Here is a 144179-nt window from a genome sequence, read left to right as displayed (position 1 = left end):
CTTAAGTTATACAGGCTTATATCAGGTTTCTGCAAAAATCATATAAAATTCCTCTTTCTAAGGGTCTGCAGGGGAAACACAGAATATTAATTTCATGGAGTTCCATTCCAGTATTTCTGTAAGAATTATATGTCTGGATAAGGCAGTTACTACATACTGCACTAATACAGTTGAAAACATTCCATGAATTGAATAAGAATATTTCCATCCAAAAAGTGCCAAATAACAGGTCACCTCAAGTGAATGGAGAAAGGTATAATTATGGGTGCATTTAATACCTGTAATGAATTCAACTTTGAAAGCTTTCCATTGTTTATACGTCATATACTGGTTATAAATAAAATTTTAAAAGGTATAGCACAAAGAGAATATTAAAACTTCAAAGATTATAATATATATATATACACACATACATATATACTGTATTTGTTATGTTGCGATGACATACTGTATTATGCAGTTATATGAGATCTTGACTGCCAAGCAAAATATATTTGTCCAATCTCAAACTACGGATTTTTATTTTCTTTTCTGTTAAAATCATTTGGATTTAAGCTAGCATTTATACCTATCAAAGCCTGATGGATGATCAGAGAAAGACTTAGAAAAAAATATTCACATACTGTAAGTTAAAATATGAGTTTTCGAAGAAAAAATATCACCACTTTATAATAAATTGAGGCGATAAAAATAATGTCCATTAAGATTTCATGGAAAAAGTGAAGTAGTACCACTTAATATTATTCAGATAAACTGAACATATTTCATGAGCAATGTTTCAACTTCTAAAAAAATTGTAAAAGTAAACTTTGGGCTAGTGTTGTCGATCCCCAAAGACACATTTTTTTAAAGTTTAAGTGCCAATGATATTTAAGAGTTGGATTGAATAGTGTGGTAGGTGTCTTTCAAGTTACGATAACAACCTGGGTAACAGACCCTGAATTTTAGGCCATCTTCATGGATTTGCTCATAATTGATTAGGTTGGTCGTTGCCAAAAATATTAAAGTAAATAGACTTTTTATGTATTTATTCACTCACTAGAAAGCAATTACAAAGTAAGTGTTTAGAATGTGTTGGTCACAGAAGGTGAAAAGATCTATCATATAATCTGGAGCATCACATAGTTAAAAAAATATGTCATTACAGCTTAATTGGCTTTCATTGTAGTACATGCAAAACTGTGAGTTCTATTCCATGTACTTTCATATTACAGTATTATTTTACTACCTTAATAGCCAGGTTTTATTTTCCCCATCTTTTCCAACAAGATCACCATAATGACATTTTGTTTATAATACTCTGACCGATTTACATTGCTCTCTTTTCATGGATGTATTTGTACTATATATTATTTCTAACCATTTACAATAAAAAATATTTTATTTAGAAAATTGGCACATGCTCAGTGAAAAGGGTTGGTAAACAGTGAACTACCCAGATAACGTTATGTATCATCCAGAGTTCCACCACAAATAAATGATTTCTGCTCATATATTGGCATACCTTCTTCCAGACACAGATTCAGATACAAGTATGGGTCCCAGTATGAGTCTATGTCAGTAGGTAAATAGATGTGTGTGAAGCAGGCAGTAGTATATTGTTGGATGCCTGAGAAAAATACGACCAGTGATTACAAGGCAGCACCTAAAGAAAGCGTGGGTGCTGAAGAACAATATATGGATGTTTGGAAGTCCTGGGCATGGGGATTGTAACAATTTGTTAGCACCCTGCCTCTCTAAGTGTGGGCCATGGACCAGCTCCGTTAGCATAACCTGGAAACTTCTCAGAGATGTTGAATCTCATGGCCCACCCCACACTTAATGGATCAGAATCTGCATTTTAACAGTATTTCTCTGTTTTTCATGCAGATGAATATTTGAGAAGCACCACCGTAGCTAGATGCTTTGGGAGCTAGCAGATACACCGAGTAGATGAATCGGGGCCAACTCACTTGTCGGAACAGACAGTGGCTAAAACCCACAATATTTGAAGGGGTCTGTGAAATCATGAAGAATAAAAATCTAACAAAAATTAAGAATGAAAAAATAAACTTTTATGTAGCAGAAACTGTGTTAATACGTGATCTCAATATATTCAGCTTTATAAAAGCACAACTGTGAAATATAGTTTGTCATATGTTTTTTTTAATGGAGGAAGGCTCGAGGAAGACAATTTCCTAGGACCCACAAAAGCTGTAACGCAGCCTTGTAATGGCTATCTTTCATCTTTTCAAGTATTTAGAATAATCAGATTAAATTAGACCGAAATAAATCTATATATGCAAATTCAAAATCTTAGGAGAACAAGGAATGGTAGACTTCTAAACCAGAAGAAACCTCAGAAATCAGGGGGTACAATCCACTTATGAAGATAAAATACCTATTTATCTAATGACTCAACACTGATAATCATTTTCTTTGTTGTTTCATTTTAGCCTTATTTTTTAACTCACGTATAAAAGTTTAGTAATATCAGTTAGCAACAGGCGAATATTTTTGATAAAGTTAAAAGTGTGCAGGCAATTTTGTCTGCTTTTCCTTTTTATATTTCAAATAAACTACATAGAAATGAGTTTGTATATGCATCTAAGTTTACTTCACTTTCAAGTCCCCAGACTTAAAATTTTGATACTGAGCAGGAGAAATTTCTCTAACATCCATTAGCAAGCTATTGACCATGTTTGGACTGCAGCCTCCTACCCACGTACCCTTTACATTACATAGGATAGCACGTTCGTTGCCAAACGTACATTTTAGAAATCAAATAAATTTTAGCGTAAAGCTAGTTAATGAAACTAGCAAATTTAGACTTGTTTAAATGTCAGTATAATATTAAGTACCATATGCTGTGTGCCAAGCAGTTAAAATTGTTTTTGGAAGGATATGAAATTAATAGTTAAAAAAGAGAATTTAGTGACTTAAAGTACTTCACAATCAGTGTTATCATTTAATGCATCTTTTGGCAATTATTAAACCCTCGGGAACAGCATGAATATCCTTATCAAGTCTGGAAAGACACTAATGGGGAGGAGAATGGAGTGATGCTTGCATTTACATGTGGGCATGAGCCCAGAGAAAAGTGAAGGAGGGGGGAAACCCATAAAAACACCCTCGGGCTCAGTGCCCAGGGCAGATATATTGTGCAGCCACCAGAGTCCCCAATAGCACCATTTCCTTCATTAATCCAGTGTTTTATTCCTTTTCTTCCTTTTATGTTTTTGGATGCTTGTCAGTTTTAAGGACGGATGATTTTTAAAAATCCTCCTGCATTATTTACTTTAGATTATTAACTCAAATCCATGATTAATAAGAAAGTCCTATGAAGGTCAAAAGTGTGTTGGAGGGCTTGGGTTGGTTGAATTGGTAAGTCCTTAATGACAGTAACAGAAGAAAACCGGTAGTAAGCACTTATTGCTAGGCACTGTTCTAAACATTTTACAATTGCTATTTTATTTCATTCCCCCAAATCATCTTACAAGATATTTACTAGTAGTTTTATCTCCATTTTACAGATGAGAAGACTGAGGCAAGGTGAAGTTCAAGAACCATTTGAGTTTTAACCTGATGGGAAACTATCTGAAATACCTACTTTCCTGACTTGGGAAATGCAGCTATTAGATATAAATGCACTTTTTTTTTTTTTTTAATGTCTCAGTATCGCAAATGCCTCAGTCTTCCTGTAACAAAAATAACTAATTGTGCTGAAAGTATCAGTAGGCAAACAAGTTATTGGCAGGACTAAGTCCAGAGTTTTGTTTCATTTTTGCTTTGCTTTTGGATCTGTTTGAATTCTCAGTCTACAAATTTGATTAAAGAAGTGAAAAATCTGAGCAGTTTCCATTTAATCTAGATGAGCCAAATGCTGAATGAGGGCAAGAAGATTGCACATCACTTGGAGGGTGGGGGTGAGAGGTAAGGCCTTGTTCCGGGGCAGTTGGAGGGATATGAAGTGAAGAGGCAAGAATGTCTCCCACTGCAATGTTTGAGATAAAGCAGCTTGTGCCAGAGGACACCTCCCTTCACGTTCTCCACCTACCATTAAGCACATTCACACCATCACTTCCTAACCGGCCACATTGAGACCAGAATCCTGGGATGTCTTCATAAAACCAGAAGGGAGGGCTTTGGCTGGTTGTTTAGCCAAAAATGTGTAATTGTAAGCTTGAAATAGTCACTGCCACAGTCAAATAACCTAAGTTATCAGGTTTGCCAGCTTGAATTAATATTTGGTAGAATGTTTTAATTTATTTCTCTATCACACAGGTCATGTTTTTAAGTGGTCCTGTGAAAAACATGGCAGGGTTATATTATTTCACTGGTATAATCACAAAGTCTGTGCTTTGAAACAGTGTGTGTGCTTTGATGAAGCTAAGTAAGGATTACATAATTTAGGACAAGGAAGGGTGGTTGTTTTGTTTTGTGTTTTTTATAGGCCATGTAGGTTAAACGATGGACTTGGGTGAGGTTGAGAAGTTCCAGAAAAGCCTGCTCCTCCTATCTCCCACTGAAAGTGCCTCGTGTCCCCTTTCTGTGGAGGCTCTGCATGTGAATGCTAAGAGGTAAATGGTGTGTTGGGGAAGGACAAGAAAAAAGGGAAAGAATTTCTATTCGCTAAGCATCTTCTAGAACTAGGAAGGTTTCGAGAAATCCTCACAAGAAGCTATCCAGGGAGCTGGTGTCATCTCTATTTTACAGGTGAAGGGCATAAATTCCATAGTGAGATTAAATAACTTGCAAGCTCACGGTGTTCAGGCAGCAGAGGCAGGATTCAAACTCAGGTCTTTGTGTCCTCTAAGGTTTATGTACCCTTCCATTCTGGTTAGAGCCATACTTGGGAATAATTTTTCAACTAGCTTCGCTACCTAGCAAAATCCAGTTAAAATGGTCAGCGACAAGACAAGATAAATTTTGGTCACCCTGTGATTAAAAAGGATAGAAAGGAAGGGAGAAGGCCGTGGGACTGGTATTAAGGTTTCAACCCTACTTCGAAGAAGCTGTTACGGATTTCCCTCCCCCTAGGAAAATATCCTTATTTTTTCTGGAATGCCGAGGCATTCCAATTCAACGTTGGCTCATATTACTATGAATATACCGCGGGTACACTACACAAGTGAACAAAACCCCACGGAAAAAAATCGAATAGATTAGCAACAATTCTATACATTTGCCTGTGTTTTTCTTTTCTTTTTTATACAAGCACATTTTCTTTCAAAATTATCTTTGTTGCAGGAACAAAGCGTTGAATGGAGCTATTGAAATGATTCTAGAAATCGCAAACGCTAGAAAAGATGCCCACAAACACGTTCTGCTCTCTAAAGTAAGAATGCGCCCGCGTAACATTTTATCGGTTTAATTACAAAGTCCATTTAAAAAAAAAAAAAAAAAACCACAACTCCCTGGGGATCACAGGAGTGGAATCCTTGCAGTGCACAATTCTCTTCACCCGGTCGGTGCCTGAGATCCGGACTCCGTTCCCAGTTCTCAGTTCAAAAAGATCTTTAAACGTTGTGAGAGATAAATATAGCATGTGAGCAAACATGGTCTGCTGCTCGATTGTTCAAGAATGTGTTCACACAAACAACTGTGGGGGTAATTATTAATGCTAAAAACATGTGAAGTTGCAGTGACTCTGCATTTGAAGTCTAGAATGTGTCATTTGTTTTATTCATGATAAACAGATCATTTAGTTGGGGGAAAAAAAAAATCCCATCTGCTTAGATATATCTCTTATTATTTATGAGAACCATGTTTAGGAATGCAGGCAGCACATGTGCATAATTAATCCTGAAGAGAATTAGACATTGTTTGATTCACAGCTGAATGCAATTAGCATTAGGAAGTTTACATATGTTGGCAATAACACAGATTAGCAACTAAAGTGCTTGTTAAAAAATTTAACCTGAGGCTGCTGGAGCAGACCTCTCTTAATGATGCTTTAAATGTTGTTGATGAAGTAATAATCAATTTTGTTTTATAAATAGTAAATCAAGAATTTAGGTCTAATTAGCGGCGCTACAGATCACTTCACTTACGTATCAGAGGTACTTGTGATGTGCGCTCTGAACTTTCTCTGAGCCTGTGTGCAAACACTTGTTACGGGCAAGACGTGACCCCCGCGCGGCAGAGGGACCCGCGACCCGCGACCTGCTCCCCGCGACCCGGCGGAGCTGACGGGGTGCGCCTGCCTCAGGGGGCTCTTCGGCCGCCGGCCTCGGCCTTCCGCTCCCGTCGCCGCGCGGCCTGTAACGCCGGACAGAGACGCCTCAGCCCGCCGGCCAGCTTCGCTGTGACGCGGGGCCATGTCACGAGGGGGCGGGGGTAGGGAGCGCGGAAGGGCCCACGCGGGGCCGTGTCGCGGGGGGCGGTGGGGAGAGCTCACCGCAAACGAGGAAGAGAGCAGGCTGACGGGGGGGGGGCTCCGCCCCGGGGCCCAGGCCGGCCCTTGCGTCTCTACACGGTCGCCAGCGGAAGTCGGGAAGAGCACGTGACCTGACGTCGGGCCGTGACCCGGAAGTTGGAGCCCGGCACGTGAGCGCACGCTCGCCGCACGTGCGTCGGGGCGTCGCCCGGTGTGTGGTCGCCGACCGCCCTCTCGGACGGAGGCCGCGTTGAGGCGTCGAGCCCAGACGCCGGGTGTCCCGGGCCCTCGCCACCGCCTGCTGTGGGGGGAGCGCCCCGCCCGCCGTGCACCGGGATGGACGGTGCACATCCAGCACCGCGGACGCCATGACGGAGGCCGGACCCCACGCTGACCCGCTCACGCCCGCCGCAGTCGCCCCTCGAGCCTCGTAAAACTAAATCACCGTCGACGCTCCGGGTGGAAACGCGGCCGAAGTGCGCGTTTTAAGGCTTCGGGATCCTACGTCCGGGTGCAGGATGGGATTGGGGGCCACTTCAGTCCGCCTGCCTCTGCCCCAGAAGAGCCACCCTAGAAAGGAGGCACCAGCCGCGTTGCATTGTCGGGGTAAGCTCCTGTCAGGAGGTCCCGAGACGTCCACCTGGAGAGGTGTCACGGCTGTCAGGGAAGATGGCGCCGCAGCCCCCCCTCCTCGTTGGCGTCCGCCGCGGCCTCGGGGCTGTCACCCGTGCCCTAGGAGCGCGGGGCTACGGAGGCATCGCCGAGCACGACAGGCGGGTGGGGGCGTCCGAGGTCAGGGCGGGGACGCCTGTGCCCCCCCCTCCCCCCGGGCCGCGGTTCAGCCCCGGCCAGGACTCGACGGCCTCGAGACGGAGGGAGCACGTGCCTCCACCGCGGTGCCCCGGGCTCCCGCCTTTCACCCGCGACGGCAGCCCTCGCCACGGCCTCCACTTCCTCTCTTCCGAGCGCAGACACGCCGGCCACCGCGCCCTTCCAGTCTTTTCGTGCATCTCAAAGCGCCGAGAAGACAGGGCCCAGATCTGTCCTGCTGATGGTTCTAGACACCCCAGCGCCTTTGTAGACAACACACGTTTCTTCCTAGAGGAAGATGCCCCAACCAGGGCCTGAGCCCGCTGGCTTCCCCTCCGAGCTTGCGCTTCTTGGCCGCCTCTCTGATGTTCTGGAGTCTTTCTGAACGTGGGATAGATACAAACGTGCAAGAGGAAGTCCCCTCTCAACAGAATAAAGGGGAGCGGGGAAGGGACAATCGGTTAAAAAATGAGAAGACTTTGACATGATGTTAGTCATTGTTTTGTCTTTAAGGAGGAAATCCTCTAAGCACAGGCAGCTACTTCTGCAGCGTCTCCGTGTGGCCGAAAAGAGGGCTGCCCCCCCCCCCCCATTTCTAACTCGTCTATCTGCACGAGGATCTGAAACTTGGTATGGAGAGTTTTACCAATTTAGGTGAGGATTTAGCAATTCCTAAAGGTTTGTATTAAAAAGGAAAGTTATCTGGGAGCGTTATTACCCGGTAGCCACAAATTTATCATCTATTAACATTTTAGTATGAATTAGTAAGATCGCTACTAAGAACATAGAGCTGAGGAACGAAACAGGATTGCAAAAGCTTTGAAGGACTTGGTGGCTCAGTGAGTTAAGTGTCTGCCTTTGGCTCAGATCATGATCCCAGGGTCCTGGGAAGGAGCCCCGTGTCAGGGGGCCCCCAGGTCAGCCTCCTAACTCCTTGGGGAGTCTGCTTCTCCCTCTGCCTGCCACTCTTCCTGCTTGTGTTCTTCCTCTTTCTCTCTTTCTCTGTCTCTCTGTGTCAAATAAATAAATAAATAAAATTTAAAAAAAAAAAAAAACTTTGAAGAACTGGATCAAATATCCAAGTTCAGAATATAGGGTACTATTGACAGGCCAGTTCTACGAAGTCATCTGTTGGGAAGCTGAGGAGTAACCCAAGAGGCACCTAGAAAGAGATGCTAACACTGGGAGGAAGATTGTTGCAGAGACTATTAGGTCCCCAGTGTACGTCCCCATCTTCTGCCTTTTAGTTAAACACACACACTGAGTTTTAGCAAAAAGCAGGGCAACCTAGTAGATAGTTTCTAACCTTCCTCATGGTTGAGCATGTCCCTGTGTCTAAATTCTGGACAAGGAGAAGTTAGCAAAGATAATATTTGCAATTTCTATGGTATATTCCTAAAAAGAAGCTGCTTATGCCCCCCCCCCCATGTCCCTTTTCGTCTTCCTGTGTGCAGGAATGGGGAGGCAGTGCTGGTAATCTAGGGTGCTAGTCTGCTAGGGCTGCCATGATAAAATGCCAGAGTGTCTGGCTTCAATCACAGAAATACAGCTGCTTACCAGATCTGGGAGCTAGAAGTGCTCCATGTGGGTGCCATCAGGTTTGGCTCCTGGTGAGGCCTCTCCTGGCTTGTAGACGGGGGACCTTCTCACTGTGTCCTCACGTGGCCTGGCCTGTGTGCTGTTCTGGGTGACTTCATACAGCAGAGGGTGTGAACGCTGCCCCTCTCAGGGCTGCTCTGTCTCAGCCACTGGGGCGGGATGCTTGTTACAGCAGCTGTGTACTCACATTGTGTGAAAGACGAGAGCCAAAAGGAACTTTTCTCTTACTTCACAAATCTGCTTTAGGGAGCTACTCGTGAGAGAGAGAGAAAAAAAAAAGAAAAAAACAAAACAAAACAACAAAAAAAAAAAACCCACACACAACCAGAACAGGTCATCCATCCTCTTATCTGAATCTCTTTTTGAATGTGCTCTGACTCCATTTAATACTAATCTAATTACATCCCAATAGGCAAATGCTTGGAAATCACAGTCTCATCTTTCATAGAACAACTCTATCCAATCTGTGGCCGTGGAACTCGTTTTGGTCCTACCCTGTGATAGATGTGAGGATACCCAAGGTATAAATTTAGATATGGGCTTCATTATACTTCTTGCCAAGTTCGTGTGGCCAATGTGAAAGCCGGTGCTCATGTTTTAGAGTAGATACCTCTGTAAAAATAGAATTATTTGCCATGAAATTAAAGCACGTTATGAAAGCACTTTCTGTAGGATGCCAAGAAAACAGAGGAGTTCTTGGGTTTCTTTTAGGGATAGTAGAATGTTCTGAAAGCAGATCATGGTGATGATTGTGCAACTCTCCAAACATAAAAAAAACCCCACTGATCTGTACACTTTAATGGGTGAATTTATGTGACCTTGAGTTCTATCTTAAGTCTCTAAGAAACAAAGAGGGAGGAGTAGGAGTTAGATGGCCAAAACCCATTGAGAAAGCTTCCCTACCTCATCCAGCCTAGGGGGATTTACAGGTACTGGATGGTATCGGCCTTAGAACAAACAAAAACCCACATAGCTTTGGTTATCTGGGGTCTTCTTGAAATCATTTAGCCCCGACTCACTGTATCACATAACCTCTTGCAGCAGAGATGTGTGCTCAGCTAAAATAATAGAATACTCTAAACTCCTGCTTTCCCGGCTTACCTTGAAAGGGATATAAAAATTGCACACAACATATACAAAAAGCCTGGGGGGAGGTCAAGGACTTGTTTCCCCATCTCTGCCCTCTGAGCATGAAGAAGGGGAGGACTCAGCAGAAGTTTCCACATCCCTTTTCTGGTGTAGAAATCTGCCCAATGGCCTCTCCTGACTGCCAGAGAGGGCGAGAAACCACAAATTGAAGCCTTCCAGGGTGGACTCTGCAAGAAGGAAGGGGACAAGGAGATTGTTAATAGCTTTTGGCTTTCCAGTGCACCATTTGCAGGTCCATCCCTTAGGCTTATTTCCTACTGTACATTTTTTTCCTACTGTACATTTTTAAGGAGATCCTTTGCAGCATGTTTATTGAGCAGAGTACTTAGTGATTGAGAAATGTCTGATGTTTCAGACTCAAACATAGAATTAAATGCACAGTGTGTCGAATCCTCACTGAATATTTGGACATTGCTAGAGACATAAAATTGTGAAATTACAGGATTTTGGAGTTGCAAGAACCTACACACCTGTGTGTGTGGTGTCTTCTCCTGCCCCCGCCTCCACCCCAGGCTCTTTGTAAGGGATGCACATACCCTTCCCTACAGGATTCAGTGCCCAGGTCACAGCCAGTACCAGCATCCAGCCTGAGGTCCTCTTTTCCATGTGGTGTTTAGCCTTCAGCATTACATCCTTAAAGATCGATCCTTAAGATCGATCAGCTAAAAATGACTTCTTTGCCCTGAACCAACCCCAGACAGTCTCTCTCAGGGACAGATCTACCTATTTAGAGCTGATCACCAAGTACGACAACACGAATGCATGGTCCCATGAAGCAGCTTCTAATAAATGAATGAACAGCTCATGGGGCACCTGGGTGCCTCAGTCGGTTGAACCATCTACCTTCCGCTCAGGTTGTGGTTCTGGGATCAGGCTTGTGTCTGGCTCTCTGCTCAGTGGGGAGCCTGCTTCTCCCTCTTCCTCTGCTTGCTGCTCTGCCTACTTCTGTTCTCTCTCTCTCTCTCTCAAATAAATAAATAAAATCTTTTAAAAAATAAATGGCCAGCTCAAAACAGATCTGTCATCTATGTGACTACACACACACACTAATATGTATTAGTAAGCCCTTATTTGTTTAAAAATCCAGGCTATATCCAGTTTTTTCTAGGTTCTAAAAGGTTCCCAAAATCCAAACCAAAAATATTAGATTGGAAAAAAGAAAAAAAAGGAAGGTAAAGGGGGGAAAGCTAAGTAAAAAGAACCCTATGGCCTTAGAGTCATATTTCAGAGATACATGTGTGTGGTGGACACTAAGAAAGCCACGTCAGCCTTTGTGCTGGATACAGATAGTCTGTATACCATATCCTGGTGGAACCAAAGAGCTCTGTGTATCTGGAAGAGAGGATACAGAAGGAGCCCTCTGGCATGTGTAGGAGCTAGACTGAACACCAGAGTCAGGTATGTGCCCAGGGACTTTTCTTACAGACGTCACGAAACTAAATAGACATTCTCAAGAAGACGAGAGACACATAGTGCTTGGGGGCTGTGAACCTGCATAATTTGTGTTCTTCCTTCTGCAGGGTCCCTCACACAGTGGACACAACACATACACACACCTTTGTTTCCTTAGGGTTTTTTTTCTTGTATTATTATAAAATGGAGATGATCATTAATTACTTTACCAAGCCAGTTGAATTCATTAGTCCCTTTTATACTTTCTTCTAAATTTGATACTTCTGAATAAACAGAAGCCTCTGCACATATGATGGGGGAAGTCTTAGGGTCCTAATCAATGAGTTAGTTGTAGGGATTGTTCACACTCATGTTTTTTTTTAAATCTGAGTATCTGGTTGGTCTTCCCTCCTTGTGTTGGTGAAAGTCAGAGCTGGAACATCTTACAAAGTTTCACAGTTTCCGCATTTTACTATAAACTTAATTCCTTTTCTTATGTCTTCTCTAGATGTGGAGAACAGCAGGTGACTTTCTTCCTATACTGTTCTTGAACTGTAGATACTATTAGACCTGTCTCTTGGCTAAATAATCTGCGTTCCTCTCCTTAAATTTTCCTTTATAGCCCCTATTTTTCAACCCTTTAACAACTTTCAGTGAGGTCCTCAGTTGATGCAAATAGTCATTTTCACTTTTTTTTCTCGGTGTGGTTACTTGAAATAGTATTTCTAAGAAACAATTAATATAACTCTAAATGGTTTTACACTATGCACATTTACAGGGTCTAAAGAAATACGCTTCCAAGATTCAAAGAGACTGGTGATTACTTTTGAAAACTTAGGCTGAACTAGGTAGCTCCAGAAAATGGGATAAAATAAAACATGTAGGTTTTATTTGTCAGAACAAAGATTTGCCATGATAATTACAATTTGGCAAGTCTATTGTGAGGCCCCTGGGGTGGGGAAAAAAAAAAACCCTACAGCTTATATGGGATAATAGAAACAAGAGCAATAAGCAGCATGGGATTTTATAGGGAGAAAAAGTCACTCAAAAAACGAAAGTCCTCCTTTCTTTAACAAAATTACAAAATTAGTAGATGAAGGAGAAGTATTTAGTTTAATGCACCTGGTCAGCTATAAAGCTTTCAATAAAGTTTTACCTCAAAAATGCAATTCCAATTATCTTATGAAAAAGTATAACTTTTGAGACAAGTGAAACCTTTTACCTAATAAAGTGCTTACCAAGATTTGAAGCCTAATATCAGGCGAGGAAATATGAACAGTAGGCTTGCCTCAGTGTTTAGAGAGCAAGATGACACCAGTCACATACCTCCGGGCTAGTTCTCCCCTATTGACCTTCCCCCTCAAAGACCAGACCTTGAGTCTCTGAGGGGAAAAGAAAGCACCAGAAATGTTATGAAGTCAAGGCCTTCAGACACTTTGAAGAGTAGCGAGAATGCAGGAGGGGTTAGGGGAGATGCGCATGATCCCCGCTGAACCCCCCCCCCCCCGCCCCGCCGGCCACCCACAACATCCTGCCCACACCAATCCAGCACCCACACAGCTCTCCCTCCCACCCCAGGAGGTGAAGAGGAAGAACTCTTCTCTGGAGAAAATAAAGAACACTAGTGAAAAAACCCATAGACTCTGACATTTGAAGTTCTCGTCACATAAATATCCATGTCGAAATCTTTCTCACATACCAAGAGATGCCATCCAGTTTTTCTTCTTTAATTTACCAATGTGTCTCACTTCTAAGTTTGAATGAACAGTCTAGAAACACCAAATGCTTGAGGGAAATGGGAAAGTACAGAGTGACACAAATAAAGGGAATCAACTGGGGGGAAATGGAGGCAATATATAAAGCACAAAAGACAACTTTTAAAAAATGTAAATGCTTATTATTATCCTGATTGATAAGAGAAGAAATTTTATCTAAAAGAAACAGGTTATAATAATAAGAAGGAATAATCAGAAAACAAAGAATAAGCCTTAGAATTTAAAATGTGATTACTGGAAAGAAATTCTCAGAAGATGAAAAAAGGTAGTGTCAGGGAAGGAAGTGTCCCAGAGGGGGGAAAAAAGACAAACACTACAGAAGAGGAAGTAGAGAACTGAAAAGCTACAAAATCCAGAAATAAAGAACAAAGAAAACAGAGGCGACAAAATTATCAAAAATCAGTTCAGAAGCATTTCACGGAACGGAAGGTCATACGTCTCTGCATGGAAAGGGCCCTACAGATAGCCACGCACAGCAGAGAAGGAGCCTCACCAAAGCAGATGGTTATGAACTTTCTGAAACACAGGGGTGGAAAAAGATCCTAAGAACTCCTTAAAGAGTAGAAGCAAGTCACGGAGAAAGGCTTAGGAACGAGAAATTGTATTTGAATTCTTGAGAGCAACCCTGACTTCCAGAAGACTGTTGTTCAGTGCCTATATCTCATTAGAAAGTGATTTTAGGGGCGCCTGGGTGGCCCAGTCAGTTAAGCACCTGCCTTTGGCTCAGGTCATGATCCCGGGGTCTTGGGATCGAGCTCCAGTCAGGCTCCCTGCTCAACAGGGGACCTCCTCTCCCCTGGCTCACGCCCTTCCTCTCTCTCTCTCTCCCTCCATCTCCCTCTCCCTCTCAAATAAATACATAAAATCTTAAAAAAAAAGGAAAGTGATTTTGAAGTTATCAATCGTATATGAGGGTAGAATAAAGGCATCACCAGTCATTCAATATCTAAATTTAAAAAGTGTGTTTCTGTGCACTCTTTCTTAAGAAGATGCTAGAAGATATGCTTTAGAAACACAGGAGGGAAACACACACACACACACACACACACAAAAGAAAATCCAGGAATCCAGGGTTTAAGTACAGGAGACCCACAGAGGTAAAGACCAGTATGACAACCATGCACAACCAGAGAGAATATCAAATCGAGCAAGAGAGAGAGGACTGGTGTGGAGACAGCTGCGGAGGTGGGGGCGGCTGCTTCGAACTGTGTTGCGACATTTAAAAAAGAAAAAATGTTAAAAGCCTTTTGACATATTTTGAGGGGGAATTTATTTTAATAAATTTATTTTGGAAACTACTTCATAGGAAATATAAATGAAAAAAAAACAGTTATAGGAACACAAATAAGGAAATAATGAGATATATTACTATGGGGGGAAGCTTTATTAGAAAAGGATTGTACCCCCAGAGCAAAAACTATTTATGTAACAATAGTTTATGTAAACACTGAGTATTGTTACCTGAACCAGAAAATTATACTTTAGCTAATATTGAGAGACTGGGGAGAGCACGCAGATGGGGAGCATAAGAGAGAGGTAAATTCTATCCTTCCAAAATAAAAAGTCAGTATAGTTATTAAATTAAGAAATGGACATATATGTGGTAGGTATCACGAGTGCACCAGAATATGTGTGTCCGTATATATATATGTGAACACGTAAGTGACACATCTGTGTGAATACCACGGAAGTGCCTTGCCGAGGGGAAACACTGTAATGGGTTGGAAAGTGGTTGTCTTTGTAGAACAGAATAACTAAGGGTTGCAGTAAGGGCTGTCGGATTGTGACATCAGCCTTTTTAGCACGACCTGCACGTAGTAGTTTCAGAAAGTTGAACTCCCACTCATAAATGCTAATAGGAAGAATCAGGCTGAGAAGATGATATTGAGTTTTCTCCACATCAGTCAGACTGGTTAGGTGAGTTAGTGACCTTGGTCTTTGAAATCATCTTTTTTTTTTTTTTTTTTTTTTTTTTTTTAATATCTGAGAATGAACCCTCTGGGCAAATTCGGATTTATTTGCAGTTATAAAAGGTCCATAGATTAGGTCACAGTTTGTGAAGTGCTCTATAAATACGATGTCATTGTATTTACGTGCACATAATTTTGTTCAACTTGGTTTTCTCGAGTGATTTTTTTGGCCTACAGGGAAGTACAGATCTCATGCAAAGAATTAAAACCACACGTGAAGGTATGAGAGGGGTGTCTTTTCCCCTCTAAAACTTTCTGTCTTTATATTTCATGGCTTCTCGTCTCTACTCAAGACTTTCTTGTTCACATTTTCCTCCTCATTTTTGATACCGGTTTCTTTTTTGCCACAGGGTGACAAAATTTCTCCCAGCATCTCAGGCTCTCTGGGACCTCGTGTGGCTGCTGAGGACAGTCACGGGGATGGCTGAGGGGTGCTAACCTGAAAGGGGCCTCAGGCTGGGCCGCCAGGCCTGCAGATGCTGAGAGGCACTGTTGGCTCTAGACTTCATGAAGATAAACATCCCAGAAACTATCTGAGTTGAACACAGACCAAGACTGTTAAGATTTCCAGCATGGACTGATGAGCACGGGAGTCAAAAAGAAAAAAAGAAAAAAGAGAGAAAGTTTGCATAAAACAAATAGTCATCCAGAGTTGGTCGCAAAGGAGAATTTTTCACCCAGAATTGTATGAGACAGGTACAAAATCGAAGTAACACGCAAGCGGCTGGTGTAGTCATGAAAACCAATAGAGGGGGGAAAAAAAAACAAAAACATCAAACTGGTGATTTGGCAAGCAGAATAAAATAATGACCAAAAAAAAAAAAAAGTTTGGCCTGGTGCTTTTACTTTTCAGACAGTTTTGTTGTAGTCTTCAGTTCAGACATCATAAAAATAAACTGCTTTGCCTCAGCTTTTGGAGATACCTGTTTCGTGTTATTTTTGACGACTTAAAAGGGAGCGTAGCATTCCGAATTTCACAGTGACCAGCGCATTTGTAACACAAAAACGAGACCCTTTTATTTCAGGAAGCAGCCCAAAGCAATTAAGGAAGACTGTATTCATCACAGCAGAATGCGTCCTGCTAAACTAATTGGGACATTAGACACTACAATCTTGGCAAAATGTACCAACTATGTAGAGCTGTCACCGTCTTAATAATTCTGTGATGGCCAGAGGAGGACAAACAGTTGTTGTTGACAAGTGTTTGATCTTCATAAGTCTGCCGCTGTGACAAACTACAAACTGTATTTTATCCTCTACTTCTGTGATCCTTCACCCAGATAAGAACCAACACCTGGCATCTTTTCAAATTTTCCTTTTTTTTTTTTTTCCTTTTACATCAGTGGCAAAAGTTAAAAAGGTAACATGAAAAGAAAGATGAAACAGGAATACTGTTCAAATTGAAGGACTGTAGTTTCAAGTTTCAATCCTGTATCAAAACATCTCCGCCTCATCTTCTTTTCCAGTCATCACAAATGATGAGTATAAAGAGATACACAAACATCAGTACAATGCAGTGTGTGTACTGCAATCCAAAAATCACAGCTACAAAATTATACCTGACATATCAAAAACCGACAGTCACATCCTCAAGATTTCCTTCTCTCGTTCCCATGGACCTTCCTGATTAATAAATCTGACACATAAAAAGCATCCATATGACTAAAGTGCCAGTTACTGGAGAGACCGTTTTGATCTATTTCTCAACTTTTAGAAGAAATATTCTCTTTTTCATGAAGACAGGATCCGTTCACTGACTGCCAGCTTTCAAATGACCACCTCTTGAAGTTTAATTTTAAGTTTTAAATAAATATTGTATGCATGCAGAATAATTACGATGCTCTAGAGAGATACTGTATAATGACATTGATTCTTTTTTATCTGAAAATGCCAAGCCCTTAAGGCAGCAAAGTCTGCATTTGCTACAGATGTGGAAAGGTTCGTTCTATGTGTTAAATTTCAGAAGGGGCATGCATGGCACTTTCATTAAGACGCTAGCGGTATTTCCTGAGTAAACTCCAATTTTCATGAGTGTAAAACTTATTTCCATAAGACTCATCTGGTCTAAGCTACAGGAGGGAACCCACTGGCCTTCAAATGACTGTTATATATATGTATGTATGTGTATATTTTAAGTGAACAAAACGTTTCTTCGTTCTGAAACGACTATTTTAAAAACCAAAATATTCGTTAGGCTGTTGCCCTGTAAATGCTACCAAACTTCAGAGATACCACCCTGCGTCTTTTTCACATACTTAGAAACCTGATGAAGCTAAGACAAGGATCAGAGATAGACACGCACCATGCCTCATCTTTTGTGCCCTCTGTTGGGATTCCTTGGGGGGGGGTGTATTTTATTGGAATATGACCACATTCGTAGCAGCCATCAGCGTACATTAGGGTTTTCCCATCACTCCCTCTTCACTGGGCACCCTTTTTAAAATGCCACTTTGTATGCTGTTTCTCCATCCAGCTGTCTTTTCCTTCATTGTGTTCATCATTGTCTGAAATTAAGTTACGTTCTTTATTTGGTGAATTTTGACCACTAGAAGCTCCATGGAGCCGGGACTTTCTCTGTCGTGTTGGTTGCTACTTTCCTAGCATCCGAAGTAGTGCCCGGACAATGAAAATAAAGGAACCGGTATGCCAATGAATGTAGAGGAGGTAAGTGGCTCATCTCTGATTGGATTTTTTTTTTTTTAATTTTTCAGATGTGTTAGGTGGGTTTCTATGAGAACGCGGAGCTCCAGGATCATTTGTCCATGCCCACGGAGCACTGGCACATATTGCTTCAAACTTTTGATTGCCCCATGTGTAGCTCTCTGCTATGAAAGTTGCCACAGGTGCTTCTTTCAACTTTGCCCGTGGTAGCATGATTTACACATCCGAAACACTACAGCCTAGCAGACAGAAATGTATACTGATCAAACATTTCAAAGCCTGGACATAATGTGATTAATGTGAAAACTCTGATTCTGCCCCTTTCTTCTGAGCCCTACATCTCTGTGTTTGCAGCTGATATCTGAGACCTTTTCATGTATAACTTGGAGGCATATCAGTTCAACAGGCCCAACCCTCCACCCAGTCTTTCCTCCCAGACCTTCATTCCCTTGTATGTCCTATTGGAGTAAGATACCATGATCTAACAAGTCACCAAGCCAGAAACATGGGAGTCAGTCTGTAATCCATCCCCCTCTATCCTCTACGTCCCTTCCCACCCCCCAACCTCAAGTCAGTGTTTTTTTCTGTAGCTTCTGCCCTTGGCTTGTGCCCTGCTGCTGCTGCTGTTGTGCCTGAGGGTCTCACCTGCTGGGCTGTTGTACCTTCCTCTAAGTGCCTCTCTGTCTTTCCATCTGAGCCTCTCTGATAGTCAACCAATATTTACTCCCTGTATAGACACAGTGGTCTTTTAAAAATATAAGATACTCCATCGCCCACCTGTTTTGAACTCTTCAGTTCTTTCCCAGGGTCTAGAAGTTGAATTACTCAGTTTGGCTTGAAAAGCCTCCAGCTGACCTCTCCCTCGATGACCACCCAAGGCTTACTCTTCATCCCATGTGGACAGTGCACCGTTCCCTGAAGACACTCTGTTCTTCTGTACCCCTTCTGCTCTCCTTGCTTTCTGGAATAATCTTCTGCGTTTTATACCTATAAATCACCATATTCTTGAGGGCACCCATTAAGGATTTTCTCTGACTCTTCTCTTCTTTGTGTACATAACTCTTACTACAGTCGTTCCTATTTACACTGAATTCTATTTATGCAATTATATACCTCCCTGAACTGAATCCATGAGCAACTTCTGGCCAGGTAGCATATTTTGCTATTATAATGTCTGCTACCTAACAAATGTTGAATAAATATTTGCTCAGGTAATCAATCAACAAATGCATGGATGTATGTACCTTTTGTGTACGTCAGTGAATTGGAATTTTTGGCAGCTTTTAAAAATATACACTTAAAAGAGTCACTAATTAAGTCATATGTATAGGAAATCAGAATTTACTGGGTTCCTTTAAAGATAAAACCACCATTATTATTGATATTCAGGCTTTCTGTATGTATTATTTATTTCCTTTGGAACATCCCTTTCTTTAATCCATTCTGTATCCATTTAGTTAATGCTGATTAAAATTGATTGTTTTGATCTTTGCATAGATGTCACATGGACTTTTATAGACATTCTGTTATAATTAAACATACATTAATGGACATTTAAAACATGCCACTATTTTTTAATAAAGCTTGTGTCTGTGGTCCACTGCTGGTGAAATGACCCAATAATCTATCAGAAGAGTAGCTTCTAATTTTGATAAAGAACACATTTGACTTCCAAGTTTTTAAATCAAGGCCCTTTTCCACTTGGTTGGGAACCAAATACATCACACAGATTCTCTTTACATATGAGAATATTATCTACTTTTGTGGACAGATTTAAGTGTAGTGCTAAGCAAAGCCTAATTAGATTAAGCCTGTCCTTATTGCATAAGCATAAATTTAAAAACTATGTTAAACCACTGTTGAACAATTTAAAGTAATAATTAAAAATCAGTTTTAATCCATTAGTCAGTAAATTTTATTTTTAACTTGACCTTTGTTGGCCGTATTTTGTTTCTTTTTTTTTCTTTTTAAAAATTCATCTTCTTGCTATTATTAATAAAGACTTATTTGATATTTGTTTAAAAATTCCTCATATAGGGTGCCTATTTGAGGCTCATTTGGTTAAGTGTCCAACTCTTGGTTTCAGCTCAGGTCCTGATCTCCAGGTCCTGGGATTGAGCCCTGTGCCCAGCGGGAAGTCTGCTTGAGATGTGCTCCCCCTCTCACTCTCACCCCTCACAGATGCACGTTCTCTCTCTTTTTCTCCCTAAAATAATAAATAAATGTTTAAAAATTCTACATATGTTCTATCTCAAGGTTTTCCATCAGTGTCTCACATTGCCTGTAGAGGTGATTCACATTTCAACCACAGAGGCCCATTCATGTATGCTTTATATATTAGATATCAGCTATTATATAGTGAGTATTTGGGAAGAAAAGAGGGGTTCTATAAACAAAATTTTCAAACAATTACAAATTGAAAATGTTTAGTCATCATTTCATAAAATTTTGGAAGGAGTATATTGGCTCGTTATGAATATATGTTTCCTATAATAAAGCCATCTGTCATTTGGTAGAGACGTCTTTAGCTTTTATATTGGATTGTTTAGGCAACATAATCATCATTTTCATAGAGTCTACATAAACACAGTGCTTACTAGAGTCCAAATACAGTTCCTTCTTTCCGTTGGAGAAAGCAAACTCTCCAACCAGTTTTACTGAATTGCTAGATAGACAAGTTTCAGTGTACGTGGTCTTTCTTGGAGAATAAGAAATCACAGTTATTGAGTATATCTAACTTCCAATTTCTGAAAAATGAAACAAAACAAAACACCACTATGTTAAACTATCCATAAAATCTGTTTCTAGGAAAGTGAGCTTCATTTGCATCACAGGCAAAAAGGAGTTTGGTTTTTATTTCTTCTATGAAAGCCCCACAGAGACTAGCTCACGTTACCTGCTATGATGTTGCCATGAACGCAACATGGGTACCTTTGAACAGATTCATCCTGGAGATCATGTGAGTCATCACACACCTTCCCTCCTATCATCAGGAACCCCTTAGTACTCTGGTCACCAGTCAATTTGAATGGTCTCAGCTATTGATACTTTAAGAAAGGAGTCTAAAAATCAGGAAGACAGACTATACATATATATTACTATAAATATATATATATATTATGTATAATTGGATATATATCATATATATGGATGTATATGGACCATATATAGATTTAGATATAGGTATAGGTATAGATATATGATAAATAAGTCTCCTTGCTGTGTGACTTTGGACAGTTCATCTAACTTACCTGAACATTGGTTTCCTCAACCATGAGAGGGAGACAATAAAGCATTATTGTGAGCATTAAATTGGTTAGGGTCCAGGCATGACTGAAGTCCTCATTAAGTTGGTAAAAGTGGTTAGTAGTTGTAGTAGAAGTCTTTAATAGTAATCAGAGCCACCTTCCACTGGATTTAGTCAGGTCTTTAATAAGACACAGGTGACATTTCTTCCCCACGCTCCTAGTATCTTCTGTTGTAGAAGAATCATCGTGCTGTCTGTGTCTCCTGCCTGTTGCCCACCTTAAATACATCGAGTGATCTGGGATAGGGTCGGCTGCAAAAAGGATGAGCAACTAAATATTGAAATCATTACAAGGGAGCATATGGTTAAATCTGGAGTATGTCTTCAGGGATCATTAAGAAACAGTTGATATCTGAAGGTTTTATGAAGAACTAAGTGATTGGTCACTCTACTTTTTCCATATGGAAAGATGACTTTAAAAACACTTGCCCTAAGAACAAAAACACTTGTCCTATGAGATCGTGCCGTTGGAGACAACATGGTTGGACCTAGACAATGAATGTAATGTTGTGGGGCAACTATGCTCAAATTTTTTTTTTGAAAATCATAATCAAAACAAACTTATCCTAAAAAACAAAATTGCTTCTTTTCTCCAGGAGAGGCCTCGCTGTCCCTGTTAACTCATAAGAAAAATAAAAAATAAAAAACAATTGAGTTTTCTGGATAAAGATTACTTCTTGTATGTTACGTATTTTTTTTTTTTTTATAATCAAGATGTTTGTCCCTTCACATTTTAGTCCATTAGGAACTCATTCTAATGGTTTTATTCCAGGGGCAAAAGAAGGTTTGAACAATTATTTACTAAGAACCATCTCTTTGTGTTGTGCTTCCAAGGAATGTGTAATTATTGTTGAAATAATACCTCTAGAATTTGCCAGAGGACACTGCAGAAGAGGAGATATGGAAGTTGCTTCCCAAAACAAGAGTTAGAGCTTGTTTGTACTTTCACAATTTACTTTAAAAAACAGAATTGTGGGATGCCCAGGTAGCTCAGCGGTTTAGCGCCTGCCTTTCAGCCTAGGGTGTGATCCTGGGGTCCCAGGATGGAGTCCCACGTCAAGCTCCCTGCAGGGAGTCTGCTTCTCCCTCTGCCTCTCTCTCTCTCTGTGTTTCTCATGAATAAATAAAATAAAATCTTTAAAATTAAAAAAAAAAACAGAATTGTGTTGGAAATAGAATAAACAATAGAATCAGGCAGACCTGGGCTTACATAGTGTAATATCTTCTACTTATTCGCTATATGACCTTGGGACAAAGACTTTTAACTTTTGTGCTTCTCAATTTCCTCATCTGTAAAATGGAAATAGAAATAACTTTTTCTCAGGGGATCCACTAGGCACGGAAGGTGATAATGCGCCTGGCAAGTAGTAAGCAATTTATAAATGTCAGTTTCTTCACACTCTCACTCCATTAATTGACAATTAAGTACATTTAGTGTTTAAATTTGCAAAGGAGTTTAGTGTTTTTCAGCTACAAGTTGAAATCACGATTCATAAATGTTTTATAACCAATTTAATATCAATCAAAATATTCTCACAATTAGATTCCCATGTTGACAAGATTTCATTTTAGATGTCTTTTTCACTATTACAGAGCATATGTATGGAAAAATATTCCAAACTTTAATTATATTTGCTCCATTCAGATGGATTTATGCTGCAACTTGCCTCCATTTAGGCCTTTTCTCTCGATTATTGCAGTAACCTCCCGGCCGCTTTCCTTGACTACAGCTCCAGGGCCACCAAGTCCATCCGCCCCTCCATAGCCGTCCTCTGCACTGCTTGTCCCAGACACATATCATGACCTCCCTACTCTGCCCCCAAAACTGTAAGAGCTCCCCATTATCGAAAGGCTCATCTGGCATCTAAAGAGTGATTTTTCAGCCTACCTTTCCCATCAAATTGACCCACCTGGCAGGTATGCTCACCTTCTCCCACACAGTCACTTAAAGAACCAAACACCCACACCGGCTATTCACAGTGCTGCAAGCCCCTCGTGTTTTGACTCTGTTCTCCCTATCATTGTACAAAGAATTCCTTTGGAATGGAAGTCCCCTCAGGCACCCGCTCCCCAGCCCTATTTTTGTGGATGTCATCAAGGTCATTTAAATCTTACTATTTAGAGAGATTCCGAGTCCACTGAAGGCCAAGTGGGCTTTCAAACCAACCCTCTTGGAGATAACAACTCTTAACTTTAGACGAATATATATACCAAAAACCAAAAGCAGGAAGAATCTGGAATTGACACTTGACAAAAGGGAATCGCGCCTGGTGAGTTTTTATTTTTACACTTTCCAGCCAGAGGAGAGGCTGCAGTCTGTACCACAGAGGTGCTAAAATTCTGATAGAAAACCCACAGTTTGTATGGTTTGAAGAACTGGGATAGAGAATTCAGGGAAACCATAGCCACTCAAAAGTAAGAAGGAATCCAGGAAAGAACGGAGCCAGGGAATAGGAGCCCCAAATTCTCTGTGTTGACTCTACTCAAATCTTTGGCTAAGCTGAGAACAGCTCTTCCACGGGGCAGGTGCAGTGGAGCCCGAAGGAATCGACCTGAGCCGTGAGCACCTGCCGAGTATCCAGGTCTGAGGGTTGAGTCCGACCAGGTTAATTGTCTGCAAAAACAGATGTAAAAAAAATGTCAGGACCTTTCAGGGGAGTATAATCAGATTCAGAGTCTTCAGAACAATTTTCACAAAGTCCAGGATATAATCCAGAATTGCTCAAATAGGAAGAACAGGAGAATATGCCCCATTCTCAAAAGAGAAATCCATGAAGACCGAGCCTGAGACCACTTCCACGCTGAACTTAGCAGGTCGGATTTTAAATCAGCTGTCATGTTTAAGAACCTGAAGGAAAATGCATCTAGCGATGAATTAAAATATAAAGCATTATTTTAAGAGAGCCAAATGGAAGACTTTAAACTACAAAATAAAATATATGAAATCAATTATGCCTTTCCAGGAAACTTACCTAGGTTCTCATCTTCTAGTTGAAATTAACCTTCTCCTCATTCACAGATTGATATTTGTACTTCTATTATAGCAATTTGAGGTCTCTCTTCAGTGATTTATTTATGTACATCTCTAGCTCTCTGATAATAGTTCCTGGCATCATTCCTTGAATCCTAACCTAGTGTGCATTCTCGGAATTAGCAACACTGGGAAATGGTTACCGTCTTGGGCACTGAGTCCGCAGACCTGTGTTTGATTGATCCCTCCGACCATGCTACCTAACTCATCTAAGCTTCCATTTCCGCCTCTGTAAAACCACAATAATAACAACTGAAAATTAAATGAAATAATGCATAGAAAGCACTTAGCACACTTGTGAACTTGTTCTACAAAACGTTTTGGCCACCCACCCATAATGGACCAGGCATTCTGCTGGGTATTAGAGAGAGAACAGTAAGGACCGTGTAAGATCCCAACTTTCTTGGAGTTCATAAATGAGAGAGGGGAGACATTCAATAAGTCAAGAAACAGCCATAATTGCCCTATACTTCATAAGTGCTCCGAAGGAAATAAACACTTACTGGATGGACGGAGTTAACTTGGTTACAATTCAATGAATGGTGGTTATTTTGTTATTATTATATCATTTTTGTGCTCCCCACAGCACTACGCTCATGCTTTGGAGAAAGTATATGCCTAATGAACATTTGTTAAATTTGCTTTCTCTTTGCTTAATTTGCATTAGCGACATCTTACAATAGGAGGAAAGAAAGGGCTATGGGCTACTTGGTACATCCATAGCCAGACTGGCCCAGCCCACAACATATGGCATCTGCTCCCCTTTCCCTTCTGAAGGTCTAGACCATTTCCGAAGGCGAAAGTATTTGTTTAAATGCAATGTAATAAATTCAGTAATTAAATCTAAGAGAACTGAGATGTGGTGCTCAAGGGAGTGACAAATTTGAATTTGACTAGCCAGATTGTTTGTCCTTGGAGGAGGCATTAGCAGCTAATCTAGGGAGGGAAATTTGTTGTTAAAAGCAAACATTAGAATATAATAACTAAACAAGTGGTTTGACATGTGGTGCATTAATTGTGCTAATTGTAGGTTAAGAAGAGGTAGATCTCACACTGCTAAATGTTGATTACAAGCTGGAAATTGCTGCACAGGAATTGCGGTTTTGTGCTTTGGTGAAGGAATTCTGCTTCTGTTTGCGTCTGTTTGGGTGCGGGGCGGAGAAACATTGCTAGGAAAACAATTAAGTTAGTTTGTGACACTAGACCCCTTAGGGAGAGTTTCAGAGGACTGCTGTGATTAAGCCCTCAGGACACAATTTCGAACAAGCTTTTCTCCATTTGAGGTCTCTAACATGTATCCCACTCCCTCCCTGCAACTTGCAAGGCACACTTCCACTCACTCATAAACACAAACATAGCCTTTAAAGTAGTAGTAGTAGTAGTAGTAATAATAATAATAATAATAATAATAATGATTTAAAAATGGACAAAGCCTGTGTGTTGTTGGGAATACAAGTAAGCACATAACAAACGGTGCTAAGGTTTGTTTTCTCCTGAAAAGTACCAGTGTAGAGACACCACGGAATTATCTCTGCCTCATTCCGGTTAAGGTCAGTATGTAATTCACTGTAGGTCGAAAAGGGGCTTCTGTTTGTTGCTCTTTATTTGCTTTCTCTTCAGAGGCTTGATGATATTCAGAAAATTTAGAGTAACTGGGTGTCTGTGAAACTTTAAAATGGGCCACAAGTTTCTTCTGAGTTTTTTAAGTGTCCCTTCCTGCCCTCTGGCTCACATACATTTCCATTGTTCTAAGGGTTAAAAACTGCACTATCACAATGACAAGCCTTATTACTCAGTCAAAGTAAATGGATCACCACATAACCTTACAGAAATGTTCTTCCTTAAGCTATTAAAACATTCCATGCCCTTAGATGACAACAATTTCTCTGCCTTTTGAAATTTCTTTTCTATCCTGCGGAGTTCATAGAGATATGCTTGGTTAAAATCAACTTATATAAAACTATGCACTGTAAATTCTGACACTTCTGTTTGAATCTCTTTTCAAACACTTGTCTTTGCTCACCATAATAGATGTCAGTTCTTCTGATGTAGTTCAAGCATGAGCTTCATATGAAGACTCAGCTATGTCTATTGCATTTCTGAAGCTACTACTCACTGAAGTTTTGTGCTGTTTGACATCAAAGATAGGCAAGAATCACCTGCTGAGTTCACATGCATGGAGCAAAACATCTTCAAATCACTTTTGCTAGACAAAAGTTTTTTTTTTTTTTTAAATATTAAGCTTTCACTATCGTGTGGACTTAAAGACAAATGCAGTCCTCGTTAAGGTCACAACACTGTATTATTAAAATATGCGTCTGAATTTAGCCGACTTTAAAACTAAAGGTAATTTGTGTGGTTGCTTCAGATTTGAAATCAGCTGCAAAGAATTCAGCATCATTCAGACATTCAAAATGTGATTTTTATTCAGTACGCAGTTATTTTGCTCAAAGGTAAAAAAGCACTTTAAACATTCTCAAACCAAAAGAGACTCTTCTAATATTTCCAACTTTAATAGACGTCCTTGACTTCAATTAAAGAGATAATTCCATTCAAAATAAATACTGTATACAGAGTATTTGAAAACTACGGATTTGTATTTTTTAAAACTTTACTTAAATTTCAGAGTTACAACAAAAAATGCAGTGTATATCTTCCTTTTAAATAAAAACAATAAGCGATAATTTTGAATTTTTCTAAGCAATGTTATTTGACATTACTTTTGTTAAACATCAGCATTTCTTCTGGAAGAATAAAAATGATGTTACTAAAGAGATGTGAACGTGATGTTTTTCATGTCCATTGATGTTCTGGATAAAAGTTTTAAAATTTGGATTCCAGGGGCATCTGGGTGGCTCAGTCAGTGAAGCATCTGACTCTTGATCTTGGGGTCATGGATGGATCAGCTTGAGATTCTCTCTCCTTCTCTCTCTGCCCCTCCCCACTGTGTGCACTCCCTTTCTCTCTCTCTCTCTCTCTCTCTCTCAGATAAATAAATACAATCTTTTAAAAACATAAAAAAATAAAAATAAATAGGAATTTGGATTCCAAATTACTGAACTCCATGGAAGGCTAAGTGCGTGATACTAAAAATGAGGCAAAGGCTTGAACATGCCCAGAGAGAGGCCCTTGTGGTAATTCGCTTTATAGATGCCACGAGTTTTCAAATTTTGGCTTTCATAAGATATTATTTTAAAAATTTGGGAGGCTGTCATACAAAATCTGTAAATTTTTGTGTATTTAGGATATGTTTTTAAATGCACATAGTTACGTGATTTCAATACATGTAGTTTGCCATTGCCATTATATTTAAAGGGGTGTGTGTATATATGTGTGTGTGTATTTCTATATATTGTATTTATATAGACATTTTATTGCAAAAAAACTGAAAACATCTAACTTTAAAAATAAGTCACTAGATTGTTTTACTTTGCCATGAATCAGTATTTAGAAATTCCTGCATGTTTTTCTCGAACCAATCCAGAGATGCCCTGTGCTGATTCGTGTTCACATATATCATTCAACTCAAATCGTCTCAGTGGTAAAGTGTTTGACTGAAGCACAAGGACAGAAGAGAAATATATAGAGGGGTTTTTCCCCCCAATCCATACACATACAAAAAAATACAGTGGAGAGAGAGATAAAATGTTATGTCAGTGTAATCCCTTAGCTAACTAGTCAACCAGAGAATGACCACTCAAGTCCAGAGTCCCTGTGCCTTTCTTTATTGCAATCACATTTTGAATTATCTTTCTATGCTATGAGAGACTCTGATTAAAGAAATGTTCTCAGTTTCATGTCTTGGAAAGGGTATGGTTAGGAGTGGAATCTATCCAGATCTTAACCAATGTTGTAATCGAGCAAATATAAGAAGGAAAACAACAGAAGTGCTGTATGGCACTTGATTCTATTTTAGTTTCCTAGATAGTATTAATAAATATACTAAACTTAATTTAAATGCATTATTTGGGTTTGAGACAGAGATTGTTGGCGGCTCACCAAAGTCCAAGTTCTTTGCTTTTTCCTGGTATGTAACTATGCTACAGTTTCCCTTGCAGTTAAGTATGTTCGTATTACTGAATTCTAACCAATAGAGGGCGATCAGAAGTGAGATGTGCTACTTTCAGACCTGTACCTGGCCCATAAAACCCTCCCTTCATGTCACTCCCCGCAATCTCCATTTCCAGTTGGAAAGGTATGTGTTGAAAGCCTCTGACAGTCTGAGTTCCTGAAATGACTGCATGGAGGAGAACCACGCTTTGACTTATTTAGCCACCAAAATAGTTGCATGGGCCTGAAACAGACTTCTGTTGTGTTTGTACCAGCGTCCATTTGAGTTTCTACTTGTTATAATTGGTAGTCTGCCATCGGCCTACATGTCGGGATCTACTAGTACCAAGAGTTAGCCTACCTTTAACCTACAGCATTCAATTTTATCTTCAAATTATCTAATAAACTTTTATTTTTCAGTTAATGCAGGTGTGTGTTTTACGCTGGGCTGTTCATGAAGGTTTAATTGTCACATGGCATTCCCACAGCTCTCTTCTGAGAATGATGGTCTCTGAAATAAGAGAATACTCCACTGGCCATCACTCACTGGATGAAGAATTGACACTGTTGCTAAACATCTGCCCTAAGAAACTTGTCACTTGGAGGAATGAGAGAGAAAATAATTAAAAATACGGGAAGAAAATTAACAATATATGTTAATATATTTTTAGACATACTAAAAATTAACCATACTATACAGATCCTCCTTGAATACTTTCAAATTCTAGGCATTAGAGAAAGGTGGGTTTTTTTCATTTTTTTTCTGTTGCTATTGCTGTGTAATAGATCATCCCAGAACTTAGTATCATAAAACAACCATTTTATTATGCTTATGGATTATGAAGTCTGGAATTTGAATAGTCCTAGAAGGAGTGGATTTTCTCTGTTCCACAATGCCTAGAATTCCACATAGAAAGATATGAAGGCTGAGAGTGACATAGCCACGAGGAGTCAGAACGATCTTTATTCTCATGTCTGGCGGTCAGTTGGGACCTCAGTTGGGTTGGCAGCCAGAACACCATCACGTGGACTGCCTGTGACATCTCAGCACAGGCTTGATTGTTCAGGCTTCCTTGCAGAACAGTGGCTGGAGTTCAAGAGTGAACATTCAGAGAGAAACAGGTGAACACTATGTTGTTTTTCCTAACCTAGCCTCAGATGTCACATCGCATCACTCTACCACCATCTTGAATCTGGCTAAGTTCAAAGGGAGGAAATGAAGATTCTATTTCTGAGTGGAATGGTGAAGTCACATTATAAGAAGACTATGTGGAGGAGCACCTGGGTGGTCCAGTTGATTAAGTGGCTGCCTTTGGTGCAGGTCATGATCTCAGGGTCTTGGGATGGAGCTCTGCATCAGGCTCCCTGCTCAACAGGGAGTCTGCTTTTCCCTCTGCTGCCCCCCGCTTCCCCCACTTGTGAGCTCTCTGTCTCTCAAATAAATGAATAAAATCTTTTTAAAAAGGAAGATTATATTTAACAGCTATCTGGGAAATACAATCTGTCACAAGGTCATTAATAGGAGGATATACATACATTAAATGTAGTTTAATAATATATAGGCAACAGAGAAGAAATTATGCAAAACAGCTAAGACACAAAAGTGGAGAAGGAATTGTACTTCGGCCTATGGCAGAGTCGCTGCTACAAATTTAGTTTGTAAAATCCTTATAGTGAGAATGCATGCGTGTATATATGCATACATATATATACACATAGGTGTATACATAGGGAAGCACACATGTGCATGTAAACACACACTATCTGTATGCATATATGGGAACTTGTATACACAAAGGCTTTATATTAAGGATTAAAGAACTACAAATCAATAATAAGACAGTCAACTCAATTTTTTAAATGTACAACAGGCAAAAGCAAGCACTTTTTAAGAAAGGTACCCAGATAACAAACATAGCTTCATTTCAGTACTTATCAGTGAAATGCAAATTAAAACCAAAATGAGGTGTCACTGCATGACCACCTGAATGGCTAATTTTTTTTCAATGTGTCTACACATATGTTTATTTCTTTTATTTAAGTTTTTATTTTAATTCCAGTTGACATAATACCAGTTTCAAGGGTACAATATAGTGATTCAACACTTCCATACATCACGTGGTGCTCTTTAAAATGGCAATATAAGTGTGAGTAGAAAAGTGGGGCAACCAACGATAATGTACATTGATAACACCCCTTTAGACATCCTTTGGTAGTATCTACTAAAGCTGACCATAGGCCCACTTTATGTTCAGAAATTCCAGTCCTTGATATTTATTGGCTGAAATGTATGCATATGTTCATCAAAAGACATGCACAAAAGGTTATAGAAATATTATTCATAATAGTCCACATCTGGAAACCACTTAAATCCATTAACAGTAGGATGGATAAATAAATCACCATGTATTTGTGCAATGGAATATTATACAGCAATAAGAAACCAATTACCCTCTAAGGCTACACAAAATGATATGAATTTCACAAATATAACATTGACTGGAAGAGGCCACACTAAAGACTACTTATGATATGATTTGAATTATATAAAGTTCAAAACCAGACAAAATGGATTTATGGTTATATCTGAAAAGGATGAATATTTGGCATGTAGCTTATATCTCAACCAACCTATTAAAAAAATCAATCTGTATTGATAGACTCAAGTTTGCTCACCTTTGATCGGATGTTTACTGGAATGGAGCAAAGTAATGCTTCTGGAGTCCTAATACTGTCCCTATCTCTGTATGGATGGTGGTCATACGGATATGTTTCCTTGTAAACTGCCTCGATTTGTTTACCTGACTATACGTATGTTATACATCAAAGGCAATAAAGTTTTTCTAAAAAAAATTAAATGGAGGTATCACCCAGAGGAAGCAATTGAAGTTAGATTTTGAAAGGGAAAGCGAGACGACTGGGTCAGGGAACCCCTATTGCAATCTGAAAGATGTGATAGACCTCTGTGGGGCCTTCTGTGCCTGCCAGCGTGGTGTCCAGTGCTTCTAAGAGGTAAGCCTAGCACAGCTCCCCATGCCTGGGGTAACTGGAACATTGCTCTGTTTTTTACAACTTGAAGAAACCATAACAAAAAAAAAATTTAGTAAAATATGAGAAATTGCAGGATAAGAGAAGAGCAGTGAGAAAACGTGAGGTTGTATAAATAACAACTTAGAGATATAGTTTAAATATTCAACCATAATTCTGTGATTTTTTTTTCATGGAAATCCAGGCAAGGAGCTTTCCAATGATTTGACTTGACTTGATACATGATAATATTTAGCAGTAATGAGCAATATTTTAATAAAAAAGTAATAACAATGAAGTAGAAGAGCGTTGCTCTTTCTCAGAGACATGAGTTAGGTACGTATGAATGAGCTGACCCATTGGGCTTGGTGAGAAAAAAGTGATATGGAAGAAGAAAAGAAATCCTGTTTTCAGGAAATCCACTATGCACCCTATTTAAAATACTATCCACCAAAAATATACGTTTTTATAAAGCATTTGGTTGTGTTCAATTCATGTTGACTCATTCATTCATTCACTCAGTGTTTACTATGTGCCAGACACTATTGTCGCTATTGGAGTGAACAAAACAGAGGAGACTCTCTGCTTTCAAAGGGGTTACGTTTTAGTTGTGGAAAGAGTGAGGGATACATCCTAAAAGTATCAATTAGTGAAATAAACTAATAAGATGATAAGATCTACGGAAAAATATGAACATGGAAAGGGGATGGGGAGTTCTTGAGGATGGGTGAGGTTGCTCTGCTTCTCCCAGCGGTCAGGAAAAGGTCTCCCTGATGAGGTGGTATCTGAATAAGGAACTGGAAGGGACAAGGGAGTAAGCCTTGAATGCAGACACTTACTCTTTGTTTAGTGGCAAGCACTTGTTTGGGACACTTGGCAAGGACCTGGGGATCCTCAGAAGTGCATGGGCTCTGGGCAAGGGTCTTGTCTGTGACCTTAGCTTGTGCTGCACATTTCCCACTGCTCCTATGGACCCCGTCTCTGTCCTCGGTGCTCCGCTCTGTGCTGGCGATCATGACCACTGGGCACTCCCTGAAGAGACTCCCTTGCCTTGGAGGTCCGGGGACTCACCTGCCCTCTGGGTGACTTTGGCTGGAGGCCAATGAAAGAAAGAAGAATGGGTTCAGAGTATTTATTCTTGTGGTCGCCTTCTTGTCTCTCCCGAAAGCCTCAGCACCTGACAATGTTCCAGTTACCCCAGGCATGGGGAGCTGTGCTAGGCTTACCTGTCAGGTGCTTGTCTCTTAACCACGAGAGACCCTCACTGCAGGTTCCTGGAAATCCGTGGGCCCTTTGCTGCCTCAGGCCCAGGGGAGCAGCTGCTTCCCACCATTACCGACCTCAGCGCCCTGCAAGTCCTTCCCTCAACTCCCTGAACCCTGCTCTCTCCTTGTAAGTAGGCTCTTTATGCAACTCTCCTCATTCACACCTGCTTGGGGTGTGGCCTGTTGCCTGCCAGGACCCTGGCTGGTACAAAACACTTTATTTTCTTCTTCTTTCTGAAACTCAGTTTCCTCACTGGCAGGAGAAACAAACCCAGCCCTACTGATTTCTTAAACTTCTTGCAAGGATTCACCGAGATGGCATTTTTAAAGTCCCTTAACACATTATCTAGAAAATAGGATGCAATTTTTGAATGGGCATCTTTATTACTCTAAAGATAAGTAAGACAGTCTCCCTCAGGGAGATCCGTCTAGAAAGAGGTGGCTACTTCCATAAGCAATATGCCTAATAAAAGCAATATAAATGCTATTAGTTTACACAGATTATCAGTCGCTTACAACTACATAATAGCAATATAGGGAAAATGCTACAAATTCTCAGAGTCTGTCCCTCACCCCTAATCCATTTTCCACATACCTGCCGGAGGGATCTTGCCAGCACATCCTCTGCCCCAAGTCTGTTGTGATAAATTCAGAATTGCTTGGCATGCAAGGCCTTTTGTGATCTGTTTTTTTGTCTGCTTCATCTCTTACTGGGCCTCGGTCCTTTTCCTCTCACTGTTGTCCAGCTGCATGGTGCCACCTTGTCACTCCTCTCCATCCCCTGGGCTGTCCTCTACTGCTGTTCTCTACCTCATCCTCTTAACGCCAACTTCCCCAGCAGGGGCTCCCCCTATGTTCCACTCATGGCACCACAGATATTTCCATCACATCCCCCACACAGGTAGGAACCCTACGTGCCCTTCCAGACCATAAGCTTCCAGAGGAAAAGTACAATTGCTTTCATTTCTTTATGTTCAGGGAGGAAAACAAATATTTGCAATATTTAAAAAACAGAGGGGCGGGGGGAGGGAATTTCTACATGCACGTTTTTCTAGGTGCAAGACAGCTGATAATTCAGCTCAAGTTGACAGAAGTAGACACACAGTGAAGCGTGCCTAAGGAGGCTGAACTTACTAAATACACCACTTTTCCTCCCACAGGATTTGCTTTGGAAATGTTGGCGTAAAGGTAGATACTCTGTGTTCAGAAATACGGCCACACAGGACATTTGGTAAGCTTTTGAAAGTTTGGTAAAACAGAATGAAATGATCTGTATTCATTTTCATGTTTAAGTTTTCTTCAGTAAGCCAAGTTCTTTCCAGAGTCCTACGTATAAATTAATGATGATAATAATGACAGTGACATGTATTGTAATAATAATGTTCTATGGTACTGATTTTAGTTGACCATGTGGCACCGTGTTCTGCAAATCTCTTAGACACATACAATTGAAACTTTAGTGAACAGCAAGCTATCAAAATGGTGCATATCAATAATAATAATAATAATAATAATAATAATAATAGGGACAATGAGAAAAACAGAAGCGTAAGCAGTTGAGTGATTATTTTGTTTCAGACAGAGGGTTGAAGTTATTCTATTCCCATGTAAAATGTGCTTCTGTCACACAAATTAGTTCAAGGGTGGATCAGTAAGTAGGAAAATGATATTAGCATAAAGAATGAATTGCATTTGCTTATATGTGATTTGGGGGGGCATAAATATTTTATACCATAACTTAGCTAAATACAAAATAAGCAAAGTGGAACTGCCAGCAAAAAATTCCTCATTGCTGTGTTATTTCTTCAGCATATTGGACATTGATCTACCCTTTAAGGTGTATTAGTGTCTTCTCACTTTTTATCGTGCTTGTCAGTGATCTGGAAACAGAGATGCCTGAATTTTGAGTGGCTGACTCCCATCCTTCTTTTTCTGTAAGTACAGTTTTGCTGAATGAAAGTTTTTTTTCTGGAATGCCTAATTCACTTTTAATCAAAACGCCTAGATTTTGCATGCATCACTTCATTTATACATGACAGATACATAAAGGACAATGATCAACAAGAGTGAACATCCACAACAAATATATTAAGGGGACTTTGTAAAATTTTCTGTTTTCAAAAATAGTACATTTTTCTTTTGAGTAAATATTCAATATATTTTTTTTTAAACGATGACACTGAAGGATGATCACTGAAGGACATTAAACCATTCTGGATATTTCACTTTAGATTTCATGGGAGAGATGGAGAGATTCAGCAGAAGCCTTTTTTTTTTTTTTTTTTTTTTCAAAAAAATCACCTGTGATAGAAAGTAGAGTATTTGGGATGCCTGGGGGGCTCAGCAGTTGAGCCTCTACCTTTGGCTCAGGGTGTGATCCTGGAGTCCAGGATAGGGGATCGAGTCCCACACTGAGCTCCCCACAGGGAGCCTGCTTCTCCCTCTGCCTGTGTCTCTGTCTCTCTGTCTGTGTCTCTCATGAATAAATAAATAAAATCTTAAAAAAAAAGAAAGTATAGTATTCTAAATCACTCTAACAAAGACCATTATCTAGAATAAAAATATAAATAAAACCACATACAAAAAATAATTTATCTCCTTGCTCTGGTCAGTCTTTATATTTCATAGACTTGCTTGATTCCCATATTGTTTAAACTCACTAGGGAATGCAATAATTACATACATACTTAAATACAATAACTTACTTATTTCATAAATTTCTTTGACAATACAAGGTGAGGTAATAATTTTGTTCCCATGTGACAAAGAATATAAATGAAATAGGAATGAGTCCTGCCATCTGCAAGAAAAAACACAATGCCTTTCTAGTCCTGGCTTTATTGGCTCTGGACCTGCCAAGTGACCATCTTTGAATCAATCGTTGTAGCAAAGGGAATAGAATATGCAGATTCACTTAACCTAATGAGGTCCTCCTCATTCTACCACGGAGGCTCAGAATACGAAAGGTGGTTCCCAAAAGTTATGAACTGTTAAATATATGAAAAGATAATCATCCTCATTTGTAATAAGAGAAACACTAATTAAAACTACAATGAGATATAATTTCTCACCTATCAGATTGGCAAAACTCCAAAAATTTGACAGTGAGGCTGCAGAGAATCAGGATCTGTCATACATTGCTGGTCAGGGTGCACATAGTTACAACTCCTGTGGAACTGGCAATATCTTGAATAATTGTATGTGTCAGTAGACCGGGAAATGCCATCCCTAAGAAATCTGCCCCACCTGCCTACCTCTACAATATAAAACAAAATTTGAAATAATACAAATGTCCATTAATAGTTGTCTGATTAAAAAACAAACAAACTGTGCTCCATGGGTGAAGGGTAGTATTATGTGACCATTAAATTAAAGAGAATGGAAAAGATTTCTATACACTGATATGGAGTGATATCTGGTATCATTATAGATGGAAAAAATCAAAGTACAGAGCAATGAATAGATTATGGCACTTTTGGGTTAAAAATTGAAAACAAATATATATATACTATATAACGTATATAATATATTTTATATATATAAGTGTCATACCTGCTTTTATATATATATAAATCACATTCTGGTATTTATGTATATAAAATACCAGAATGTAACAAAAAATGGTCATGTATAGGGAAGGGAGTTGACAATGTGGAGAGGACAGGGATGACAGCAAACTTCACTAATAAATTGCTTTACATTGCTTTGACCCTTAAACTATACACAAACCTAAAAACTGAAAACAAATTGAGACAAATAAGCCTAATTGTATATTAAACTGGCAATATGACCACAAAGGGGAGAAAGAAAAAAGATTCTTCAAAATGTCATCTAAACACAGCTCTGACTCTGTATCCTCAGTGGGATATATTCTAAAGGGAAAAAAGGGATTTTAAGAAATCTTCAGATATACTCAGTAGTGAAGAATGAAGATAGAACTCAAGCAAGTATGACAAAAATGTTTACAGTTATTGAACATGGGCTGTGGGCTTATGGATATCCATCGCAATAATTTCTTCACTCTGTATATTTGAAATTTTTCACAACAAAACATTGGAAACAGGTTATGACCATTAACTAAGCCAAGAGTTTTTGAGATATTTTGTGGGTTATCACTTTGTTCCAAAGTAGATATTTTGTAAAAGTTAGAATCAAACATTCTTACACCACATGCCTCAAAACCTAGGAGAAAATCTAAGCAGTCACTCTGTGTCCTGAGTGTATATGGAAAGACAGAAACTACAAAGCTATAAATGAGAGAGTTATAAAAAGAATTCATTGCTTAAATAACAGAAAAATTAAAGATTTCTCTTCTGCAAAGAACATAGTACAGGGAAATGTGATAGAAAAGAAGATATTTGCCATATTCAAAACAACAGAGTAGCAATACCCTGATTGCAAGGAATCCCTGACAATCAACAAAGAAGATAAAACCTGTAATAGGAAAAGGCACAAGAGAAAGGAAAGACTTGCAGAAAATGAAACCTAAAAGAGGCCCAAGATTATTCAGTAGAGACCTGTAAGTGAAAACCAGGGGATCACCTTGACGCCTTCTAAACTCACAAGTACCGAAAGGAATGTGGGGGTGTCGATGAGTCCAGACATTCCAGGGAGCATGCCATAAACAGCCATCCCAGTCCAGAGGACTTTGAAAGGTATTCACAGTGCGGAAGTGCCCAAGGATGTTCCTCAGAGTTAAATCTATGAATCAGCCAGCACATACCAGGATGGCACACTTGGTTTTTGTTTTTGTATGTTTGGGTTATTTTTGTTTGTTTCTCTGTGTGTGTTTCGTGTTTTAGAGAGAGAGAGAGCCCAGAGGGGAGGGAGGCGGGGACAGAGGCAGAGGGAGAGAGAGAATCTCAAGCAGACTCGGTGCCCAGCGTAGAGCCCCACACACAGCTTGGTCCTATGACCCCAGATCACGACCTGGGCCGAAATCAAAAGTCCATCGCTTAACCAACTGAGCCACCCAGGTGCCCCCATAGTTGTTTTTAAAATATTGAGATAGACCCCTATTGCTTGGTGAACCCGACCAGCAGGGGTTTCTAGGAACCTGCTCCAGGGCTGCAGCTGGTGACTGTTTTAACCAGACAAGGATTGTGATGTGCCAGCTGTAAGCACGTCTACGTCATGCCCGCTTACAGCCTTGTTAGTTGTGATGAGGGAGTGGATGCAGCCTGGCACCTGTCCTTTAACGCGGGAATAGATAAATATGGTGAAGCATGGTGCCGTAATAGAGATGAGGCCTGTGCTCACACAGCAACACAGTTGTGGGATATAACATAGTGAGTCCAATTAGTCTCCTGTAGATGGGGATTCACATTGTTCCCAGAAGTTTGCTATGCAAATAATGTTGTACATATGCCATTGTGATTTATAGAAGTATGTATGTATATATATATATATATATATATATATATATATATATATATATATAAAGATTTTATTTATTTTAGAGAGAGAGAGTGCAAACACAAGTGGGGAGGGGCAAGGGGAGAGGGAGAAGCAGACCCCCTCCTGAGGAGGGAGCCCAACTCCGGGGCTCATCCCAGGACCCCAGGATCATGACTTGAGCCAAGGCAGACACTTACCAATGACTGAGCCACCCAGGCACCCATAGAAGTATAGGGACTGCTGAAGCAAAGTGTAAATACATATATAGTATGGCTTTGTTAGATCCTTCACAATTCCCTCCTGTCGGGTTGTTCCACTTTGCAATCCCACCAACAATTTTAAAAGGCAAGCATGTACACCATCAAAATGAAATTCTACTAAACTGCCAAAGAACAGATCCTTTCATTCACCTAAGAAGTCTTCCAGAAGAAAAGAAAGAAAGAAAGAAGGAAAGAAAGAAGAAAGAAGAAAGAAAGAAAAGAAAGAAGAAAGAAAGAAAGAAAGAAAGAAAGAAAGAAAGAAAGAAAGAAGAAGAAAGAAAGAAAGAAAGAAAGAAAGAAAGAAAGAAAGAAAGAAAGAAAGAAAGAAAAAGAAAGAAAGAGACCAACCTCCCACTCATTCTAAGAAGTAATACATGTCTTGATTACAGGAGCTTTGTAGTCTTTTTTTTTTTTTTAAGATTTTATTTATTCATGAGAGACACAGAAAGAGAGGCAGAGACACAGACAGAGGGAGAGGCAGGCTCCATGTGGGGGGCCCCATGTGGGACTCCATCCCATGACCCCGGGATCACCCTGAGCCGGAGGCAGAAGTGGTGCCCCTGTAGTAAATCAGTCTTGAATTTCTTTTTTTTGTTTTTTTAATTGGAGTTCAGTTTGCCAACATATAGCTTAACACCCAGTGCTCATCCCGCCAAGTCTTGAATTTCTAATAGCGTCAGCCCTTCCCGTTTGTTCTCCTTCGGTACCGGGTTGGCCATTGAGTAAGCGTGTGCTTCTCTAGTGTAAACCAAATGAGTGTTTCTGGGGTTTTTCTCCCACAGAAGTAGGCCAGGATGGCCAGACTGGCTGGAGTGGAGGGTTCCTTGCTCCCTCTTGAAGGGTTGCAGCTGGCTCCAGTTGGCTGTAGTGCTTCCCCAGGGCTACCTGGGCTCCGAGAAAGGCCTCCTGGTCAGGCTCTGGCTAAGTGGTTGCTCCTGGGGCCAGAGCTCCCAACAGGGTGCTGTGGTGTGGTTCAGGGTGGCTCCTTTCCCTCCGTCCTGCGGAAAGCCTGGGGGAAGTTTTCCCTGCAGGAAAGCTGGTCAAGCTCATGGATGTGAGACTCGCAAAAAGTGTGGGGATCCTACAACGATGGGGGTTCCTCTGGAGTTTTGAACCCTGAGAGTCATCCACCTGGAAGCTCCAGCAATTCACCAGTTGCAGGCCTGGCTTTCCTACAACCGCCCTGGTTTCCACCGGTTTCCAAGGAGGTTTCAGCTTGTGAGTTTGTGCTCGGGTAAGTTGTGCTTCTGTATCCACTGGTGGGTCACTCTAGTTTTGCCGGCAGTGGTTGGCCCTGTGATCTCACCTCTCGTAGAGACCTGAGGGAAGAGTTGTTGAGTCTTGGTTTGTTCGACTTGTTGACTTGTGAGGACAGAGTAAAACTTCCAATCCCTTCACATTAGGGGATGGAAACTGGAATGGAAGTTCCTATTCTATTTTTTAAGCCAACGTGGCAGATGCACAAGAATTCACCGTGTCAGTGTTTTATAGATTGTATTTACATGTTTTATGAACTCTCGGGTATGTCTTGTATATGTCACAGTGATATTTTATTAATGCAGTTGGTTTATTAGGAAAATCTTTGATAAAAATGGAAGTCGTCGATGTGTTTGAAATGGATTAACACCAACATCTTCCCATTGCAATAATCATCAACATTTCAGCAACATTTTACCTTATGTGTCTCAGGCGTGAAAAAAAAAAGGGCCTTCCACGCATCACTTTTTTTCTTACTACTCTGATTGAGTTCCTCGGCGATTAAAAAGCCTGAGTCTAGAGGGCGCCTACTTAAAATTCCTCTGCCTTTAGGATTATAAAAGTTAGGAAATGGAAATTGTCTTTGCATTTGAAAATCAATCATATGCTGATGATTGATGATTAAAAGCATACACAAATTAAATGCTTTCAGAACAATTTCCTTCTCTTCATCACTCCTTTTTACAGTCAAACCCCCAAAGAGTGTGGCCATGCTGAAGAGTAATTGTTCCTTGCCACCCCTCAAATCGTGTTCTAAAAGGTTTGTTATTTGGGAAATCTGATCCATTGCTTCCCACCACTTGTGACTGGGAACAGAGTTGAGTTTATCTCTCCTTATTTAAAAAAAAAAAAAAAAAAAGTCTGCGATTTGTATTAGAACCCATATGTCTCTACAATGCGATTTCCAGAAGCGGACCTTAGTGTTCATCCTGGAGAATTCCAGGCTTATGAAATGAAATAAATATCACATTTATTCTGCTAGGTGACGTTTTCCAACAATGAGCTGTTTCTAGAGCTTTGATCTAGAGTTTTGAATTCTTTATTAGAAGCCATTCTAGCAAATTTCTTTTCCATCTCCCTGGGAATAAATAGCCCCCAAGTATCCACTCACAGGTAATTTGGGTTATGTGGATTGGCGTACTTTGTCCTCCGCGAACGAGATGGCTTACACAGACCACAGGAGAGAACCCCTTGGGGAGCACGTGCACTGCGGAGGGCCCTTCTCCTTGGCCTCGGGCAGTGTCCATATGCCTCCTGTTGTTATCACACTCTCGGCAAGCCTGGTGCCACCCACTCCAGCGAAGAGACCTTAGTCTCAGGGTATTGGGACAGCAAATTCTCTGTGGTTCAGACCTGCAGATTTCTGGGTCTTAGAAAATCATACAGCTTGTCTCCTGGCCGTCACTTCTTTTCCCACTGGTATGCAAAACTTTAGTCCCTTGGCAAGAAGAGGGAATGTTTTTGTGGAAATGCATTTCCAGAAATGTATTCTTCCCCTTACTCTCTTTCAGATGTCCCCGAGTGCATTCAGGTTGATGGCAGGTTTCGGTGTGTAGAACACAACTTATTTTCATTGTCATGGGGACTCCAAGTGACCGGTGCCTACTGGGTCTGTGTTAAGGTCTCTACACCGGGGACTAATTTTCTTCTTTCTCTCCCGTGGTGCCTAGACCTAAGCCTCTGCCTCAGTGTTTTTTGCCTATAATCGTCTTTCATGGAATAGTTTCCGATTAAGGGAATCAATGTGGAGTAAACTGACTTTTATTTAGAATCAATGGCTTATTTGATTATAAAACAATGAAACAGTTCTCCGTTTTCCTCCAGGATGCTCATCTTTTCTCCTAACCTTCACTGTGATCTCTATAGAAGCGCAGGTCCTCCTTCCAGGACTGAGTCTCTCTTCTGCACTTGTTTTCTCTCCTTTGAAATCTCTAGTTAAAAATAATAATAATTAATAATAATAATAATAATAATAATAAATACTCTAGTTCAGTGTATTGTGTTATACTGTGCTCCTCTTGGAGTCACCATAAACTGAATATATGCAAACCCTAACTCATCGTTCTCTCCTACCCACTTCAAACTGACCCTCACTCTACCAATTAACTATCAATTATACAGTCATTTTTCTAAGCACAATTGTCCTAGTGATACCATTAAGTCTTATCTGTTCTTCCATTGAACTGTCTCTTAGTTCTCTGTGACTTCTTCCCACTAACAGGACTATAATTTAAGCTTTCTCTATCTCATTTGGAGTACTTTTAGAGCTTTCCTGTTGGACTCCAAGCCCCGCTCTTCTGGGGTCTGAGTCAGTGTAGACAAGATCAGAAGAGGCAAGGGATGGAGTCAGGTCAGGCAGGCAGGTTCAGCAGCCTGGCATTCAGATTCAGACTGCAAGCAAAGCGCTAGTGAGCAGACTTGAATGACCATATTATAACACCATTTGCAATATTCCCAATTTTTTTATCATCTGGTGATTATAGCCATTCCTAACTACAGTCAAAATAAAGAAAAAAGTTAGGCTTTTCAAGACAATTCTATTCCTGGTTGAGGAAAGGACAGGGATGTAAGAATTGAATCATATTATCACTCTTGCTTTATTGCCTACTGCACTAAGTCCAGACATTTTTGCCATCAACTTAGGGATCCGGATAATTTAGCTCATCTAACGTATCTGAAACTTTTGAAACTTTTCAAAATAGATTTTCAACTAAATTGACTCAGTCTCCTTAATATCCAACATGATACTCCAGTTTCCATCTTTGCATCCAGTTATACTTCTTTTCCCAGAATGCCCTGGAAGATTTCTCCATCTGAATATACTCTTTAATGCTCAATTCTAGAGTCTTTTCTAATGACACTTTCTTCAATTATGTCCAATATTCATCTTTGTTTCTATATGTAGTACTTGATTAGTTTGTATTATGTACTGAATACTGCTGTTATTCATTCAGTTGTTCCTTAGATATTTACTGAGAATATTGTACAAGATTCTGAGTCCATATAATCAAAGATATAATTCTGGTTCTCAAGGAGCTATGAGATATGTTAAACAAAAGGAACAGAATGAAGCTAATTGTACTTTTAGGTGTCCTAAAACTATAGAAAGATATACCCATTAACTGAATAGTAAAGAGGGAGCATCATCTTTCCAGGTGCATGAGAGAAGTAAAGAACACTCTAGAAAGAGTGAAACTGTTTCTGTGCATGCTGTGGCTCCTTAAACTTCAATTACTAATTTTCTAAATGACTGACAGTAGAGAAAAAGAACTGGATGCACAAATAGTACTCTCTGAGTACTTTTTAAAATTTACAATGAATAAACCACCTGGCTTCCCACAGAAAGTGCCCACACAGGGAGGGGAATGTACAACTGCTTTCGACTGAATGGGCCAATAAATAAACTGATCGGCTATACTAGTCAAATTAAAAATAGACGCAGCCAAGAGAAATTTGCTGGTCATGTGCAAGTAACATTAAAAAGTCATAAGATGATGGTGACAAGGAAAGTATGTTTGTAGAGTACTTTCAGTAGTGAGCGAAAACTTAACATTATTTTGTAATTCTTATTTATTCCCCCAGGAAAATTATCAAGTACACAAGTAATGGAAGTCTTTAGTAATGCATAACAGTAAGGAGAAACCATTTATTGAGTTTTAGGCTGTGCCTATGCAGCCAATAAAGCCTAGATGGGGTGCTTTCTCTGAAAGCAGGAGGGCTGGCCTCTTCACTCAAAAATTGCCATTGTCAGAGGGCTCACGTACAGGAGTGTGGGGCATGGAGGGCAATGTTTTTTAATACAGGGATTCCTATAACTTCTTAACACTTCAGTAAAGTTTCTAGAACCATGAAATACTGTCTGTCATTGACTTTCTCATAGAAAATGGAGAAGAGGCTGAGGTACAATTTCTTTGTTTGCTCTGAGATAAGATCTAGACGGTACCTGTGGGTGCAGAAACATGTGGCCAGAGAAAGACCCTGGAAATAAGATATGAGTCATTCACAGAAATTGTTGGGAGTGATCTGAACTAGCATAGCTTTAAGAGTGGAAGTTGGGACAGTATTTCCAAATCTCCAGAGCCAGGGAGATGCAGCCAATGCTGAGGTTATTTATAATCAGACTTAATCATTATTGAGGCAACAGCGAAAATGAGAAACATTTTTGCTTGGTATTCCTCTTTATATTTCTGTCTAAGATTCAGCATACTGTTGAATTCTATATTTAAGCCAGTGCTTGCTGCTACATCTATTATTGCTAAGAGGCCAAACATTTTAGTGATTAGTTTTAGAAGACCTCAGAATTACTTGAGAATATTTCAGGAAGTCTGCCTAATGAATATTTCAGAGAATAGATTTCAGAAATATACTACAAAAATGTGTTTATATGTTTGGGAGAATATTTAAACCTCTTAAATGAGAGTAGAGTGAACATTCAGAGAACATTTCCCTTCATTAACTTGGGGCTGGAGAGATGGTTGGCATAGGCCACTATGCCCCACAGAAAAACCTCTGAATAGAGACCTAGATTATGAATAAAAACATTATTTTCTTAAAGTCCATTATCTCCTTATATCTCAAGATTTCAAAAAAGACTATTGGGAAGAGAGACAGAGATAAGAGAGAAAAAGCAAGCAAGCACACTTGAGCTAAGTAAGCTTCTACAAAATGATAAAATGATGTCTTTAATAAAGGGGATATGTGTTGTAAAATAAAAATTAAAGTGTTACAGTCTCAAAAATGCAAAACACATTTCAGTATGTTACCTCATTTAAATTCTCGTAGATCCACAAAAAATAACCTGAAGGCACTAGTGGTTTATAATATATACTTCAAGCTAGTAATTCTCCCAAAGCAGACATAAGCTCATTGGGAGTCTGGAAACCAAAAGAAGCTTCCACTCACCTTCCCATCTGGGGAATCCATGCTCTATGGAGCCTGGAGGAAATTTTCTGTTTTGTTGTAGTTTATTTTTCTATAACACTATTTAATTTTTAAACATTCAGGAATAATTTTCTTTCAGACTGATTACCTAACTATTGATTTTTTATCAAAACAATTTTAAGGATGAAAAACTAAAATCTTCATTTGTATTAAACCTATATTCTAGTGGAGAAATGTAAAAGATTAGATGCATAACATAATGTCAAACAGTGAGCAGTGCTATGAAGAAGAGAATAAAGCAGGGTAAGTGGATGCAGATAATGGAGGTAGTCCTACTTCAAATACAGTTCTCAGAAATAACCTCTCTGTGGAAGTGACACTTGAGCAGACATTTGATGAAGCGTGGGGACATTCTTTGTGATTATCTGAAGAAAGAACAGTCAAAGCTGAGGGAATAGCAAGTGCAAAGGCCCTGGGATGGAAAGTGACCTTGCTTTGTTCAGTGAACAGCAGGGAGATCTGTACAGTTACAGCATACAGAATAAGCAAAAAACCCAGCATGATAGGGAATTTGGTTGAAGACCTAGCCATGAAGATAGAAGTGTATGTGGTCCAGTAAGCCAAGATAAGACCCTTTCATTTTATTCAAGGTGTAAGAGAAATAAATTGGAGAGTTGAAAATGCAGAGCATGACATTTTAGTAAGACACCACTGATAGCAATGTGGAAGACATGACTGTGGAGTGTGAAGAAGGGAAATCATGAGAACAATTAAGGAGCTTGAAAATGATACAAATAAGAGATGACAGTGACTTGAATTGAGAAAGTAGTTGTGAAGGTGGTAAAGAAAGGATCAAATTCTAGATATATATCTGAGGGATGATAGTACCATCAGGTCAATGCTGTGATTCCTAAAATATTATTGGTAAAAATAACTAACTAATTAACTAACAAATCAGGGTTTCCACCAACCAAATTTATCTTCCTGTGTTATGCAACTAGAGGATTAGACAAAATGAATAAAAGACCATTTTTCAAACTTTGGGTAATAGGCAATTCATGAATGTGATCCCTAAATGAAGGAAAAGAATAAAGTGAGCCCTCAATTCAATGAGGCAGTTTCTAGGCAGCTTCTCAGCAAGAGGAACCCTGAAGAGTTTCCAGGTATGTCATTGTTCTGAGAAATCAGAATTTAAAGATCTGGGAAGACAAAACAGCTAAAATTTTCAGGAGAGTCTACTGCAGAGGAGGGGGATACACAGAGGGGAACTCTGGATTTTATGCAGGGATGCTCTACAGGTTTTGGCTTTGTGCTGTACTACAAATGTATGTGAGAAACTACCTGAAGCTGAGGAGAGAATCATTGGGAAGGAACTTGCAGAAGAATTTCAGAGGTTGCCACAGTGTTGGGAGTAGTTTGCATTCCCACCAACCCAATTGGAAAGACACTGTAAAATAAGGACTAATAGATCAAATCCTCAGAAGGATATCTCCATAGCCAGAGCTGAATTGGCCCAAGACTACAGGAAGCTCTAGACCTATCCTAATAAAACTTAAATACAAGCCTTAATAGCATCCATCTGATTCCAAGGAATTAAGTCCATGCCAGAACAAAATCAACCTCTATTTAAGAGCATGTAAGAAGGTAAAATTCACAATGTCCAACAGAAACAAAGCCCCACAAACTACTAGGTATGCAAAGAAGCAGGAAAATATCATAACCAGGTGAAAAATATCAATCAACAATAACTAGTACAGAAATGAGAGGGAGACTAGAAAGTGCAGAAAAATAATGTTGAAGGAGCTATTATAAACATGCTCCATTTCTTTGGCTAGGTAGAGAAAATCATTCATGTTGAGAGAAAGGAAACACATGAAAAAGACAAAAAGAGAACATCTTGATTTTTCTTAAGTGCAATATTTGAGATGAAAAACACACTGGATGGCACTAGCAGTATGTGAGATGCTGCAGCAGAGAAAATGAATAAATTTGCAGACATTATAATGTAAATAATTGAAAATGAAAGACAAGAATTACTGGGGAAAAATGAACAGAGCATCAGTGTTCTGCAGAACAACATTAAGCATCTATCATACTTGTAACTAGAGTTCACAAAGAGAGCAGTGAAGGCAGAAAGATATCTGAAAAAATAACAGGAAAACATTTTCTAAATTTGATGAAAACTAAATTAATAGGTCAAAAACTCAACAAATAAGCAGAATAAACATAAATAAAACCATGAAAAAAATGCATTAAGATCAAATTGCTAAAAATAATTATAGGTAAAAAATCTTAAAAGCAACCATAGAAAAAAGATGCCTTTATTGAGAGGGAAAAAAAAATCACAGCTGACTTTTTGCCTGGAACTATGCAATACAGAAGACAATGAATGGACATTTTTAAAGATTTGATGAAGAGAACAAAAAAGATGTTGATCAAGAATTATTAGGCCAGTAGAAATATCATTCAAAAATGAAGGCAAAATAACAACTTTTTCAGGCCAACAGAGAATTAATCACATACAGATGTCTAGTAAAAGAAAGTTCTGGCAATTCTTCAGAGAGGAAGAATATGGTACCAGAGGGAAATTTCAATCTGAACAAAGATGAAGAGCACCACAAATGGTAAATACATGACCAAATAAACCATTTTTTCACCTATAATTTTGCTAAAAGATGATTAATTTAAGCAAAAATGCTGTCAATATATTGTGGGTTTTATAACATTTGTTTGAATAACATGGATAGATCTCAAAAGAATCGACCTACATGAAAGAGCCAGAAACAACAGACTACATACTGCATGATTACATTTGTATTAAATACTAGAAGATGCGAAGTGAGTGAAGAAAACAGATCCATGGTTGCCAGGGGTGGGCAGTGGATAAAGGATTGACTACAAAGGAATGGAAGGGGAATTGTGGGTGACGGAAATGGTTTTTTTGTTAAGAGTTTTGTAGTGGGTAAGCACTAATCACAGATTGAATTCTAAATTTATAATTGGTGAGTAAATATCATCCTATGGAAAGTACTTCTCCAAAATCTGATTTTAAAAGAATTTTTAAGACACTACAAGAGTGTCAGTCAAAAATGAAAATCATTAGTTGAGTAGCAGTTGTACGTTTTTAAAAAATACCTGACAACTTTTATTTTGATTATTTTTTATTGGTGTCTGATTTTTGGACTGATTTGAATATTTTTCCATCAAACCATTCAAATATTTGTGGGCATGGGCATGATCTTCATTCAGAATGATCTTAATTTATGGTTGGCGGTTGATAAGCCATAAATGTCAATTACCATGCTATGTAAGAATTTAAATACTTACGTATTTTCATTTAATTTTGTATACTCTTGTTTTAATAGAAAGCCTCAATAACAAAATGCTGTACAATATCCCAGAATTATATCATAACCAACATACAGTTTATTTTCTGAATAACAAAGGAGTCTCAAGGAGAAATAAGACACCTAGACAACATGTGTATTGGCCAGAATATTTGTGACAACTCGTAGCCTTGCTGTAAGATGGTTTCGTAAGAGATTTTTGCCAAAAGCAGTTTCTCGAACTGATCCCCGTTAAAAGATGCATTTATATAGAAAATATTGTACCTTTCAAATATTAGGAAAAAAGCAAAATGTTATATTGAATGACATCTGCTCTATTACCTCTGGGAGAGGAGCCCCACTGCTCGGAAGATGGCAAATGCCTCGATTTGAGAGTCAGCCAGCAGGAGCAATCAGCTCATGACGTCCTCAATGAGCACATCCACGCATTCCTTGGTTTCCAGGTGTTGGTGTTGCCAAGAAGGGCAATTGAGGCAGAACTGAATGGAACAACACTTTACTCACATAGAGAAGAGAAGCAGCAATCTAAGCTTAGTGATTGTGGTAGTGAGGCTCAGTCCTCCCTGGCTACTGGACCTCACCCCGAAATCCCTAAGCCTGGAGATCGTCTGCACATTGGCCTCTTGCATAAAGGCAAAGAACCACTTTACCTTTCCCCCCGGAGCAGAGAGAGCATGAGGCTGACCATGTACCAAATGGCACACATGCGCCATCAGAGGAGAGAAGTGCATATCAAGTCTGGACCAGGGGAGGATCTTCTCAGACAGAGAAATATGCCCATCACAGGCTGTGGGAGCTCCTCATTCTTTGGAAACATTCTGGGCCCAAGGCACGTTATTACCTGAGCATGGAGGAGTCAAAAGCCTGCATACCTGGTGACTGCCTTTCCCAGGAGCACATTGGTCAAAACAGTGGAATAGGGAGGACAGCAAACGAGTGTCTTCAGGCCCTGACCCATGGCAGGCTTTTGCAAATGACCATGTGTTGGAACAGAGTCCTAGCCATTCATTTTCTTATAAGCTATGCCTGTTTTCATGGTATGATGCAGAGTTAGGCAGTTGCAACGGAGATCTCACGGTCACTTTGCAACAGAGACTGAAGGGCCCTTTACAGACAAGGTTTGCTGAACCCCACAGTAGAATGCTACCAACTAGGTAAGAATGTGATTTATGCATGTAATTTTTCTGGTTAGAGATAAAAGTAGTTGAAAGATATATTTGAGGGACACCTGGGTAGCTCAGTAGTTGAGCATCTGCCTTTGTCCCTCTAAGGGACATGTGGTAAAGACAGTGTTTGTCAGTTAATGATAGAATAATGATTGAATGTTTTTCAAAAGATAGGTTTTTTTGCAAAATGACATGATATAAGGATTTGTTTTAAAATACTTCAAAAAAGGGCACCTGGGTGGCTCAGTGGTTGAGCATCTGCCTTTGGCTCAGGGCGTGATCCCAGGGTCCTAGGATCGAGTCCCGCATTGGGCTCCCTGTGGGAGCCCTCTGCCTATGTCTCTGCCTTTCTCATGAATAAATAAATAATCTTTAAAAAAATAAATTTTTGCAAACAAATATTCTTTTGATATAAATCCGATTTCAAGAAAGCAAACCAGAAGTTTATTGAATCCTCAAGAAGTAAAGTAATCGCGGAATGTGCTTCATGGAGACCTTCAAAAATCTAGCAGAAAAATCTCTTCTCTTTTAGCTGAAAGCAGGAGACTGTACTAGCTGAGTTTCTTAAAGTCCCTTCCAGTCTTGAGTCAGTGATTCTCAGTATGGACAAGGAGTTTTGCTTTTAGTCCAGTCAGATATGTTTCTGTTAACCCCAGAAAATGCTTCTAAATGTACAACGACTGACATTCTTAAAAGTAAACACTGTGTCTTTTCTTCTGGAAGATGCTATTCAAATAATGACACTTCCTCTGACATTGACAGTGGCGAGTGGAGTAGAATGTCAGACTAAGACGAGAGACTATGTTCTAGTGAAAAATTGGATCAAGAATCCCCTGACACCACATCAGCATTTAACAGGCCAGACTTACCTGCCACTCCAGTGTATGCTAAAGGACAGGCGGAGAATCAATGAAACAATCACTAAACAGAATTCAAGTTTTTTCTTTTTGTTTTTAACACTAATAGGAGAAAAAAAAAACTAAAAAAACAAAAACACCCTGGTTCTTATCTAATGGAAGCTCATAAACAAAAGGAAAAGCATGCCAAGACCTAAGAAACAGAAGAAAATATACAGAATATCATGAAACTTGAAAAAAAATCTTCCCCAAATGTTTTCAGGATCATAGTCTACTTTTCCCCCCTCATTTTTAATTCCTTTTGTGACATTCAAGTCCTAGAAAATGTTTTTGAAAGCAATTATATTTCTAAAGTAAGTTTTCCCAAACTCCCACAGCTTAACTTTTCAGCTTAAAATATCATGTTTTAAAAGGTGTTGGCATTCAGTTTTACCTAACAAATAGCTGGGTCTTGGAAAAGAAGAAAATCTGACAATTTAAAAAGGAAAAAGCCTCTGTGTGTGTGTGTGTGTGTGTGTGTGTGTGTGTGTGTGTGTGTGTGTATTTTGAGCTTATTTGAACACATTTTTAAAAACTTTGAGAATTATAGACTTCATCTTTCACATCAGATAATTAAAGGACACTAAATAAATCTTATTCTTTCAAAACTATTCACTTGAACAGGAAACCCATGTCAGCTATCTGTACATCCATTTTTGCTCTTTTTTTTTTGAGATTAATTGCTACACGGTGTTACATTAGTTTTAGGGGTACAGTGTAGTGATTTCAACATCTCTATATATTATGCTGTACTCACCACAAGCGTGGCTACCATCCATCACGCTACAACACTATTACAGTATCATTGACTATTGTTTTTGCTATTCTCATTGTCAAATGCAGCCTTACTTTCAGAGCAATTTTAAGAATTGGAAATTCTTAAGAATAAAATAAATTTCTGATACAATTGGAAATTCTTAAGAATAAAATTTCTGAAAGCTGCAAGAAATTTTTTCTTAAAATATCTTTTCTACCTTTGATATATCTGGAACCCAGATGCTCTCCTGCCATAAATAACTAAAAAATAAATATGATTGGAAGTTGGGCCGTAAGGCCTGATAACTCTGAAAGATGGGAGATAAATGAGGTTTTCTCTGTGAATACTCTTTCTATCCAGTCATTTTCTAGATCAGGTTGTAGAAAAAGAAATTCCAAATGGAGCACAGTAATCTTTCTATGTTGAAGGGGCAGAGATTTGAATTTGGAGAATCTGAAGTAATTAAAATTTGTGGAATGGAATTATCAAAGACCAGGAGAGAGACTCTGCAGATCTGTGGAAGGGTCTGTTTGAGTCCTCATCCAGATAGTAAAGTATTCACAACATGCAGAGAGTACCCAAGAGCAGGCAAGAGAAGAGAACAGCTGGGTGTGCTAAAGTCACACAATTTCCAGAATATAGACTGGAGCTATTCAGATTCTTATCTGGCAATATAAAGATGTTCTTGAACACTCATAGCATTTAATAAAGTATCCAGAAAAGGATGTTTTAGTAGTAAACCCTAGAGTAAAGTTCTCTTGAGACCCATTTGATAAAGCTTAAACACAGAAATGACCAAGTGATCTGCAAATAACTTAAATGCCTGCCAAAACAATATTCAACAAAATTCAGCTATTCAACAGCATAGTATCCATAATGTATAGGATCCAAGCCAAAACTACTTGATAAAAGAACAAGGAAAAATATGCTGTGCAAAGATTCCCATTTTAACAAATGATGCTGGAACAACTGGACATCTACATGCAAAAAAGAAAAAAAAGATCTAGTGACCTTCCATCCTCCTCAAAAATTAACTCCAAATGAATCACAGACCTAAATATAAAATGGAAAAATAGAAAAATCCTAGTATATAACAACATAAGAGAAAACCTTGGGTTTGCCAGTGACTTTTAGATACAACATCAAAGGCATGCCCCATGAAAGACATAATTGATAAGCTGAACTTCATTAAAATGAAGAAACTTCCACGCCACGAATGGCAATGTCAATGTCAGTGAGAAGACAAGGCACAGACAGGGAGAAAATATATGCAAAAGATACATTTGATAAAGAACTGTTATCCAAAATACACAAAGAACTCTTAAAACTCAAGAATAAGAAAATAAGCAATCTGATTTAAACACAAGACAAAGACCTCAACAAACACTGCTTCACATCCTATGTCATCAGAAAAAAATGCAAATCGTAATGAAATATTGGGGCACCTGAGGTGGCTCAGTAGGCTAAGCATCTGACTTGATTTCGGCTCAGGTCATGATCTCAAGGTCATGCAATTGAGCCCCATGTCGGGCTCCGTGCTGGGTGTGGAGCCTACTTAAGAGTCTCTCTTCCTCTCTCTCAGCCCCTCCCCCTCCAGATAAATAAATAAATCTTTAAAATAATAAAATGAAATACTACTACACACCTATTAGAATGGCCAAAATCCGAAACAGCAACAACCCAAGTGCTGACAAGGATGTAGAACGACAGGAACTCTGATTCATTTCTGGTGGGAATGCAAATAGTCTAGCTACTTGGAAGACATCTGGCAGTTATTTTTAAAAAAACACATTCTTATCTTATGATCCTTCTATCGTGCTCCTTGGTATTCACCTAATGGGCTTGAAAATTACACTCATGCAAGAACCTGCTCACAGGTGTTAATAGCAGCTTTATTCTTAATTGCCAAAACTTGGAAGTGATCAAGATATTCTTCAGTAGGTGATGGATAAACTGTTATACAATGAGATCATGGACTATTATTCAGTGCTAAAAAGAAGTAAGCTATTAAACCATGAAGAAACATCAAGGAACCTTAAGTGCATACTATTAATTCTAATAAGCCAATCAGAAAAGGTGACTTTCTATATGATTCCAGCTATGAAACATTCTAGAAATGGCAAAACTATGAAGACCTAAAAAATATGAGTGATTTCCAGCGGTTAGGGAGGAATTATGAACATGTTGAGAACAATGAATTTTTAAGGGTGTGAACCTATTTTGTATGATACTATAGTGATGGATACACATTAAACATTTGTTCATAGTCACAGAATGTATAACATCAAGAATAAACCCTAATAATAACGAGGGGCATTGGGTAGTAATGACTTATTAATAAAGGTTCATCAGTTGTAACAAATGTACTGCTCTGTTGGGAGATGTTGGTAGTTGAAAAAGCTATTTATTCATGAGTGGGTACAGGGTGTATATGGAAAATCTCTATACCTTCCCTCTCAATTTTGCTGTGCACATAAAACTGCTCAAAAAGATAGTCTGTTAAAAAAAAAAAAACTTCAGGAAAACAAAAAAAAAATGGTCAGACAATTTCTGAATTTGATGAGAATTAGAACCTCAGAGACCCTAAAATTCCACTGATTCTCAAGATAGAAGAACATAAAGAAAACCACAACAAGGCACACCTTAACCAAGTTGCTAAAAGTTAATGATATAGAGAAAAGTTTAAAAAGAAAAGAAAAAGAAAATGACATAATACTTGCAAATAAAGAAGAACTGAGCTGGCTTTCCATCAGAAGCAATGCAAAACAAAATATGATATAAATAACATCTCTAAAATGCTGAAAAACAAATAAATGCAAATCTAGAGTCCTATATACAATGAAAATATCCATAAAAATACTAATGAAATGAAGACATATTCATACAAACAAAATGAAGAAAACATACCACCAACAAAGTTGTGCTATTCTACCAAATGGAAATTGAACTATACATTATTGGAGGAGCATAAACATTTTAAATATGAGTAAATTAAAAATACATTTTATCACTTTTAAGTCTTTTTATAAAATCATGATCAGGGAGGAAAAGTAACTTAAAATGAGTAAAAGAAAGAAAACAATAAAGATAAGAGTAGAGGTGATAAAAAAAATTTAAAAAACAGAAAAGAACGCAATCTAAAGCTTGTTTCTGGGATCCCTGGGTGGCGCAGTGGTTTAGCGCCTGCCTTTGGCCCAGGGCGCGGATCCTGGAGACCCGGGATCGAATCCCATGTCGGGCTCTCGGTGCATGGAGCCTGCTTCTCTCTCTGCCTGTGTCTCTGCCTCTCTCTCTCTCTCTCTCTCTCTCTGTGTGTGTGTGTGTGACTATCATAAATAAATACAAATTAAAAAAATTTGTAAAATAAAATAAAGCTTGTTTCTTAAAGTCATAATCAGACTTATCGTGAAGATTATTTCATAACATATACAAATATCAAGTGACTGTGATGTGCACTTGAAACTAATAGGATAATGTATGTCCATTATACTGTAATAACAAAAAAAAAACAATACTATTGATAAACATCTAGCTAGAATGGTTAATATGAAAAGAAATGACCACACACCAATTACCAATATTAAGAAATACCTTGAGTTCCAGACATAAAGGACAAATAGGGAATATTGCAAACGATTTATAAGAAAAGCATAAAATTCCTGAAAGACACAAATTATCAAAACTTATATGAAATTATACTGCTTCAGAAAATCAGAACTGCCATTATAGGTGATTAAGTTGTAATTAAAGCCTTCCAAGATGTAAGTTTTAGACCCACATAGATTCACTGGTGAATTTGATACAGAAATTTAAGGAATAACTAATATAAATCTTATTTATTTCAGGATTTAAAGATAGAGGAGATACGTCCTAATTATTTTTGAGGCCACGATTACTCTGATATCAAAATGATACAAAGAAATTGTAGGAAAAGACAATCACAGAGTAATACTAATCATGAACATAGACACATAAGTTCTCAAATACCCAACAAAAGTTTCAAAGTAAATGATCTCTGCAATCCATATAAATAATAATGCATAATGACCAAATGAAGTACTACGAAATCATGATAGGTTTAGCATTTAAAAGTCAAACAATAGTATTCCTCTGTACTGAAAAAAAAAAAGAGAATCCATATAATCATCTGAGATTCAGGGAAAAAAGGTATCAAAATGCAACACCTATTTATAACAAAATTCTTACCAAACGAAGGATAAAAAGAAACATTGTCAAATTTTGAAGGACAACTTACAAAAAACTGCAGCTAACATTAGAATTGCACTAAACTATTTTCTGGAAGTATTTGAACAAGGAAAAGATGATTACTTCCATCCAGCGCTTCCATTCAGTAATGTCCTGCAGGTCTTAGTGAAATAAGAAAGGAAAATTAAAGAAAAATAGATTGCAAAGAAAGAATTAAACATTCCTTATTCCCAGAAGACACGATCATATGTAAAAAAAAACAAAACAACAAAAAAAAAAACAACCCACTACACAGAGGCTCCTGGAAATAGTAAGGGAGTTTAGTAAGGATATAATACAAGAACATATATGCAAATCAATTATATGTCTACATATGTGGCATGAACCATTAGAAAGCAAAACAAACAGCATAAAAACCAAGATCTGTCCCTAAGAAAATATTTTTAAAATACGTGCAAGTTAATTATCCCCCAAATCGTCTACAGATTCCATGTGATCTCAGTGAAAATCCCAGGAGGTGATTTGTGCATATTGACAATCCAATTTGAAAGTTTAAATGGAAATGGGAAGGCTATCAAATATCCAAAACAATTTTAAAAAGAAAAACGAAAGTCCACACCCATTGGAAAGACTAAAATTAAAATGTGTGGCAATGCCGGGCACTGGCAGGGACATGGAGCAAAGGGAACTCTCCTACCTCACTGGCAAGAATATAAAATGGTGCCTTAGGGAACTGGTTAATAGTTTCTAATAAAGTTAAACAGAAGTTCATATGACTCAGCAGTTCCACTTCATTTATTTACACCGGAGGAATGAAAACTTATTTCCATCCCAAAACGTGTATGCTCAAGTTCATAGAACCTTTATTTATAGCCCAAAGATAGGAACATCTCAAGTTCTGAGATAAATGGATAAACAGAGGATGGGATATTCATTCAACACAATTCTATCTGACCAAAAATATGCTGAACTAATGAATCCAGACAGAAAGGATCTATGCTGGATAAACCTATTTATGTGAAATTCTTTTTTTTATTTATGTGAAATTCTATACTGAACTGATTTAATCTATAACAACAACAAAAAATTGATCACTAATTGCCTGCATTCAGAAGTGGTGGACCAGAGTGGACTTCAGAGGCCCACAAGAGGTTTGGTTTGGTTTGAGTAATTTTTAGTGAAGGAACAGTTCGGAATCCAAGGATCTACATGTGTCTAATTGGATATTGATTGTCCAATTTATTGTAAGTAAATTATACCTGAAATTTTAATTGAAAAAGTAAAAAGAAAAAACAGCGATTTCAGATTGGAGGTATTCTTAATACTGCCTCCCATTCACCTCAGCCCTAGATTTTACTGACTTGTGCCCAGAGGACCTGGGTTTTAATTTAGGTTCCACAATTAATTAGCTCTGTGATCTCAGGTAAGTCACTTGCTTCTCTTAGCTTCTTCCTCAGTAAACCAGAGAACTGGACAATCCCAGAGGTCCACCAACCTCTGAAAATTAAGGTGAAGAAATATATCATTGAAGCCTTAATAGGGTCACTGAAATGTTTTCTCCAGTTCATTTTACATTTGATTTAATAAAAGATAACTTAATTGATATATATTTATAAACATATATTTATTATATATAAGTTAATGTTGAAATATTTTTCCAACACTGAATAATGTTACCTGCAAAGACAGAAGCTAATCTAAATATGACATAGGATTCTAGTGGCCTAAAGAAGAGACATAAATGCTACACTCTTTCTTTGGAAGTGTTCGTTAGGGATCTCGGAGTCAAGGAAAAGTGTACTTTTCTCTTTCTGATTTTTAGTCACCAACACTCATCATTACCATATTAAAAATGTGATTATTAAATATCCAAGTCTTCTAAGAATTCAGAAAAGTATTGAAAAGCAAAAAAGATTTCCTGGCTTGGATATTGCATTTGAAATGCAACCTATCACAAATGCAATCCACCACTGACTTTCCAGCAAAAATTAATTCCCAATAAAATCAATCTTTTGTTTTCTGAGGTATAGTTAACCTATATCACCATACTCATTTCAGTTGTACAACATAATGACTTGATACTTGTATATACTGCAAAATGTTTCACCAAAATAAGTCCAGTTAACATCTATCACCGTACATAGCTATAAAAGTGTTTTTCTCGTGATAAGAACTTTTAAGATCTTACTGTCTTAGCAACTTTCAAATATACAATCCTGTAATAATAACTACAGTCACATGTATGTGATTTATGTATTTTATAACTGGAAATTTGTATCTTTTAATCACCTTCACCCGTTTACCCATCTTTTGACCTATAGTATTTGTGTTTCTCTGACTTATTTCACTAAGCATAACGCCCTCAAGATCCATTCATGTTTCAAATAGCAAAATTTCCCACTTTCCTATGGCTGAATAATATTTGTGTGTGTGTGTGTGTGTGTGTGTGTGTATCAGGTATTTTTTAATCCATTCATCTATTGATGGACACTAAGTTTGTTTCCATATCTTGACTCCTGCCAACAATGCTGTAGTGAGCTTGGGGCACAGGTATCTTTTCAAGTTAGCGTTTTTCTTTTCTTTTCTTTTCTTTTCTTTTCTTTTCTTTTCTTTTCTTTTCTTTTCTTTTCTTTTCTTTTCTTTTTCTTTTCTTTTCTTTTTCTTTTCTTTTCTTCTTTTCTTTTCTTCTTTTCTATTCTTTTCTTCTCTTTTCTTTTCTTTTTTCTTTTCTTTTTTCTTTTCTTTTCTTTTCTTTTCTTTGAATAAATACCCCAAAGTGGAATTACTGGACCAAATGGTAGCTTCATTTTTAATTTTTTGAGCAACCTTCATACTGTTTTCCATAGTGGCTTATTTCAGTGTACATTCCTACCAGCAGTGCACAAAGGTTCCCTTTATTCCACATCCTAGCCAGCATGTATTTCTTATCTTTTTGGTAATAGCCATTTTACCCGGTTTAAGGTGATATCCCATTGTAGTTTTGATTTGCATTTCCGTGATGAGTAGTGATGCTGAGCATCCTCTCATTGACCTATTGGCCATCTCTATGTCTTCTTTGGAAAAATAACTATTGTTGTTTTAACCGTTAATTAATCAGATGGCTTATTTACTTATTTATTTATTGCTATTAAGTTGTATGAGTTCTTCATTTATTTTAGACATTAATCCTTTCTCAGATAAATGGTTTGCAAATATTCTCTCCCAATTGGTAGGTTGCCTTTTCATTTTGTTGGTTTCCTTTGCTGCACAGAAGCTTTTTAATTTGATTTACCACCACTTGTTTATTTTTCCTTTTGATGCCTTGGCTTTTGGTGTCAAGCCCAAAAAATCATCACCAAGACTGATGTCCAGGAGCTTACCACCTATGTTTCCTTCCAAGAGTTTTATGGTTTCAGGTCTTACATTAAACTTTCTCATCCATTTTGAATTAATTTTTGTGTACACTATAAGATGTCGGTCTAATTTCATTATTTTGCATGTGACTGTTCAGGGTTTCCAGACCATTTATTGAGGAGGCTGTCCTTTCTCCATTATGTATTCTTGGCCCCTTTTTTTAGTAAATTAATTGACCATATATGGGAGGGTTTAATATTGGGCTCTCTAATTTTTGATTGAGATTGATTCGATTGATTGATGTGTCTGTTTTTATGCTAGTACCATCCTGTTTTGATTACTGTAGCTTGTAAATAGTTTGAAATCAAGGAGTGTGATACTTCCAGCTTTGTTCTTCTTTCTGAAGATTGCTTTGACTGAAGTCTTTTGTGGTCCCTTACAAAAGTTTGGATTGTTTGTTCTATTTCTGTGAAAAATGCTACTGGAATTTTGATAGGGAGTGCTCTGAATCTGTAGATTGCTTTGGGTTATAGGGTATTTTAATAATATTCATTCTTCTAATCCCTGAGCATGGAATACCTTTCCATTGATTTGTGTCTTCTCTAATTTTTTCTTCAATGTTTTGTTTTCAGTGTAAGTCTTTCTTTCACACTGAAAGATTTATTAGATTTATTCCCAAGTATTTTATTCTCTTCAGATGCAATTGTAAGTGGGTCTGTTTTCTTAATATCTCTTTCTGAAAGTTCATTGTCAGTGTATAGAAATGCAACAGATTTTTTTGCATATTGATTCTTGTATCCTGCAACTTTTCTGAATTTATTTATTAGTTCTAACAGTTTTTTGGTGGAGTCTTCAGGTTTTTCTATATATACTATGTTGTCTGTGATAATAGTGAAATAAATAGTGATAATAAATAGTGATAAATAGTGATAATTTTACTTCTCTTTTTCCAATTTGGATACCTTTTATTTCTTATTTACCCTAATTTCTCTGACAAGGACTTCCCATACTATGTTGACTAAAAGTGATGGGAATGGATATCCTTGTTCTTGATCTTAGCAGAAAAGCTTTCCATTTTTAACCATTGATTATCGTGTTAGATGTGGGTTTATCATATATGGCCTTTATTATGTTGAGGTACTTTCCCTCTATGCACACTTTTTTGACAGTTTTTGAACTAGTTTGATTGCATTTTCTATATTCTCCATTTTTTATTGTATATATAAATACCACTAAAATCTGAAGACTATACTGTTGTACTCAAATGCTTTCAAATGTAATCATTTATATGACTCTAATATGTGTTTTAAGGAATTAAAATCCTTCAAATTCTTCAAAATATACTTAATTTGCACCTCAATACCAAATTAACTTCTAAAAATATGTTTACTTTCCTTTTTTACTGCTTTATAGTCAGAAACACTTTTAATCTGTAAAAAGCCTAATGGGCTACCTGGTAAACTCACTGTTTAAGGAGTGCTTGAACCAGGGCCAGGATGAGTCAAGTGAGGCATTTGCCCGTGGTGCAAAAATACAGAGGGTGATTATTTATCATAATAAATAAGGTAAATAATAAAAAAGGTAAATATTTTAATGCAATATTTTAAGAAATCATGTTTTAATTTAAAAATCTAAGATAAACAGTAAAGACAGGATCAATATACTAAATTGAACTGCATGTTTTTATTCATTCTTTCTGAATAAAATTGTGTTGTGACTGAGCCATTATACATCACCCTAGTCTTACAAGTATATTTCAGATAGTTCTTTGGGACCAAGAAATAGAAATAACTAGAAATAAGAAAAATTAATATTTTCTATGCTATAAAGAAACTAAATTTGGACCTGAAAAGTAGAAAAACAAATTTCTATCTTTGTTGTAAGCATAATATATTATCATTTGAGATATATCTTACCTGTGTTAATAAGGACGGTGTTTGTAAATCACAAATCCCCAAAAGTCCTTATTTTAAGAGATATTTGAACTTCATTGGCTTTTGTTTACTGACAGTGTTAAAAAATGGCATATTCATCAATTTATTTTTAGTAATCTGCAGACTGAGCAATTCAGGGAAACTTCTTATAATGCTTCAGGCCTACTGTTGGGTCACATGAAAACAGAAAAAACTGCCAGGGAACTGTGTATATACAAAATCTGTGAGTTAAGAAAATGAAGGGAAAATATTTTAAAACATTCTACTTTCAGAAACCTACAACTATGTTTCTTATACTAAATTAACTAAAACTTGGATGTTTAAATGGCAATGCTTACAACCATATTTTTTTCTACATTTCAATATAAATGCTTTAATTGTACACATTACCAATGAAATATGGGTATAAGAAACTTCTTTAAAACCAAATTACATAAGAACTCAGACAATGAATGTTATCTTATACCAATAACAAAAGTAAATCAGTCAGTGATTGTGAATTTGAATATTTTTCAACTCTTGAATGTTAAATATCTTAATTTGCATCTGTCTCTGTTAAAAATAACATATATATAATGCACTCAGTATATTTTAAGACAAACTTTGGTTCTGAGGCCAATAACTATAAAATAATTCCTAAGTCATAAAGTTACTGAGATTCGACATGTCTGAGGCTGAGGGCATAATATCAAAATAGAGGTATCTTGTATGAGTGATTTTTTTTCATATTTTGTGTAAAAACTGCTTTCAGTATGTGTGAGCCTGATAAAGTTTTAATGTGAGCTTTACAGTTGAATGCATCATCTCTATTTTCCTATAGGTCAGCCTTGTTATACAAAGCGACATACTGCTAATATAGTATGTTTTATGTCGTGACTACCAATAAGCAGTAAGCAGTGGAAGTGCTGTTTCCATAGATATGCTCCCTCTATACATATTTAAACAAAGCCTCGGTGGTATGTTTATTCATCTGATATCATGACATAGTGGGTAGCAAATCTACATACAGCTGTAGTCTATCTGGGTATAGATATATAAAAATCACAAAAATAACTGGTGCAGTTTTATACATTACAAAGTTTTTATAGCCTAGGGCTAAAATTTTCTTGTCAGGGAGATTAGTTGGTGAACCTTCCATTCTTCTACAGACTTTTGTGCATAGGTAGGACAGTGAATATCAATTCAAAGTCTCCCTGTCTAGCAGGCATTTCTGGCCACAGAGAAGAGAAATGCAAGAGGAGATGTCAGTATCTGCTTAACCAAAATGCTGGGTCACTGCCTGACTCAGGAGGCAACCCATCTAACTTTATTTCTTGATTATTTTTCCTACCTAAGAAAAGTTTGAGAGTACTAGACGTTCTGTACTATAGCCATCACTGGCTTTATTTTCTCCATATCATTTTTCGGGGGAAGGCTATATATGGATCCCCAAAATCTGGGAGATGTTTTTCCTTGAATATTCTCCCCCTTCATCCTGGCAAGAATTTTGAGAATATGTTGCCATATATAACAAAGGTGTAAAATATTTTGCGATTTCTCTGAAACATCTCAGGTTGTATAATTTGACAGTCACCTGAGGTTCAAATTTCTGAAGAAAACGATGAGGATTTCATGGAATGTTGTGGCAACTAACTATGTTAGTTCTGTAAGAGTTGTGGCAAACGCCAGAGCTTCATTAAGTGTCACCTCTCGCAGCTCAGCAGAGACTCACTGACATAGACCTCCCTCTTATGTTCAACAACTAATTTATACTTTTAAAAATTATTGTAAGCACAATGCTTCAGAAAAAAATACAATAAAAATAATTGTATACCATGACCAAGTGGAATTCATTTCAGGTATGCACCATTAGAAAATGAATCCTGCATTCACCACAGGAGTAAACTAAAGTAGAAAAATCATATGATCAGGTTAGTTGACACAGAATCAAATGTTTGACAAAATACTATTCCATTCAAGATAAAACTTTCAGCTAACAAGGAATACAGAAGAACTTCCTCAGTCTGATAAAGAATATGTACAAATAACCTTCACCAAACAACATGTTTATATTAAGAAGCCAGAAAACTTTCCTTTAAATTCAGGAGCAAGGCAATTATGTACTCAGTCACTAGCCCTATTCAAAATTATAGTGGAAGTCCTTGTCAGTGCAATAAAATAAGAAAAGGAAATAGAAGTTTACAGATTGAGAAGGAAGAAATGAAACTATCCATAGATGATAGGACAATCTGTGGTGGAAATACCAAACATCAACAACAAAAATTCCTAGAACTTATAACAGTAATAACTAGGTCTTAGGATAAAAAAGCTCATATACAAAAATACCAGCAAAGAACAATCAACTTTAGAATTTTAAAAAAATTACCATTTACAATAGCACCTCAAAAATGGAATACCTAGGTATAAATCTAATGAAATATGCACAAACATATATACAGAAAACTATGAAGTAATTATAAAAAAAAATCCAAGATATCTGAATGTTTGGGTATTCCAAATTTACATGTAAGAATACTCAACAGTGTTAAGATGTCACTTCTTCCCAATTTGGTCTATAGATTCAATGCAATCTCAATCAAAATCTCTGTAGGATATTATGGATATTGAAAACCAGATTTTGAAGTTTATGTAAAAAGACATATTGTGGATATTGAAAACCAGATTTTGAAGTTTATGTAAAAAAGACAAAGACCTAGAATAACTAACAAAATACTGAAGAACTAAGTTGGAGAACAACCTGATTTTATGGCTTACTATAAAGCTACAGTAATTAAGACAGCATGATATTAACAATAGACACAAAACTTAAATGAACAGAATTGAAAATCCAAAAATAGACTTATACTACTAAAGTCGACTGATCATTGACAAAGAAGCAAAATAAATGGACAGAGAACAGTCTCTTCAACAAATGGTGCCAGGATAAATGGACATCCACATGCAAAATAAATAAATAAATAAAGCAGGACACAGATTTTACACCTTTTGTGAAAAATAACTCAAAATGGGTCAAGGCTTAAATGTAAAATTCAAAACCATAATACTTCTTGAAAAAATATAAAAATGTATAAGAAAATATACATGACCTTGGGTTCAGTGGTAAGTTTTAAATATAATAGCACAATTTATAAAAGAAAAAAACTGGTAAGTTGGGTTTCACTAAAAAACGTCTGCTCTGAGAAAGACACTATTAGGAGCATAAAAGTATAAGCCATACATGCACTGGGACAAAATATTTGCCCAACACATATATCATAAAGGATCTGTGTTTAAAATATATAAAAAACATGTAACAATAAGAAAATAAGTAATTGAATTAAAAATGTACAAAGATCTGAAAGACACCTTACCAATGAAAGACACCTTACCAATGAAATTATATAGATAGTATATAGATGGCAAATAATCCTATAACAAATTCTCAATATTATTTGTCATTATGGAGTTCCAATTAATGAGATTCCATTATACACCTATTAGAATGGCTAAAATTAAAAAATGGACAAAACCAATTGCTGAGGAGGATATGGGATAATAAGAACTCTTGTTTTTTGCTAGTAGAAATACAAAATGGGACAGCCACTTTAGAAGATTATTTGGAAGTTTGCCACAGCACTTAATATAGTCTTATAACAGGATTCATGACTCCTGTTCCTAGGTAGTTATCCTGGGAAAGTCCCTCCATCTCTCTGGTTTTTAGGTTTTTTGTTCATAAAATGGGAACAAAAATGTCAACTTCCACAGGATTGGGCCACGCTTTTAAATGAGATAATGTGTAAAATCCCTTGTCATAGTGCTTGGCACAGAGTAAGCACCCATTAATGGTAGCTATTATTTTGTTGTTTATGAACATAATGTTGGGTTTATATCAAAAAAAGTTCTAATATCTAACGTGACTGGGCTGCTTGGGTGGCTCAGTCCGTTAAGCATCTGCCTTCAGCTCAGATCATGGTCTCAGGGTCCTGGAATTGAGCCCCAAGTCAGGCTCCCTGCTCAGGCGGGAGTCGGTTTCTCTCTCTCCCTCCAGGCATGCTCTCTCTGTCTCCCCCCTCTCTCAAATAAATAAAATCTTAAAAAATATATCTAACATGATTAATTCTGAAAGTTCAAAAAGTACATTTACTATTTTTGTCAAAGTAATACATGAACATTGAAGTCCACTGGACCCATGAGACTCAAACTAAAAACAGCAATCTCTCTCCTGCCTGTTATGCCAGAATCAGCCATTCTCAACACTGTCCATCCTTCTGGGGCATTCCTATTTCTAAAGTAAATGTGTGTGTGTGTGTGTGTGTGTGTGTGTGTGTGTGTGTGTGTGCATATTGTACTCTACTACCTTCTGATCAGTCAATTAGACATTGTCCAGTGACTTTCTGTTTTAATCAATGAAGATTTTCCCTGTTACTTTCCAAGTTTTGTTAAATCACAAGTATTTGTTAAATCCATATTAGGTGATTTCACTTTTATAAGCATGAACATATTCTTTACTAATGAATCGAGTATTTTGATTACATTTCCATTTTTTGTGCTACTTTTTTGTTGTTTTGTTTTCCTAGAGTGTTTTTTTTTTTTTTAGGGATTTAAAAAATTTGCTTGGTAGTTCTCAAATCGCTTTTAGAATTCAAACAGCTCTATAAAATATCTCTCAATATGACGTTCTAGTTGGTCACATTTTTCATGTAATTTATCAGTTCTAATTTTTTTCTGAAGCTCCTAATCTTCTGGTCATATATAGACTGTTCCTTAGAACTGCTACTCATCTGTCTTAGACTACTTTTACTGTCACTGTGGAAACTCCCTTCACTCTCTCCTGTGGTCCTGTTTCTGGGATTCTGTAGCTATCTTTAATCTGGATTACTCATTCCTTTTGTGGAACACATCTTCTAGTAGGTTCCCGAGGAAAGGACCATTTTGTTTTGAGTTTTGCATGTCTGAAATGTCCTTTTCCCCTAACCATCACATTTAATTGATAGTTTTCCTAGGTATGGAAATATAGATTGAGAAGAATTTTCATATGAAATTTTGAAGGTTTTGCTCCATGACTTTCTAGCTTCTAAAAATGCTGTTGAGAAGTCATTATTCTTATCCTTTTTTATTTAAAAGCAAGAATTTTAGGTTTTTTGATACTTACTGTTTGAAACTACAGCCTGTGTTTAAATCTTGGCTCTGCCTTTTTGGCATCTGTGCGATTTTGGTTGATATTTAATTCCTCTCTGCTCAATTTTCACATCTGTGAACTGGGTATAATAATAGTACCCACCTTGCAGGATTGTTCTCTGGATCAAATCAGTTAGTATGGGAAAAGCCCTAAAAATAGAACCTGACAAGTAGCAAAATGCTCTTTCAGTATTTGCTGTCATCCTCATTAGTATCATGACAATGGGAACCCATTTAGGGATTTGAAGAGGGAGAGTGTTGTGAACAATGACTGGCTACTGGGTAGTATATGGTTTGCAAAGTGGGTGAGACAGAAAGTGCAGAAACAAGGTAAGGAGTGACCACTTCAAAATGAACCTGCTTCATAGGAGTCAACACTCCTGTGAACACTCTTGAATCAGAAGTTGGATGATAAAGGAGCAGTAAAAATAATAATATTAATAATAATTAAAACATTATTTTCTCAAATGAAAACCCTTAACCACCCAATAGACAGACTAAGCACATTTTCAGGGCTCCAGAAAAGCTGGGGTGCAACAATCTAGATGAATAAGAATGCTTTATTTTTGATATATCAAGAAAAAGCATTATAAGCTGATATGGGAGAAATTGGAACTTTGCCCAATTTTCTTACATACATGTAAGAGTTGAACTTCTTTTTTTTTTAATTAGTCGTTAGAAGGTGGGAACAAAAGTTTTCATAATGGTTTTTATTGCTTTGGCTACTGAAGATTTTAATCCAGACCTGGCTCTGGCTCTGAAGACATCTTATGGCCTCTTAGGAGCAGAAATACACTCACCCACACATTTGCTCATTTTAGATTCACCACACCCATGGCTGTGCATGTGTCTTCATGAATCCTAGAAAGAAGAGATTAGCTGAGAAATCTAATCATTGAGTGTCTACAGGTCATTCACTTTTCTCTCTCCTCTTTAATTAAAAATTCATCTTTACTAAACAGGCTATGGGGGTCATGTCACTATTAAATCCCTTTTTTTTTCTGTCAAAACAATTACACTTTCATCAAAGAAGCATTTTTAAGGGGAGAACCTATTTGTCAACATAAATAAATAAATAATGTAGCCAGGTAACCTTAGAAGTAGAATTTGATAATCTTAGAGGGGGAAAAAACCATAACTATCTGTTCCAACCGTGTTCCAAAATATGGCCAACACTAATTTGACCGTGCTGTCCTTCTTTCATTAAACACACTCATACGGCTGCTTTTGTGACTGATATTGAGTCAGGCTCACACATCCAGTTTCTTTTATTTTATTTTGTTTTGCCATCCAATTTAAATTATTTTTATGATGCAGAGTCCAGTAATGAAGGAGTGCATCCCAGCCTGGGACATCTGGCAGTGTAGTAGGTGTCAATAGAATAATCAATTACTCCTGCGGCTAATGCTTGTCATGCCCTCTCACAGAAAGTGGGGGCAAAAGGAAGGTGATACTTAATTCACAGCAAGAAGACAGGCCATTTAATTGGATTAGCTGGCATCTCCCTTTTATCCTTCTCTTCGTATCCCCACCTCTTAACAGGCCCCTCTCCTCCCACCACATTCACATCAAAAGTGACAAGAGTTTGGCAATTACGCTGAAAACAGGAGCTAATTTTTAAATGAACCAATTGGATTGGCTTAAGAGGACCAGGATCCACCCCACTGTGCAGTGCTTAGGGACAAAGCACGGAGAGGCTAAAGCAAAGACAATGCTGTTCCCTTGAACCCCTCACCTACTGTGGTCCCATCACCAACCGCTGCCCCCCCTCCCCCGCCCTGCTTCTGCCTAGACAGTGGAGCTGCTGTAGGGGCAGCTAATGTAGCACTTTTCGAAGGTGCAAGTGTTCACATCATCCTCGGGAAGGGAAGGCCAGTGCTAGATGGCAGTGAGGTACTCCCTGACTTTCCCCTTCAGTCAAATTCAAGTTCTACTTGGCTCCAGGGGATGCGAGTTATCACTCTCGTCTCTCTGCATCGTAGTATTGTAAATTGTAAAATCCACATGCAATCCTACCAAGTGAATCATCTTTCAAAGTCGATGGAGATTGGAAATGGGTTTCATTTCTCACTCACGTGGTTGCTCTTGAATTGTACCTTATTGTATCGCTAGCAACATTTGAGCGGGAGAAGTGTTGCCTAGTGGAAAAATTCTAAGCTCGTAATCAAGAAATTTGGGCTCTGTTCCTTCTTCGGGCGCCAAAGAAGACAATACTGAACATGTACTGAAAGGTGCTATTCTAAGCGCTTCACGTGTATTGTCTTGTTTAATGGGCGCAAAACCCCTCTGAGCTAAGGCTTATTATTATCTCCATTCTATGAAGAAGGTGATGGGGATGGATTCAACCTCGACAGTCTAACCCCATTGTCTCCAGTACACATAAACCAGGGTGGGTTTTTTTTTTTAAGATTTATTAATTTATTCATTTATTTATTTTAAGATTTATTTATTCATTTGAGAGAGATGGAGAGGGTGAGGGAGGTGGGGAGGGGAGGAGGGAGAGGGAGAAGCAGGCTTCCCACTGGGAGCCTGAGGCAGCAGGGCTCCATCCTAGGCCCGGAGGAGATCGTGATCTGAGCTGATGCATAGCCCATGAACCCACCAGGGGCCCCCAAGCTGGGGTGAGTTTTCAAGGATACCTGTGAGATGGGCAACCCTCCACCAGAATAGATGCTGAATCTAGCTGAGGTGCAGGGCTCCAGGGCTCAGGGTACACAGGCATTTGAGGTCGCTGGGGGCAAGGGGGGCCTGGTGGTCCTGGGGTGGGGCCAGAGAGAACAGAGACCCTTCCAAGGGCCTGCAGAGGCGGCTCCCTACCAACCTGTGTAGCAATTTTTCAGTATTTTCACAACAGATACAACCATAGTGGTGACGCAAAGTTACCAACGTTGAAGTCATTGCCGTCTTAAGAAGTCGACTGATTGAATGCGAAACGCAAGACGAGTGTCAGGCTCTGGATTAGTCCTCATAGCTTTTTGGGAGAACAAAACAAAACAAAATGCATAGCTGAAGAATGTAGTACGTGAACCCTATTTGGAAAATTCCACAATCTTCTCAAAATATCTGAACTTTGATAAAAAATCACAAAGGAATAAAAGACTTGCTCAGGTATGACTCACAGTAGCACAAAAGATATTTGGCTTTATAAGAAAGTTTCACATTTGAAGAAGATTCTCTTCCTGCTGCTGATAAAATGGGGGGAAAGGGTACATTCATTCACCGAGCGCAGAATGTGCCCCCAAATAGCAAACGGGGTTTTATGGAAGTCACTTTTCAAGTTAGCTAAGATTTTTTGTCAATTATTCGATAGGTTTTAGCTCAGGGATAAATTCAAAGCGGTTATTTTTCTGGGGAAGCCAGCAATGGAGAAATGTATGCTGAAGGAAAGAAAAGAGACACTGGAAAATTGAGCTAACTTAATAGAAATCTAACATTTGCTGGTGCGTTCGATAATTACTTTTTTTTTTTCAGATCCCTTTGAAGACGAAAGGTTTTTGTATTAAAATTTTTTATTACCAGGCTATCATGGGAAGAAAAAAAAAAGTCTATGCGATGTCTGTGCATCTCCTGTTTTAAAATATACAAGTGATCTGTGGCATATGTTTGTTGCAGTGGTTCCTGTGCCAAAGGGCCTTACTCTGGGGAGTACAGGACAGAAACTTCAACACCCGGGACTATTTTAGGATGAGCAATGCAAAAAACCCTTAGCTGGTCGCTGCTAGGCGCGATGGCAGTCTGTACTTGCAGAGGGGAGGCAGGGCTGTGTGGCCATCGCCGTGGGACCTGGGTTGTGTGACCCTCCCCAAGCCTTTGTCATCATTCCATGACTCCCACTTTGTAATCCTCGCCCAGTTACCTTCCCAGGGTAACTTCATTGGGTTAAAGTGTTCAAGAACTGCTGCCGAGGTTCTGCTCGGTCCAAATGTGCCTTTAGAAGGAGAGAGAGGGACACCCAGGTGGCTCAGCGATTGAGCACCTGCCTTGGGCCCAGGGCATGACCCCGGGGTCCTGGGATCGAGTACCGCATCAGGCTCCCTGCAGTGAGCCTGCTTCTCCCTCTGCCTGTGTCTCTGCCTCCCTCTCTCTCCTCTCTCTCTCTCTCTCTCTCTCTCTGTGTCTATCATGAATAAATAAATAAAATCTTAAAAATAATAATAATAATAAATCAAAGGACAGAGAGGAAGGAAGAAGTGTCTCCTGAGAAAGGCACTCCCCTGGTCTAAACTCCGAATTGTCGGGCAGGTGTGCCCACGGTCCTAGAAGCTGGTGTCACCCATCAGGACCAGATCTATTTCATATTCGAGGGAGTCAGACAAGTTCTCTAAGTGCCACGAAGCTAAGTGCACTCACATGGTTTCTGAGAGCCTGGGTTCTTCAGTGCACATTAAGCCTTTCCAGATTTATCCTCGGAGGCTGGCCGTTTGCCAGAAGCCGACTCTGTTCAGTGGGGCAGTGGGCTGAGTATTCCCAGGTGCCGCCTGAGTTTTATGCCTCGTCCTTATTTACAGTTTTTCCTAGGATTGCTTTGAAGTGTGAACAATCAAGCTGCAGCACACTGCAGAGGTCTTTCCACATGAGCCTTTGCTGCACTTTCTCCGGCACCGCCGAGGCCTCCTTAAAACAGAAGTATTTCTCTACGACCATTCAAATGCATTTAGAATGATAGATTCCTCGGCAAATATTTGAGAAATAATCTTATTCTCTTTTCGAGGAAGGGAGAAATACAAACAGCCTCTCTCACTCTCCACAACTTCTTGGCAGAGAAGAGTAGTGGTTTTTCAGGCCGGTTGGCTCCTTGGCTGGTGGTTCCCGAAGCCTCTCAGGCCTCGATGACCCCCGCACGAGGTGGGGCTGGTGAGCACCCCGCACGGTAATCTGCATTGGGGATTATTGGCAGCAAAGCCCCTCCTACTGATAGGATGACTAATTTTTGATGCCAAAGCCACCTTTTTTGGAAAAAGGCATGTCAGTCATAGCACGCGTACAGCTCGTACCTAAACATCCTGGTCTTCCCAGTGGTTGCCATTTTCAATAATTCCAGAACTAAATGCAAATATCCTATGTTTCTAAGCCCTATAATCCTTTAGAGCGAAGAGCTCCGACTAGAATTGGGTGCAGCATGGCCAGGACGCAGCCGGCTCCCGAGGGTGCTCCTCAGACGCCCCCCGAGGTGACCGTGTGCGGCCAGGCTGGGCGCAGCCGGGTGGGCCTCTACTCCTGAAGCCTAGTGGGGTGACTGCAGACAGCCTTCATCCGGCCCTGGTGACAAAAGGGAACCAGGGAGTACCCCCCATGGCTAGCCCTAAATGCATATTTCAAATTCCCATGGAAAAGATGCTTTGCACTGCCCAGGCTTCCCCCTGCAGCCTCGGCACTTGTGTCCTGGCCAAGACCGTGCTCGACATTCAGACGACAGTGTTCAAACCCGAAGGGGTTTTGTACGTGGGGGGAAGTCGGGGGGCTCGCGGGAGCCGAGCAGCCACGGTGGAGGCAGGAGGTCTGGGTCGTGCTCTCCCGGAGACTCGCAGCCCTAAGAAACTTGGATTTACACGCCAGTGGGGCCCGGTGTGGGTGACTTCTGTTCCTTTCCGAACTTTTAATCTTTATTTTTTAAATGTCACCCTTTTAAATGATTTTTGCAGAGTTAGTCCCAGATAGATGATTCCCGGGAGGACCGTGGTGGTGATTATGAGCCCACTTACACTTGTGGTTGATGGCACATTAAGCAATAATGTTGATAACGGGCCGCGATCAGTACCTATAGCATTTTCAGCCTGACCCCAAGAAGAGGTTAATGCAGAAGACAAATAGGAGAGAAGCACAGGCTCCGTTTTTTTTTTTTTTTTTTTTTCATCAGGCTGTTACATAAGCAGCAGATAAACATCCTCCTGTTCACACCACATCACAGCAGAGGAAAATGCTGCAAACTTCAAGCCATCAGCAACTAAAAATTGCTGTTGTCAAATCAATTTTTTACAGCAGACTGACCTGGTTTGCAGACCATTCTTAATAGCAGAGGCAGAGTTTGGGGCTTGGGCTTGGAGTACACAAGTGATTTCCAAATGACATTTCAGATTTTAAAATCTCATATGCGGGCGTCTCCCCCACCCCGTGGCCCCCACCCCATCCGTACGCATGCATGCACGCAGGCCCCATCAACTTCCACTGACACTTCTTCATTACCATGAAAAAGCTCAGCTCGGGAAGTCTTGGGGGATTTTGCAAAGCATCATTCCCCTTTTATACCCAGGCCCTCGATGGCACCTCTACAATTGGTTTTTGGAATTTTATGTCCCCGTAAGAGGGAGGGTTTGAGTTTAAAGTTGTAGAAGCAGTGGCTTCCACGTTCGCTTCTTGGACTTCTCTGGTCATTGGTGCTCACCTGGCGTGTCCCCACCACAGGAGCTGAAACACTGAGTAGCTTTTTGGGTGACCCGTCACAAAGCCACGCGGGCACATTTAATAGGAAAAAAAAAATGTGGGCCCAGTTCCGTGGTGTGAGCAGATTGTCAAGGATTCTTCTTTTTATTTTCTTAACCCGAATGCAGCCTCTGTAGATTTTTTTTTTTTTTTTGGATGTTGAAGTTACACCTTCCCCTTCAGATGATAAAAGAATTCAGTGTGAAATTTGCTTTATAAAATTTTGTGAAAGTTCTGTCGTTCTCATATAATACTTCGGGAGTATATATAGGGAACACATTCAACGGATTCCCTTGATGCCTTAATGATCGAAGGCAGGAGGAAAATGCCTTGTATGGGTTTCATTCTTATTTCTTACTTAGTTCTCTCCTCTGTGTCATCTGAACTTGTGTTATACTGACACCATACTCTTCAGTAAAAATAAAAGCAGGGGGTTATTTTTATTGTAGGACCGTAACACCCAGCAAGAGTGTTGCCCAGCAAGAATTTGTCACTAGAAAATCAGGGATCTTCTAAATTGATAACTCTACCCGCTGAAGTTCAAATGGCAAAAAAAAGGGTGATTTTTTTCACGTCCACACCCAAGGCTATTTAGATTTAGAATGAGCATTTTCCTGGCGATGTGTGTTTACTTATCTGCAGGATACAAAGTGCCAGATCAGAATCATAGGACGTATAAAGAAAACAATACCTTGAGAGTGTCGGCATTGCCATTCTAAGTCTTTTTCCCCTTCTAGGATGTATTAACATCTAGTCAAAATTGAAGTTATCCAAAAGTTAGCTCACAGCCCAGGAACTACATTTGTTGAAAATAAATTTTGCAGAGAACTCCTCTTGGCTATTTTTAAATGATAGCATTTCACCCACACAAGAAAGTGCATTTTTGCTTATTTATTTTATTTTATTTTTATTTCTGGCCTCCTATTACTCAAGTACAGCTTCGTTTTCAACCATTAGCCCATGATGTTGACTGGTGCCTGTAGGCATTTCAGGGATAAAAATAAAATGACCAAGTTATTTTGTTTGGAGAAGAAGCCTCTTCACATGTGCTGTATTTTTTTTTCAATAAATATTTCATAAATCTTTTTAAAGCATGGTCTTATCCTTTAGTGCATATGGGAGACAGCTGACTCTAAACCAAGTGGATATCCTAGAGCTCAGATTCCATTATTCAGGACTAGATTCCACTTCTCTGAAGTTTCACAAATGCAGAGAGATGCAGGACAAGCCCCCTAATATCAGAAATTATTACTAGTCATTTCTATATTTTAAATGACTAAGTATTGTGTATACTACATTCCAGGGAAAGGGCCAGAATACTTGCATTTTGCTGGCTGGGGTGTATCTCTCAGTTTCCATTCTATAAACCATGTTTCCAAGGCATTGGGCCAGTTCAGCACCTAGCAGAGAAGTACGGTAACCTTGCCTCTCCAGATCGAGCCAACCCAGGAGAAGGCTGAGCATGTTCCGAAGAAGAAAAGAGGAAGAATCAAAGCTCCCATGATAACCAAACACACTCCTCAAAAGCAGCAAATGGAATTAAATAGGCGAGGGAAGACTTTACTCAATATTATTGCAATAGGAGTCAAGACGATGGCGGCAGGGGAGAGGTTGAACTCCACTTTATTGGAACAAGAGGCAGGAAGATTTTTAAGCACCAAGGTGACTTAGTAAAAAAGTACTGGAGGACGTTGGGGGGAGGTTGGCCAACATGATTAAGCCATCTGTGTTTGCTAATTGACACTTCGGAAGTCAGGTTCCTACCCTCCCACGGATACTGAGAGATGAGGGGCCCCACCTTTCTTGATAATTACATTTCAAGGGGATGGCTCCCAGGTCCTTGAGGAAGACATCCTTGGGTTTTAAAACTAGCAAGAGGCCGGGGAGGCGATTTACATCTCTAAGGGACTGAGAAAATAATTTACAATAATCTGAAGCAAAGACTCAGAAAAGTGAGGTCAGGGGCTGAGGGTCAGAAAGACTCGTGCTTAAAGTTTAGAGAAGGCGAGGGGAACGTGAAGGCCATCTTGGTCAAAAGCCACATTGATCTCGAGGGAAGAAAATCAAGGGAGCAGGAGAACCAATCTTAAAATCTTTGGATCTTACTCTTAAAATCACCAGCTGTTCATGTGTTTGAATTCCTGGGTTCCCCCCACGCACGCTTTCCCCAGCAGGCTTAGGCTGACAAGGGCTTGGGGAAACACAGAGAGGCCCTCGGTCTTGACTTGTGTCCGCTATGCCACGTGTTGGTCTCAAATGCTGGTTTATGCTTCCATCCTGGCAGCCTCACCCTTGGCGGTCCTCATCTCCCCTGTGCCAGAGAGGTAGGGGCGACAATGACAGCCTTCTTAATTATCCCCCAAAGGTCATCCACTCTTTTGGCCTGTCCCATCTCCCAGGAACTGGGCCCAACGTTCCCAGGGCCTGGACCAAGCACCCTTTGAGAGTGAGCCCACTTACAACGTGTGTCTCTCATCTTATTTCCACCACACCTTCGGCAGAGGGCACCCCCCCCCCCACCTGTAGCAGCTACAGAACTGCAGGTTTGTTCTGTTTGCTGTCCTTGTCGCTCAGCCTTTGTAAGGAACCCACCACCCATTTTTTTAAATTTTTTGTTTTATTTATGATAGTCATACAGAGAGAGAGAGAGAGAGAGAGAGAGGCAGAGACATAGGCAGAGGGAGAAGCAGGCTCCATGCACCGGGAGCCTGACGTGGGATTCGATCCTGGGTCTCCAGGATGGCGCCCTGGGCCAAAGGCAGGCGCCAAACCGCTGTGCCACCCAGGGATCCCCCCACCACCCATTTAACGGCCAGCTCCCCTTTGAAGCTTTTTCTTTCCCCTTGGATTCTAGGGCAATGCATTTTTTTGGTTCTCCTATTTCTCAAAATTTCCCTTTTCTGTGTCTCTTATGGGCCCAGCTTCATAGGCCAATGCCCTGAAGGGTAGAAAACCCCAAGGATCTCTCCTCAGCCTCCTCTGGTCTTGACCCATAACTTCCTGTTTGGTCCCTGCCTCGGTTTCAGCTACAACCTTCGTGCTCATGACTGTAACTGCCACCTTTCCAACAATGGTTGGGACCGTGACCGCTGCGATTATGCTGTTGAAAATCAACTGCCTTCAGTTCCCATCTTCTCCCCCCCCCCCCCCCCCCACTAAAGCTCCAGGCTCAAAATTCTGTCTCTTAGACAAAGAGAACCTAAGGTTATGCTAAGATCTCAAACTGAGCATGTTCAAAGCACAGCTCGATCAGCCTCACCCCTGCACACCTGCCCCAGTGTCAACCTAACATTTTATTCCGGTTTCACTGATGGAGCTTCACCTGCCCTTCAACCCCGCTCCCCCCACCCTGCCCAGCGGTGCTGTGTCCTTGCCCTTCACGCCCTAGACGTCGCTTCCATGTGAACACGGACAGCTCCCCGTGGAAATTCTTCATTTTATTCCTGGTTCAAATGAAATGATGACTTCATTCTGTGACCAGTTAGCTCCCCCATTTCCTGGATTACAATTAATTTCCACTCAACATTGTTTCTGCCCTTTAAAACGTTCACTAAATTTTGCTCAGCATGGGAGCTTATCGTCTGCATGACTTTCTCCTTCACTAAATGCGAAATTCCTTCATGGCAAAGATTACATTCTATTTTTCATCTTATCCCCCAAATGATCTTTGGTGGAGTAGGCCTTCAGGGCTGGGGGTGTGGCAGTTATGTATCAGTGCAATTCCTGATATTTTATACCTCTTATATTCTGTGGACAATAGCAACTTAGTGTTTTATTTCATGTTTTGAATCCCTGGGAGGTGAGAAAGAGTGCTCCACAGTCTCTCCCAGTAACAGGAAAAGGTCCAGCTGTCCTTGGATTAGTCTTCAAAACCAAATTAAAACAAGCCTATGTTATTGCAAAATCCTCGTGTAAATGCTTTACCCAATTAGCTGTAAGCAGATACAACTCTTGGGAAGGTCTGCCCTCTGTTTTGACGCAGAAATGGGTGTCAGAGAAGGAAACTTGCAAAGGATTACCCTAGAAATTTCTCCCTGCAAAGATAAGCAAACTTCAAGGAAGCTTTGGGTGGCTTATTCCTCCCTAGCTGGATCACACGGGGAAGGCACCATAATCCACCAAAGGAATGAGCTGCTCAGTCTTGGAATGCTGTGATGCAACGTAGTTCTCAAAGGCTTCCCTGATGTTCCTGCAGGAAACTTGCCTCCTACAGGGGGTTACATTCTAAGGCAGATGTCTCCCTTCTTTGGGGAAAAAATGTAGATACAACAGATAGACAATCTTGGTCGCTGATAATTATAATTCTTGCCCAAGTAAAAACTGAACATTAAGCTAAATACTACTGCTCCTATAGATACAGGATTTAGTTAATGATGGCTTCTTTTTGTTGCGTACCTACAATAAGCCAGATACTTCATCTACTTTCGTGTTTATTTTCACAACAGCCCCACAGAAGTAAGTATAATTATGTCCCATTTTACTGGTGAAGGAACTGAGGCTCACGGAGCAAAAAATTAGTGGAAGATGATTTTGAACTCATATCTGACTGCAGAACTTACGCCTTTTTGATAATATTTTGCTCTCTCTGTGATGATGAAAATACATCAAAGTATTAAAGAATTATTTTCAAACGAAGATTCAAAGCTGCCACTGCCACTGCAGCCTTTTAATTCTTGTAATTCAAAAATAGAGATTTTTTAAAGTTTTTTTTTTTTTAAGTTTTGAAAGTTTTGAAGAAATAATGCGCTGCAAATTGTCAAAGCCAGGACAACTGCTTTGTTCTCCTATCATGCATTTCTTAGACTTTCCATCTAAGATACAGATACTGAATAAGATGGACACAGGACCAGACCAACCTATGAGATTTGGGAAGCAGTGACCAGGTTATTAACATTATGTCATATTATTTCTCTATGGAGAAATGGAAATGTCAACGCCATGGTCAGAGCCCTGCCTATGCCCATCCTACCTCCAACTGACATTAGCAATGGTAATGATTTTGGCCTCTTCTGTTTTCTGGGTTAACTTGAACTGCCAAAAACCAAGTTTGATGAACTTTCCGAGTCTTACCCACAGAATAGTCTGGAAATAGTGTGGCTGCTTCTTCACCCAGTCCCCAGCACTCATCCGAAGCGTCTCTAAAATGACTAGACGTCAGTTTGTCTAACGTATCACCAACAGGTACAACTTGTTTCTCCAACAGTCTCTTCTTCCTGAGTCTCCAGGTCCTTGTGACTTCTTCCTTTGTGCTGGGCCATCCCTGTGGTTCTTGGCATCCTCGTCTCATGGGTAAAAACATTCACCAACTTCAGAATTGTTTTTTTTTTTTTATGTGGGTAAAATAACTTAACCTACCATACATCAGCCATCATAAATATTGAAATAAGCCTATGCTACATACAAATTTGCCACATACCACATGAAGTTGTGACAGAAGAAGGGCAGAAATTGTTCTACCTCCCTAAATCTTATAGGACTGGTTTTCTACCACCTGCAAGTCTTTTTACCTGCAACAGATTTTTCTGGCTTCCTCTCTTTTCAGCTCTTATATACTGGAGCATAATTCATCGTGGTGGGGTGTGTGTGTGTGTGTGTGTGAGAGAGAGAGAGAAAGGCCAATGATTTTTATTTATTTTAAATTGCTTTGGGATATATTTTTAATTACTATCTTAGTATTTTATTTCTTGGCTTATATGAACTTGCGCAAAATTTTTTTTGTAAGAACTCAAGATACTACAATTTCTGAAATGACCCATTGTCAACTGGACAAGAATTTGAAAACAAGCAAATTAGGATCAGTATTCTAAACTACACAAACTCCTCCACTTTTTTTGGGGGGGGGGGGCTTGGGCTAAATAAATAATGTCCTAAGTTTTAAAATAACATGGTAAAAAAAAAAATAAAAAAAATAAAAAAAATAAAAAAATAAAATAAAATAACATGGTAATCTTAGATTAAAATGATATGAAGGGTGAACAGTCCTATGGCACTGCAGGAATAATAAAGGTTAGCTTAGAAAAAGCAAAATATATAGAGTACAAGGAAAATAATGATTCAAATGAACACTTTGATTAATAATGTTTTTAAATGAGGAAGGGCGGATGCGCCTAATATCATTTAACTAAAATGAAATTAAAATATCTGAAGTCAAAAAATAAATAAATAAAATAAAATATCTGAAGTCTTTAAAACAGTGACAACAGGCTGGATTTCTAACTAAATTTCTGAAAGCACCAACAGGAATAGTAAATAGGTATCGAAAAAAAGAAGAGTCCTTGAAAGCATCCTTTGGATCAGATGGACTTGATTACAATCCAAACTTGTCAAAACTTGTGAGATCTCAAGGAGGATTATAAAGTGTTTTCATAGCGTCTGGAACTTATTAGACAAACAGTAAATCTTGTCCCCATCCCTCCTTTAGTCTTTATAGATCCTGCTGTGGGTGTGGGTCTGTGCGCTGGGCGTGGGGCATTCCTCAGTGCTCCAGTATGCGAAGAGCCCATCTCTCACTGCTTGATTTTATTTGTTTTACCATAAAAATCCAACTTTTATATTAACACTGGACAGTTTCCACTGGTGATAAGGAATAAGCAGACTATGAGATAGCTGATCAACCATCGCAAAAACAAAAACAAAACAACCACCTCTGAAATGATACAGCCTGTGAGGAAACGTTATAAATAGAAATACGTGGCTTCATTGAAGAGTACTGGAAATACTCATTTTTCAGAAATTTAGCTCTCTGTAATTCTTTTATTTCTTTCACAAATTGGATAATTAATGTGAGTTAGTCAAAATCCTCTATGGTTACGATCTCTGTGATTCTTTAATACTATAACTCTATGGGCTCATTTCTCATTTTCCTCCATACCTCATTTAAGGCTTGAAGTCAGTGGGAATTACCCCAGGCAAGATGAATTAGAGCCTATCTGCCTAATCACTTAAGGCAGACTGTCAATTTTTAGAAATTATTAAGTACATCTACACAGTCATATGAAAATGTGGGTTTTCATAAAAATCCACATTTTTATATTTCTAATATAGATGGGAAAATTATTTTTTTAAACTTAAAACCTCACAGGATCATAGAATTTGGAAACTATAAGAGTCTTACAGATTATTTATTGCTCAGTTATTCAAAAAATTGTCTGTTGAGAACTTCGCGGGCCAAAAATATAACCTCTTTGTCAAGTTATTTAAACTTTCTGGGCCCCAGTTTCTTGGTTGAGTGAGAAAGGTGCACAGGATGAAGTCTCTGCACCTCCTAGCTGCAATATTTCATAGTTCTGAGCTGGTAACTTGTCAAAAGTTACCTAGCTAATTAGTGACACAACCAAGACTACACTCCGGAAGCTAAAATTCCCTGGTTATCCCTCTCGTGTACCTTGCGCTATAACACGTTAAGTTCCCCAACTGTAAAAAAGAATAATTTTTAAATTCTGAAAATGCTTCCCTGTGTCTATAAAAGGTCACTTCTAGATCTGCAACACAGCTTTGATGGTTACATATGAATTCTCTTCATTAAGTAGCAAAATAGTAAATACTTTACCTAAAAATTCAATATTTGAACCAATACCAGGTTAATCTACATAGAATCCTCGTTTTCTTTCCTTTGTACGAATAACAAATCATTTGGACATCAATTACATTTCTCAGCCCTTTGAATACAGACCTTGTAGGGTAAGGCCCATCTCTCTCTTGGGGTGATTCAGGGCGCAGGTCAGGTGACACTCAGCAAATCAACAATCAAACCTCTATTTCTACAAAGGTGACAGCATATCGATGAACACGAGAAGCAACCTAGAAAAGGAGAAACTGTCGTTATTGCAGCCTCAGCCATATGCCACCCAACTTGCCTGGTGGGGAGCTGTGGGTCCCCGTTTTTCTGAGTGTGCCTATCAGATCCTCCAGCACCAGCCTGCCAGACCTAGGGTCAACTCCCTACTCTACTGTAAGGTGCCTAAATGAGGTACTTTCTTGATGTCAACAACAAAGGGTCGGCCGAATATGGAGATGGACTCAAAGCAAAGGTCACCAACCTCGAAGGATGATTCCTCTCACCAGCACCATCCCATCCCACACATATACCCCTCACACTTAGGAGAGACTTACTCATGAGGTGATACAGCTCTGCCCTGCCTTAAATCCTTAATCTGTCACTTACTAGTTGAGTGTCTTTGGAAGCAACACCCGTAATCTTTTTTTTTTTTTCCAACTCTTTTTTTTCCAACAATTGATAGTGTAGAATTTTAAGGTGCACAACCTGTTGATGTGACACACTTGAATCCTGCAGCACGATTACCACCATAATGTTAGCTAACACCTCGGTCACATCACATCATTACCATTTTCTTTTTTTGTGGTTGGAACATTTAAGATCTACTTTCTTAGCAGCTTCTATAATCTTTTGGGACATTTGCTCTGCATATGTAAAATCATGATGTTAGAGTCCACCCTGTAGGGTTGTCGTAGAGATGAAAGGATTTTGCTTTCGTAAGCTGTTTAAAACAGGATTCGTTAGCTTTTCCTATTAATGTTTTCTCTATTGAGTATTTTTCTGTCATTCCAGTTACCAAGCCTAGAAATCATGCTGTCATTCTGAAACCCTCTCACATCTAAAACTTAACGTGTCTTCACAGTTCCATCTCAACGGTCTTGCTAATGAAACACTGTCTTTATACTCTAGCTGTCTTATGTAGTTCTTACTGTCTTTACACCCTGGTGACGTTTATTATATATCAACTTCCTTTGAATAGCTCATTTCATTTTTTCTTGTGTTTTTGTTTGCTTCTCTTTGAGATATTTTTTCTTTGCATTGTTCATAGAACTTAATATTAACAACACATGACATGTAATAATGCATAATCAATATTGATTAACCAAAGCTCTACCTCTTTTATTTACTTATTCAATGCAATGTTGTTATTACCTATTGCATGATAGGCATCAGGTAAAATAACTGCAATTCAGCAGAGTGAAAGCTATAATCAAATTATGCATGAGGAGTTGTGCTGGCAAAAAGTAGCAATAACGCTGATTGGGAGAGTAAAAAAGAAATTATATATTCTTCAATAGGGGTATTGAAGGATCGCTAGGAGCTCTCCAGATTCATTAAGAGTAGTAGGCCCATACCAGAGAAATAGGATGGTCAGAGCTTAGAGTAACTGCCAGGCAATAGAAGAAACGATGCCAAATAAGTAATATTAATTCAGAGTTTCCTAATTTCTAAGCACTCTGTGCATTATCTCAATCCTCACAGTGGCCCTAAAGAATGTATAATATTAATCCGGTTGTACAGATGAACAATGGAAGCCCAGTGGAGTAATAGGGCTGACAAAAAGGTAGAACAGCATTTCTAGTCTATGTGCTTCCGTATTTGCACTAATTCCATTATCCAGGCCTCTGTCTGACTTGAGTGTCTCGTAAGCCATGCTGGTGTGTGAAATTAACCTTGTGGCAATGGAGAACTATTGAGAAATTTTAACTTGGGGAGTGGCATAACTGGATTACTGTTTATGGATTATCTGTGTACCCCATCAATGTTAGCTTCCTGATAGGTTATACTGTTTCCTAAAAGCCAGACTTCATTCTTTCTTAATTACCTAAATTTAATGGCTTCTAATTTGGAAGCATGAACCTCATTACTCCATTAACGGGTTTTTATTGAATATCTCTTTTGTGGTTGGCACTGTGCCAGGGTGGGTGCTTTATGACAGAGATTTATGTAGAGCTGGACCCTGACAGGAGAACAAGTGAAGAAGGAGGTGAAGTATGAGACATAAGAGAAAGAGACAGAATAATCAACAGAGCGAGTTTCCAGAGGAATCTCAACATGCCAATAACAGTTATTATTCTTCAAATAGGAAAATTAAACTTAGATTCTAAACTTAAGTGTAGAGAAGTAAATGTTTATTTAGTATTTGGGATGCTCCAGCTACTTTACTAGGAGCGAGGGATTCAAAAACTAAGACATGTTCACTGCTTTCAAATAACTTCCAGGCTCTACAATAGAATCCCAGGGAAATAATGAGGGAAAACTATATCCTAATTTCATTCTGCTGTCCACTCAGTAGCCATCTAGAAATGACTAAGTAAATATTATTGGGCTTCTTTTTTTCATAAATGCATCAAGAATTTAAATCTATATTATGAAGATGCGTGATTATTTTATCTTTATGCCCACTTAAAAAATATTACAAAAACATTGATTAATATTCTTCAAAAATGCTATATGAGACATCAAGCCAGAATTTTTTCTCAAAAATCATTTTAATTCTATCTACAGTCAAATTTTGAATAGTCCAGTATCAAATCTCTTCAATGTATTGATATACTAATCAGAAAAGAATACATCCTCTGTGCGAATATACAGACAGTAATCTGGCCAGACCAGATAACATTGGATTCTACTTAAATTTGAAGCTGCAAAGACATAGAATGACCTGCTTTTTCCCAGACTTTAACATGAATACATGCTTTAGACATGTGTGCTTGTGTTTTTGTGTCTTTGAGTTATTTATTCAATAAAGAAACAAGGTGTCTTACACTTCCAGATACTATCTACCGGGATTAAATGCTAATTCACAGAGAAGCAAACAGAAAAAAAAAAATCAGACAAAAAATCTTAATTATAATACAGAAATGCATTTGTAGAAATAGCTTCTTAAGAATTGTTTACTGAATGAATGGATATTATTTTCTAATACAATTTGATATTTGCCTAATATTTTTTACATCTTTCATCATTGTGTATAATTTGAGTTTGAAATATTGTAACCACTGAAACCTCTATGAGACTGTGTATTTCGTTTGTTCTCTTTACCTGCAAAGATTAGCTTCCTTAGACCTTTTATGCCTTCATACACATCCTAGTCACTAACATTAAATCCTCATACTAACATGCAGAAAATAAATGGTGTATTTTCAGTCTCCAAAAGTTTGTCTTAGATCCAGGTCAGGTGGTAAATATCATGATGGATGTGGAAACACAGTAATAATTTATCTCTCTGATTGTAGCTAGACTCTCTAACTCGCTTTCACTTTTTGGGTCACAGTTATATCTTACATAATCCAGCAGAGGGTGCTTCCTTTTTAGGGTTGGATTAGAACTGAATTTCATCAGCAAAAAGTTAAAATTTTTCCTATGTTGTTTCTAGTGATCAATTAAGTCCCATGCCCTTGCAGTTGTGTGCATTTTCAGATGTGTCCCAAAGATAATGTATCATCTTCTATTAAGTACCACGTGTTTTAACCAACAAGTACTTAATGACACACACCTGTATCTGTATGTGATGTTTGACATGCTTTCTTGTTTTTCTTCTTACTGGAAGTTATGATCCTAATTAAAAGTTCCAGGTGTATTTAAGTTAGGGAAGTTTTTCTTTAACACTTTGTTTTCCGCTCTAAGAAACATAAAAGTAGTGTTCTTGATAGCCAGGAAAATTTATTTTCTTGTGGTTTTATTTTTTTTTCATAAAAAAAATATGGCTCTTTTAGGAATTCCATAGCAAAGGCATGGTTTTATAGCATTCTCTATACAATTGGCCATCCTAAGAGTAAATGGAAATGTGACCTCTTCTAAAGAGCAAAGTGGCCAGTTTTCAAAAACATTTCACCTCCCAAATGCATGACCCTTTATTTCCCTGCTACGTAGGAGCTGTTTCTGAACCACTCATCTCAGGAGGATCCTAGTATTTTTTTTTTTTTTTAATCCTGTTTCAGCAAGTCACCTAGCTCTGAAATAGCTGGCCTTGTGCTGGAGGTTCTGCTAAGGAATGTGAGGCTCATAAAATGGCTTTGAATCACACTTCTCAGAAGAGACAACTAAAGGCACTGCAGAGGAGAAGGCTGGGGTAGTCTGAGCTAGCAAGCTTGCAAGGATTTTCCCTCCCACTATCTCATGTCTGCTGGTACAGTCAAGTTAAATAAATGGAAGATTACATTTGTCTGAATATTTTTGCAATCAAACAGATTTTGCTTTTGAATCCTTTCTTCCATCAATGGTCATGATTTCGCTGTTAGAAGTGGTACACCCACTTGGAAGACTGGTCTTTATGGAAATACAACTTGGTAGGAAATCTCTATCTGTGAGCGGTGAACCATCTCATACTAGAAGCCAAACACGATGCCGAGAGAATGAGTTAGTTTTGGTGAGCAGATGTTTTATGCCTACATACAAGAAAGCCGAGTATAGCTTTAACCTCAAATCCCATTATAAAATGCTGTTGATTAACTGCATGACCTCACTGATTGTTCAGGTAACAGATGGACATGCCACAATGAAATATTTCCCCTTTTTATTTACAAACAAAAGAGGATTTTTATGTGGACAAGAATCAAAACATTACTGAAGCACTGATTGCCTAAGCTTAAATTCTTTCACATGAACACAAATCCTTTATTATGTAAAGTCAACATCTTTAATATTTCTGTGTGGTTTGGATATATAATCCTTAATATTTTGTAATTTCTCTTCAAACGGGTTGGTTTCTTTGGAGAGAATTATGTACCTACAACATAATGAGGTAATTAACTAGAGAACAAAAGCTTTTTCTTCTCTTTCACACAAAACTTGCTTCTAAGACATAAGCAACACATGCATTATTCTCTTGACCATCTGCCTTGACTTCCATGGCCATTTTGTTGTCAGAAATCTTACAACGTTTTATATAATACCAAAAGGGCCAGAGAGAAACATTAAGAGGACAACGGAGATAAAATATGACATGTGTTGTTATGCTGCTTTTATAAATATTTCAGGACATTTGCCAGTTTGATAAACCTTGATAAATCGCAACATTTCTTGAAATGAAAATCACTAATGTTTATTTTGACCAATAGCTATGTTAGAGGAGAACCACAAATCATACTGTAGACATATACATTTGAAAATTAGATTCAAATGGTTCTGAATATATTTAATTGAAATGCAGTTGGGAAGTCCTTTCCTCCCCTCAAAAAACTCACAAGATTTTCAAGAGTCTTGCCCATAGACTCACAGATTTACATGACAACAAACTCCGCTGTCTACGTTTATCATTTTACAACACATATTCTTTCCATTTGCAACCCTTTGTTAGGTAAGACATGCCACACAAAGTGAGAGGAAAAAAATAAATCCAGAACCCAAAGAAAAGTTCCAAAATCGCAAACTGGCAGCTTGCAAGATGACTGTCTCGTTGGTATGTATAATTAGCCCTTTTCATGTTGGCTACCATACCATAATTTTGCTTATTGGTTGCTGTGATAGATTGAATCATGGGCCTGACAATGTCCATGTCCTAATCTCTGGGACCTGTGACTGTTGCCTTATATGGCAAAAGAGCCTCGGCAGAGGTGGTTAAATTAAAGATCTTGAGGTCAGATTATCCTGGATTATCCAGGTGGGCCTGATGTCATCAGTATTTCCTTCTAAGAGGGACACTAAGGGAGTCAGAATCCTCTGCAGAGGGAGAGACATTTGACGATGCTACGCTGTTGGCTGCAATGATGCAAGAAGGGGCCACGATTTACAGGATGTAGTTCTCCTGTAGACTCTGAAAAGGGCAAGGAAATGGGTTCTTTCCCGGAGGCTCCAGAAGAAACATCACTTAGATTGCTGACTCATTTTAGACTTCCAATCTCCAGAATAGCAAGAGAATAAGTTGCACTTTAAGTCACTAAACTTGTGGCATCTTGTTGCAGCAGCAATAAGAAGCTCCTACAGTGCCTACAGTTCATAATTAGAAGACTTTCTATAAAAATTAAGGTTTCTTTCCATTTTTATTTTTTTTCCTCCATAAAAACTGGAAAATCTGGATCTTCTAATTTCTTGTGGCAATGACAGCTGGGAGCTATTCCTTTTAGAGGTCATTTGCTGTCCATTGGGCTTGGTGAGGCACTGGTTTTCTTTTTTCTTCTTTAAAACTTGGTCTAGTAGACATTTGAGTTTGTGACCTCTGCTAAATAGGTCTTATATTTTACATTTTCCTTAATGTTCATGTCGTATTTCTTTGCTTTGGGGAATGATAACTATTTATTGGGGTGCCTGGCTGGCTCAGTTGGTAGGATATGAGACTCCCAATCTCGGGATTGTAAATTTGAGTCCCACGTCGGGTGTAGAGATTACTTAAAAATAGGATTTTTTTTAAAAGCCTATTGTCTCCTTATCTGCTATCGCTTTTAAGACATTCTACTGAACTACTGATCTTGATTTCATTCTCATTTCCTTAGTCATCTCCCACTACCATCCACCTATTTTTGTCTTTCCTTTAAACTTGCAACTTGCAGGTTGGCCACTCTTGGTGGGCCTCAGTTACGTCGTTTCCAGTGTAGGCAGTGTGTTGGCTGAACTGGAGTCTAGAGTTGCAAGATGCAAACGATTTTCTTCTTTCTTCCTACCAGCCATCTCATCTGCTATTCCTTCCTCATGGAATCTCAGGCATATTGGGTATTCTTGGGTATTAACAAATATTTTTTTTGACTCAAGACCGGCAGCGTAGCACCTTGCTTCAGTCCTCACATTGCCTCATACTTCTGTATGTCCCTCCGTCTTTTCTTATAAGGACACTTGTGATTATATCACAGGGACCACCTGGATGATACCGAATAATCACCTCATCTCAAGATCATTACCTTGGCCGCACCTGCAAAATCCTTTCTGCCATATAAGGTAACATTTACAGGTGCCCGAGATTAGGACATGGACATCCTTGGGGGCCATGATTTAGGAAACCACATGAAGAATAAAGAATGGAAGCCCAAGGGGGATTTTACACTAATTGACCTCCTAACTGCCAGATTTCATGGTCATCCTCCTACTAACATTCTCTGTTGCATTTAAGGTGGATAACCACTTCTGCTGCTTGAGAAATTTCCTCTCACTTTTGTCATATGCTCTTTTCCCATGATTGCCCTCCTTTACCGTCTTTTCTTCTACTAAATTCTGTCATCTTTCACTTTATTTTTGAACTTTACAATCATATCATACTCATTTCTCCAGTCCCACAGCTTCCATTGGTAGAGATCCTGATGATTCCCAGCTCCACGTCACATACCCTGATCTCTTTTTCGTCAGTATTTGCAACCACATTTGAGCCATATTTTCCTTAAACTCATTATTTCCAAAAACGAACTGATCCTCTTGTCCTGCAAACTTGTCTACCCATATTTCTTGCCATTTCCCTCCACTTTATTCTCATCACCACTATCCTTGTGTAGGCCCTAATTGTCTTGTGCCTGGATTAGTGCAGTATCCCCTTACCTGGTAGTCTATTGGTCTTTCATCACCCAGCTCCACTCTCCACATTACTGCTAGATTCAAGTTCTAAAACTCAAAAGTGATCATATCATTCTCATATTTGGAAAAAAACCTTAGATAACCACTCCCACCTCCAGGATAAATTTGGAATCTTGACTCTCACTTTGAATGTCGTTTTTAACCTGGCCCTACTCTAACACTTCACACTGTTTTTTTCGTCACTTCTTTTCAACTCCCAGCCACACTAGATGAATATGTTTCTAGGAATATGTCTTGCACTTTTCCACTGGCTGGGATTTGCTCTCCCTCTTTTTTTTTTTTAACCTTTGCTTAAATAACATTCTACTTAGATAAAGTTCTCCTCATTCTCATGGCACCACTTCAGTGTTACTTCCTCTAAAATTCTTTCTATTTTCCCATACCACATTTGACAAGTCTCCATACTAGTAAACAGTACTGTTTTTATACATCTCTCTCTACTGAAAGTACTTTGTATGCCAAGCTTCTTGAGGGCACAGATATCATTCATCCTAATATCCTTCACACCATCCTCTTAGCTCCTAGAATCAGCATTTAAGAGTTAAACCTGTGTAGTGCATACCTGTTTACTGTTATTTTATACTCCCTGTGCCTCAGTGTCTTCATTTATAAAACAGGAAGGTCTGTAATATAATAGTATCTTAATGAAGCATTTACAGTAGTGCCTGCAACATTGTAAGGGCTACAACATGTTAAATAAAAGTAAATAAATGTTTGCTGAATTATATTGGACTATTTCTAATACACAAAGCAATATTTCTTAAGAATAAAGATATTCAATAGCATCAAAAATGAAATAATTAAAGCATGCGTGAAGAAAAGTGAAATTATTCAGAAGAAGTCAACTAGTATAAGATGTTTTTGTCATGAGATAAGAAGAATAGAAATATGAGGGCATTTCTCATCTTGTTCCCCTGATGCAGCTCTGAGCACACGGTTACCTCCAAAAAAATAAAAAAATAAAATACTTCTTTGGTTGAATTAAGTCCATGGGACCACAAAGCAAAATGAGAAATTATCCTTTTAATTAGCTTCAGTAAGGTTCAATTAAATTATTTTCTGAGAATTAATAATAGTGGAAGAATTTTCTAGGTCTTTCTTTTAAAAGAAACATTTAAGTGTCTTTAAAAATCAAAACCATTACCATGAAAATTTCTTGACCAGAATGGAGAATTCTCTAGATAACTGCAATTAAAAAAAATAGAATTAAGAAGTCTAATATTGGCATGATGTTTCGAAATTACTAAGATCATCATATAATTTGCCCAGCAGTTGTTCTTTGAGTAAGCCCCTTTTAGAGCCAGAATTTAAGCAGGAAATTGAATCTGCAAAAAGAAGAATCAGTGAAGCATTGTGTCTTGAAACATTTACAGATGGATGGCTAAATACTCAAGGATAAGGAGTCACCGACTCTGTAGAGATGAGGGATAGGAGGGGAGACCCCAGAATGAGAACCAAGAACGAGTTCTTCCAGGCTTTGCTTTGCTCTAGACTTGACATGTGGCCCAAGGCTGTTACCTAAACCTCTTTGGATTCTTTGTGTGAGCTTGGACTAGAAAATTTATAATATCTCTTTCAGGTCTAACCATATTTGCTTTTATATATGATAAATAGTATGCACAGCTATAGTATGTTAGTGATATTCTAACTAGTTTCAAAAATAAGTATAACAGAGATGATATTTTGAAGCTTGTTAATGAGTCCCTTTTCCCTTTCCAAGTAGATGCTTGCCCTTTTTGGTCTAAGGCATCCATTTCCTTAGTGGGATATTAGGATTTGTATGAAAATAGTATTTCACTTTTGACATTCAAAATGAGATTTTTCAGCAAGACACCTATATCAGCAAGCCAGACTGTTATTTTAAGAGCAGATTTACTAAATTCCATCAGCTACCATTTATCATGGTAAGGGCTCAGACTAGCTGTTACCATATATGGTTCCCTCACAATATAGAAAACATACCCCTCTGGACCATAACATCTGGCTCTGGAGCTTGTTGTTTTGTGTTATAAGGGAGATGTGATATAGAGCTTTGAGGGAAAACTCAGCCCTCCATGCACCAAGGGAGGGGAGGGTTCATGATCTGGTTGTCTTCTCTTTGTGTCATCAGAAATGGTGGGTGTCACTGCTGACTCAATCTACCTCAGCTATCACCTGGCCATAAATCCTCAAAATGGGGCTGACCCTTTGCCTGGGGAGAATGTCCCATTGTGCTAGACTATGGGGTCACTTGTATACCTATTTGCTGCCACCTTTCTCGCATTCTTCTCCGCCAGCTAGATTCAGCTTTCTCATAGAGTACAGAGGAGCTTCTGGATTCGTTCTATACCACAGAAAGGCAAGAGCAGCTACAAAATATTTACGCAAGTTCTCTTCCACTGTTCAGTGATGCTGTGCCACCTCTTCCCAAATCTGATGTACTCACCCACCTGGCCCACCAACCTTCAAGGTAGACCCTCACCAACTATGAATAGGAAGTAAAGTAAAAGACCCTTTCCTCTCATCTTTACCTATGCGGCCTTCTCTGCCTCTCTCAGATTTCATGCTAGAAAAGGGAGGTCAGAACACAAGTATCTCACCACATGCTTCTCTTTTATCTTTCCTTCAATATTTAAAGTCTAGCTGCCCCTCACTTATAGAGACAGGATTTTCTCTCCCCTTCTCTCTAGCAAATACTTCGCTTCAGTAATATACCCTTTCTTCCTGACTCTAGTCTCATGGCTCGGTGCACAGGGTATAGAAGGAAAATGAGCTTGCTAATAAGTAAGTATACAGTTATTTTGAAAATATAACATGCATTACACAAACTAGGGACCATGGTTTCAGTTCTCCGTAAAATTTTACTATATGTTATAAAATATGTTTTCTATACACTTCAAAATAAATTAGGGAAATGAAACAAGTAGAATGTATTTTGATTTTTGAAATACATCATCATGTCTCCCCAAATACGTCCACTTTTAAAAAGGCAAAGCATGTGGACTGGGTGTTTGAACATTCAGTTAAACTAAGTTTTTAAAGTTATCATATCCAAAAAAGGAGTAATTACGTTGTAAATTTGGACAGAACTTTCTAGTTCTTACATAAATCCTCTTTCTTATACATTCATCAGATCAGTGTATAACACAAACACCACTACTACTAATAACAGCTGCCATTTATTTAGCGTTACCTAAGGACCAGACACCGGGTGAGACACTTCAAAATTTATTTGATTGTATAGCCGGCTCTTGGATAACAGAAAAATTAAAAACTAATTTGAAAGATTGAAGAAACAAGCAGAAAACAAGATACATTAACCAGTGATGAATTCAGTCAGTCACTAAGATATACATTGATACAGGAAAGAAGAATAATATAATTTCAAAAAGGAATGAGGCATTTTTTCCTAAAAATATTTACAATTGGTAGGAAAACTAAGATTTATGTAAATAATTGCAATGAAGTATAGAAAGCGATAATGCTTTAAGAAGAGTGGTCTCTTCTGACTCCCCTCACCATATTTTTTCTGCTGGTTCTCTTACTGGTTCTCCTGAGGGAGAGGAGGAACCGGGTAATTCAGTTGTCTGAGCATCCTGGTAAAGATGTCCTGGTGAGTCAGGCTCTCAGTCTGGCCCATGAGAACTCTCTCTTATTATGCTTTATGCTTATTTCATTCTCATTTCCTCTAAGTGCTATGGGGTGAATGTTTATGTACCCCCCAAATTTATATGTTGAAAATCTAATTTCCTATGTGATGGCATTTGAATGTGAGGCCATGGAGGGGTGGTTTAGATCGTAAGGGTGGAGCCCTCATGGATGAAATTAGTACCCTTATAAGAGGAGACAAGAAGATAGGGCACTGAGGGGTCATCTGCATAACAAAATCACTATGAATTAAGCTATTGCTAAGAGTAGAAAGAATATAGAAAGCCATGAGCTATAGAGCTCAAGAAACAAAAAGTATATGCTTACCTAACCCTCTCAACCTGAGATCTAGAAAAATAAATAACTGGGTGGATAAATAAGTGAGAAATGTAAGTCTAGAAATAAAGTAGGAAATCTGGAAGAGATCGATAATTTCTTAGCAAAATATAAACAATAAAAGTGAATACAATTAGAAGTATAAAATAAGAAAAAGTGCTATGGAAGAGATAAAAATAGTGATAAAAATATTGATGATTTAAAAGCACACCAAGACCAGATGCTTCAGAATTCCATCTAACCTGTAAAATATAAATAATAGCAATGTTTTGAGGCAAGTCAAGTACAGTGGATTTAGACATTAATTAAATATGATAAAGGTTATTTACCAAAAGGAATAACAAATAAAACAAAGCCATTTATTTTAAAATAAGGACCAAGAACAGAATGCTTGCCATTCCACTATTATTCAACATTTCTTCAGAGATGCTCATGTCTAGAATATAGAAGAAAAGTTGGTCAGTTATCATTTGGAAAGTCACCTCATTCTGCTAATAAATATTACTGAAAATTTAAGAAAACCCAAAAGATTCTATTAAAAACCCATTTGAACTTATGAGGAAATGTGGTAAGTAACTGGATTAAAATAAATATTTAAATACTCTAGTAGTCTTTTTTATACTAGCAAAAAAGATAGAAATAAGAAAAAGGAAAATACTTCATTTGCAATAGAAATAATTCTAAAATATCTGAGGATAAATTTAACATGAAATGTGATAAAATTGAAAATCCTACTAAAGCCCATGAAACAAGGACAGAAGGAATGAAAAGATATACCATGGGGCAGCCTGGGTGGCTCAGTGGTTTAGCACCTGCCTTCGGCCCAGGGCATGATCCTGGAGACCTGGGATCGAGTTCTACGTCAAGCTACCTGCATGGAGCCTGCTTCTCCCTCTGCCTGTGTCTCTGCCTCTCTCTCTCTCTCTCTCTCTCTCTTTCTCTGTCTCATGAATGAATAAAAAATCTTAAATATATATATATATATATATATATATATATATATATATATATATACCATGCTGTGGGAGGTAGAAATTTCCAGTGATGGCTGCAACAACATTTAGCCCATCCTACAATGTGGTACTGGCACTCCTTCTCAGCCCAGGCTTCAGACATGTGAGTGAAGAAGCTTTAGAGTAACTCTGGCCCAGCCATCATCTGACTGCAGTTTCAGGAGAAGCCTCAAGCCAGAACCTTCTAGTCAAGTCACTCCCAAATTCCTAAACCATAGAAACTTGAAAAATGATAACTGATAATTGTTATTTTAAGCCACTTTTTGGGATGGTTTGTTATGCAGCAATAGGTAACTATTACATGTGTTCTTGGATTAAAAGATTTACTATCATACAAAATATGCCTTACCACGCAAATTGATAACCTAAACGCAATTCAAATAGACACCCAAACAGTGCTGTGTTTTGTTTTTTTAATGAGATAAAAATTCCTATACATCAAGCTAATAAGAATAACCAAAAGACATTTTAAAAAACAAAAGTAGACATGCCTTTTCAGCTATTAATATAACTTATAAAGGCATTGTAATCAAAGTAAAAATAGGCAAAGAGATTGAGTTGTGTAGAAAGCCACAAGAGAGATTCAAGTATGTAATGCATTTAATACATGACAAAGATGGTAATTCCATTGAGTGGAGAACGATTAACTTGAGAACATTTCTTGTATGAGTAGATATCAACTTGGAAGAAAATAAAGCTGGGCTCATATCCATTCTAGATAAAATAAAGCCTAAATGTAAAAATAAATAGAACCTACTTCCTTCCTTCCCTCTCTTTTTGTCTCTGTATATAGATGATGAATCTTAAGCAAGTTAGGCTACCTAAAAAATTAACAGAAAAGAAAGACATGTTTGCTATATAAAGATTAAAACTGTGAAACATGGTGTTCATAAATTTAAAAATGAGGGAAACATTTGCAATGTGTATGAAAGACAATAGTAGCTATAATATATCAAAACACTTGGAAATTGAGAAAATGATTACAAATATGGTTAATAATATGAATAAGCAACTCAGAAAAGCAAACTCAAGCAGCCAGTGGACAATGAAAAAAAATGCTCAATTTATATACAGGTTAATGCAGATTGATTGCTTATTGAAATTCCAGATATTCAACATCAAGCAAAAAAACACAAAGTGACTCTCATGAAGCTTATGTCCGAGGTGAATGCAGAGGAAATGATGCACAAATAAAAATATGTAACCTGAAGACAAATAGTACAAAAGTTAAAAATTGGGATAAAGGTGTAGAGTATGCTGATTGTGGAGCTTGGCCATTACAGATATATTAGCCCAGAAAGGCCTCTCCAATGAAGTGAATTTTTATCAGAGACCTCCGTGCACAAGCAGCACATAAATGGAAGCTATCACATTATACTTGTTAGATTGGCAAATATGAAAAGTAAGTGGGAATATTTACTGCTAGTGGGTATTCAAGCAAATACGTCCCGTTATACATTGCTAGTGGAAATGTGAACCATTTCAATCCATGTGAAAATCTAGTAATGTCTATTAAAATTGCATTTGTCCTTCAACTCAATCGTCTCACTCCAGCAAATCTATCCTCACAGATGTAACAAGACCAGCACAGTAAAGGCCCAAGTCCAAAGGTATTTGGTAAATATTTTTATGTAATTATGTAGTTTATTGGTTATGGTTCATCCCATTTTAAAGTAAAGCCTTAAATGGAAGAGTAAAGCCTCAAAAATTGTAGAAGAAGAAACATATATGTTTAGATGGACCTTTTTTAATTAAAATGGGACACTCAGAATATTTGAAAGATGGACATTTTAACTGCATAAAAATCAGTATTGTATAAAGCAAAGCAATAAATTGTGGTACATCCCTGCTCTTTGCCTGTACTTCATTAAAAGACTTAGGTCCATGCCTGTAAATATTGAGAGATTTCCTTAATGTATTGTGAATGCAAAAGTGAGAATTAAAGAGGTATGTAAAAATATTATTCCACTGAAATGATATGGAAAAGAAATCCACAATTGGTGTTGCTGGATTTGCTACCCCTGACATTCCTCTCATGTGAGTAAGAATCTCAAACTATCATTCCTGGGTGGGTGAAGTGACGTCAGTGGGTGAACTTGGGGAAAATAAGCAGGGCATGTTTGATCCCTAGCCCACCATTGTGTTTACGAGGGGGTTTGAGGATGCTCAGGGAAAAGTTGTGCTCTGCAACCCTGGGGCAGCTCTTGGCCCTGCCGGAGGTCAATGCTAGCCCCCCACACCACTCTCTTAGAGCAAGTCTGCCCATAGGGAGCACTAATTCCACAGCTCTGCTCCTCTGCACATAAATCTTAGGGGAGGGGGAGCAGGCCTTCATCTCCCCCCATAGGTGCACGAGGGGAGGCATCTGTCCCAGATGAGCAGCGCCTCCCACTGGGGAATCTGAAACTCAACCAATTCATATGGCTTTCACCCACTCCAGTTCAGACCACACAATAATGACATCATTATCCTCCATTTGCTACATCTTTTGCTGTGTTTTTCCCATTTGTTCAGAATACAGGTAGTGAAAAGAGGTTATTATTCATCTCCTATCAAGAAGAAAGACTGAATACAAATAATACTTAAATATGATGACATGGCCGCAGTTAAGGGGATCAAGAATACACACCAAGTTGTTAAAACACATGTAGAGGGAGATAGTGGTTGGGGGAGATAGGAATGTGAAGAAACCGAGAGACACGATAAGCTAAAAAGAAAGCATGCTATACTTGTTGTTGTTTTTTTACAAGATTCAAAAAATAAAACAAATGCATGACATGTTCTTATTGTTATGAAATGTTACCAAGTGTGTATTTATGAAAAAGACGCCTGGAAAGCACCGTCACCCCAGCATTGATGGTTGGCATCTGATTATGGGAGGATTTCAAGTGATCTTTGCTTTCTTTCACATACTTCTGATTACTGTTTGATGTTTTAAATCATAAACATATCTATTCTATAGAAAGTCAGAACATGCTTCACATACATGGGCATGATCCCCAACTTGTGTGTCGGGCAGGGAGATGAAGGCCTGGCCGGTAAGCTTTAGGGTACACAGGAGCAAGGTTGAAGATTGAATACTCCCCGTTGGGCAAGCTTGCTCCGGGAGGAAAGAGTTGTGGTGGGTGGCCACTGAACATTTAAAAAAAAAGTTATCACATACAAATAAAGATTTTAGTGTGAATTTAGAGCTGGAATGGGGATTATATGGTTCTAACATGATTTACTCTGATGAATCATTTGGCCTCAATAACCACTTGGGTTAAGCTAGTCTAGACAAAATGGCTACCCAGATCTGAGAGAGAAAAGTGGAGACAAGGTGAATGGTGTGCGTGATGCATGTTGTAACTTCCCAATTAAAGCTTTAAGTTCCATGCAGACCCATTTCAACAACATTGGGTCAACAGTAGACATGCTAATTCTGCTGATGGGAAGCTACATGTCACAGTGTCAGTGGTGATGATAGGGGTGGGGGGAGGTCGGGAAGCTTCATGAGGCCAAAGCAAAGCATCAACACACCCTAGGAAGCTTTTGGAATCCTGTCCTCAGGGGCACGACACATTTCTAGGTGATCACAGTTTGGCTCTTAGTCTAATAGGTTAAAGAAAAGGGGGAAAGCCAGGGGAAAAGGACTCTTAGGGTTACTTTCTACAAACTTCTTTCCTCTTACCTGATGCCTGTCTCCACTTTAAAGGACAGAAATTTGCCAATCTGATCCAAGAGAGTCCTGTGTACTCATCAAGTGTGAGTTTATGAGGGCGGTGGGCTCCAGAGGCCAGGACTCCCCTCAGAACTTTGACTTCAGGTGCCTGCTGCCTGGACCCAGGAGGAAGGGCCAGCCCGAGTGAGGTGGGCTCACCTCCTCCAAGCATTCACCTGGGTAGGACGTCAGACCACAGTCTGCCCAGGAGATGCAAGCCTCCCTCTCCTTTCTCCAGCTAGGGTACCAAACCTGAAAGCGCAGATCCCAAGTTCCACTTGCAGAAATGAGGCAGACAGATGGACTCGCTCTGGTGGAAAGCCTCTGCTGCACACAACCGTGCAATTGTTAGCAGAGTGTCACTTCCCTTCCCCTTCCTCTCTGCCTGTAGTTCCCTCGGGAGCTCTGGGCAGACGTTACACATGTGTGGAAGGGCCAGATTTGACCGTTCTTGGATCCCAAGTAGTCATATTATCAAAATACTTGTGAAAGGTTACACCTAAATTCTGATAGGACAGAAGAACTACTAGAAATGAGAGGATCCATGTACATCCTTTCGCCAGGTTTCAAGCATCAACCTCAAAATACCAAGACAAAAAAAATTATTAAAATCAGTACAGATGCTACTTAAGCTAGCAACAGTTTGCTTATTGGAAAGCTTGGAGGGGGCACCTGGGTGGCTCAGTCAGTTAATCATCTGACTCTGGGTTTCAGCTTAGGTCATGATTTCAGGGTCATGGGATCGAGCCCCATGTTGGGGACACTGAGCACAGAGTCTGCTTGTCCCTCTCTCTCTGCATCTCACTCATGCTTTCTCTCTCTCTAAAATAAACAAAATATTTAAAGAAAAAAAGCTTGGAGATTTGGGTTGATTCTAGATACAACAGGGTCAAATGCTTGCCAATTTAATCAGAATAATATTGGATGCATAGAAATACAGTGGTCTAGGACAGGCACAGTTCTCCACTGTTACCTTCAAAAACTTGTTTAATTTTTTTACCTTAACTTTTAAGCATACTGTTGACTAATAGAAATATGCAAAGGACTTATTTAGAGTGTCACAGCTTAGAAATCAATTCAGGAGTATATGGTAGAGGAATGAAGGGTATTTCTCCCAGAGAAAAAAAAAGATGTGGGAACATCGGGGCAAGATTTAAAGGGCCACAATATAAAAATGATTTATTAAATGTAACTCCCAAAGACTAACTGGCAGTAGTTGAATCAAGCAGAATTTTCTAAACATAGGAAACTTCCTAATAACTGGATATCCTAAAAAATAGGATGAGCTATTGCTAAGTTAGAATTCCTCTGCCTCTCTCTTACACAGTGACTCTCACGGAAATAAAAATGTGCATGTGCGTGTGTATACTACATAAGTTTATTATATATTTTATTGGTAAAAAGATATATAGAACATAATTTACAAACAGCAAAGTAGATCATATTTTTTGGTAAATGCTATATAGCCAATTATTTGCCCACAATTCTTTTTAAAATTTTTGCCAAATGGTTGTATCCATAGGCAACCCATGGCTGTAGTTGTTGAATGGCTGCAGTTCCAACCTGAATGTTGGTTGATAATTTCACCTGCAATAATAAATAAGAAAAAAGTGAAACAGTACACAAGTATTCATAGAGATATATTTATTAATTCAGAACTGCACTCATTCATCAATGATGTGAATTAATACTTTGCTGAATGGGCTGATAGTTTTTGAATACTAGAATAAGATTTCCTCAGCTTCTTGTGCTATTCACCGTGTTGTTGCACTTCTACTTTTGTTTTAAATTTATTTAATTATGAATTTACATAATTTAAATTTGTAATAATGGGTATAATTAACAACTAGCTTGCAAAATTCCTGATAATTTAACTATCAGCTCTTATGGGCCAGAACAAGTAGATTCCAGTATAACACTGGGATAGTGGCACTCTCTGTACATAAAAATTCAGCCATTTGGTGCACGTGAGTGGCTCAGTCAGCTGTGTGTTGGACTTTTGGGTTTCTGCTCAGGTCATGATCTCAGGGTCATGAGATCAAACCCCGCGTCAGTCAGGCTCTGCGTTCAGCATGGGGTCTGCATGAGAGTCTCAATCCCTCTCCCGCGGCCCCTCCCCCACTCATGTATACACTCTCTCCCTCTCTAAAATAAATAAAGAAATATTTTTAAAAAATAATCATGTACAGACAAAATTATAGACTTCAATGGAAAACAAAGTGCAAAGAAAGTTCAAGAAAAGCAATCTACCTATTCTGAGTGTATGAAAACTACTGTATTAAAACATTCCATTTTATATTTGAAAATTGCTATTAGTGAATATGTCTGCTAGCCTTATTAATTTACATTACTTGGGTTTTTTTCATATAACATACACATGTGTAATGACATTAAAGAATTATAAGTGAAAGGCTTAGGAAAAGGATTCCAAGTAGATACTTCTAGATTTAAAATACTGTAAAAGAAGAAACAGAGAATCAACATTTCCCAATACCCTAGAGAGTACCAGATCTAAATACTAGACTATCTCAGCTACTAATTTGGAATGTACAGTAGGAAATTTAAGAAAAGTCACGTTCCTAAGTCTAGGAAGCCTACTTATTTCACCATTTACAAACAAAATACTCAGAAAAAAAAAAAAGCATTAATAAATAGAAATCCATTGTATTTTCAAATTTAGGTGTTTTCTCAGCCTCAAATTGTTAAAATATTTAACAATGATTTAACAAACAATAATTTTTGAAATTAAGTTCCTACATTTTCTCATTTTCTATTTCTTATAACTAGAGAAAGCAGATTTCCTATGTGACTGGAATTCCTATAAATCCAAGTGTGATTTATAAGCCCATCATATATATAAATATTAATTTGGTCATGGGTATTTCAGCGATATGCAGAACAAATATGTTCACTTTTAAACTAGATTTTTGGTATAATGTACTGTCTGACAAACAGACAAATTCAGACTAACTCATATAAATTCGTACAATAGACACAGCAGGAATTATGTGAGAATTAACGATGCTTATTCTAAGCTTTTAACAAGTTGTTTTTATGATCATAAATTTATTGAGTGTATTTACTTAACTTTCATGATAAAAGTTTCTATTTATTTTTAAAAGAGCTCAGTAAGACCTTATAATACAAAAATGCTAAATTCTTTTTTACATGTTACTAAAATTCAGGTTTTACTCTTTTACTTTGCAGTCACTCTACCACTAGCTGCCACATAGCAGCTTGTCATAAGTTAGGGAAATAAGATTGAAAGTCCAAAGGCAGCCAAAAGTAAATCCATTTTTTAACCTCATACTTACATGGAATCTACTTGTATTCACACATTTTCACCATCTTTAGAAATGTAAACATATCTTAAAAAGATGGAAGTTTGAATCATTAATCTACATTTTGATACTTTGAATCTAATTTGTCATACATTCCAATTTGTGATTTCCCCAGCTACTATTCATTTTTCTATTGTATTTACTCACCTATACTGGATTTTGAAAAGTTTGACAGCTATTAAAATAGAGAATATCAAAAAGGTTAGTTAGTGCCCTTATTAAATCCAAGAAGTCACTGAAATACAAAGAAAAAAATTGAAATTGTTTCATTCCTGCTCAATTTATTGAGCAGAATCAGATTTTGGTCAAGATTGATATTCTAAGTAGTATTTTACATATCTATTCCACTTTGTGTATGTACAATGGTATTTTGAACTACTTGAACTTGTTGATTTTAAAGCTAGTTTCTTTGAAAATACCTGAAGAATTAATTGCGTGGATCTGTGCAATGTGGAAACACTCTTCACATTTCTTATAAATTTTAAGTGACGTTATCAGTTCTCCTATAAAAAGTTAGTTTTTACAGGCAGCTTCAATTGATGTAATTTGTAAGATACTTTGTGACAAATATTAACTTTGGGACAAATTGACAAAAAGCCTCTCTCTTTTAAAGGGAACTTTTAAGTAATCTAAAAATAAATATACACATACGTATTGTACACGTGAGTGTACACGTATGCACACAATTCTGGTATTTGACGTCTTTTAGGATACTTCCTAATTCTTCAAAGGTTTTTACACCTTGAAAAGTATTTTTATATCCCATTTTGTTCTCCACTATTATTAGAATTTGGTACATGAGCCTTTTAAATATTGCTTTCAACTTTTTAAGAACCTTTGGTTTCTCCAGACTTGAGTTACCTTATTATACAATTTATTGAAGGCTAATAATTATTAGGACATGTGGTAGGCGGTTATCACAAGTAACATCACACTACTGGCTCTATGTACAAGCTACAATAGGGCAAATGGTACAATTAGAGGCACATTCATTGGTGCATAACAATAGAAGCCTAGTGACACTGCAAGATTAAGAAAAGGCTAAAACATCTTTAAAACTACTCATTACCACCAGTCAAAATGTGCATATTTGACCTTTATGGTAATCAGAAGAATCGCTGCTTATGCAGTAGGCGGCTAAATAATCGTCACTTTCGACACACAGTTTTCCTTGAAGTGACCTAAGGTTAACATGGTTGATCCTGAAGCTGACACAGACATTGAATCAACTCATCAGCGGTCACAGTGAAAGGCCATCATCTTCATCACCCAGGTTACAATGACAAGATAAAAAGACTGCTGCAGATTTTTCTCTGCAAGAGATAGTTAGGAGTTCGATGTTGACTGCTCTGTACATTCGAAGGTTGCAAAATTACTTGGAAACCTTTCCCTAAGGTGCAGATTCAGCCTGTGGTATGATAATCATGCGAGTTGCATCAAAAATAATTGCTTAGTTTATTACCTTGTTGTCTTATTATATTAAAGCCTCATGCTAAATTCAGAAATCTCTTACTCTTGATCTCTCTTCTTCCCTATAGGTCTACTGTTAACCCTACCCATTTTAATTTGAATATATTAACAGTTGCAAAGAAGAATCTCAAAGCTTAACTGTTATCTCTAAATAAGATTAAAATCTACAGTATAACTAGAGCTAATGTACCAACTCTAACATTTGAAAAAAAAATAAAGACCCTTAATCATGTGGAAGAAATTAAAATGCTCTCTCAGTGTCCTTCCTCAAATATTACACCTGAAGATTTAGAAATCTGTAGTTAGAATGGTTGTAATTCTTGAGTAATGGACACTTAAAATCAAATGAAACTAATTTTTGTGTCGGAAAGCTCATCATTCTCCAATTTTCATAGTAAAACATCATACCGACTAACTACAAGGTAATTATGTCATAGATGTTATTTCCCTGGTGGTTTTGGAAAAGGATACTGTTCCTTGTAGAAACAGAATAATTTAATAGTCATCAAAATTAGAACAGGGGGATAAAACTTTTTTTAAAAAGGTAGTTAAAGTAGTTTTTTTTTTTCTCAAAGCATAAAGCCCAAAGTTCCCCAATATTTGTGGCTTGGTTGGCACTTAAAAGTAGTCATTCATAATTCCCCCTAATGTATACAATATTAATCTGTGTGTATCTAGAAAAGCTGGCTACTTTCTGTACTTCAAAGTCATTGCCTTTGCTGTGAGACCTAGAAAGTGCTTCAGGATTCATTATGACATGTGGAATATATAAGCAATAAGGCATGACAGGGAGTGTGGTTATCATAAGATAATCACACCCCTGGGTCATTACAAAGCAAGAGGTGCAGTGGCGTACCTCCCATTCCCCCTGGGGTGTGATTACAGCATGATAAGCACACTTCATGCCATTACCTTATTGCTTTTATAAAAAGCCTTTGTTGGGAAGAAAAACTGTGTTTGGGTAGGTTTTTTGTTTGTTTTGTTTTGTTTTGTTTTTGGTGGGGGGGGTGTTTGGGTTTGGGTTGGGTTTTGTTGTTGTTTTTTGCTTCAAGAAGACAAAATTGTCAGTTTACAGTGTTAACAGAAGTTTCGGCCAAGCCAGACAGGTTATATGTGTTAATCTGTCCCTTTAAAATGTATAGCTGCCAAGGCCAATCAAAATTCAGCACTTTAAGACACAACCTATTTGGTGGGTGTGTGTTCCAGTGATTCGACTTTGAGAAAAAGTGTGCCATTTTCACAGAAAGCCTAATACCTAGGAACAACTATTGAAAGAAACAATTTGTTTCAAAAGTTATTTTTTCTCCAAGATGATAGACTCAGAAGTAGTTTACAGACCTGGTTAAGCAAAATGGCAATCTAAAGTAGTTGACAGGCAGTAAGGTATTCATAAGTTTAATTTTCTTCATTTAGTCTCCCACCCAAATGCAGGTTACAACTCAATTTAGGGTGCTAGATTAGACACCAAATCCCATTGCTGTCATTCAAATTATAGCCTAAGGGCCCTATTGTGATCTCACAAATGTACAATTCTTGCCTTATATGTCTTCCATTACTTAACATTAGAACTTTTTGCTTTATCTGATATTCTGCTATGTAAAGATAGACAGAACCCCAACTACTAACGCTCACTAATAATCCAAACAATAATTGTCCTATATCATTATATTGTTTGCATACATTTGGGACACTAGTTTCATAAAATTCCTGTGCGAAAGATAGTAAGTAGGTATTACTATTCCCATTTTATAAAAGGGTAAGATAAGGTATAGAGAAGCTAAATTCTGTGGTTAATTCCATTAACCCCAAAGCTGGTATCCTAATTCCAACACATATAAGAGTTTTTTTTTTTTTAAGAGTATTTACAGAAAATTGCCAGGGGCAAATCTCTTAACTTTCTTTAGCTTCATTTCTTTCCTCTGAAATAAGAGTGTTAAAGTAGATGGTCTGCATAGTGCATCTCAAACCTGCCGTTTTGAGGGTCACTTTCCTTGTATAATAGTATTAATTGTCACGGGACAATTAATTTCAGGCAGTTGGCTCTATCTTTAGAGACTGCATCTTCAGATACTAAGTAGTTTGAAAAACAACAGGTGTGTTGCTAATGAGAAAAGGAAATAGGTGAGAGCATAAATCCCTGAAAAAATGAGAGCAATCTGACTCTGACATATGTTACCACTCTATTCATTATTGTTGATTTATTTGATTTGATAGATGAAGTGGCAACTGGTTTCGTTTTTACCATTCCATGATTAGAAAAGATGATCTATTTGAAAAAATGATCTGGTTTGGGATAAATGTCTAAAGTAACTGCAGTCCCACAGTGGACCATCAGATGAATTCCAGGAGGATTTGTAGGAGAGCACAACTGCAACTCTACAGTTGGAATAACATGGAAGGGTCACTCTATTGTTAGATATCAAATTATAGTAACCCTATATTGATTTTGAAAAAGACTCATGCCAAAACAATATATTCAATATCACTTGGTCAGCTCTTTCTTCTTCCACAAAGAATACTTGGATGTGTTTTTTGTTGGATTTGAAAGGACGGATGCCCTCTATGTCAAGATCACTCCTCACTATTACTGAGGAGGCAAAATACTATTGTCTGTCCATTTTGGAGGAGGGTAATAAGGAGTTACCTCTATATTAGTCCTTTTTGCTTTTGCATAAAATGATGGAGATAACTGGTTAATTAATCACCATTGTGATCTCTTCACTATACGAGTGTTCTGTCCCCTGTAGGCGTTTTGGCATTGACCAAGTGCATTTGCGAGTATTGCTCCTTTTTACCTGACTTCAAGGCATGGGCATAACCTTTCAAGGGGGTGTTACTTCACCCTGAGCCACCACTATACATATATTCTCTTTTGGATCCTATCCCCTTTCTTGGATCATAAAATATCCCTCCATTAATATTTTTATAGAGAATACCAAAAACCTAGAATGCCATCGGGGCCTATAGCTAAGTGGTACTGGATTTGGACTCTTCCACCCCCCTTCACCAATGCTAGGTTTTCCACATTAGTTTTATTTTGTTTTCATCATAGCTTGCCACAGAACATTTGTATGTATCCTAGCTTCTCACACAAAGTCAACAGCTTTGCTACCATTTCCAGAAGTACCTCTTAATTCTGTGAACATCTCTGAGTTGGGGATCCTCCATTCCATAATGAGGAAAGAGAGAAAGGAAAAGAGGAGCTAACATCTGCAATAAACTCTTTTCCTTCCCTGAAGACACAACCCTTTCTGCCTCTCAAACCTGCTTCATAGTGGAATTAGGAAGGAATCACTGTACCTGTCCTATGGGAACGCTGTTACTCTCCAAGTTCTTTGTTGGGATAGTTTGCATTGCAGTGAATGTTTCTCTAAAATTAAAAACTGAAGCAAGTCGAGGCTTATATTCCCAGATATAAACTATTTCCACTTACTCTCCACTAATCTTTTGAGGTAGTAGATAATTTGGGGGTAAGAGAAAAAATCTTCACAGGTTTCCTGCTCCATGTATCACCCTGATAGGAAATACGGCCTGCATTTTAATCAGCCTTGTATGAACTGCAAGAATTTTTGGTGCTGAGACTGATCATGGGGTTGCTAAGACTGATATGAATAAGCAGCCCTCTAAGAGGCTACTTGAGTATATCATCAAAGTAACTCTAGATCTGGAAATGTGAAAACCTGAGGAGGGATAAGCAAGTGTCAACCTCCCTACCATTATACCAGGCTTAACTCCGTTTACGTACTAAGCACCCCTTGAACAAAGTAGGCTTAACTGGACCTATATTAATTTTGCAGAAGAAAGGAAAACATCCAGGCCTTTCAGGATTCTTGCCTGGATCTGAACAATCTATAATTCCTAGGGATCCAGAATCCCATACACAGCACTGGTTAGGATGGAAATTTGCCGGAGTAAGATAAGACATACAGTTTCAACCTGGATTGTTAAAAAATGATAACAGTGGAAGTTAATTTGAATGCAGAGAATCAACTAGTCTCATGCACTGTTTGTGAAACTATATACAGTTTTCTCAATTTCATAAAAAACTGACAGTGTTTATTAAGCACCTTTTAAGAAGTTTATACCTTCTGAGCATTTAAATATACCTCCTGTAGTAGTGACTTAAGATCATAAACAATAAAAAGTTTTGATTCTCAAATATATTAAGTATTTATATTCAGAATCATTGGAAGTAGCATAGATGGTTAATTGCCCAACAATAGTGCACATATAAATTAGTCTGTGATTCTAAAAGATAAACACAAAATATTTTTAAGTATATTATTAAGTGGGAAAGCAGAATATAAAACTATTTATGAAATTAGACTGCAACCATATAAAAAATGTTCCAAATTTTGGCATTAGTTATCTTTAGTGTAATTATTAATAAAATTATGGATGTTAAAGGTGATAACCTTTCCTTGTTTTCATCTTCGCGTTTTTCTGCTTTCTATAATTTCTGATTTATTTTTAAAATTTTAAATTAAAATTTATTTTTAATGAGTAAAGAATCCTAGCAAGATACAGAGATGATTTTAATATATTTTATTAATATAAAAACATAGAATATGAAATAAGGCACATATTTTAATTACCTACACATATATTATCATGTTCTACAAATTTATGATAATGTATCAATTCACATTATTTAAATGCTTCAATATTCCAAAGCTGAATGTATGATTTACAATTTATCCAGAGATAACAATGCAGTTTACCCCAGAGATAACTATGATAACCTAAAATATTTACAGACAGAGCCATGGGAGCTTTGTTGGCAATCTCACATAGCATACACTCTGCACTTAGTTATGATGAATGAGTTATAAGGAAAATGCATACACATATGTTAAAGTATACTATCAAAATAAGTCCATTGATGAAAATTCAGTGAAGCTGTTCTAAAGGAAGTAGTCATTGGAACGGTAATATAACTTGGTTTGATTCACTTGGAAAACAATTTGATTATATACCACAAGAAATATAAAAATGTGCTTCTGGATTTTTGCTTCCAGTCCTGAGAAAGTAATAGAATTCTGACTTCTCTTATCATCATAAAAATACTAAGACACTGGAAAAATATGTGATATAAAAATTTAGGACAAAAAACAATACTGGACTAAGATTTCTGGAAAAGCATATAAATGAAAAGAGGTCTATGATCATCCTAGATTTCTATGTAGAGGAAATTTTCAAATTCCATTGCAGAGGAGGGAAAAGCAATCAAAGCCGAGTGATCCCTCTGAATTGAGAAGACTGAGATTGGAACTCAGGAAGATAAGGCAGCAAGAAATGGTGGAATAGAGTGTCATAGAAATACGAAGAAAAATAGTTTTAAGAATATAAAAGTGGGAGGCCCCTGGTGGCTCAGTCAGTTAAGGGTCTGCCCTCCACTCTGGTCATGATCCCTGGGTCTTGGGATTGAGCCCCACTGGGCTTCTTGCTCATTAGGGAGTCTGCTTCTCCCTCTCCCTGAGCCCTTCCCCATGCTCACAGGCTCTCTGTCTCTCAAATACATTAAAAATATTTATATTTTTTAAAAATGAATATGAAATTGGATCCCCTTGAGTCTTTGTCTGAAAACCGATCTTGGTTTGAATTGGGTGAAATTTAGCAAGGCCAAACAAAGAATAAAATCTGAGGAAAGAATAATTAGTAGGGATCTCAGAGCTAAAGAATTGCCAGAGATCAATTACCCAATGGAATCATCTGAATCCTAACCAGCCAGAGTGAAAATATGGCACATTAAGGACAGATTAAAAAAGAATCGAAGTTAGCTATAGAGAAAAGGTTGCTATAGATTTATCTTCAGAATGCTTTAAAACAAGCTTAGAAAGAATCACATTTAATCTGCAAGTATGTTAATGTTAGGAGAGAGCAAAGGCCTACTCTTAAAAAGAAATACAATAAAATCTAGTACCCTTCAACATAAAATTTGCAATATCTAGCATCCAATTAAAATCACTTGCCAATAAGCAGAAAAATAATGTTCTAAGCAGGAGTAAAATCAATTATTAGAAACAAACCCAGAATAGATTAAGGTGATGGACTTAAGAGAAAAAACTTTAAAAGCCCTATGACAAATATGCTCACTATTTCCAAGGATTTAAGATAAAGAAGGACATAGGAGAGAAATGTGGTACATAAAAAAGAACCACACAGAAGTTCTAGGAATGAAAAACACAATATCTTAAATGGAAATTTTGCTATTAAGTGCAGAACAGAACCTGCAGAAGTAATGACTGGTAAAGTATAGCAAGAAAAACTACAAAACCATAAAGAGAAAAATAGAAAAAGTCCATAAAAGTTTAGTGATCCCTGAGATAACATCAAATAATCTAATCTATGTACTCTTGGGAGTCAAGGAAGGGAAGGGGATACAGGATATTTGAAGGATTAATGGCTGAAAATTTTCCAAATTTGATTAATAAACATATAGATTATACCAGATTCAAGAAGCTTAACGAACCCCAAGCAAGACAAGGATGAAGACAATTACAAGGACTATCCTAATCAAAGTTTATTTCTTAAAAAAAAAACATCAAAAAAATATATATATGTATATGTATTTAAATTAGCCAGGAGAAAGACACACTACATTCAATGGAGCACATATAAGAATAATAGCAGACTTGTTGGCAGAAACTGTACTGTACATAATTTGGTGGAAAAACACCCTTAATATAACAAAATATAATAAGCTGTCACCCTAGAATTCTAATTCCATCAAAATATCTTTTAAAAGTAAAGGTGAAATAAATACTTTTTTCAGAGAAATAAAGGCAAGGGATTTCATTGCCATTGTATGTATACTACAAAAAATATTACAGAAATTTCTTCAAGCAGAAAGAAAATGAAACCAGATGAAAATTGTTATCTTGGGTTTACACAAAAGAATGAAGGCACAGTAAGAATGTAAATAAGAATAAAAGGGGCAACTTTATATAGCAGAACTCTAGAATGTCTAATAACTGAATAATTGAGACTTTCTGGCTGTTGATTAGCAACTCCCTGTTTCCCCCTCCCCACAGTCCCTGGCTACTTTCTGATTCTATGAGTTTGACTTTTCTACATACCTAATCTAAGTGGAATCATGCCGTATTTTTCCTCTATGATTGGCTTATTTTTCTTAGCATAATTCCTCAAGGTTGGTCCATGTTATTACATATGTTGGGAAACCGTAGAAGTTCCTTATACATTTTGGATATTAATGCCTCACCTCATACATGTTTTGTGAATATTTCCTCCAATCACATAAGATGCTTTTTTTTTCCCCACTGTTGATTGTTCTCTTTGCTCTGATGCTTCTTAGTGTGATATAATCCCACTTGTCTATTTTGCTTTTCTTACCTGTGCTTTTGGTTTCATGTCGAAGAAATCAATGCCAAGACCAACATTATGAAGATTTTTTTCTATTTTTTTCTTCCAGGAATTTTATGGTTTCGAGTCTTATGTTTAAGGCTTTAATCCATTTTGAGTTGACGTCTGTGTATGGAATAAAATAAGAATTCAATTTCATTCTTTTGTATATGGAGATGCAGTGTTCCCAGCACCATTTGTTGAAGAAACTACCTTTCCCCTTTGTGTATTCTTGGCATCCTTGTGGTAGATCAGTTGACCACATGTGCATGAAGTCATTTCTACACTCTCTTCTCTTCCATTGGTCTATATGTGTGTCTTAATGCCATTACCATACTGTCACCATTACTATATCTTTGCAATATGTGTTGAAATCAGAAAGTACAATGCCTCCAACTTTGTTCTTTTTCAAAATCCTTTTGGCTACTTGGAGTCTTTTGTGGTTCCATATACATTTTAGTTTTGCTGATTTTATTTCTGTAAAAACTGCCAATGCAATTTTGTTAGTGATAGCATTGAATCTGTAGATGACTTTGGGTGGACATTTTAACAGGGGGTCTTCCAATGCATGGACACAGGACATCTTTCCATTTGTTTATATCTTCTTTGATTAGTTCATCAGGGTTTGGTAATTTTCAGTGTATAAGTCTTTTACCTTTTTAATTTTATTTATAAGTATTTTATTACTTTTGGTGCTTTTGAAAATTTGGTTATTTTCCTAATTTATTTTCCAAATAGTTATACTGATTTTTATGTATGACTTTTTTAATATATTGATTTTTATCCTGCAACTTTACAGAACTCATTTATTACTTCCAACAGTTGTTGGTAAACTCTTCAGAGTTTTCTCTTCATGTGATCTGAAAGCAGGAATGATTTTATTTCTTCCTGTCCAATTTGAATGAGTGTTATCTCTTTTTCTTGCTCAATTGTTCAGGTGAGAACGTCCAGGATTGTGTTGACTAACCATAATCAGAGTGAGCATTCTGGTGCTTTATTCCTGGTCTTTGCCATTGAGAATGATGTTAGTTGTAGGCTTTTATATGTGGCATTCTTTATTCAGAGGAAATTTCCTTCTTTTCCTAGCTTTACCATGAAAGGATGTTGAATTTTGTCAAATGATTTTTCAGCATCTGTTGAGATGATCATGTGATTTTTATTCCATTCTGTTGATACATCATATTAATTGATTTTCAAATGTCGAATGAATGTCCCAGGTAAACCCCACTTGGTCTTGGTGTATAATCCTTATAATGTCTGTTAAACTTGGTTTGCTAGCCTTTTCTGTGTGCTTTTTTGTTGCTTGGTTTTTAGGATTTGGGCATCTGTATTCATCAAGGATATTGGTCTGTAGTTTTCTTGGGGTGTCTTTGTCTGGCTTTACAATTGGCTTTGCAATTAGGTGTCTTGGGATGTCTTTGTCTGGCTTTGCAATTATGCTGGCTCATTAAATGAGTCAAGAAGTATTCCTCCTCTTTTATTTTTTTGGAAGAATTTGGAAAATGATTGGCATTAATTCCTTCCTTAAATGTTAGATAGAGGGCAGCCCGGGTGGCTCAGTGGTTTAGCGCCGCCTTCAGCCCAGGGCCTGATCCTAGAGACCCGGGATGGAGTCCCACCTCAGGCTCCCTGCATGGAGCCTGCTTCTCCCTCTGCCTGTGTCTCTGCCTCTCTCTCTCTCTCTCTCTCTCTCATTAATTAATAAATAAAATCTTTCAAAAAATGTTTGAAAGAATTCACAAATGAATCTATCAGATTGGTCCTGGGCTTTTCTTTGTTGGGAGGCTTTAATCACTGGTAATGTCTTTATTATTTGTAGGTCTATTTAGACTTTTTGTTTCTTCAGGATTCAATCTTGGTAGCCTATATGTTTCTAGAAATTTATGAAATGTTTTCAAGGTTATCCAATTTGTTGGTGTATACTTGTTCAGAGTAGTCACTTGTAATCCTTTTTATCTCAGTGGCATCATTTGTAATGTCTCCTCTTTCATTTCTACTTTAAGTTTTCTCTTGTTTTGTTCTTAATCTCACTAAATGTTGGCCAATTTTGTTCATCTTTTCAAAGAACAAACCCTTAGTATCATTGTTTTTCTTCCATTATTCTCTATTTTAATTCTGTTTTAAACATTATTCTTTTCTTATTTCCTTCCTCCTGCTAAACCTGAGCTTAGTTTGTTCTTTCTCTTGTTACTTTTGGTGTAAACTTAGGTTATTTATGTCCAATCTTTTTTCTTTTTTGATATTGACATTTATTGCTATAAATGTCCCTCTTAATACTGCATTTGTTGCATGCCATAAGTTATTTTATGTTGTATTTTCATTCTCATTTGTCTCAAGATATTTTTTAATTTTGTTTTTGACTTGTTCTCCGACCCACTCATTGTTCAAAAGTATGTTGCTTAATTTCTACATATTTCTGTGTCTTCCAAATTTCCTTCTGTTTTGGATCTCTAATTTCTTTGTGGCTAAAAAAGATACTTGCTATGATTTCAATTTTCTTAAATTTATTAAGACTTGTTTTGTAGCCTTACATGTGATCCATTCTAGAGAATGTCCCATGTGCATGTGAGAAGAATGTGTATTCCAAGGCTATTGGGTGGAATGTTGTACATATGATAGATTCATTTTCTTTTAATCATGTTGTTCAAGTCTACTGTTTCTTTGTTGATTTTCTGTATGGTTGTTCTTTCCATTATTGAAAGTGAGGTGTTGAAGAGTTCAACTATTGTTGGAGTGTAGTCCATTTCCCCCTTTCAGTACTGTTAATGTTTGCTTTATATACTTAGGTGTTCTGATGTTGGATGTATGTAGATTTATAATTGTTATATCTTTTTGTTGAATTGAACCTTTTATCATTAAAAATATTCTTTATCTCTTGTTTTTAACCTAACATATATTTCATGTGACATAAGTATAGTTACTCCTGCTCTCTTTTGGTTGCCATTTGCATAGAACATCTTTTTATATCCCTTCACTCACTTTACATGTGTCCTTAAATTGAAAATGAGTTTCTTTTAGACAGCAAGAGTTGGATCCTGTCCTGTTATATCCATTTAGTCACTTGTCGAATTGGGGAGTTTAATCCATTTACATTTAAAGTAATTATTGATAGGGAAGGATTTACTATTGCCATTTTGTTAATTGTTTACTGTCTGCCTTAGAGTCATCTTGTTCCTAATTTTCTCTAACTTTGTGTTTAGCTGATATTTTAAAAATTTTTGTTACTGATACACTTTAATTTCTCTTTCTCTTTTGTATAATTTCTGTAAGTATTTTCTTTGTGGTTACAATAGGGATTACATAAAATATAGTTTGAGCAGTCAATGTTAAGCTAACTTCTTAGCTTCAGTTGCATATAGTCTACATTTTTACTACTCCCTCCTACACACACACTTTATATTCTTGATGTCACAATTTACATCCATTACATTGTGAACCCACTAATATTTTTTAGTTATATTTGTTTTTTTTTTGTCTTTTGACTTTCACACTAAAATTGAAAGCAATTTACCCATAACCGTTACAGTAGTACACTATTCTGTATTTGTCTATATATTTACCTTTACCAGTGAGTTTTATACTTTCTTATGCTATTTAGCTTATGCTGTTTTGTATCCTTTCATTTCAACTTGAAAAACTCCATTTAATATTTCTTGTAAAGGAGTTCAAGTGATAATGAACACCATTAGTTTTTTTTTTTTTTTTTTTGTCTGGGAAAGTTTTCACCTTTCCCTCATTTTTAAAGGGCAGTTTTGCCAGATATAATATTACTGGCTGGCAGGGTTTTTTTCTTTTTTTTCTTTCAACAGTCTGGATATATCATTACACTTCCCTCTGGCCTACAAGGCTTCTGCTGAAAATTCTACTATTGTGTAATTATGGGTTTCACTTGTGTATGATAAGTTGCTTTTCTCACACTGCTTTCAAAATTTGGTTTTTGCTTTTGATTTCCAAAGCTTTGATTATAATGTGTTTCCATGTGAATTCCTTTGGATTGATGATACCCATTGGGCTTCCTGGATCTGAATGAATTTCCTTTTCCTTCCCCAGATCTGAGAAATTTTCAGCTTTATTTCTTTGAATATACTTTCTGGTCCCTTCTCTGTCTTTTTTGGAACTGACACAATGTTATATTAGTTGGTTGATGGTGCCCTAGAAGTCCCTTTAGCGTTCTTCACTCTTTTTCATTCTTTTTTCTTTTTGCTCCACTGACTGAATAGTTTTATAATGATCTGTATTCAAGTTCATTGATATTTTCTTCTGCTTGATCAGTCTTCTGCTTTGAACCTTTCTAGTGAATTTTTCAATACAGTTATGTTTTTTGGCTTCATGATTTCTGTTTGGTACTTTTAAAAATATTTCCATCTCTTTACTGAAATTTTTACTTTGTTCATGCATTATTCTCTTGATTTTGGTGAACCCCTTTGTGATGGTTATTTTGAATTCTCTGTCAAGTCAATCACATAATTATTTTTCATTAGGATCAGTTTCTGGAGATTTATCTGATTTATCTTATTCCTTTATTTGGAAGATACTTCTTGTTTCTTCATTTTCCTTGACTCTATGTTGGCATCTGTGCATTAGACATAGTAGCCACTTTCCTAGTCTTCACAGCCTTGCCAGAGATTCTGGCTATCTCCTCAATCATCATGCTTATCCAACTTGTTTCCTTTGTTTTTAGATGTCCCAAGTGTCTAAAGTATGTTAGGTCCCATTCACTCTTCAAGATGAGTGAGACTGAAGCTAATTCTTCAAGCAATATTCAGAAAAACTGGATCATTAAATGCTAAAGAGATCTGACTCTTGCCCTCATCCCAGGGAAAAACTAGGATATGGTGTTTTTTACCTATTCATGCCATAGTAACCTGAAGGGAGAGACTGTGGTGAATAGTTTCATGACACATTACCTGCTCTTGGTGGCTGCCAGGAGGCTAGATTATGCTGGGTTCTGTTGGCCCTCCAAGATCAGCCAGAAGAAAGGGCAATACTCTGTGTATCCTCTGGAAAAGTTGGGTCATTAGACACATAGTCCAGCTCTTTCCCTCCCAAAGGAACATCTGGGGGTAGGATTTTTTTGTTTGTTTTCTGTCTACTGATGGAGCCAGGGAGAAGGATTCCAATTCAACTGCATCTTTTTTCTCCCTAGCCCAAAACAGCTAGATCTCCCTAGCCAGGTCTTGTTAGCACTCCAAGATTGGTCGGACAGAAGCCAGTCCTCTGAGTATCTCCCCAAAAAGTTGGAGCATTGGATCTGTGGGTCTCCCTTTCCTCCTCCCAAGTATGAAGCTGGGAGCTATAGGGTTTCCTACTGATCATAGGGCACTGTGCTTGGGATAGAGATGATAGCAAGATGGTGTTTTGCATTTCTCTACCAGCTCTGATATGGGCATATTTGCACTTACTCAGGGTTTAGAAACCTCTCTCTGGGTTTCTTACAAAGGAAATTGGTCCACAAATTGTTAAATTGATATGTTCTTGGGGTGAAAGAGGAGCCGGGGCTTCCTATTATCGCCATTTGCTAATGTTACCTCACAAATTTTTATAAGTAGTACTTCCATTTTTATTCAATTAAAATTTGTCTAATTTCTATTTGATTTTTCCTTGAACCTTAGGTTGCTTAGAAGTACATTTTGTGACTTGTATAATAATGAAGATTTTCTAGTAATCCTTTCTTATTGATAGCCAACTTAATTCTTTTGTAGTTCCAGAATATTAACCCTTTGAAATTTATTGAAACTGGCTTTATAACATAGCATATAGTCAATTTTGATAACTATCCCATGTGTATTTGAAAGTAATGTGTATTCTGCAGTTGTTGGGTACAATAATCTGTATCAGATCATATTTTATTTTATTTTATTTGTTTAAGATTTTATTTATTTATTTATGAGAGAGAGAGAGGCAGAGACACAGGTAGAAGGAGAAGCAGGCTCCCTGACGGGAGCCTGTTGTGGGACTTGATCCCAGGATCCGGGGATCACGACCTGAGCCAAAGGTGGACACTCAACCACTGAGCCACCCAGGTGTCCCAGTTAGATCATACTTTAAAAAATAATGTTGTTAAAACTTCTATAGCTATAATGTTTTTGTTGTTGTTTTGGTCAACATGTTGTTTTTGGTAAGGTGTGCCAAAATCTCACATGATTGTGAATTTGTCAGTATTTCCTTTACTTCTCTGAACCTTTATTTTATTAAAAAAAAATAAAATAAAATGAAGGCTAAGCTGTCGGTACATATAAATTTAGAATCATTCATCTTCTTGGTATATTAAACTTTTCTTATTAAGTGTCTCTATTAATCTTATGTAATTCTTATAAGTCTATTTATCTAATAAGTATGCAGTTTCACCAACTTTCTCTTATTTAGTGTCTGAATAATATATTTTCTCCATAATTTAAATTACATTTATGTGTTATATTTTAGATGTGCTTCTGAAAGTAGTCTATAATTGTGTTTCTTTTGTTTTGAATTTTAATCTAATTTATATATATTATTGGATCATTTAGCTATGCTGTGTTTAATGTAATTATTTGTACATTTGGAATAAATCTATAGTCATACTATTTTTTATTTCTTCCACCTGCTTTCTCTCTCTCTCTCTCTCTCTCTCTCTCCTCTTCCTCTTTTGAATTAATAATTTGATATGGTATTTTTATTGGTTAATATACCCTGGAGGTTGTGATGCACGTTCTTTACTATTCAAAGACTAAAGTAAGTAAATTCTTTTATTTCTTCCCACATGAAATAAGGGCCTTGGAATACCTCTCTACCCACTCCAGATGTATATTTTTATCATTAGCTTTAATTCTTTATATATTTAAAATTCAAAAAGACATTATTATTTTCTATCATTAAAATTCATTTGTATTTATCCAGTTAATTTTTCCCCCATTCTTTCCTATTTCTCTGAGCTTCCCTTTGGGCCTCTTCTACCTAAAGAATACTCCCAAACATTTCATTTAGTGTGGGTTTACTGGTGACAATGTCTCCATCATTTTTTTTGTTTGTCAGTGTCACCCATTTTGCTATCTGATAAATTTAATATACGGGAAATGCCTATATTTTATTGTATGAATTTTGATAGTCTTATAAATGTATCTATGCCTAATATGTATATTCAAAAAATAATTGGATATGATAGACTTGAGTTTTCCAGCTCAAAAATGTTTAATTCCTAATCATGTAAGACTTAGTATAAGTTTAAAAGAAAAAAAAATTGGTCATGGAATAATAAGCCAGGAGTAAAGGATTATAAAATGTTCACCATTTTTAAGATACTATAAATACTACCTAGAAGATTAATGCTATTTTATGAAAAAGTTTTTAGGCACAATACAGAATTCAACAATATCTGGCCAGTCTAACTAAGCAACAATTTATCTCCATGCTTAGGGATAAAAATTTAGCTTCTTACTAAACAGTTTGCCATCTGAATTTGGTTTCTGAGTACTGTGCAAGATAATCCTGGAAGGGAATAGAATAGCAAAAGGCCACAAAAGCTGTTTAGTCCCTGTAGTATAAAATCATAGAGACCATCACTCTAAGCCTTCTCAGACAGATGTTAATGAGTGTAATGTTGAGGTCAAACTGCAAGCCTGGCATGACTTCATCAGTATAAATTGATTAAAACAAACATTATGAATAATACCAATTAATACATAATTTGACATTTTCTGTCTTCATCTCATCCCTTATTCCTGAAAAAGTATGACATTTATGTATTTGGTATTTTATATCATTCATATTTTTTTATGAAAAACACAAACCACCCATTACTCTGGGACTCCTGAAATGTCTTGGGCCATTCTCTATATTGAATGAAATATATAATGCATAGAAACATCATATCAATAAGAGTTATACATAAAATTAGCCAAACCAAATCTTTTTTGGTAAATGCTCAAACTCACTTCTTTGCACTAAAGCTGCTTTCTCCCTTTAATATTTCAGTAGTCATAGAGAGTACCCATAAAAACATAGCACTTTAAAAAGGAGCAAAATGATAGGCTGAAAACTAAAGAAAAAACTAAGGTTAACCAGAGAAAGGTTACCTGAAGTTTAAAGTTAGAGATAAACGTCTATACCATGACCTAACAAGGTGGGAAGATTGGCAGCATTTATCTGGGGGAGATCCTTGTGAATAAACCATGCACAGAGAGGAGAGAGAAGAATTTCTGACATAAATACTCAGCAGAGGGTATGCATAGTGCCGGAGGCTCTTAACCAGGTGTAAAACATCACTCATCCTTTCACAGAAGTCAGCTCTTTCCCCATCTACTCTGAAGTTTATGCTATCCATCGCAGCAGGGATGGAAGCCAGGTATGCTACCAACAATATGAACTTCTTACAACAGCAGGTGTGGCACTCCTGGGGTACCCCAGCACCAAAGGCCAATGCCGATTAACAGACTGACAGCCTGATACAACAGACTGACAGAAGTATTGGGGGTCAGCAGGGCAGGGCAGTTTGGTCACCCAGTGGCAGGGTGAATTGGGCTTCTTTCAGACAGAGGGTGGCAAGTTGTCCTTAGTGTTTTACATGCAGATGGACACCCTTTCATTGCAATGCATCTACCAACGCAGTCCCTGACCTCAGCTCTTTAGACCCGCCGTCATTATTCCCTCTCTTTGAACCTTCAGGCCCTGAGATGGTAATGGCTTCTGATGGCTACATGTTGTTTGGTGTTTCACTGTCCTTTCTTGGTTCCCTTTAACTGTCACAAAGCTCTTTAACCAGTTCCTTCATTTCACTCTATGTGGTTAAAGCCTTTGAGTATGTGTATCGTTTCTCACTCAAGCTCCAACCAGTAATACTTGAGGTCATGAATATACTTGTTCAGGTAGAGAATGTACCACAAAATAAGAAGTAAGCTGAGAAGAATCCAGGGAGCAGAAAGAAGACACATTCACACCTGGCAAGGGAAAAGTCAGATTGCTAGAAGGAAAAATAGAGATGGACCAAAATATAACAAATTCATAACCAAGATATTGACACTGATACAGTCAAATAAAGAACAATTTCTTCACCAGGATACCTCCTATTATCAAATACAAAGACTTCCTTTCCACTTCCACCCCTCCTTAGTTAATGGTAACCACTTTCTCTGACTCTCTTGAAATTTGTAATATTAAGAAGGTCATATAAATGGAATAACATAGCACATATTTATTATAAACCTTTCAGGATTAGATTTTATGACTTGTATAATTCTCCCAAGATTTATCCAAGTTGTTATATGTATAAATAGTTTGTTCCTTTTCATTGTTTGATAATATTCCACAGTATGAATGTACTATAGTTGTTGTTGTTGTTGTAACAATCCACCCTTGAAGGATATCTGGGTTGATTCTAGTTTTGTTCTATTAGAAATAAGGCTTCTATAAATACAGGTTTTTATGTGAATATAATTTTTTCATTTTTCTGGAATCAACGCCGAAGATTGTATTTTATGGTTCTGGGTTATACGGTAACAGGATCCTTAGTGTCCTAAGAAGCTGCCAAACCATTTCAAAATGTCTGTACCATTATATATTCCAACCAAGAATGTATGAATAATTAAGCCTCTTTACATCCTTGTCAGTAATTTGTGTTATTACTGTTTTGAATTTTAGCCATTCTGATGGGTATTTAATGATATCTCACTGTGGTTTTAACTTGAATTTCCTTAATGGCTAATGATGTTGAATATCTTTTCATGTGCTCATTTGCTATCTGTATACCTGCTTCAGTGATGTCTGTTAATGCCTTTGCCCATTTTAATTGGGTGGTTGTTTTTTAGTGTTGAGTTTAGAGTGTTCTTTATATATTCTAGATATTAGTCCTTAATTAGATAAGTGATTTGCAAATATTTTTCTCTCAGTCCATAGCTTTTTTTTTTTTTTCTAATTCTCTTAAAAGGGTTCAGAGAGCAAAGGCTGTAAATGTTAATGATGGCTAACATATCAATTTTCCCCTTTTAGATTGTGCTGTTGGTGTCAAGTCTGAGATCGCTTTGCCCAGCCCTCGATGTTAAAGATTTTCTATTTTCCTCTTAAAGTTTTATAATTTTACATTTAAGCCCATGATATGTTTTGAATTAAGTTTTTAAAAGGTACAATGTCTAGATTAAGGTTCATTCCCCTCCGGCCCCCGGGGGGTCCAGTTGCTCTTGCACTTTTGTCAAAAATCAGTTGGCTGAACTTGTGTGAGTCTATTTGGGGGATTTTTTTCTGTCCCATTGCTCTGTGTCCATCCCTCCACCAGTACCACAGAGTATTGATTACTGTAGATAGAGAAGTCCTAAAATTGAGTAGATTGATACCCTTCCATCTTTTTTTCTTCTTGTTTTAGTTATTCTGGTTCCTTTGGGGTTTTTTTCCACACAAATATTAGGATAATCTTTTCTATACCTACAATAAGCCTTGCTTGGGTTCTTATAGGAATAATTTTAAACCTATATATGATATTGGAGAGATCTGACATCTTTACTGTGTTTAAAGACCGACTCTGGGGATCCCTGGGTGGCGCAGCGGTTTGGCGCCTGCCTTTGGCCCAGGGCACGATCCTGGAGACCCGGGATCGAGTCCCAGGTCGGGCTCCCGGTGCATGGAGCCTGCTTCTCCCTCTGCCTGGGTGGGTCTCTGCCTCTCTCTCTCTCTCTCTCTCTCTCTCTCTCTCTGTGACTATCATAAATAAATAAAAATTTAAAAAAATAAAATAAAATAAAGACCAACTCTGTGAAAAGTGCGCTGGAAGATCTGGTAAGCCTTGCATAATCGTTTACCATGTGACTTTATTTCCATCATAAATTGAACTCAGAGTCTAACTGGGGCAATGACACACCCCAAAAAAAAAGATAGAAAACAAGATAGGAGTTAATTAGTTACATGTCAGAATATTTCAAGAGGGCAGGGGAAGTTCCAGGAACTTGATACAGAAAATTAAGGGTTCTCTGAGGTTCAGCTCATTCTTCTTTGGTTTCACTGCCTTTTCTTTCCGTGAAGAGGCCAGATTTTTCTCTACTTGGGGCATTTACATTTGTCGTTCTCTGAAAAGCTCTGCTCCCAGTCTCTGCGTGGCTGCTTTTCTTGTGCTTAGTTAATTCAAATGCCTCTTCTTCAGTGAGGTTCTCCTTGATTACGAAATCTAACTGATCCCACCCTTTTATGGCACTTTTACTATCTTTTTTTTTTTTTTTTTAATAGTAGCAGTATGGGGCACCTGGAAGCCTCAGTCAGTTGATCAGCTGACTCTTGGTTTAGGCTCAGGCTGTGATCTCAGGGTCCTGGGATCAAGCCCCACATCAGGCTCCATGCTTGTGGATTCTCTCTCTGTCCATCTGCCCTCCTCCTGCTTGTTCTGTCTCTGTCTGTCTCTCTATCTATCTAAACTCAATCAATCTTTTTTTTTTTTTTATAAATTTTTATTTATATATGATAGTCTCACAGAGAGAGAGAGAGGCAGAGACACAGGCAGAGGGAGAAGCAGGCTCCATGCACCGGGAGCCCGACGTGGGATTCGATCCCGGGTCTTCCAGGATCGCGCCCTGGGCCAAAGGCAGGCGCCAAAGTGCTGCGCCACCCAGGGATCCCCTCAATCAATCTTAAAAAAAAAAAAAATAGTAGCAGTATGTCTACCGTCCTCAAAATTACTCTCTAGAACATGATTCTTTGAGAGCAGGGACCATGTTGGTCTTGTTCACTATTGTATCCTCTCTGCCTAGCACTGAGCCTGACACCCAGTGGGTGTGTCATTCTTTGTTAAATGAAATAAATGAGCACTGGCTGTCTAGGCAGAAGAGACAGAAGGCAATTCAAAGAGCCAACGGCTAAATCAAAATTTGGAAGGGGAAAATAATGTTTTGAGCCCCTGTGATCGAGCAGGATAAGGAGGAAAAGGGATTTTTGTAATGGGAACTTTATGCTTGATTGTGGAGGGCTTTCAAGCTCTAGGCTAGGTGATTTTACTTTCTCCAGAGGGCAACGGGAATGCTTTGAACAAGGTTGAAATAATAATATACCGTTCTTAAAAATTAAGAGGGAACAATACAACAAATTGAGCTACAGGTTGGGAGCTCCAAGTAGAAACATGGTACCAATTGGCAATAATAATTGTGATAATACTGCTGTGAGGTAGGAAGACCCAGATGATGGTGGTGTCGTGTCAGTCATCATAAAAAGAAGGTTCACCTTAGAGAAAGCGTGAACAGTTTAGTCTTCTTCAGTCAGGCCCACTTACCAGTCTCATCAGTTAAGAACAATAGTGCTGATGAATTGGGGAGATAATTTGCTACCTCTTCGTGTCCTCTTTCTTTCATTCGTGTTTCCAAAGGTATTCCTTTTCCCTTGAGATATTTTTACAGGTAAAATCATTCTATCTGACTGTTAATAAACCTGGTTCCTTCTGGTTTTGCTGCATTCAAAGTCATTTTCATGTTGGTAAAATTGTTTTTCCATTTTAGAACTGAAGACAGTGTCGAATTGATCTAGAAAGGGCAACGTGTTTGAAATAGAAACAAATCATGTGAACTCTATTTACTTCTAAGCACTCCACTGTGTCAGATTGAGAATGTTTTGTATAGTTAGTACCTATTCTATTTTAGTACATCATTTGACTTAAAATGGGAAATAATGCTCACTAGGGTCCCTGATCTTCTGTCCCAGGAGGTTTTGTTGCTCATTGTTCATTTTGCTCAATTTATGCCCTAGCAGTTGTCTCTGGCACTCTTACAAAGTAGGGTCAGCCTACGGATAGCAACAAAAGACTTTTCTTATAAAGAGCTGCTCCTATAGCTCTTCTGTTTTACTCACACCCCAAACAAAAATTCCAAAAGTATCTACTGGCATTAGGATTTCTAGGCCAGAGTCTTTTTTTTGCTGTGAATAATTGCCATGATTTTCAAGGACTGTTCTATATTCTTTTCAGTCAATTCTTGAACCTGGCAGAGGGCTGCTCTTTGATACTGACTACCAAGAAGCAGTTGCTGTAGGAAAACCAAATAGTCCTGACATCTCTACTTACCAGGTTTCACTTACAGTTCATTTCAGAGTGTGACAATTAGAAGAAACAAGGAAGGGCTTTGTTTTGTTTTTCCAAACTCATTTCAAGGAACACTACACACAGCCTGCCTACAGGGTTGTTTGGTTAAAGAAAATGTTTCCACTCATATTACGGTTGCATTGTAATGGAAAATTGCTCCGGGTGCCAAACCCACCAAGAATGTTAACATCACCAAAGACCTCTGCACTTGACTACTGTACATTTTTACTTACTTCCAATATTTCAGCCACAAGTTATAAAGCGTAGCAGGCCTCTGGAAGCAGAGCTGAAGCAGTCAGGATCAATTTATCCCCACTCTGTGCTGATAGGCAACAAGATGCTTTCTGAAATGTAAGGTAAATAGTTTCACATGGGGATGAAGCAAGGCAATCCTTTCGGAACTTGGCTCACTGGCCTCCGATTCACACCTTTGCACTGAGGTTTGTTCTTTCGAGTATTTGTGATGCTTATTAAAGTTGACTCGGAAGGTTAAAAAGGCCAACAGAGACACTGTCGCTTCTAGGGCTGTTTTGACATCTCTTACTAGAATTCCCTATAAGGTAGTATTAGAAATATTATTACTTGTACGTATTGTTAGTTAAATTACAGCGTACCTCTCATTCACTTCCACACTGGAGAAAATTTGAAGACTTCTGACAAGGAAATTGTTGTGTAAGAATTTGCGTGGTACAAACTAATCCAAGAAGTGAATGATTCATCTTCGGGATGCATGAAAGACATCATATTCGTAGTCTAATACATCAATAACAGAGATGGAGGATCGTGTACCTGTATGTGGCTTTATCCAGATACGTCAGCCCCTGGGATCGCAGGTATGAGTTCATGGGTATGAGTTCCATAAGGTGATTATAGAATATTCCAAATGGTCTCATTGTACAGAAGTGTAGAAATTACCTCCATAGTTAAAGTTGAAGGTAACTCTCCCTGCCCCCAGTTCAATAAAAGGGCCGTGGCTTCTCCTTTTAGAGGGATTTACAGTACTCATCAGCGGTATAGTTCACATTAGCATCCAGTGACATTGCTTTGTCTGTATATATTTCTAGCTGTCAACAGAATGTCCTGAGGCAATTGCATCCTGATTCTATAGCCATCTTCTATTCTTTTATAATACACAAGGGTCTAATTTTCCATCAGCAAAGCATGAAATCATGTAAGAATGCCACATAACCAGCATGTGCAAACAAGTAGCACTTTTTCTACACATAAAAATGCTTCATAAAATAACAGATAAATTAAATCTTCTTGTTCAAGTAAAGAGCTTAGAAATCAAGACCTTTTATACAAAATTAGAATTTTCTGTACAGAGCTGACAGTGTCATGTAATTCAACTAAATTTGTTCACCACCTTGCATGTTAATATGTGTGACCATATCATTTTTCTTTGATTTACAGTGGAACTGTTTTATATCAGGAACGTTTTATGGTTACAGATAACAGGCATGTTAACTTCATTAAGATCAGTATTTAGCAATTATCAAATTAACAGAGTGATGACTGGGGGATATGACTTATATCCAGCTACATTAGCTTTAACACTCATTCGACACTGTGTAGTGGAAGGACATGGAAACCAAGTGTTCTTCTTTATGTATTCATATTTTGGGTACAGTGGGACAGGCAGTCAAAGTAAACATGAATCCTCAAAAAATGACATTATAAAATATACTAAATGATGCATTCAAGATTCCCCTTCCCTCTCTGGAACATCTCTAAGTTTGACAAACTGTTTGAAATTATCAATTCAATGATGCCCTTAAAAGGGCTAGCTTTGGCGTATATTTAAAATACATTCAAGACATATGTCTCTTCCGCTGCAGGAACTACAGAAAGCTCAGTTTCACATCAGTGAGATGACTGAATCTGCTTAAATTATCATTCTCTATATGCATCTCATATTTCTACAACTTCAGGGTATTTTTAAACACTTTCTACATAATGTACAATTTACTTAGCACGTGGCATTCATATGTCTAGCTGTAAAATAACTTGTTGTAATTTAAGCAAACATGTTTTAAATAAAAGGTAGCTAAGGCTTCTAATCTCTGATGTATTGAGTGCAATGAAAGCTTCCATTAAAACGGATTTCCCAGGCAGCTGAAGACTGTGGAGGTTCCCCTTAAGAAATATATTAATCTACGGTTTACCCTGGTATGTTTCAACAAAATTTCAATGACTTAAGGGCTGACCAGTGTCACCAGTGATGTAATGCCATTGAAAAATTAGACTGAAAACAGAGGGCAGGAAAGAAATTGCACCTACTTTTTTTGCTCCAAGACCCTTTCTGATTTCAATCTTAGCAATCGGTGTAACAGTGGGGTTCCAGCTGCTTTAAAAAAAAATAGATGTAGCGAATTATAACTAAGGTGGGATACACACACACACACACTCAACGGGCACATTTTGGTAAATTTTGACATATGTGTACTTTGACGACATCATTGTCACAATCCAGGTGATAAACATTCCTCATCCCCAAAAGTTTCCTGCTGCCTCTTCCTGCAGCCTCAGTGTGTTCTCAGCTGTCTGAGCACCAAAATGCTTCCCAGGCATGACCCTTGATGGCATAAATAAAACGCTCGGTGCAGATACTCGCTTTCTCTTGCTCTATGTTAGTCTGCACTTTTAAAAGAATTGTGTATAAATGGAATCCTACAGTCTCCGCTCTATTTTTGGCTGACCTCTTTTACGTCGCAGAAGTTTGGGATTTAGTCATGTTACAGCACATATCACCAGTTTATTCTTTTTGCTGCTGTGTAGTATTCTATGTTATGGATGAACCAGTTAGTTTATCTGCTCACCTGTTGTTGGACATTGGGGTTGTTTCCAGTTAGGGGCAGCTGCTCTGCGCACTCGTGTCTAAGTGTGCGTGTAGACATGTGCTTTCATTTTCCTTGTGTAATTGCCTGAACAGGGAGGAGCTGAAACACATATAGTAGCTGTGTGGTTAGCTTTAAAAGGAACTGCCACGATATTTGGCAAAGTTGTTAAAACATTCCGTGTTCCCACTAGAAGAGTGTGGGGTTTAGTTCCTCTGCTTCCTCGCCAATACTTGATATGGTCATGGCCTTCTCAGGTATTCTAATAGATACCTAGTGGTCTCCCAGTGTGGTTTTACTGTGCATTTCCCCAATGACTCTGTTGAACACTCTTTTATCTGCTTATTTGTTATCCATGTATCTTCTTCAATGAAATGTCTATTCTAATTGTTTGCCCTTTTTTTTTTTTTTAATGGAATAGTTGCCTTAATTCTGAGTTTGAAGGGTTCTTTATAGATTTTGGAGACAACCGTTTTTATCAGTGGTGTGACTTGTTAATAGTTTGTCTTGGTTTGTGGTCACAAAGACAACGTTGGTCCAGAAGAGCCATTAATGTGACTTGGAAATGCTTTTGAGGTTTAGTCTTTGGCAGAACGCTAAGCTCAACTTTCCACTTGGGGGACATTATAATTGAGCCAACAGGCACTTTATGCTATGTACATATCCTGGAAAGAGACTTGAAATGGCAGATAATTATTTCTTCATCTTTAATTGTTAAGTTGGTCACATCATACTTGGAATAAGTCATAAGACTCCTTTTTATTTTCCCATTAAATTTCTGTTTCTTTTTATTAAATTCTCTTACATTTCTTTCCACTAAAAGCTTCCACGTAATTGTACTTGCTTGTTATCACATCTGTATCTCTACCAGACTTGTGTTTCTTAGGGCAGATGCCATGCTTTTTTAAACAAAACTGTAAATTTCCATGATCGAACACAATGCTTGGCACTATCCGGTGCTCATTAAGTTTGTAGTGAAAGAATTAAAAGGATCTCTTCTTGTATTGTCAGTGTACGTGGCAAAAATCTACTGACACCTTCAACCTCCTATTTCTCCCTCCAAGCAGTGGCTAGGTGGCATCAGTCCTAACCCCTGGGTAGTCACCCAAGAGAAAGTAGTAGTCTAAAGTCCAGATGTGTCTGCTACCATGATCCTCACCTATAAAGAAAACTCATGTTCAACTCTTGAATGAGTATTGAACCAGAATATAAAGTGCCATAAAATCTGATATATTCTGAATACCAGAATTGGACTCATCTAGGGAAAAGGAAATAATGATATTTCTCCCCATGGAGAAAAGCAAGCTTCTGAAGATTGTGATGCAAACTTCCATCATGTTTAGGAGTTCTGGCCATTCTCTTCCCCAACAGCCAAATTTTCTACAGCCATTGCTTTAAATTTTTCTCTTTTTTGGCTATAGGATTTGTCCCACCAAATAGACACCAAAACAAATGCCTGGGGGTCTACTTTTTTGACCATAGGAGGATGAGATGAGTTGACTATGATGGTCCTTCCTGAACCTGCAGTGTCCTTCCTTCCTGCGAGTCACAATCCTCTTGGAGTGGGGGAAGCTGTGAAATAATTGTAGGAGATTCACTTAGGCAAAGGTCTCCCCTACATGACCCATAGGTAGCATAATAAAATAATTGTGGGTGTATTCCTGTTGTGTTATATACTTACATTTTTCAAGTATATGTAAATACTGTGTGATAATAAAGTTAGAAACATTATTGGGCTTAAAGCCACTTTTTGTCACCAGGTACTTTTTTGAAACAATGCAATTGGCAGATTCAACTGCTCTCTAATATAAACCCTGGATTTTTTTCCCTTTAAAAGTAGTCTTTGCCCTGAAAATGGTTGATAATCATGCATGGACACATTAAAAACCCATTGTTTAGTTTTTGTCATATATAGAGTTGTCTCAGATTTTATTTTATTTTCTTAAAGATTTTACTTATTTACTCATGAAAGACACAGAGAGAGAGTCAGAGACACAGAGAGAGAAGCAGACTCCATGCAGGGGGCCTGACGTGGGACTCGATCCCGAGACTCCAGGATCACACCCTGGACCAAAGGCAGGTGCTCAACCCCTGAGCCACCTAGGTGCCCCTGTCTCAGATTTTAGATAATGACAAATAAATGGCAGTGTAGTAAATGTACCTTTTATTTGAAAAAAAAAACTGTTAACAGAGTTCTGGTTAACCTGGCATAAACATCATGAGATATAGACATTTTATCTCTGGGGAAAGATTATGGCATTTAAAGGAGTAGATCTAGGCATTTTAAAGAGTTAATAATTGATTCATCAATTGATGAATAATCAAAATATACATTGGTCAAAAACATTAATTCAGAAAATATTATAGGCTGTGGACACCAAAAATAAAACCTTTCATGTTTGCCGTTTAAGCTTCTCATCATTTATTACTGCCCTACTTTTTCTGCACGAGGAGAAAAGTGTCAAGGAAAAATGCACTCACAAATGATTGTAAAACCTTGGATATTAAAGTTGTCAAAAATTTTAAGTTATCTTTAAAAGGGCAGGACATTTCATGAATAGGACAAAACTGAAGCCCTTGATAATAGCCAAGAAAATTTCCTTCATGAATTTTGAGAAAACTCCATTAAGAAGTTAGATGAAAACAATTAATAAACCCCGAGAATAAAAATAAAAGCCCAAACCATGGTGGAAACTATGGATGCATTCTGAAAAAAAAAAAAAAAGATCACAACCGTGTAGTGGCTTTGTTTTCAAATTTAGGCTTTTCCAGTAAGTGAGACCCAGTTTCAAAAGAAGTTACTCTGAAGATGTTTATTGTATATAAAGGCAACATTTGAGCAGAATAAGTTAAGTACCTCTCACTAAGTTTTCCATGGAACTCTCTTAGTCAGCAATGGTAAATCCAAAACGATTTTTTTCAAAGCAGATCACTCATATGAAGAAATTACTTCAGCTTGGATAGCAGCAGACACGGAATGGAAAAAAAGAGAATGACCGAAGAAATTGAAAGTGATAATGAAACAAGAGGAAAAGCCTACATTCAAATTCAAATTTGTTCAAAGGAGCCTAAACTAAAGGACTCTGCCTAATTTGGGGTCCCTATGCAATAGCATTTTCATGAATCCAAACTTTTTCATGTCAGAGAAGTGCAGAACACAAAACAGTCTACTTGTAGCCTAACGCAGGGCGTGGTTCACCCAAGATGCACAGCGTGATGGGAAGCAAGTAGTGTGTCCATAACTCTACTCCATCCTTTCATTGAGACAAAACAGAAAGAAAAAAGGGATCAGTCCATTCTGAGGGCTACTTCACACTCCTTCTGCAGTACAATGTCTGCTGACGTGGTGGTAAAGGATCCGAGGAGATGGTGACCACAGAAAAGCCATCTTGCCACTGACCACCCTAGAGACAAGGTTCCATCCAGGAGACAGGATCACTGTAGGATCCTCATAAGAAAGCTTCAAATCCATGGGTACCCCCAGGACTTTCTGTAGCTGAATTAATCAAACTACAGCTTCAGTCCTTGAAAAAGGGTACCCAGCCTCAAAAAAGCCAGGAAACCTAATCAATGGTTACTTCATTCATTCATCCACACACATTAATGGAGAGCCTATTATACCATAGGCCCTGTGCAGATTCTGGGAACAAAAAGAGGAAGTGGACACAATCCCTATCCCCTGAGATTCCCCAGATGGGTAAATTCTGTTGCTCACGACTGAAGAAGAGTGATCTCATGATTACTTTAAATAAAAGTAATCCGACCTGAGACCGATTTGTCACTGTATGTTAACTATGCTGGAATTAAAATAATAAAAAAAAAGTAATCCAACAGTCCTTAGAAGCTAGCCATCGGCAGCAGGGACAAATCTTTCTTTTGGTCTTGTTATTTTTGCTTCCAGACAGCCTCTTACTCTACATGCCATTGCCTTACAGAGGACATGATCTGAACTGCAGAACACTAAGTTCTTGTCACATGAACTTTGTTACAGGGAAGGCCACTGACACACTACTAAATATTAGTCTGTTCTTCTCCAGATAGGGTATCACTGGCAAATGAGAACCAATTGTGCTTTCAAAAACTTCAATATAAGAAATCCCAAAAACACCCCAAGTAACGTCTCTAATTCTAACCTAGACAGGAAATTTCTGGCTGCCCTCATCTTCTCATGTTTCAGGTAAGCCTTCGTCCTTCTGACCATATGGCCTTCAAACAGCAACTCATTCTCCGTAATTTACTGTGTCCTTAAAAACAGTATTTACCATGGCTGCGTAAAATGGAATATTTATTGTACCCCATGCCAGCCAAATGCAATGCAATGATAACTAGTATCTCTCTACAATACCGGATAGCATGAAATTATATCAGAATTCAAATGTATTCCTTTACCAGTTAAGTATTTCAATTTTAGAGAAAGGGGATTTAGCCTTTTCATAATAAAAAAAAAAAAAAAAGACTCAAGCATTTCAAATGCTTAGGTAACTCCATAATTTCCAGAAGACATTTTTCAAAATTCTGTGTATAATGTTAGGATTAGGGAACAGAAATTTAATACTTTGTATTTGCGAATTTGATGTTAGCTGTAATAAAAAAAAAAAGGTTCGGTTTCACCCTATAGATCCAAAAAGAATATTGCAAAATGAGTTTGTTTTCTTTTTTAAACCACTTGATAAATTTGCAGAAATTATCAAAACAACCACAGTCCTAAAGTTCAAAGAATTTACTCCAAAAATAATTCACATGACTTAAAAAATACATTCTTTCAAATAATTTGGGGTGGAGATGATTCTGGTAAGAAAACCTCACATTTATTACATAAATTGTTATTTCTGAAAGACAAAAGTACTATTATAAGTACAAATAATTCCCAGGAAAACTGTTTGCTCACATAACTCTTTGTAAAGCCACCCTAATGATTGCTTTGCAAAGTTGATTGTTATCGTCATTCCCAAGAAGGAGTCTGACATTTTATCAATATCACAGCATTTTCAAGGAACAGAGGAAATAGCAGTACACCACTTCCAAGGATCTTTATTAAGCAGAGAATTAAACTGACAATTACATCAACAACCTAAGCAGGTGCTCGTCCCGGATTCCGTCTGGTCGAAGCATTCCGAGGGTTTATAAACTGTGGCTTCAGAGCAGTTGCATGCATATCTTTGTGAGTTACCATTTTAGAGATGTGATGCACTTTCCCTTGTCACATTCTAAAGTCTCATGACAAGGTTTTTATTATATGCAAATTAGTAGCATTTGATTAGGTCCTGAGGCAGCTTCACCTGGGTGTTCAGAGGAATAGCAATGGGAAGTGAGGAAGAATATTTCATCACTGAAGTGCCTTTTCCCTTGGGGGACACCACCATTTGATTTTGACATTTATTTGTCCTGTGCTATAAAGGACAAAACTACAATTACACTTTTTTTTTTTCTCTACTGTGCAGTGGGCACGGTGTCAGAAAAAATTAAATCAAAGGTAGTATGTTTGCACACAAAACAAGCTCTAAAACCAAACTTATTGAACAAACCTCCAGTTACAATCATAGTGCATTAAAAAATAAATACTTCTGGACTAATGTACATTGTTGAGCCTTTCCAGAAAACATCCACGAGAACCCGACCCAAAGAAGCAGGAATGCATCTATTGTACAGTGTTATCTTGGCTTTTATAGCATAAAAACTATGGGTTACTTGATTACTAAGTTCCTGTTTGCCTTATTCCAGTTTTAGATTCCTGAAACAAAGATATTCGCTGCTAGTTAATTTGGCTATCATATGAGCGAATAACATTGGCCAAAATTAGTTTTGTCGCATTTTAAGTGTTTTGTAATTGATTTTAGATTTGAAATCTCTAACACTTTTGTCTAAGTCTTAAAACAATTTACCAGCACATGAATGATTGCACTCACCTTTTTCATAATCAAACTTGATCATATTGAAAGTAACTCAAAAATATATTTCATTTGTCCATTTATCAAGATACAAATACCTTTGCATATGATTACTCTCTGCGAGAAATATAAGGAAAGATGGGGGTAAGTGGCTGGCTCAATCTGTAGAGCACGGGACTCTCGATCTCAGGGTTGCAAGTTCAAGCTCCCTGTTGGGTATAAAGATTACTTAAAAATAAAATCTTGTTTTTAAAAAAAGAAAAGAAGCAAGAAATACGTGGAAAGAGATGAGCACAGCCAAAGACAGCTGTAACTTTTCTTAAGGATGGAATTAGTACTTATTCCCTAATTGTTCTTACATCTGACAATTATAAACAATCCATTAAAGAGTCAACAAATTAAAACCTCCCTGGAAGTACTCAAATTTTATTTCTTCCCAAATCCATGTTTCTCTCTAATGTCTCTTTAACCAAAGAAAACAGTCAGGAAGCACTTTGTTCTTTACGTAGAAAAGTAAAACTAAAATCACCAAGACCCCCCAAAATATCAGAATTGATGCATTTCTATGAATTCCAAGGTAAGTTACCTTTTTCCTTTAGGTTTTATGTATCGACATTGCGTGTTTTCCTAAACATCATAAATCCAAATATAAATAATAATTATGTATCTGGCACAGGAAAAGATGGCTCTGATGCCAATAGTGTCAAGGAGAGAACTGAAACAGTAGTAAGTGCTAATAGTAAAAAGTAAGATGAGATAAAAATCCTCTCTAATTAAGGCAATCTTAAGTCATGAATGATGTAGCTATTATGAATTATTAAGGATGGTCCCAGTAATTTAACCAAAAATAATCCTCTTACTATATTCCCAAAAGCCAAGTATTCTAATAATTTAAAGCTTTGAAATCTTCCCTTCACTTTGAAGGGAAACAAAATTAAATTACCTTTTTAAAAGGCCAAATGTTGAACCATAAACTCCTTTTTCTATCCTGAAAAGGATCCCTTGTTTAGTTTTAATTGGAAATATTTGTAACAAAATTTAAAATCACTAATGTGATTAAAAGGAACATTTTAGGTAATGAATTAAACAGGAAGCCGGGCAAGCCTTTATTTTTTTTATTTGATTTTTCCCCTTCCCATGGAGTGAGCCACCCTATCATACATTATCTAGCGTGACTCCCAAGAGGGCAAGCCGAAAAAAGTAGGAATTAAAGAATAACTGGTCCACATATCTACAAATGAACTTCTAAATGGATGATCAGAGGTTTTTTGTTTTTTGTTTGTTTTTTTTTAGATCAGCTCCTGTGGTCCAAACCCAATTCCCACACAACTGCTGTCTTACAATCGAACCAGTCCTCTCTCTTCTCCCGATGTGTCTTTTTTTTTTTTTTTTTTTTTGTCGTTGTTCTCACGATGACATGGTTCATCTTAATTCTAGATGTGTCTAATGGACTTAGAGATTAACTTCCGCTAATGAGGCGACGAGTAGGTAGCCAGAGAGACAGCACTGCTACCAGGGTCAAGGGTTATGAGTGTGACAGAGCTTTTGAATAGGCAGGGACCATACCAATGGAAGATGTTTTTATTATCAATTGAAGAGGTCTAAAAGACGCGGAGGACAGGTTGGGAGTCAAGAGGGAACCAGAGCCTTGCCACATCAGGTCGTGAATATGCATAATTTGAACTTTATCTCCCCTGCGAGGCTGTTAACTTCTCAGGAGCCTAGAAACATCTTACACCCCCTGCAGTGTTTCAGAGCTTGCACTGCAGCGATAACCAATCCATGGCCTGGGGCCACGGCCAGCTCTTCAGAACCTCATGCTTAGGAGACCCTGGGAACAAGCTTAAAGAAAAAAAAAAAAAAAAACCACCTCATTGTCATTAAAAATTGTGTGGATGTTCTGACTAGAATCCCAGGAATAGCTTATCCCTTGGGAAACTGAGAAATATTAGGACGTTGGGCAAACACATGCGCACAAAGTAGTGTGATGGGCAGAAGGGAAGGGAAAGCAGCACTAACACCCTCAAGGAGATATGATGGTGGTGGCCGTCTCCTCCATGCTGCCTTTTCTTACTCCTTTTGCCTTTGATCAGATTCACACCACCACCACCACCCCCCGTTGGTATGGGAGGCCCCCCCTACCCCCCCCCCAGGGTTCTGGCTGAGGAGAATTGACCAAGCACACAGATGCCCTTTATCCCTGACCAGGTGCTATTTAATGTGTTTACCTAAGAGTCAGACAATTTCCTCAAGGAAATCATGCACATTCCACACTAATCCTGGTTCGAGCCCAGGTTGGGCCTGGCGACTTGCAGAGGGAGAAGGCACTGCCCTGTGGGAGCATGAAGGACATCCGGCCCTGTCCCCACAGGACAAAGTCGCTGCACCAGCCACAGGAGCATGCAACCAAGTTGGAATTGGAGGGAAGGAATTGGGGGCCTCTATGTTGTCGCCCACCTGGCGACATAATGGCAAATACATCATCTGGAGACTTTGAGTCGAGAGTCACAAGTGCATTCCACCAAAAGTACATAACCCTCTGAGAGCCAGGGAAATTGTCTTTAAGAGCTTCACATGATTTGCCTTTTCAAAAAAAAAAAAAAATCAAAAGAATCTATCGACTTTTCAAGAAAACCCTTCTCTCGTGAATGTGCAAATAGTTTCTCAGTTTCACCCATTGCATCCACTAGTTGCCTGTGTCTCAAGAAAACATAATCCCGCAATTATAACAAAAAATACATTATCCAGGTAACTGAAAGTTTTTGTAATGATAAAATGTTTTCATATTAAAACAAGCTCAGAAATGTAAAGGGTCTTTTCCTCCAGGTTTTTCTTCAGATGCATTATGTAATCAAGGCATGTACAGAAAAATGAAGAAAATTGGTTAATCGGTTTAAAAAAATCAAACGTGAATGGCTCTTCCTTCTGTCTCAAGTCTTGAGCCATAAAAACAGTCCAAAGATGTCATGGGTTGGTTTGCTCTGAAAGGCATCGGGATTAAAAGGATTGGAACAATGTTAGATATTGCAAATGAGGATTTTGTCGAATAAAAGAGAAAAACTTGCTGTAAGTTTATAAAATATTTCTTGAGCTCCAATAATATGGTAGGCATCGTGGAACGTGTAAATGCGGTTCCTGTCCTTGTTTTCTTATTATCTTCTTTGGTTTTTTTTTTTTTTTTTTTTTTCTTAACAGATCTGGCTAGCTCCTGCAGCTTTGAAAAAGAATTTAAAGCCCATAAATTTCACAAATCCTAAGCAAGAAGCATATATTAGTTCTTCAAAGCATATTGGTATATTTTTTAACTGCGGATTTTAGCTTTCATGTGATAAAAGTTTTAGTGATTTCCTTACCATGTCTTGTTAAGGCTTAAGTTCCTCATTTACATATTTGATGTCTCTCAGGAGACAGACAAGCTTCAAGTTAATTATCTATGTAGCTGTAAGAACTCTTGTTTCCCGCTTAAGAACTCTCCAAAAGAAAACTAATAGTTATTAAATGTTACACTGAGTCACCAAAAGTAATCAGGATACACAATGAGAGGCACTAAACAGACACTTAAATTTAATAAAAACCTCAACTTTTTTTAGATAAATGAAATATAAATCAATTAAATCTCTTACAGTAATTTTCAGGGAAAACAGCCAGCAGACACCAAACAGCTAAAATCTCTGCTCTCGCAAGTGATTAGGCACCGCTGGAGGCTTGAGGAAATTACTGTAAAATTCTGGATATAGACCCATTGAACTCAGATTTGTAATAGAGTTGTAATTAAAGAAATGCCACATCAAAAGAAATGTTGCTGTTTCCTCCACCGAGTGCGTATGCGTATGCGTGCGTGTGCACACACGTATGTACAGATGCATGTAGATATATGTCCTATATACACATGGATACTGTGTGCATTTCATAAATACATGCCTTATTTTGTATAATGACAAAATAATATATGTGGACAGAAATGATCATCTTTGAGAGTCTGCTGAGGAACAGAGAGTCATGGAATGATAACAAGAAAGAGAAGAAAGAAGGGCAAGCATCAGATAGACTGGAGTTGCAGTTGGGAAATTGGAACCACAGCTATCAGGTGAGTTAATTAATCTGGGTATCGTTCAGTAAATGAAAGTGTGCCATCTATTTCACAAGGGCCCATTGTGTCTTGCATGTGAAACAAATTTACCCTGTTTGATTAAGGATTACTGATTGCCTCCAATTTATTATATGTATCCTATAATTAAGTCACAATGAGTTCGAATGAAATGGGGATGGTCTCCTCCACAAAGAAGACAACAAGCTCATTCTAGGAAGACCTTGGGGGTCATTCAAGAAGCAATTAAATGTTCTCCAGGGTGCATTAAAGGGAAAAAGAGCCTGGTGGGCTGAACGGCCTCTCCTTATATTCCAGCCTTCTCAATATTCTCCTGCTTTTATGGAGACAAATGAAACTATGTCATAAAATAACTCAAGGCACTATCAGCAAGGAAAACAATGCTGTCTCTTCTTGTAGTAAGAAAAGCCTTGCCAGGAAAACATACTACCAAGAAGGGGGGGAAAAGAAAGTCTGTAAGCCAAAGTGACACCCTATGTCCAAATCCATTTTGGGGGGGGGAATCTAAATAAATCAATGGACTTGGAATAGTGTATGTGCTCTCTGAGAAATATGCATCAATTATTTCTCTGTGTACAAGTAGCAAATACCTAGGAGAAAATCTTTTTGGCAAGTGAAACGCAATGAAAAGGACCAAGATCAGTATCGGCGTCATACCTACAATATAGTTCTCCGTATTTTGTATAAATTTTCTCAATCATGGACACTACCAAGAAAGAAATTATACAGGAAACTTGATAAACGTGGCAAGGGAGCCTTTATTCAAGATACTGTATTATTAGATTTCTGGGAGAAGATTTACATCTCAGAGGGCGAAGAAAAAACTTAGAATTGCACGTTTTTGTTTTTGTTTTTGTTTTTGTTTTTAAGCAGATACTCTAAGAAAATAGACATCAGGAGGAAACCTGGCTAAAGTTCAGACAAGTTCCAGACCATCTCAGTCAGTGCACTATTCAGAAAGTAGGATGACCTCACACAGACCAAACGATTCTTTGGGAAACACATGCCAGCCTGCAAAAAAGTTCACATGAAAATTTAGATTATTGTAGGAACTAAAATATAATAATTAGAAAATTAGTTTTACATGTTAAAAAAAAAACAAACAGTGGAGGGGTACCTGGCTGGTTCAGTCAGTAGAGCATGTGATTCTTGATCTCAGGGTTATGAGTTCGAACCCCATGTTGGGTACAGAGCTTACTTAAAATATGTTTTTTAAAGCCAGTTGATTTTGTTGACATACAGTCCAAATTGTGAAAACCTTCCCAACTAGTAAGTGACCCAGAAATTACAAAGACTTTTCTGTTTTCAGCATAGTCACAGAATGAGCACATTTGTACATAGAAACCACATGTTATAATGGAAAAATAAGTCATAAGTGGAATCTGAAGAACTCGGCCCAAATCTCAGCCCCTTAAGTCATTTGTTCCATAAACCTGGGAAGATTATTTATCCTCTTCGAGCTTTATTTTTCTCGTCTTCAAAGAAAGATAGAAGCTACCCTGCTTGCCACACTGTAGATGAGAGAATGCCCTAAAAACCTGTAAAATGCGTAACGAAAGGGGATACCAGAGAGGAAAGCAGAGGTCAGGTCAGAATGGACCTAAAAGCTGTGTTTAGGAATTTTTCCCTAAATCCTAAAAGCAATAGGAAAACATTGGAAGATTTTTAAGGGAGAAAGTGGCACAATATCATTTTCACTTGCAAACCGTCATACTGTGGACAGTGTGGAGAATGGGTTAGTTGAGCACGATACCAGGGACAACACAGTGTGTGGGCCTGGGGGCAGACCCAAGGGTGGTAGGTTCTGAAGCTGAAGCAGTTTGGAAGTTCTATTTAAGACGACGAATATGACATTCTAAGTGTTTGCAAAGCCTGTGGAAGTATAGAACCTGGATGCCGAAGCATCATTAGCTTAGTAGTAAGTTGGCCTGTCTAGAGGCTGTTGAAATAACAGTATGGACCTGAGAATGGTACACTGATCCCAAATACTTAACGTGGAGATGAGGATACTGGAGAAAGTGGAGAGACAGGAAATGGGACAGAAATGGTAGGACATGATGCCTGATTATAACAAGCAGAGTAAGAGGGGAGGAGTCAGGGTGCCTGGATTTCTGGCTGAGTGGATTCAGACCTGTGGGTGACAGGCTTAGGCTTTGGAAGAAGAAGTCACCTCTTCTCTGACAACAGGAGGGGGAAAGGAACCTTGAGTGTGGAGGTATGTATGGGTGGGGAATTTGTTGACGAGCTGAAATATTCCCACATCTGTTATGAGGTGAATTGCAAGGCAAGAAAGCACTTTGTCAGAAAAAAAGGGAGAAGCAGTATTGTCAGTGCTACAGAGAAGACAAAGAAGGGGAGGGCTTCCAGTGTCTCTGGAATGAACGACTTCATCTCCGTCAAAGAGCAGATTCCCAAGGTGGCTGGATTATGAAAGGGAGATGATACAAGGTGTGGATGCAGACGTGAATATAGCATAGGTCAAGGATAGGCAACTCGCTGGAGAATTCTGCTGGCAAGGCAAAGAGGAGGGACAGAGCCACGGTCAGAGAGGAACGTGCAGTTGAGGACGCATAGACAGAGGAGTGATGGTAACTAGGTGAGCAGGTTGGAGATTGAAGAGACAGAAGGGGCTGGTAACCTGAAGAGCAGCATCCTATCAAAGGATGGAACTCCAAGCGCCACAAGTAGGATAATCCTCAAACAAGAAGGGGCGTCTTCTCTGATACAACAGGAGACGCAGAGGCAATAATAGTTGTTCGGGCAGCTAAGGTTGTTGGCTTGGGAAAGAAGAAGAGAGTTCCTTTTATTTATTTTTTTCTTTCTTTATTTCCTTTTAGAGGCAGGCTCATTTGCCACAAATGAGACTGTGGAGGTGGGGGTGGGGGCAACCAGAAGTCAGAAGCTAATGGAGAAGATTGGAGGTAGGCACCACAGGGAATAGAGGGGAGATAGGGGCACCAGAAGAAATGCCGGCAGCATGGATGACCAGGTGAAGGTAGAAAACATGAATTTTGGTGGCAATAGTCCATGAAGTTGTGTGTGTGTGTGTGTGTGTGTGTGACTCCATCCATTCAATAATTCAACAGTTCAATTAATAAGCCATTATGAAGAAAGCACGTGGCTGCATTGACCCAGGGTTGGAATTTTACCAGGTGGATTGGAGGGGACAAAATGACAATGGGTTAAAGATTCTAGAGATACGGACAACAGTGTAGTTAAAATAAAAGACTGTGGTATCCAGTCAGGATAGGAAGGAGAGCACAGGGACATGTACTCATGATACCTGAGAAACTAGTAGAGCAGTGAAAAGCTTGGATATCCCTAAGCAAGCAAAGGTTGAGAAGAGCTATTCGTAATTGGACGAAGACTTAGAAAGACAGTCTAGTTGTCATCATACGGAGAATGTTCCAGCGTGTCCTTCCAGAAAAGGAACCATTGCTAATGATTCCAGCGTCCAGAATGCGGTCATAGGACTGGGTACCTGAAATAAACTGGGTAGAAAGGCCACCAGGAGGAAGACATAGAGAAAATGAGCTAAAATGTTGAGTTAAACATTAATGTGAACAACAGAGTCATTGTAGGTGATGGAAAGAGCTGGATTAGACGGAAAAGCAGTAAATCAGTTCAAAACACCTGACTGGCTGGTAGTCTTTAGGTTGGTAAAAGGAAATAAAGAGCTTCAAACGACTAAGGGTTTGTATTTGGGAAAGAAAAAAGATCTAAATGGGGTACTGGGGGCCAGCTGGGTGGCTCAGTCAGTTAAGCATCTGCCTTCAGTTCAAGTCATTAACCCCAGGGGCCTGGAATCAAGCCCCACATCGGGCTCCCAGCTCAACTGGGAGTCTGCTTCCCCTTCTGCCCCTCTTGTTCTCTCTCTCTCTCTCTCTCTCTCTCTCTCAAATAGATAAATAAAATGTTTTTTAAAAGAGGAGGGTACTGGGAAGGGAGGAGGGTGTTACTCGGCTCTAAGGGAATGAGAAACCTCAGTACGATGAGCAGCCTTGGAAACGGCACCTGTAAGAGGCCTCTAGGTCTCTAGTAAGATCAGGAAGGAAGAAAACATTCCATGAAGGGTTGGAGGGTGCCAGGAGTATCTGAGGATTCAGGTGACACACTGAAAAACTCAGAAGGGTGTTGCGGTGGAAGAGGAGTCAGGCAAGGTGAGGCACCGAGTGGTCTGGGATGAAGATTCCAGAGCCGGAGAAGAGGGTTTCAATTTAAGGGACTCTAGTGACAGCTCGGAGACAAGGCATCGTGGATTTCTTTCTCTCCCAATTTTTCTGATGAAAACCTCATGGATGGGCAGAAAATGGGCTCATTCCAAAGGCATTTAGATAGATCATCTCCAATAGAAGAGACAGCAAACAGAAAAAATAAATCAGATTCCTAGAAAAAAGAGGATGTCAGGGATTCAAGCACAGATTTGATGTGTTCACGGGTTTGCTTTAGGAGGGGGCTGAGTGTCACCTATACACAGCTTTGGGAAGTCTTTCTATGGCTCCAATAGTAAACAGAATGACTCGCTTTGCTTTACATGTATTTGAAAAATCAGGCTTTCCATGGGTTAGATCTAAAATAGAAAAAAAGAAATGTTCACTTATTTGACCTTGTCATGCAAGCTTTTGTCTTCAACAGCAGACTTGCTGTCGGGAACCTCTTCTATGAACTTACGCGTTCCAGCCACCCTGGTCTGGCCCATTTCCACATTATTAACTTTGTTCCTTGTCTAGAATATTCCTTACCTTCTCTCTTTTACCCAAGCTCTACCTTCCATCTGGGTCAGCCTTCAGCACCTAGTCAACCAAACACCCTTTTCTGAGGACCAGCCCTTGGAGATTTTTCTCAGCTCCCCAAACATGATGATTTATACACAAGTGATGATTTCCACAAATGGAGGTAACGATCTCCACAGACGCTCCTTTCGCTTGTCATTTTATCACACATATTTTCACACACACATATGATGTACGTGTGCCCTGTCTCTCCAGACCATAAGCGCCCCGAGGGCAGGAACCTTCCCTGACCTGTGCAAATTTGCATGCTCAGTTTACAGCAAGATGCTTTCCCACTACGGGCCTGCTATAAGATGACTGCGTCCTAAGACAACCCTGGCGGGTCAGGTGAGTGGGGAACACCTGAGCTAAAGGAGGCCTCTCTGGGAGAAATTGCAGCTTTCGTAACAAGCTGGTGAAACATTTATGAACAGAGTCACTTTTCTACACCCCTTAAATTATGCAAGGTAGGTATAGGACCAGCCATGGCAGGAGGGGGAGATTACTAAAAATATATATTTAAGCATAAGAATAGTTACAGGATATTATTTTTTTAAGTCTAGTTAACAGCAACCTTACTGAGAAGATACTCAGGTTAGTAGTGGATCATTGGTTTGAGTGATGCCGTATATATTTACTAGACTAATGACATCTGAAGCATTGCTACTAATAACTGCATAAAAGCTGCTTTTTGTCCTGAGATGTCCTTTGAACAGCTGTCTCACATCTGAGCACACATCTGTGCTTACAAAAGGGGGAAAAAGAAATCAAAGAGCAGACAAGTGAAGAGGCCACCAGTGTGGTCATGAGCACTCTCTGCTAAGCAGCTGCTGCAGGGCCTCGTTCTCTGCAAGATAAGGAGGCAATTGCACGTCTGGCCCGGGAGGTCACTGTATCAGCCCCTTGTTCCTGTCCCGGGGGCTCTGCTCCCTGGTCTCTGGCTATTTTAGGAATGGCAAGTGCCTGAAAGAATCACAGTCTCCAGAAGACAGAGGTCGCCGGAGCTGTGGGTTCTCCCTACATCCTCTGTACTTTTCTTCAGAGCATAGGCTAATCCTCCCAAAAGATGCTCTGTCCAGACTGTACATCCAAGGTGAGATGTAGAATAAAAAATAAATAAATAATAGAAGAATCCAAGAAATTTAGTAGTGAATTAGCATCTAAAATTGGGAAATAGGTTGTTTCCTCTGGGGCCGTATCCTCTGAGTTTTTTGACACAAATTTCAGGCAATAAAAAAATAAATGGAAATGAATAGGGCTCAATTTATAAATTAGGTTAATTTAAGAACCAAAAGAGACAACAAATGCACAAAAATATCAAAATGTAGAGCAAAAGAAAAATATGCTTGGAGTTTCTGTGAAGCCATAACTTTTAGCACTGCAACAGCTCTGAAATGGGAGTTGTTTTTACCATTTGAAAGTCACAAAACGAAAGGGGGCTGGAAAGGGATGGAAAATGTTTGAAAATAATGATGCTACTCACACAACAGGGAATGCACTTAAACCCTTGTGCTATAATGGAACTGCTCCGATCCAAGCAAATACAAACACCTTAAGAACTTTGCTCTGAGGCTCTGTGTGAATGCACTGTGCCCCATCTTCTCCATCCCAGCCATTGTCACAGAATCAGACCAAGAACTGTGAACATTTCTCAAAACGATTTTCCTTCCTGTTTAAAGAAAGCACGAGACGTCTTTAAAAATCTCTCTCACATTTCAGTTTTTTTTAGATCTAAATTCAAGTCAAATATGAAAAAGAAAAGGTTTACTCCAGAATCTGCTTTTTTGCCCAAATGCTGAATGTGGTTTACTGCATCATGGAGGGGTTCGGATCTCTCACCAGAGAAAAGGTTGTAGCATAACCTGAAGTTCAATAAAATTATGTTATGTGAAAAATTGGTGGAAAAAAAATGTGAGGCCAGTAGAAGAAATCATAGCTGAAAATCTCTCTTTGGAATGAGAAAGAACTTATTAATCAAGATTCAAAAAGGTCAGCGAGATGAAGACCAAACCGAATTTGGGATTTCTGTTTATCATTACCATGGACTAATGGTTGACAGAACTGGAAAGCTGAAGATGCTTCAAAAATAAGAATTACCGGGATCCCTGGGTGGCACAGCGGTTTGGCGCCTGCCTTTGGCCCAGGGCACGATCCTGGAGACCCAGGATCGAATCCCACGTCGGGCTCCCGGTGCATGGAGCCTGCTTCTCCCTCTGCCTATGTCTCTGCCTCTCTCTCTCTCTCTCTCTGTGACTATCATAAATAAATAAAAATTAAAAAAAAAATAAGAATTACCTCGGGATTAATATCTACAGTCTAAGAGCAACCTCTACAGAAAAGACAAGTAAAAGATAGGAAACCCAATAGGGGGAAAAATTGAGCAAAATACAGAAAGAGAAATTCATGGGTGGGAATATACACAGCTCATAAGTATTTGCAAAGATGCTTAGTCTGACTAATTACTAGGAAAAAATGCAAATTAAGGTATCACTTCATATTTAGGAGATTTGTAAAAATCTAGAAGTTGAGTAATACCAAGAGTTGGCCAAAATGTAGAAATAAAACTAGTACAGTCATTCCAAAGAACAATCTGGCAGTACTTAATGAAAATTGGAGTGCTGTAACCAATGACCCGGCAATCCCCCTCCAGGGTATGTCCCTAGAGAATCTCTCACACAGTTGCTTAAGGGGACATTAAAAAAAAAACATGTCACACTACTGGTGGTGGCAGAGTGTGAATCAAGTCAGATCACTAGCAATAGATTGGTAAAACACGGCAAACGCATACTATAAAATGTTATGCCTTGCTTAGAAGCAATGAACTAGAAATGCAAACGGCAAACGTGGATAGATCTTAAAATCATAATCCTAAGAAAAGGGGGAAAAGAAAGAATACAGGAGCTTAAGCATCATGCTGCTTTTGCAAGTTAAAAATGCATGAATACGTAAGATATTATAAAAGAGGAGGAAAGATCTGTGGGGACAAACAAGCGGCTTTTAAAATTTTCAGAACTTAAATATTGTAAGTTGTAATTAGAGTGTGGTCCACATTTAATCTTCGAACAGCGTAGTAATCTTTATAGTGAATAACATTTCCCTACTTTAGAGCTCCACGTGGAAAAGTAAACTATCAGTTCATAGATTGCATTCTATCTCGAAGGAGGAGCCCCAGCTCTGCAGACCAGGATTCCTGGAGTCTGGCCCTTCTCAGTTAATGGTGCAAGAAACCAAGGCCCGGGGGGGGGGGGGGGGGCGGGGGGGGGATCTGAACCAGGAACAAGATGCCGTGAGTTGGACTGAAGCTTTTAGCCCGGGTTCCTCCCAAATTTTATCATCTGAAACCTTTTGGATAAAATCAGCAAAACTTACCACATACCCATCGTAAATAAAGTCTGTAACCTAAGAGTCATATCATGTTATGAAAAAAATATCTGTAGTAGAAATATCTGTATGTACAGAAAAATATCTGTAGTAGAAAGCTGTGTAGCCATCTGATGGCTAATTATGTAACGAAATTTCTCAAAATGTGTTGAACTTGTATAAAAATAAGCCAACGTAGTCTCCACTGTAAACAGACCTGACATGCAGTAGAAAGAGGTTCTGTCTTGAGAATTTCAAAATGCAATAAGAAAAATGATTTTTAAAAGGGTGAGGGATCACATACTAGAAAACATTTAAATAAGTATAATACAATCTGGTAGTGCATATTATGTTGACTATGATGCAGAAACTCCTCCTATAAGTCAATCAACTACATAGAAATAGAGCCACTTTTACGATTCTATCTCATACTTTATGTACTTTTTGTATTCCAAAGAGATACTGGAGTTTAAGAAAGAAGTCTGAAGCAGTATTCAAATTCATTCATACAAAGGTAAGGTAGAAGTTGCTATAAATTTGGAAAATAAGAGGTACAATAAAATTTAATAAGAAATTTCCCTTGAACATTGGTGCTTAAGGTAAATTAAATTAAAATTTTAATTATAAGAGAAAGTAGAAGATGTCATTATAGATTCTGAAGAGGATTCAAGATATTTTAAGGTTGATGCCATTGCTTTCTGATACTGTGACTAATCTCGCTACAAAAGATAAAACTTTGGTTTTATTTAATGAAGATATTTCATTAGCTCTATTCTTCTTCTTGCTTGACTTGACTGAGACCATATGGGATTCCCAACTAGCAAAGTGAAGAGAGAATAAAAGTAAGAGAGATGAAGTTTTTCTATGGCAATAACAGAAAAATCCAAAGGAAAGAAAACGACATTGTAAGCATTAAGAGGCAATGGAGTATAGAGTTTTATTTTTTTAAGATTTTATTTATTTATTCATGAGAGACACAGAGAGAGAGACAGAGACAGAGAGACAGAGAGAGGGAGGGAGGGAGGCAGAGACCCAGGCAGAGGGAGAAGCAGGCTCCCCACAAGGAGCCCCATGTGGGACTCAATCCCAGATCCCGGGATCACGCCCTGAGCCAAAGGCAGGCGCTCCACCACTGAGCCACCCAGGAATCCTGAGTGTAGAGTTTTAAAGAGTAACTTTCTGGGTCAAAGGGCCTTGAGTCAAACCCTTGCCTACTATTGGGTAGAGCTTGGGCAAGTTATTTACCCTCCTCCCCTCCATGCCTAGTCCTATAGTGGATATTTCTAGAGGATGAGACTAGGAGCGAAGAATGACGTTCCTTTTTTCTTTGTCCATTTTTGTATTCCTGGATTGTTATTTTATATCTACTTAATGTTTCTTTATATAGACAGATACATTTACATGTATATAGGTATAATGAGCTTGAGCCATTTTATATCAAATAAACTTTAACATGCATTTATTTACCCTAAAATCAATAAGAAACAAAAAAAATAGGCAATGAGAATTAGAAAGTAATTAGAATTTAATTACAAGATATTTGGCAAGTATATGAAATTGAAATATCATATATTATATATGAAATGCTCCTCATAGGAGCAGACTTTTGGAAATTAGATTGTAACCAGTATGATTTTTTTGCTGGTCACAGTTTTTGCATGAGGAAGGAAAACATGTTAAACAATTTGTGCCCCACACAAAGATTCTCAGTCAAGGCAACAGGGGAGCTAGGTCCAGCCCAGATTCCCTCAGCCAATCTGAATATATCCCCTATCCTTGATGGAGTTCATTTTCTAATTCATCCATAGGTACCCCAGAGTTCCCTATACGGCTCAGTGATCCTGTTTCCCACCTAAATTCCAGGAGAGGTTTTAAAACTTCTCTTTTTTTTCTAAAGAGCCAATAACCACTTAGCCAGAAAAATATCCTCCCTTGCAAAAGAGCAGGCATTAAATCCGGTGATATGAGCAGATTGTTTCTTCCGTACGGTAGTTTCTGGGAAAAAAAATGACCTGAATTTGCCTGGGCTCATGAACGCCTCCGTACATCACCTCTCTAACACCTCAGCCTCAGTTTCACTGTTGACCACAGGTTATTGAGTTGTACGTTAGTCTCTTATTCCGTGGGCAGGGACCGCAAGCACCTTCACTCATTGGAAGATGTGACTGTCAATGAGCTACTCCTCCAAAGCAAGATTCCCCTCTCCCTCCCAGTTGCCAGGACTGTTCTCAAAAGTTCCAAAAAAAAAAAGTTCCCAGTAACACTAATAAGCAACAACACATACGTTGTTACTAATCAGTAACATGTTTTGGCAGCTAATACCATTTGTCAAATGAATTTATAACTTTGTACTCTTAGTATTTTAAATCTTTGTGGGACCTTGGTTCCAGGTATGAACTCTGAATCTGGCTTCCTCTTGATCAAAACAGTGACTCCAGGCTCAGTGACATTTTTAAAATCAACCTAAAATAAATAACAAAGTTCCATTCTTTCCATGTAGACGTAGAACTGTGTATTTCTATATTATATTTACATATCTCCAATGTGGGATGCACATAATTAAACAGAATATTTAATAAATCCAAATGTGCCATTCCCTCACAGGTCATTACTTAATATATTGGTATTTTCTCTCTTTTCCTAAAAGCTCCTGGTCATTAAGAAT

The 144179-nt window shown here is 38.1% G+C and overlaps 1 protein-coding gene and 1 long non-coding RNA gene across 2 annotated transcripts in view; both read right to left on the bottom strand.

The window, feature by feature from the left end:
• Positions 1-6728, bottom strand: part of LOC118350662 (uncharacterized) — a 21172-nt gene extending 14444 nt beyond the window's left edge. Inside the window, exons 1-2 of the mRNA XM_049093439.1 lie at positions 6380-6728; positions 6033-6240 (exon numbers count right to left, since the gene is read on the bottom strand). Of these exons, the coding sequence (XP_048949396.1) occupies positions 6033-6240; positions 6380-6728 (557 nt within the window). The remainder of the gene's footprint in view (positions 1-6032; positions 6241-6379) is intronic.
• Positions 6729-23290: 16562 nt separating this feature from the next.
• LOC112670787 (uncharacterized) lies at positions 23291-88736 on the bottom strand. The gene is made up of 4 exons (XR_003143228.3): positions 88645-88736; positions 79078-79205; positions 65786-65846; positions 23291-23635 (listed from the first exon to the last, which is right to left on the bottom strand). It is a non-coding gene; the product is annotated as an uncharacterized LOC112670787 (long non-coding RNA).
• Between the last annotated feature and the right edge of the window lie 55443 nt (positions 88737-144179).

This window comes from Canis lupus, chromosome 14 (genome assembly GCF_003254725.2).
Source record: "Canis lupus dingo isolate Sandy chromosome 14, ASM325472v2, whole genome shotgun sequence".
NCBI lineage: Eukaryota > Metazoa > Chordata > Mammalia > Carnivora > Canidae > Canis > Canis lupus.
The sequence above is the reverse complement of the archived record's forward strand: the minus strand, read 5'-3'. Positions and strand labels throughout refer to the sequence as shown.